This window comes from Ceratotherium simum, chromosome 17, assembly GCF_057802395.1.
Source record: "Ceratotherium simum simum isolate JZ-2026a chromosome 17, ASM5780239v1, whole genome shotgun sequence".
NCBI lineage: Eukaryota > Metazoa > Chordata > Mammalia > Perissodactyla > Rhinocerotidae > Ceratotherium > Ceratotherium simum.
In genome coordinates, this window is record NC_141916.1 from 2,323,286 (window position 1) to 2,445,181 (window position 121,896).

General features: G+C 44.0%; 2 protein-coding genes across 5 annotated transcripts; one reads left to right on the forward strand and one right to left on the reverse strand.

The window, feature by feature from the left end:
• The first annotated feature begins 12,343 nt into the window (after positions 1 to 12,343).
• On the forward strand, positions 12,344 to 91,012 carry CPM (carboxypeptidase M). Of its 2 annotated transcripts, XM_004429396.3 has the most exons (8): positions 12,344 to 12,653; positions 48,670 to 48,767; positions 63,588 to 63,760; positions 65,424 to 65,608; positions 66,327 to 66,497; positions 69,685 to 69,837; positions 83,655 to 83,803; positions 85,627 to 91,010. In XM_004429396.3, exons 1-8 carry the CDS (start codon positions 12,494 to 12,496, stop codon positions 85,867 to 85,869), a joined length of 1,332 nt encoding a protein of 443 aa, XP_004429453.1. In that variant the 5' UTR covers positions 12,344 to 12,493; the 3' UTR covers positions 85,870 to 91,010. The 2 variants fall into 2 exon arrangements, with proteins under 2 accessions (XP_004429453.1, XP_087298166.1); XM_087442040.1 differs by lacking the exons at positions 12,344 to 12,653; positions 48,670 to 48,767 and adding an exon at positions 62,785 to 62,860 and having other exon boundaries at positions 85,627 to 91,012.
• Positions 91,013 to 95,219: 4,207 nt separating this feature from the next.
• On the reverse strand, positions 95,220 to 119,604 carry MDM2 (MDM2 proto-oncogene). Of its 3 annotated transcripts, none has more exons than XM_087442038.1 (11): positions 119,459 to 119,604; positions 118,862 to 118,946; positions 115,705 to 115,779; positions 113,400 to 113,533; positions 110,990 to 111,039; positions 108,062 to 108,129; positions 107,842 to 107,938; positions 103,547 to 103,707; positions 99,733 to 99,888; positions 99,004 to 99,081; positions 95,220 to 97,371 (listed from the first exon to the last, which is right to left on the reverse strand). In XM_087442038.1, exons 1-11 carry the CDS (start codon positions 119,515 to 119,517, stop codon positions 96,808 to 96,810), a joined length of 1,527 nt encoding a protein of 508 aa, XP_087298164.1. In that variant the 5' UTR covers positions 119,518 to 119,604; the 3' UTR covers positions 95,220 to 96,807. The 3 variants fall into 3 exon arrangements, with proteins under 3 accessions (XP_087298164.1, XP_014642198.1, XP_087298165.1); XM_014786712.2 differs by lacking the exon at positions 119,459 to 119,604 and adding an exon at positions 119,072 to 119,204; XM_087442039.1 differs by lacking the exons at positions 118,862 to 118,946; positions 119,459 to 119,604 and adding an exon at positions 118,659 to 118,855.
• Positions 119,605 to 121,896: the final 2,292 nt, after the last annotated feature.

Genomic DNA, 121,896 nt, shown 5'->3' on the forward strand with positions numbered 1-121,896 from the left:
TCCAGTTTTCATCCGTGACACGCATATGTGGCCCCTTTACTCGTTTTTGCCCTCCCCCCCGCTCTTCTTCTCTGGTAACTGCTAATCTATTCTCCTTATCTATGTGGTTGTTTGTTTATCTTACATTTATGAGTGAAATCATGTGGTATTTGTCTTTCTCTGACTTATTTCACTGAGCACAATACCATCAAGGTCCATCCATGTTGTCACAAATGGCACAATTTTGTCTTTTCTATGGCTGAGTAGTATTCCATTGTAAACATATACCACATCTCCACATCTTCTTTATCCATTCATCCGTTGAAGGGCATTTGGGTTGCTTCTATGTCTTGGCTATTGTGCATAATGCTGTGATGAATGTAAGGGTGCATATATCTTTTTGAATTATTGATTTCATGTTCTTTGGATAAATACCCAGTAGAGGAATAGCTGGATCATATGGTAGTTCTACTCTTAATTTTTTGAGAAATTTCCATCCTGTTTTCCATAGTGGCTGCACCAGTTTGCATTCCCACCAGCAGTGTATGAGAGTTCCCTTTTCCCCACATCCTCTCCAATACTTGTTATTTCTTGTCTTGCTAATTATAGCCATTCTGACAGATGTAAGGTGATATCTCATTGTAGTTTTGATTTGCATTTCCCTAATATATAGTAATGTTGAACATCTTTTCATGTGCCTGTTGGCCATCTGTATATCTTCTTTGGAAAAATGTCGAGATAGGCATCTTCTTGCTGTGTCTTCACATGGCAGAAGAGGCTAGGGAACTCCCTGGGGTCTCTTTTATAGGGGCATTAATCCCATTCATGAGGGCTCTATCCTCGTGACCTAATCACTTCCCAAAGTCCCACTTCTTAATACTATGGCATTGAACATTAGGTTTTAAACATACGAATTTTGGGGAGACACAAACGTTCAGACCAGAGCAGCACCTACATCAGTATTTGTGAATAAGTGAATGAATTCAAAATAAAGACAAGTATCTCTGGTACATAGAAATGTTCAATAAATATTTATTGAACAAACATCTCAGGATGCCTTACAAAAGAAGTAGGAAGACCATAAGCAAAGGGATATAGACTAGGACTGTCAGAAAACCCCAAAAAGAGATCCTTTAAAGAGAAAAGATGTACACACTTAAGGAGGGTCTTCATTACCCAATCACGTAAAACGTATTGTTTTGAGTTTGTTACCTAATATTGAGCCAAATATTCTGTAGGAGCAATGTGTATCAATGTCCAGGGCTGGACCCCACAATGACAACTTGCAGAGAAAGCTCTTTTCTAGGAACTGGTGGTACATACCTTCCCGGCCTGGCCTTATCTTCCTGAGAAATAGCAGTTTTGTTTAGGTCACCTGTGAATTTTGGATGAAGATAATCAGCCACCCAACCTCAGCCAGGATATAACACAGAGAGCAGAGCTCAAGCCTCATGTTCTTCTCACTCCCCTGTAAGCACGGAGGAAGTATACATGGTTAACTGCAAATAGTTTTCCTCTGCTTAATTTCATGGGGAGACGGGCAGGCATCAAGGACACCTGAAGGACTAACTGACGAGGACTAATTGGCACCTCCATGGAATTTTGCCCTGTCTGTCCTCTTCCCAACAATCTGGACAAGGCAGAGACTCTGGGAGTGTGAAAAGATTATAAGTAGGACAAACTAGGGGAAGGTCTCTCTCTCCCCTCTCTTCAGCTGGTGGTCTGCTCCAGAAATGTCTCAGGCGTGTGTTTGGGAAAGGGAGACAAGTGGGCAGAGCCAGCCTCATGGGTGTGGGACCTGCACGGTCACTCAGGGCCCTTGGTTTAATGCCATGGTTTCACCATCTTGAAATTCTTAATTTTTGAACACGAGCCCTCACATCTTCCTTTTGCGCTGGGCCCCACAAATTGTGCAGCCATTCCTGGAGGCGGGAGCTGGCAAGAACTAGCCTTTAGGGAGAAGCAAGCTCAGGCCCGACTCTCACCTGGGCCTTAAATTGGTGCTTCTTGATCAGTTTCTGGTCACGTTCTTTCTCCTCCCAAGTGCTCCCAATGTTTGAACAGAGGGACCTTGGGACTCACTCACCGGGGTCTGAGGGAAGAACAGGAAACAGCTCTCCTCAACTGTGACATTTCTTGGATGGGTCGTATTTTATCCCCAGAAAGGTGATATTTGCATTCTGTTCCATAAGAAATCTGTTGGAAACATTTTTAAAATAAGACAACGGTTTCCCCCCCAAATAATCTTTAAGTAAGACTGACACTTCAAGAAGATACACACTCTTTATCGCCTGGGCATGAAGGCCTCTGGCCCCCAGAGAACCTCCATGATGTAGCAATAGGGGGCACACAGGTCCAGGAGAGTGAAGGTCCAAGTCAGCAGATACCCACCCAGGGGATTCCAACCTCCTCTTTCTCCTCACATGGTTCCTATGGCCTTCGTGAGAAGGAATGTAGCTTACAGAATGTAGCTCATGGTGTCTGCCTCCTTTTTTTCTGCCTTCTTCCTTTTCCTCTTCTTATAAAGTCACATTTACTAGCTAGAACTCAGCCCTAAAATTGCTTTATATTTCCACTGCCAGAATCGAGGCACCCTCACAGCCAGGCTAGTTGACTTCTGACTAGGCCTCCTGGCTCCCGGTGGGGCTCTGCTCTCCTGGGCTCCACCCACCTCCCAGTCTCCATCCCTCTTCCCTGCCCTGGACACAAGATCCAGCAGTGGTGGGGGCTGGCAGGGCCCGCATTTGGCATACATGATATGAACTCTACCAATGATGACAGTCATCAGGATCTCTCTTACCCCTCAGGTTTGCATATGCAGTGCTCTCTTCTTAGAATGATCAAGGTCTCCTACCTGTCCTCAGGTCTCATTTTAGATGCCACTTCCTCCGGGAATCCTTCCTTGACATGCCCCAACCCCACCCCACTCAGCACCAACACTAAGCTGGCCCTCCCATCCGACTCTCTCCTCCCCTTGTAAGAATACTGACCACAGTGTGCTTACTAATTCTTGCTGACTTGCCTGTATCTCCCCCTAAACCCCAAGCATGATCAGACAGGGACTTGCCTGCCTCGTTCTCCAGTGTATTCCCAAAACCTGATACCGGCCCGCCAAAAAGTTGCCGAATGCTGTTGAAGGCTAGACAGTGTTAAGTGCCCAAGGTCACAGAGTTGGAAGTGGTGCCATCAGGTTGTCAACTTAAAGTCTATATGCTTAACTCCCTGCCCCAGTCAGAGTTCAATCAGAGAAGCAGAACCGCTATATAATATGTGACATAGAGTGAGGGATGTGTTTGGATCTTGGATGAGCAACTGTCAGGGCTCATTAAACGGTCTTTGTGAGGCAACTGCTTCTGCATCTGATGCTGGGGCCTGCAGTCTGCAGTCCAGGTAGTCGGGAAGGGAAGACGTTCGTGAAGTGGGAGAGAGCAGGGACAAACTGGAGCCTGCAGGGACCAGACTGGAACCCACCTTGGTGTCTCCCTGCCTCCAAGCCTCCAACTTCCATGTGAGGATGACTTCCAGGAGCAGTAGGCACCTTTGTCAAGGGTAAACACACACCTGGCCCAGGGTCACAGCAGCTGAAGGAGGAGATCTGGTGGGACCCATAGGAGCTGTGGGCCTGGCTGCTGCTCCACACCAACCAGGTGAGCCAGCAGAGAAGCGACAAGAAGCGACAAGCGCTCTGTCCTGACCTGAGGGTAAAAAGAATAGACGCTTCACTCCACCTTCCAGATCTTGGGCAATACGTCTCTTGCGGCCAAAGCAATCCAGAACTCTATAGGGGAATGAATTCTGGGAAACACAGTTCCAGAATTGACACGATGTAAATCTACTTCACTCTTCTCCTGGTTGCTTTACTGTTACAAGTTACAAAATAGGATCTCTACTTTCTGAAATCCAGTATTTATAACATTAATATATTACATAACATTATGTAGTATATCAATGCCCTCAATAATTATTTCCATGCCAATTGCTTCCCATAATTCTCAAGGGGAGGAAGGGGCTGCCTAGGTCAGCTATCCGATCTCATGTCTAGTTTCTCTGAGACCCCCCAAAAACTGTACTTGGAGTGGCCGTCCTGGCTGAAGTGGCTCTCCCAAAGCGGTTCTAAATGTTCTCCAGAATGGTATGTGTTAGTTCTTGATTTAATCAAAGAGGAACATGTCCCTGCAGCATTGCAATCAGAAATGTGGAGTTGTGGAAATCCAGACGGCTGTGACAGGCACCTGTCTTTTTCTATGCACTGGTTATCCACTCTCTTCTAGTAAATGCACCTCAGTTTCTCTCTGAGGAGCCAGCCCTTCCCTACTCTTTCAGTCCATCCAGTTCAGGAGAAGCTGAACTCCAGGAGCGAGCACACGAGCAAGGCCACTCGTCACCTCTCTTCTATTTTCCCCAGAGGATGGTAATTTAAGATCATAAAACAGACAGTTTCACGCTTTCAATGAAAACTCCAGAAAATAAATTGTTAGCAGTATTTATCTGATACCTATATTCCAGCTATTATAAGTAGATAATAAAATCTGAGGTATTTGGGGGCACAGATCAAGGGGACAATTATAGTACTTAAGTTTCAATATTTCTTATTTTTCTGGAAAGGTGAAACTGAAATAAGTCAGCTGTAGTCTAAAGATCATTTCCCAATAGGAGTTAAATAAAGGTCTAACTTGGCAAAAGCTCAGAGCCCTTCAAAGTTTGGGTCCTATTTGTTTGTTTGTTAGATTCTATTTTGGGCCTTGAGAGTTTCCTTTGGGATGGTGTGCTATTCTGATTTATAATAAGAAATATATATTTGGTCTTTGTCCCCGTTTCTGGCTTAGAGTTCTTAAAATCTTTGGAATTTCCTGGGTGATGAGAGCTTAAAGGTGTTTTTTGTTATGTTAATGAGGTGACTTTTGGACCACACCTAAGGATGGAGGCTGGTTGCCATGAGAACCAACCATGTGATTAGAGGGTGGGACTGGTCAGGGCAGGGGAGAGGGACTGGAGGTTGAATCAATTACCAATAGCCAATGATGTAATCAATCATGCCTGCGTAATGAAGCCTCCATAAAAACCCAAAAAGAGGGGGTTCAGAGAGCTTCCAGGTTGATGAACACGTGGAGATTTGGGGAGAGTGGTGAGCTTGGAGAGAGCATAGAAACTCAGAGCCCTTCCCACATACCTTGCTCTATGCATCTCTTCCATCAGGGTGTTCCTAAGTTATATCCTTTTATAATACACTGGTAATCTAGTAAGTAAAATGTTTCTATCTGGAGATACCACAGTCTATTTATCCATTCACTTACTGAAGGACATCTTGGTTGCTTCCAAGTTTTGGCAATTATGAATAAAGCTGCTATAAACATCCTTGTGCAGTTTTTTGTGTGGCCATAGGTTTTCAACTCATTTAAGCAAATACCAATGAATGGGATTTCTGGATTGTATGATAAGAATATGTTTAGTTTTGCAAGAAACCGCCAAACTGTCTTCCAAAGTGGCTGTACCATTTTGCATTTCCATCAGCAATGTATGAGAGTTCTTGTTGCTCCCCATCCTCGCCAGCATTTGGTGTTGTCAGTGTTCCCGGTTTTGGCCATTCTGATAGGTGTGTAGTGGTATCTCATTGTTGTTTTAATTTGCATTTCCCTTGATGACATACAATGTGGAACATCTTTTCATATGCTTATTTGCCATCTGTATCTCTTCTTTGGTGAAGAGTCTGTTAAGGTCTTTGGCCCATTTTTTGATTGGGTTGTTTGTTTTCTTATTGTTGATTTTTAAGAGTTCTTTGTATATTTTGGATAACGGTCCTTTATCAGATGTGTCTTTTGCAAATAATTTCTTCCTAGTCTGTGGCTTGTCTTCTAATTCTCTTGATATTGTCTTTTTTGCAGAGCAGACGTTTTTAATTTTAACGAAGTCCAGCTTATCAATTATTTTTTCATGGATCGTGTCTTTGGTGTTGTATCTCAAAAGGCATCACCATATCCAAGGTCATCTAGGCTTTCTCCTATGCTATCTTCTAGGAGTTTTATATTTTTGTGCTTTACATTTATGTTTGTGATCCATTTTGAATTAATTTTTGTTAAAGGTTTAAGGTCTGTGTTGAGATTCATTCTTTTGCATGTGGATGTCCAGTTGTTCCAGCACCATTTGCTGAAGAGACTATCCTTGATCCATTGTATTGTTTTTGCTCCTTTGTCAAAGATCAATTGACTATATTTTTGGGGGGTCTATTTCTGAACTCTCTATTCTGTTCCATTCATCTATTTGTCTGTTCTTTCACCAATACCACACTGTCTTGATTACTGTAGCTTTATAGTAAGTCTTGAAGTTGGGTAGCATCAATCTTCCAATTTTGTTCTCTTTTAATATTGTGTTGGCTATTCTGGGTCTTTGCCTCACCATATAAATGTTAGAATCAGTTTGTTGATATCTATAAAATAACTTGCTGTGATTTTGATTGGGATTGCCTTGAATCTATAGATCAAGTTGGGAAGAACTGACATCTTGACAATATAAAGTCTTTCTATACATGAACGTGGAATATCTCTCCATTTATTTAGCTCTTTGATTTTGTTCACCAGAGTTTTACGGTTTTCCTCATATAGATCTTGTACATATTTTGTTAGATTTACACCTAAGTATTTCTTTTTGGAGGGTGCTAATGTAAATGGTATTATGTTTTTAATTTCAAATTCCACTTGTTCATTGTTAATATATAGGAAAGCAATTGACTTTTATATAGTAACCATGCATCCTGCAACCTTGCTATAATCACTTATTAGTTCCGGGGGATTTTTGGCGATTCTCTCAGATTTTCTACATAGACAATCATGTCATCTTTAAACAAAAACAGTTTTATGTCTTCCTTCCCAATGGTGTACCTTTTCTTTCCTTATTGCATTAGCAAGGACTTCCAATATGATGTTGAAAAAGAGTCCTGAGAGGGGACATCCTTGCTTTGTTCCTGGTCTTAGTGGGAAAGCTTCGAGTTTCTCACCATTAAGTATGATGCTAGCTGTAGGGTTTTTGTAGATAGTCTTCATCAAGTTGAGAAAGTTCCACTCTATTCCTAGGTTACTGAGAGCTTTTATCATGAATGGATGTTGGATTTTGTCAAATGCTTTTGCTGCATCTATTGATATGATCATGTGATTTTTCTTTTTTTAGTTTGTTGATATGATGGATTACATTAATTGATTTTTGAATGTTGAACCAGACTTGCACACCTGGGATAGATTTAACTTGGTTGTGGTATATAATTCTTTTTATACTTTTTTGGATTCGCTCTGCTAGTACTTTGTTGAGGATTTTTGTATGTATGTTCACGAGAGATATTGGTCTGTAGTTTTCTTTTGTTGTAATGTCTTTGTCTGGCTTTGGTATCAGGGTAATGCTGGCCTCCTAGAATGAGTTAGGAAGTGTTCCCTCTGCTTCTGTCCTCTGAAAGAGATTGCAGAGAACAGGCAATAATTTCTTCCTTAAATGTTTTTTAGAATTCACCAGTGAATCCATCTGGGCCTGGCACTTTCTGTTTTGGAAGGTTATATTAGCTGTTGATTCAATTTCTTTAATAGACATAGACCAAAACTTATGTTAAAAAAAGAAATTTAGATGTTAACTTGTATAAAATTGGTAAGATTCTAATATTTTTGTCTAATAGAGATACAAAGAATTTTTGTCCTATGGAGATGGAAATGATTTCTGCTCTGTAAAGAAGATATCACTAAAGGTTATAGTTTATTGCTCTGTAGAACATTAATCAGATTTACATCTAATTTAGCAATAATGTAGAATGATTTCAGTATTCTTTTTTCTTACTTTGATATATATACACACACACAAATACATTATTTCTCATATCTTTCTTTGAACCTGCTTTGTTTCCTACTGGTTTCCTCAAGAATGAGTTAAAATAAAAGCTTGACCTGTTTACTCTGTATTTGTATGAGAATTATTTTTTAACATTTTGAAATTATACTTTTGACATTTTATAGGAGTAACTTGGCCAAATATTTCAAATTGCATGTCTAAGAACTGTTCCTAAGGAGATAAGGATGTGCTCCAAGATTTAGCTCTAAGAACATTTATGGATGTGCTGAGTATAATAGTGAACTATCAGAAACAAAGTGTGTAGGGGCTGGCCGGGTGGCACAGCGGTTAAGTTCACGCGTTCCACTTCAGTGTCCGGGGGGTTCACCAGTGGGGATTCTGGGCGCGGACCTACTCATGGCTCATCAAGCCACGCTGAGGCAGCATCCCACATAGAAGAGTTACAACTCTACAACTACGATACACAACTATATACTGGGGCTTTGGGGAGAAAAACGAAAAAGAGGAAGATTGGCAACAGATGTTAGCACAGGGCCAATTTTCCTCAAAAAAAAGAAACAAACAAACAAATGTGCCACATGAGGGGACTCATTAATACCTAAATTTGTTTCAAGAATGGTTGTTTCTGGGTAAGTGGAATTTGTAGATTTTTAAAATTTCTTTTATCTTGTTCTTATTTTTTGGTGACACTTTTGGGAGGAAAACAGAGAAAGCTTGAAGGCCACGATGTCCAGCTGCACTGCTCCTCCATCCTCGCGGACGACTGCTGAGGCATTCAGCCCCTGGCTATCTTCTTCCCCGCTCCAGACGCTGTCTCCATCTCGGGGAAGGTCAGAACCCTTGGGCAGCGCCACCCCGGGGGGCACCCTAGCTTTTGAGTTTCTGAATATGCCACTTCCAGCGACCTTCCTCCCCTCTGTAATTCACTCCAAGGAAATTTAGATCCGGTTTTCATTCAGAACTGTTCGTCTCTGAGGCCTCTGTGATTTTTGCTCTGTTTTGCTTTTAGAAATGCCTTTTTTTTTTTTTATTAAAAGAAGTAACACATGTCTACTGGAAAAATTTTTCAGAAAACACAGAAAGATTCAAACAAGAAAATCAAACACTGCAACGAAGGGCTTACACTCAGCATTTTTGTAACCTTTTAAATTTTTGCCAGAAATAGTTTTTTGTTTGTTTGCTTTGCAAAATTGGATCTTACTATTCATTTTACTTTTATAATCTGCTTTTTGCCACTCCATGATTTATCTTTCCAAGCCAGTAAATACAGATCTACACCACCACTATTACGGCTGAAAAATAGTTTATCGTCTGGCTATAATACTCTTTATCTAACCCAGGGTATCTCTACTGACATTTGAGGCTGGGTAATTCTTGGTTGTGGGGGCTGTGTTGTACATGGTAGGATGGTTAGCAGCATCCCTGCCCTCTACCCACTGGATGCCAGTAGCACCATCCCCCCAGTCATGACAATCAAAACTGTTTCCAGCTATTGCCAACTGTCTCCTGTGGGCAATATTGCCCCCAGTTGAGAACCACCGATATAATCAATCTGCTATTGTTTGACATTTACGTTTATCTACTTTGTCACAATTAAAAACAGTGGTGCTTATAAAGATCCTAACATAAACTCAGCACTTCTTCAAATTACTTCTATAGCTTAAATTCCTAGCAAGGAAGAGTGTATTTTAAACTTTGATGTCTATTCCCAGATTGTCCTCCGGAAAGGTTGTATCAATTTATAATACCATTAAAACCCCAGAAATGTCATTTCCCCAGATCCTCTCCATTTCCAGGTATTGTCAATCTTTTTAATCTTTCTTAGTGATAAGATAAACAAAATATTACCTTGCCATTTTAATTTTTTTTTTAATTTTATTTATTTATGTTTTCCCCCAAAGCCCCAGTAGATAGTTGCATGTCACAGCCGCACATCCTTCTAACTGCTGTATGTGGGACACGGCCTCAGCGTGGCCGGAGAAGCGGTGCGTTGGTGTGCGCCCGGGATCCGAACCCGGGCCGCCAGCAGCAGAGCATGCGCACTTAACCGCTAAGCCACAGGGCCGGCCCATGCCCTTTTAATTTGTAATTCTTTGGTTGCTGACCAGGTAGCTGACTTTTACTGTGTTTATGGCCATTTGTATCACTGCATTTATGAATTGCCTATTATTGTCCCTTGCCCCTTCTTGATTTTGTAAGAGCTATGAATTCCTCCTTCCAGTTTGTAATTTTTCTGGTAACCTTTATGCTGAGTTTTCCTGCACAGAAGGTATACATATTTATATTGTAAATTATCAGCCTTCTCATTATGGTTTACCTGTAGTAGTGTCTTGCTTAGAAAGATCATCTCTGAAGTCTTACACTTCATTTAGTGTTTTCCTCTACTAGGCCAACCTTTTATTCTTCCATATCTTTCCTACTCTAAAACTAAACCTTTCTGATCTCTAGACCAGTGCATACCAAATTTGAATGTACAGAGGAATCATCTGGAAATCTTATTAAAATGCATGTTCTGACTCAGTAGGTTTGGAATGAGACAAGGGGGTCTGCGTTTCCAACAAGCTCCTGGGTGGTGTCAATGCTGCCCCTGGACCACACTTTGATCACTACGTTCTAGACCTTCAGCCCTCAATCCTCTGTCCTCCCTACCCCCGTTCTCTGACTTGCTCTCCCTTGAATTTGCTTCTCTCCCACTAGTGTGAACGCCAAGGGCAGTCCTTTCACCTATACCTCATCCCTTTGTTTTTCTGAAACAACCACCTTGACACTCTCCATCCCAGTGTTGATAGAGCCACCATTGCCTCCAGGCTCCAGCCACAGCACCACTAAAGGAAATCAGATAACTTCCATGCTTCTATTACAAGTGTGTGATTTCTCAAGTCGGATCAGCAAACCCTCACTTTGTTCCTAGTCAGTTCCCTTTCCCATTCCTTATAGTGACTTTGCCTAAATTCAGCTAAGCTCCTAAGCCCCATTCCCCCTCCTTTCAGGCCTCAGTCAGTGAACAACAATGAAAGGAGAACCTCTTCAACCCATCTAGTAGCAGTCACATTATGCATAGGAACTGCTGCATACCTTTTTAAAGAATCCACTCAGAAAACCCAACAGTATCATATTAAGATTTTCCAACTCTTAGAAAATTCTGCTTAAAGATTTATGAGTTAAACTAGATTATTTATGTAATAAACACCTCGCACAGTTCTTGTAATGTGCCTGCGAACATTATTCAGGTAGGTTCAATGACTTCCACTTTACAGACCAGGAAACTGAGGCACAGAGGGATGACACAACCAGAGTCAGAGCAAGGACTGGGATCCAGATCATGTGACACTATAGTCTGAGCTCTTGACCCTCCCACTCTGCTGCCTGGGAATCACAGCCGGCCTCAGGGCTGCAAAGAGCTCAGTTCTACAGTAGCATCCGTTTCTGTAACAAAGAGGGGCCCACAATTACCAGCGGTTCTCAACTCTCAAAGGCAGGTTCCATTCACTTAAGGTACTTTTTAAGCAATATTCTTTCTTGGGCCTCATTGAGAGAAATTTTCTTCAGTCAGTCTAGGTGGGGCCCTGGCACCACTGTTTTTAAACTGTTAAAGAGAAAGGTGATCCCAAATCAGTGGTTTTCAGTATTTTTATAGTCACTGGACCCTCGGCAGGAGTCTCCCAGTTACCCTCACAGGCAATGTGTGACAAGTAAGGTGTGACAAGTAAGGTGTGACAGGCAATGTGTGACAGACAATGTGTGACAGGTAAGGTGTGACAGGTGCGCGCGGTCTTTGCCGCACCACGAACCGCCTCTCCGGTTTCGGTGAAGTCCTTGTTATCCCCGGTGCAAACACAGACCACCCCCTCCTTCCAGAAACAATGCTGGAGCGTTGGATTTACACTAGTGGCTCTGCTTTCTTCCGAGAGATTTCCACTTTTAAATTTAACTCTGATTTAGTCAAATCTCATACACCATATAAATTTGTTGGAAATTTTCCTAGACTCCCCACTTGACGGCAATTAAAACGTGTAGACACACGTCCTTCTTTCCTAAGCCCCTCGCGATGCAGAGCAGGGCTGGGAGCTGCGGCCCCGGGCCCCGGCCGCAGGGCGGGAAGAGCGTCCCAGGCTCCGGGGTCCAGCCCGGTGCGAGCTCGCTGCGGCCGGAGACCCCGCGGCCCCCGCAGCTGCTGCGGCCGGAGACACGAGTGCCCCGCGCGGAGCGCCCCCTACGGGTCAGCGGCCGGAGCCCGGGCCCCGCGAGGACACACTTGCAGGCCGGGCGCCCGCGTTCCCCGCCCCCCCGCGCCCACCTGCCCCGCGCGGCGCCCGCCGGCCCAGGTGCGAGGGAGGCAGACGCGCCCGGCCCGCCCCGCCAGGGGACCCGGCGCCGGAGTGGGCCGGCGGGACGTCAGTCAGGCGGAGGCGGGGCCGGGGGCGGGGCCTCCCCTGGCCGGGATATAAGGTCGGGCCCGCGGGCGGCGAGGTGCGCGGGGCGGGCGGGGTGAGGCTGCGGGGCGCGGGGCGCTGCACAGCTGCTGGGCGGCGGGGAGCGGGGCGCCGACTCCCGAAGGTGTCGCTGCCGGCTCTCCCTCCGGGGAGGCAGGGAGGTCAGTCCCGGAGACCTGGGACCGGGGCGGGGGCCGAGCCGGGGGCGGCCCCTCCGACCTGCGCGCAGCCTGCGCTTACCTCGTCCATCCCGGAACATGGACCGCGCCCGCCTCTGGCTGGGGCTGCTGCTGCCCTTGGTGGCCGCGCTGGACTTCAGGTACCACCACCAGGCAGAGATGGAGGCGTTTCTGAAGGCTGTCGCCCGAAACTACAGTTCCATCACCCACCTGCACAGCATCGGGAAGTCCGTGAGAGGTAGGGCCGGCGCGAGCGCGTCCCCCGCCCGTCCCCGTCCCCGTCCGCGTCCCCCTCGTCGCGCGCCCTCGCGCCCTGGCCCCGCGGTGGGCTGCGCGGGCTCCGAGCCGGGCGGTCCTCGAGTTGTTCCCTCTGGGCCGGGAGTGGCCGGGACACCCGGTTCTGCTGCCGTCTCCGCGGTCGCCCGGCGTCGCTGAGTCCTGCGCGTTCGTGCCGTCCTGTCATTTTGCGTCTTGCAGACCTGGCTTGCCCGGGATGTGTGTTTCAGTTCCTTTTGTGGATGAACTTCTGCCAAGGAAGTCCGTTTATCCATCTCAGGTTTCCCTTCTCGTTGGCTTCTTTAAATACGACTCGGAATGTTAGTATCATTTCAAGTCTCTTTTAAACTAAAACAGTGCTGTTCTGTTGGTGAGATTTCTATGTCATGTATAATTAGCCATAGGGCTTAAAGTTATGCAAAACTGTCATTCCTACAAGTTTCTTTTAATCTTAAACAGTACAGTCCTATTGGTAAGATTTGTGTCATGTATAATTAGCCCTGCAGCTTAAAGTTAGGCAAAAAAGTGGCTCTGATACTAATTAAAGGCGGGTTTTAAAATTATCTATTTGAATAAGACAGTTGCTGGAAAATACATATGTTAGCAGTGATTGCTACTGCTCCTAGCATTTTCACATTTATCATTTAATTGCTTTATTGTTTTAATTTAGAAACTATATATTAAGTTTAAATATATAACTGTATATTATGTAATTCTTATTTTTCTAGATGGGGAATCGTAGAGAAATTAAGTAATTTTGCCCAGGATCACCCAGATAGTGAGTTTTATCACCAGGATTGTGACTCAGATCACTCTACTTCAAGGCTTAGACATTTTGGGGACAAGACAGATAATTTTATCAGATAGTATTATTTTTCAGTCCTCTTTTATTATATTGTTACTCCCAAAGAGCTTACCAGAAAACTTAATGCTTAAATCAAAAGTTTTGTCAAGTTTATGCAATTTGGATCTCAACTCCTTATAAGGTGTGTTCAAACTCTACCTGGATTTTAGCTCTGAGCTTTTGAGCCAATCAGGAGTCTCTTAATTACCATATTCTTAATCATTTTCCCTACAAGATTAAGGTTATGGTTTTTATATTAAAAAAGTAGTATTACATGAATTTGCTTATGTGCAGTGCAAAATAAAAATCCTGGCCTGTGTGTGTAATGGTACCTTTGTGTTTAGGCAACATTGCCAAAGAGTTGATGCCAGAATTACTCTATATTGCTCTATAATCCAAAATTATAGAGGTTGGATGTAGGAGAAATCATATCTTGAATCAGCATTTGGATTCAACCTTTTGAAATCATTTCCCTGTAGGGCTAGAGAAGAGCAATTTAAAAAGATCTAAGAAACTAATTATATTAATAAAGGAAACATAGAACACAACTAGCTTGAGTTGTTGTTCAGTCATCACTTAAACCACAAGATGAGGAGGATGTTGTTAATTTTAAGTACTAAGTGATTTGGTAAGTTTTTATTTTTTTCAAGCACAAAGCGCTTGTGAAAGGAAGTTGGGCACTCTCTTTCTTAATGTGAGCCAGGTATTTTGATCTCTCCTGCATGATATCAGACCACAATAATAATGAAAGCCAGCAGGCTTCTTTTTTTTACCTTGTATGCACTCTTGTGGTTAGTTAAAGGACTGAGGAGTTATCATGTAAAAATAAAATCTGACACTAGTGGTCAAATGTTTGTGTTGAGTATGTTCTGAATAATTACTCAGACTAGGAAAAAATCCCAAATCTGCTACTAGGTTCCAAGTGTTAGGTTCAACTGTGCCCTAGTGACAAGGCGTTGGTTACACAGCATCCCTGCAGGCTAGCATAGGCACGGAAGACGGTGCTCCTCTGATGGCCCTCTTTTCACCAGACAGGCCTCGCCGACCTGCCCTCTGGTATAAGGTAAGTTTGCCTGGCAAACAGGGCTTACCATGTGTTATTTATTTTTCTTTTTTTATTGTGAACGTGGGCAGCCTACTCAGAAGGGAAAGTAATATTCCTACCTCACCAAATGTTTTTTCAGTTTTTGTAAATGCATATCACATATATATTTACATTGCTGTAAACATGGATTCTATTCTGCGTTTTTCCCCAATTTGCATTATTTCATTCCCTATTTCCATTCATTGACCAAGTCTGCAGATGTGGATTGGTTACTATATGGTGTTTTACCACCTTGATGATGTGAATTTTCGTAGTCATTCACCTCTTTGGGGCATCTGTATAGTTTCTTTCTTCTTTTTTTTGGTGAGGAAGATTAGCCCTAAGCTAACCTCTGTGGCTAATCCTCCTCTTTTTCCTGAGGAAGATTGGCCCTGAGCTAACACCTGTGCCCATCTTCCTCTATTTTATATGTGGGACACTGCCACAGCATGGCTTGATGAGCAGTGCCTAGATCCGCACCCGGGATCCAAACATGTGAATCCCTGGCCACTGCAGCAGAGCACAAGAACTTAACCAGTACACCACCGGGCCAGCCCCTGTATAGTTTCTGATGATTTCTGTTAGAAACAGTGATGCTGTAAACCCATTGATACATGTCATGATAATTACCTTCTATTATAATTGGTGATTCTTTTCAGCTTTTTATTTTGAAATGTTTGAAACACACAAAAGTTGAGCATACACATGCCCTTCACGTAGATTCAGCCAGTGTAGACTGACCATATGCAGTTGAGCATTTTGGAGGAAACCCCACTATCCAATGACGTAGTAAGAAAATCTTAGGTGAAACAAGAGAAGCCACTCAAAAAAAGAACTGACACCTGAGTTGAGAAAAACCAGAAAAGGTTCAATGTTCATTGGTTCGTTCATTCACTCCTCCATTCAGTTAAGGGAGCACCTCCCTTTTCCTTTTTCCTCCTAACCTCCTTTGTTGAGCAGGATGGCTGGCACATAATCAGTAATCTCTATGTTTGTTTAATGGATTGAAAATTTGCTGAGCAAAAGCCGTGAGAAGCAAGCAAAGATGTGTGCCATTTGTTCCCTGCCCTCAGGAGCCCCCTTTAAAATAATAATTTATTTATTGTGGATTTCCCCAGCTAGGCTCTCCACACCCCAAAAAATTAGTTCTCAGACCATTTTAAATGAGATTTCCTACCATCTCTATTGTAAGAATCTTGTCTTGCCTCCTGCTAAGTCTAACCTTTATCTGAATAAGGAACCTTGCAAAGGGAAGGGATAGATAATAAAAATCTCTGTTATCAAGTGCATTCCATGTATTAGGTGTTCCAATACATTATTTCAATCTCAGCAACTCAAAGTAGGCATTATCCTTGTTAAAGAACAGGTCAAAGGAGACACAGAGGAGTTAATTAACTTGCTGAAGATCACACAGCTGAGAAATCTTATAGGGAGGATTCAAACCCAGATCCACATATCTGCCAAGCACATCTCTTTAAGGAAGCAGCTGGACACAGATGTGGATGATTACATGGAGAGGGAGGTTGTTGGTGGAGGGTTTCAGAGTCATGGTTTGGGCACATTTGATCTAAAAGTATGGCATCTGCCAAGGATCTGTAGCTGTGTTGTCCAGTAGAGTAGCCGTTAGCCACTTGGCCACTGAGCAGTTGAAATGTGGCTAGACCAAACTGAGATGTGCTGAAAATGACTTGGAAGACTTAATGTTAAAAAAGTAAAATATTCCATTAATAGTATTTTTCTATTGATTACATGTTGAAATGGTAATATTTTAGCAATATAGGTTAAATAAGAAATACTTTAAAATTAATTTCACCTATTTCTTTTTACTTTTGTTAATGTGGTTATGGTTACTAAAACATTTTGAATGACATATATGACTTGCATTGTATTTTGTTTGGGCTGTGCTGATCTAGAGAGAAATTTGTCATTAGTAATTTTTTTCTGAGCACAAAAGGAATTCAAGTTTATTTAGAAAATCTGGAGGATAAAACAAAGCACCAAGAAGAAAATTAAAATCTCACCATCCAAAGGAAACATTCATTAGACTGGAATCACTGTGTGCCCTGTTTTGTACATTGTCCTCCTCCCACTGAGCCAAATATCTTGTCTGTGCAAACACGTTATTTCTAAAACTTGATTTTTAATGCCTGCTTTGTATCTTGTCAGTGGATGTACTATTGTTTATGTAACTTACACCCGGTTGATGGACATTTAGTTTGTTTCTGAACTTTTCCTGTTATAAACAATGCTGTAGTGAACATCTTCGTAGCTAAGACAGCAAAAGTTGTCAGCACAGGCTTTGGAACTGCAGTGCCCAAGTCCAAATTCTAGATCCTCTACTTTGTAGCAGTGTGACCCTGGGTTGTTAGAATAATTCCTGGCACACAGTAAGTGCTACATAAAACAAAAAGGGAATTACTGAGTCTTAAGCAGTTTTACGTATTTGATACATATAACCAAGTTGCCTTCCGGAAAGATTGTATTGATTTATAATTTCACGAGAAATGTATGCTAAGAAAAAAACAACCCTTCTAAATCTTATACGAGTCATCAATCAGTACTGGCATTAGTCGTTTGAAAGATTACTGCAGTATTTGTCAAAGGGTACAAAGTTTCAGTTATACAAGATGAATACGTCCTAGAGACCAGCTGTATAGCATAGTGCCTGCAGTTGACAGTACTGTATTGTATACTTAAAAATTTGTTAGGAGGGTAGATCTTATCTTGTGTTCTAATAATAATAATGAAAGATTACTGTAGTATCAATTTTTCATTGTTGTGTTTAAAGTATAAGGGAGAATTTCTTTCTTGTGCTTTTTCCCCAAGAACTCTCACCTTCACATATTCATTCAACAGATTTATTGAATTCTGCCAGGAATCTTCATACCATCTCAGATGCGCAAAAATCCCCCTGGAATTGGCTTAGATTCCTACCCCAAAGAGAGACACAGATCTCTCACTGTCTACTGCCCTTTACTGGGCAGATTTGGGCTGGGATTTGCCCTCAGAAAAGAACATTGTGAATAAAATTTTGCCACGACATTTGCTTTTCTGTCACACTCTGTTTATTTCTCAAGTGTGATTGTAAAGCCAGTTTGCCTGAATAAAATGTTCTTTGTGATGTAAATATCGACATATTGAGGCCTAAATATCAATAAAACCCCTAAAATCTAGGAATTTTGGCCATAATACACGTTTGTGATTTAAAGTTAGTACATCGGTTTAGGAAGCCTTTCTCCTTCTTTAACTTGAAATGCCAAGTCCTTTTCTGGAACATCTTGCAGATATCAGCCTTGTTTTATAACCATTCCGAGTTTCTTCACGACACTGCCTTTTGTTTCTTGTAAGGAAACGATTTAGATTTCCCCTATGTTTGTAGTGTAATATTTTAAAAGAGGAAATTGAGACAGAGAATATCCAAAAAGTGACACAGAATTTTACTCTGCTTCTTATATCTAGTAACCATTTTTATTCCAAATCTCAAATATGTGTAAACAGCAATACTCTAGGAGCAAGTGGCGTGTGAAACTTTTAAAAAATAATAATGACCGGCAACATCATGTGAGTTTTACTATTTGCCTGGCACCTTACATATACATTTCACTTCATCATTCTAACAATGGTATGAAATACCATTATCATCCCCCAATGTACATGTGAAGAGTTGAGATTAAGTGAGCTGTCCCTTGTTAGTGAATGACAGAGGGGTGACTGGAACCAGTCTGTCTTGTGTCGAATAGTGGACCTACACACCTCTTTGCTGTAGAGAAGTTTCTCCAGTTACCTTTCTGTTCTCGTCCCTTCCCCCTTCACCCACCCCTCCTGCCCCTGACCCCTGTGATTCTGAAAAAGTTGACAGGCATCCTCTGTCATTCCAGAAAAGGTCTGTATTAAGTGTTTTTATGTGCTGAGTGATCTGTGGAATTCCTTGATTCCTTTTTGGTATTCACAGTTTCATCCAAAGCAGCTTGAATTTTGGAATAGACCTAAATTTTTTTTTTCTGTATGCCAGAACTCTGATGATGAGGCAGAATGAGAAGGCTGAGATGCTGGTTTGCACACTTAGGGCACACCCACCTGCCAACTCAGGAGTCAGAACAGTGGTTCTCGGTCAGAGCAGTACTGCCCCCTAAGGGGAGTTTTGGAAAATGAGGGGAGATTTAGGCCATAACTCCTAAGTCCTGGGGGGGACCCTCCTGATGCCTCCTCCTGATCTTGTCAGTGATGCACAGAATCGTCACACATAGTGAAAAGTTGTCCCCGCACTTCCCAGGCCCTCCATAGGTGAAAGGCCACGTCACGGTGATCTGAGCCTAAAATCAGACTGTTTTATGTACAAACACAAAATACCTTTTCCCACAATTTTAATACTCACTGAACTTTCCAGGAATGCAACTGTAGGTAAATTGAGGGAAAATTCGGTTTTGTCGTTCTCTGAACTTGATTGAGAGATGTTTCGTGTTCATAAAATCCTGGCCCCCATTCCCACACAGCTGAATCAGCCTGCTTTTGTGCTATAACTCTCAAGGGTGAGTACGAGCATCTGAATTCTCAGTGTGTCTTTTAGAGGAGCATGCCCAAGTATTTACAAACCGATAGTGGATTTTATTATAAATCGCTTTCCTTTTTTCTCTTTTATATGCGGTTTGAACATTACATTGATCTTTTTGAAATTGTGTATGTAAATATGTTATATTTTCTGTGAATTTTATGACAGCATGGTAAAGGAGGGGTTGCAAAATACTGGACATGAGAAAAGAGGCATGGACTGAGAGAGTTAGGAACCACTGGTCTAAAATCACAGACATGGCGCTGATAAGGACCGGCTTCAAGTATATGTAGCCAGCAGCCAAAAGGTGTTTGGTTTCTGTTCTTAATCAGTGAACAAGTGTGTCTGGAGGTAACACTGGTGACAGCAGAATCTGGAGTTGAGAGGCGATAACTGCCAGTAGCCCTGTTTCCTCCTGTCAGTTTGTGTACTTAGCATGTCCCTTTCTCTGAGAGCACAGAGTAAGAAAGTAAGATAAAAAGAATCTTAAAGTAAAAGGTTTTAAAAAGATTGTATCGAATACCAACATGCATTTGGGTTAGGGAAGGGAGATTAAGTCAGATCTTCCTATCTAGTGACTGAAAACCACTGGTATTCTTCCCAGCTCCGCGGCGGCTCAGTGTCATGCAGTTAGTAGTTTGCTGAGAGATCAGGAAGTCCTAATTTGAGTTTGTGTTAAAATAAGACAGACACGAGTTGCACATTAAAAATGTTTCTCACCTCTGTTTTGTGAGCATTGCTGCATGTCAGATGTTTAAAGTACAGATTTTCTGGTCTGTGCCCTTTCACGTACATAGCGTCGTCAAAGTCAACTAGAGGGCTTAGAGTCCTCTGCGTCAGAAAGTGCCACCAACTTCAAACAAGTCGGCTTCAGACTGCTCCGCAGACTTATTACGAACTTACCCGGAGCTGAAGATAATGGCCTTCCTGGTGGGGTAACAGGCATTAACGATAGTGCTTACGTATTCGGAGGGTTTGCCCTGTCAGAGTTCAGTACTAGGAACCAGCTCAGTAACCCTTCCGTTGTTTTAAATAAAGAGCTTTCAATTAATTGCTTTCCCAGTTTTTTAATTTCTCTGAGAGGAATCTCTCTGAGGAAACAAGAACCATACTTAGGGAGCACAGCTGAAGTCACGTGAACTGACGGTTATCCAAATGCATGCCTAACGCCTTTCCGACAAAGTGCATAGGTGTATTATGAGGACACTCAGGTGAAATTGAGCACAGTGTCACATTTGTAGAGCAGGAATGGATGTTAGAGACCATTTGATCATTTATTCAGTTAATTGAGGCTTAGTTCAAAATCTTACCTCCTCCTGGAAGCCTTTTTCTAGTCCCCTGGGCAGAGTTAGAATCTCCCTGTGCTCCTCTTCCAGAGCATGCAGTAGCTCTATCTGTGTTACAGCTGGAGGGCAGGGAGAGGCTTTGCTCATCTTTGTGTCCTGGGCTCCAACATGTGCTTCTTTTCTGCGACAGGCGCTCTAGGGTGAAAGCGGGAGTTTTTCCGTGCACAGTAGATGAAACAGGAGTGTGAAAACACTTGTGTACAGTATACTGTAGAGCATGTTAGTGTGTTGTATAAGTATACAGGGTGTATATTTTGTATATACTTTTATATAGTCACATATATGTAACTATGTATATAACGTTATATAGTTACTTACATTGTATGTAGTAAGTACTTCAGTCTCTCAAGAAAATGAAATTGTTTTCTTACAATATAACCTTTTTTGCTAAAACTATTGTATGGTAAGTAGGGTGATGACTCGGAGAGGCGGAGTTGCAGGGCCTCATGATGCCCCAGCTCAGGGTAAGTCCCTGGAGTGTGGGAGGAGGCGGGGGAAGTTAGTGTCCTTCAGGTGGTAAAGAGCGTAGTTTAATTATTCATTGAGGCGCGTAAAGTGGTTCTGTCCCCCCTCCCCGTGGACCCCCCGAACAATACCCAAACATGTATTAAGAGAAGAGAGAGTAAATATGGGAGCTACACACCCCTCCATGAAGAGTTTAAGTAAATATCCCCAGTTTTATTTGAACAGTGCAAGAATAACTCAAGTGTCTATTGGAGAAGGTGAAAAGTGAGAGAAAAGGATCATGTGGTGAAGCCTTCCCCCATCCTCCCAAAAAAGTTAAGCAGAGATTTGAAACCCCTCAACTTTAAGTGTCTTTTTTCCCTCTGTGCTCAGGAATGTCGTACAGATTTAAGGTGAAGGCAGCCGACATGTGTAATTATTCTTTCTGTGAGTGGCTCAGAAAGGCACCGGTTTGGGAAATACCCAGGTGGATGGACTGTTGAAGGTGTCTTCACTTTAATTTTTAGTCCCTATTAAATATCCATTCCTTTGCCCATTGTTGGTAACTCAGTGGAGCCCACCCATTAACATTCTTTTACGGGGGGTACTCTCGTGAAGTGTAGACTCCTGGGGACAAGTGGGGAGCACAGGTCATTTAACATGTGGCAATTTCACAGGAGTTTTCCCATTATTTTTTAATTATAAAGATTTATTGACACCTTAACAATAATACCAGATGCACGTGGAGTTAAATTTCAGACAAAGGTTGCTCAATTGGGGAATACATTTTGGTTTTTTCTGTTCCTCTTAGGCACTCAGATAAATAGTATTACTGTACTAGTGATAACCTAGAGACAGGCCTACCTGGTGTGTCGTTTGTTACTGGTGAGTTCCTTTCTCAATGTGGAAATACCACATTCTAGCCTTAACAAATGTTTAGTTGGACTTGGTCATCTTTTGAGTTTCAAGAACATGTGCTTCTAAATGTACAAAATGTGTTTTCAGACTCTACAGCATACACTAGTTCAGAGTGCAGAGGCAGGTGGCAGGTGCAAAGGCCCTGAGGCAGAAAGGGTTCTACTGTATTCTAAGAATAGAAACAAGACTAGTGAGCAGGAGCACAGGGGCAAGGGGAGAGTGGTACTGGATTAAGGTGGAGATATGTGCAGGGGACAGTGCACGGAGGCCTCATAGGACGATTCAAACATGGATAATTTGAATTCTGTTCTGAGAATAATGGGAAACCATTGAAAGCTGTTAAGCAGAATGATGTAATCTTATGTAGGTTTGAAAAAAGATAACTTTGGCTACTGAATAGTGAATTAATTCAAAAGGGGCAAGTATGGAAGCAGGGAAAATAATCCAACTATGATAATCCAGGCAGATGTTGCCGATGGTGATTTGGATTAAGATGCTATACAGTCCTGCATTGCTTAACAATGGGGACACATTTTGAGAAATGCATCGTCAGGTGATTTCGTAGTTGTGTTAACATCATAGAGTGCACTTACACAGACCTAGATGGTACAGCCTACTACACACCTTGGCCATATGGTACTAATCTGATGGGACCCCCATCGCATATGTGGTCCATTGTTGACTGAAACATCGTTATGCTGTGCAGGACTATATTAGAAATGGGGAGAAGTGGAGGGATTAGAGATTTGTTTTGGAAATAAAACTGACAATATTTGTTAGTGGATTGGAAGGAGAGTGGGCAGAGGTCAGGAAGAAATTAAAAATCCAGGATGACCTTTAGATTTTATGCTTAGGCAACGGAGTGTATGAGGAGTTATTTACCAAGATGGGAGAACCTAGAAGAGGACAAGTTTGGGGTGAAATCAAGAGCTCTGATTTAGGCAGTTTTGTATAAGTTTGAAATCCTTGGTGGACATCCAGTGAGATATCGACAGCTGGGTGTGTATGTGGAGTTCAGGGGAGAGGTTTGACTATGGAAAGAAACTTGAGAGCCATCAACGTACAGATAGTATTGAAACCCATGGGACTAATAAAATAATCGAACGAGAGAGGAGGTGAAGAAGAGGCCAGCACAGAGCCGTAGGACCCTCCAACATGTGGAGTCTAGTAGAGAGAGAAGCCGGCGAAAGAGATGGGCAGAAAATCAGCCATGAGGTGGAAGGAGAACAAAGAATGGGGTCACAGACATCAAGGAAGGACGGCACTTCCAGAAGGAGGCTGTTCCGGGGTCCTAGGACCACCTAGGGAATTATTGGCAGGACTCATGACTCAACATCAAGTCTTGTTCACAGCTAAGACTTATTAGCAAAGGATGCGGTGCGGGAACGGCAGGATAACAATAGACACAGGCCAACTAGAGGTCAGTGCAGGCTTGTCCTCCCGCTCTGAGGATCCCGCAGGAGCGTTCTTCTCTCCGCTGTGAACTGTACCTCCGCCCAGGGAAACCGGCTGGAGTCCTGGCGGTCCAGACTTCTTCCAGGGAGCTGGGCACAGAGCTCTGTGGGTGCAGACCCACACTGGGTACCAGGTGCACCGTCGTGAGTCTTTATGTTTACTTTAAACATTGCTTTCAGCTTGGTACGTCCTGACCCACTGACTGGGAGGTACAAAATAACATCATCAATTAGTGAACATTTCAGAAGTTTAGCGCTCAGAGTTTGGTTCAGGGTCAGTACCGTGACTGCAGGTGTTCTCAGAGATAAGCAAGAAGTGAGTAAAACAGACCAGCTGTGTTAACTCTTTCTTGGCTGAGGTCGTGGTTGACCACACTGAATTGCTGCTGTAAGTGAAAACGAAGAGCCGTAAAGTGATGTGTCCCCAAGTCTGGTTAGTTAAATTCCATTGTTCTCCAGACGGTTCATTCAATTTGTTCAGCAAACATTTATGGAATGCCTAATATAGTTTGTGGCATGTGCTAGCACAGGAATGTAGAGGTAAAGAAGTTAGACGTGGTCCTGCCCTGATGAAGGCGACAGTCTGAGGGGTAGGTGGGATGGAAGAGACATCAGTAAATACAAATGTGATCAGCCCTGTGGGAGCATGCAGCGGGGGACTCACCGTGGCCGAGACCTGAAGGATCAAGAGAAGTCAGCAGGGTGGAAGGGGGAAGGAAGGCAGTAAACAGCGCATTCAGAGGCCTGGTAGTGAAGGAGCATAGTGACCTTGAGAAACCACAGAAGTTCCTTGTGGCTGGAGAGAGAGAAGGGGAGAGAGGAGGCAGGGTGGGCAGGTCGTGGGAGACCTTGTACACCTCATTAGACACCTCTTACTTCATCCAAGGGTAGTCGTAATCATCCTAGGGATTCATGCCCGATAGGAAAATGACAGATGTGTGCTCTTTTTTTTTTTTTTTTAAAGATTTATTTATTTATTTATTTATTTTTTCCCCCAAAGCCCCAGTAGATAGTCGTATGTCATAGCTGCACATCCTTCTAGTTGCTGTATGTGGGACTCAGCCTCAGGATGGACGGAGAAGTGGTGCCTCGGTGCGCGCCTGGGATCCGAACCCGGGCCGCCAGCATCGGAGCACGCGCACTTAACCACCAAGCCACGGGGCCGGCCCAGATGTGTGCTCTTGATTGGAAAGTTTCTGATAGTTTTACAAGTCATTTTGTATTACAATAACGATTCCCTTTAAGAAATATGGTAGAACACCCATTTCTGGAATGAAAAAAAAACGGAAAATACAAACACCAGGGTGAGTAAACCAGAGCACCAAGAAAATGTGATATTAAATCTGTAAAAATAATAACAGTTCCTAAGAACTACCAATGTGTAGAGTTCTAATTTAAATACTGTAATTGGATCAGATTGTTCGCTTAAACCTTAAAGATAATTTATTTTTACCAATAGAATGTATTAGAAACATTTCAATAGTGTATTACACATAGTGTCTTTTCTCTTTGCCCTCACAGAGCATAGATTTTTTAACCAGCAGTTTTGGAGACAAATTCTGTGTATGCCAAACTTATACAGAAACTGATAAATATTAATTAAATCTAGAATTCAAAGAGAAATGCCAGAGTTATTTAGGAACAGAAATTTTATTTTTTTTCCGGCTGTATTGAGGTATAAGTGGCATATTAACATTGTGTAAGTTTAAAGTGTGCAACGTGATGATTTCATGCACATGCACGTTGTACAATGATTACTGTAATAAGGTTAGTTAACGTCCTTCACCTCACATGATTACTATTTTGTTGTGGTGGTGATGGTGGTGAGAACACTTAAGATCTGCTCTTTTGAGCCAGCCCCGATGATCTGGTGGTTCAAGTTCGGCGCTTTCACGGCTTCAGCGGCCTGAGTTTGTTTCCCGGTCGTGGAACCACACCACCCGTCTGTCAGTAGCCATGCTGTGGCCGTGGCTCACATGGAAGAACTGGAACAACTTACAGCTAGGGTATACAACCATGCACTGGGGCTTTGGGGAGAAGGGGAAAAAAGATCTCTTTTAGCAACTTTCAGTGTGTAATACAGTATTGTTAACTGTAGCCACTCTGCTGTACATTAGATCCTCAGAACTTATTCATCTTATAACTGGGAGTTTGTACGCTCTGACCAACGTCTTCCCATTTCCCCTATCCCTCAGTTCCTGGCGACCACCATCTACTCTGTTTCTATGAGTTCAGCTTTTTTAGATTCCATATGTAAGTGAGATCATACAGTATTTGTCTTTCTCTGTCTGACTTATTTCACTTAGCCTAATGCCCTCAAGGTCCATCCATGTTGTAAATGGCAGGATTTCCTTCTTTTTTATGGCTGAATAATGATAGTCCATTATATATACCGTCATATGCAACATAACAATGTGTTGGTCAACAATGGACCACATATATGATGGTGGTCCCATAAGATTAGTACCATACAGCCTAGGTATGTAGTAGGCTGTACCATCTAGGTTTGTGTAAGTGTACTCTATGAAGTTCGCACAATGACAACATTGCCTAAGGATGCATTTCTCAGAACGTGTCCCCATCATTAAGTGATGCATGACTGTGTGTGTGTCTATATACATATATATATATATATATATATATATCATGTTTTCTTCATCCATTCATCCACCTATGGACACTCAGGTTGTTTCCATCTTGGCTAATGTAAATAACCCTGCAATGAACATGGGGGTGCAGATATCTCTTGGAGATAGTAATTTCATTTTCCTCAGATAAATACCCAGAAGTGGGTTGCTGGATCATATGGTATTTCTATTTTTAATTTTTTGAGGAGCCTCCATACTGTTTTCCATAGTGGCTGCACCAGTTTATGTCCCCACCAACAGTGCACAAGATAGAAACAGATACTTTCTATTTTAAAATAATTTGGGGATGTTGTTGTTATGAAATACAACCATCTGTATTTTCAGGTGGAATGAGAGGGAACTTAATCTTGGTCTCATTCTCTAGTAGGCTGTTCACTGGGAGCAGTGGGGACGGGCACGTGAAGGAAATGGACTGCTGTCTGTCAGGAAGCTGTTCTGTGCTGGGCCCTTCAACGTGTCCCTCATCTGAGCTGTATAAAAACTCCGTGATGAGTGATTTACATTCCATTTTAGAGCTGAGAACAAATTTCATAGATGAAGAAATTGGTGGTCCAGAATTATATGTTGGTAACTGATAGATTTGGGTCCTTGACCCAGGTTTGTCTTTTACTAATTCATTTGTGTGTTGGTTTAGTGAGTATTGATTGAGCTCCTGTTGTTGACTAGAGCCTGTGTGGGAGGACACGAGGAAGAGCAAGACCTGGGCCTTCCTCTTCAGGGACTGGGCCTGGGGGCCTTACACCGGCACCTTGGTGGGAAAGCACGGCAGGGGCTGCGAACTTCCAAAGGCCTGGCCCCCGGGTGCTTGGTACAGTCGAGGAAGGCTCATCGGGGGGTCGATACTGAACGAAGTTCGAATGTTACAGGCTGACGGTGAGGAGAGGAATTCAGGTAAAGTGAATGGAAAGCAGACCGGACCCCGAGGGGCATGGTGGGGTCATGGTGGGGTCGTGGTGGGGTCATGCTGCGGGAAGGGCGGAGCCCTGTGTGCTGAGGACACTGGACCACCCTGTACATACAGCCAAAGATAGAGATTTGATGGTGATTTCTCATGTCTCTGAGTGTCTTAGTTTGTGCTCACTGGAAAATCCAAAGTTTTAGAAGTATTTCGTCATTATGGAGTTTGTTTTTCTGTCTGGAAGCAGATTGTTCAAAGAACAGTGATGAATAGGGAAAATATTTTGACTCACGTAACTCTTCACTGAAATTGCGGTATTTGTAGTCCCAAGGGAACTGTGTGTCCTCAGGACATTCTGTTCTCCATCCCTGGGAAAATATGTTAAAAAAGGAATAAGACGGGTATTTGAGGGTTAGTGATAAAGTTGCATACTTTATTGGATGCTGACTAACTCGCTGCTTTCATGCATTAAGTCCTGACATCAGTCTGGGAACGAGGTAGCATCCTCTCTCTTTCACAGACGGGACACCGAGGCTTGGGGAGAAGGTGACTTGCCCGAATCAACTCAGCTGGTTGGTGGCAGAGCTGGGGATTCAAACCCAGGTCTGTCAGGATTCAAAGCCCCAGTGCTTCCAGTTTTCAGATGGTCTCGAGGGCTTGGAGGCTTCTGTCGAGGTGACTTGGGGTGCTTCAGTGGGTATGGAGATAGAGACAGGTTGGGGTCCTCTTCCTTAAACCAGAGCCACTTGGCTTTAACTTTTTACATTGGATTCTCACAGAAGATTTTGTTGGAACAAAGGTTCCGCGACCGGGTGGGCAGTGTGGAAAGCACTGCGCTGTCTGTGGTACCTTTGCAAGAGGAGACTGAGGATGTGCCACAGGCAGGGCAGGGTGCTGGACTCGCAGGCGAGTGCCCGGAGGTATTGGTCCCTGCCCTTTGGAACGTGGTGTTCTAGTGGGACCTGCATTCATGACGCTTTACAGAGGTTCAGAGCCCTCTGAAACAGGTCAAAACAAGATTATATCTGTTGGAAAACATTGGATATATTCTGTATATCCTGGCTGACCATCTGTGTGTCGGGTTAGCAAAAGATCTCCCTCTTTCTGAGTGTGTGAGGAAGATTGGCCCTGAGCTAACATCCATGCCCATCTTCCTCTAGTTTATATGGCACGCCGCCACAGCATGGCTTGATGAGCAGTGCATAAGTCCACACCTGGGATCTGAACCCGTGAACCCCAGGCGCCCAAAGCAGAGCACGCGAACTTAACCGCTACGCCACCGGGCCGGCCCCAAAAGATCTTGCTCTTGACCCTCCCCACGCCTACATCCTTGCTATGCTCTGGGCATATCAGTCTCCCTAAATATCTCAAAATGCTCAGAAACACTTACCCACCTCTACTGATTTGCCTGGGCTCCGTCCTCACACCTGAGATTCAGTCTTAGACAGACTCCATTGATGGACAGGGTGGAACAGGAGGGTGGGGAGCGTAGGGGCAGAATCTGGCCATCAGGAGCTTTGGGTTTCCCAGTGAGCACAGACTGAGATGCCTTAGATGCTAAGGCTGCAGGACCCCTGGGGAAGACTATCCATAAGACATCAAGCCACGCGATGGGTGGGACAGAGCCCACTCCGCATCCGTCATGTCAGGGAGGGGAAGATGGCAGTGCAAGATGGGGACGCTTGAGCTGCTCTGACCAGTCTCAGCTCCTCCTGGGCGTCCCGGGAACGAGCTGGGTGAGTCAGGCAAGTCACTGTGTCATTCCTTGCCACTCGGATCCCTCTCGCTAGAGGGGGAAAGCTTTTCCCTGTGTGTTAGAGGTGGAGATAGAAGTAAATTAGGGAAGGAAAACAAAATGACCTTTTCCACTGGGTGCGTTAACAGAATCACAGGCTGCCAGACACTGAGGCTGGACTATATTTCCTCTGAGGGACATATGAGCTGTGGTCCTATGAGAAAGCATTCAGTTTTGAGGTGGCAGCTCTGGGGAAATAGGGGAACCTAGTGGAATGAGTGCTGCCCAGGATGGGAAGGTACCTCTCTGCATTGGAGTTCCAAAACGTCTCAGACTCACAGGTGTCACGGCATGATCTTAGAGGTCGTGAGTGACCAATGAGAGTTTAATAATGCCTTTGCCTATATTCACTCTTTATATATAAATATTCACCCTTTAAAGCAAGTAATCATCTGGCAGTCATTTAAATAATAGGTTTTTAAATTAGGCGATAGGGTGAAAATTGAGTGTTTAGCAAAATAATCATAATTTTTAAAATCTTGGTAAGGAAGAGATCTTGGTATTGTGTATTGAAAGTGGGGAGCTGTCAGAATAGGGGCAGATACCATGTGTAGACCCACACTCGTAACTACACAGACATTTCTAAACAGTGATAAGACCCTTGGATAGTGGTTAAGATCACAGACCCTAAAGAGTGCAGATTGCCTATTCAAATCCTGGTTCTGCTCCTCAGTAATTGTCATCTTGTACACATTTCTTCCCCTCTGTGGGCCGAGTTCCTCTTCGGTGAAATGGAAATAATGGTATCTACCTCAGAGGCAGTTGAGAGGGTTAAATAAGTTAATGGTGTTAAGTCCTCAGAATGTGATTGGCACGTATAATGCGATAGAAGGATATGCTGCTGTTATTGCTGTTATACACACTGCGATATTTGGCAACTCTGAAGTGTGGCACTGATACATGTTTTGGGGTTTAAAACACTTGAAGCTGCCGTTCATTGCGGGCATCTTTGGTGTCAGGCACAGGAGGGGCAGTATTTGTACTTGTTCTGTTGAATCTTCACAACGCCCTATGAGGTAAATGCCAGTTGACAGCTTTAGAGACCGACGTGCCAGTGGAGAAGTGACTCGCCCAAGGCCACAGAGCAAGTAGCTGGCAGACAGACCAGAGTTCCCCATGACCTCGCTCCTGCCGGCACACCTTGTGACCTGGGCCATCCGAGTCACAGCGTCCAGGCCAGACCCTCCGTTTCACAGAGGAATCCGTGAGGCCGTTGGATTAAGTGCGTAGCCCAAGGTGAGCCTCTAATTAGACTGTGAAGTCCAGATTAGGAACTCCTCTAATATTAAGGCTCTGTCTCTCTCTGCAGGGTACAACTGCTTGTGGTATGTTTGGCAAAAAAGACTCAGGATAGGCTGTCAGACACCAGATAACTGATTCCATTGGGATCGAGCATATGTGTGCTCAGATACTGGGTAACAAATATCCTTTGCTTTAGTTGGCTTGTATTTATATACTTGATAATGTGAATGAACATAGAAAAATAAGTGGTTTTTCTTTTTCCGCTCTTGCATTTGCTTTGGAAAATCTCCTATCTCTTTAAGAAATTTAAACTCATGTTTAACAATATTGTAGGAATCTTAGGAGAAGACCAACCTATATTCCTCTGTATCACTCTTGATCACTGGCCCTCAGCAGAGGAGAGCTTTCTATCCTGTAGAGAAACTCATTTGCACAAAGTATGTATTAGGATGTAGATTTACAGCATTATTTGTAATAGTAAAAAATGAAAATGATATAGTCATCTAATTAAGGCCATTGAATTGTATACTTAAAATGGTTAAAATGACAAATTTTATGTTATATATGTTTTAACACAACTTTTAAAAGTTAATAATGTAATATACCAAAACTGTTGAATTGTATGCTTTAAATGGGTAAATTGTATGGTACTTGAATTGTAGCTCATTAAAGCTGTTCCAAAAAAACCCCAAACGTTCATCAACATGGAGTTAATTAGATTGTGCCATGCCCAGTCAATGGAATATTATACAACCTTGATAAAAGAATGAGGTAGATTTTTATGTTTTCACATCAGAAGATGTCCACAATATGTTGTGAAGGAAAAAAATTTCATATCTAAACTTTTCTATGCATTATGTATATACACATGTCTATAGTTTGTTTTATGGGCCTCACTCTAAGCATTCTTATGCAGGTTGCCTTTTTCACTTTTGTGTGTTGGGCGTTGGTACATGTAGACATACCTTATTGTTGTAAACTGCCTCATACTATTCCTGGTCTGATTTTATCACAGTTTATTTAATTGTTTCCATATTGATGAGTATTTAGCTCATTTACAACTTCAGATATTTCAAACAATGCTGCGATCGATACCCTTGAACCAGCATGTGAGCTCAATAATTGCCCGAGGTTGGCATTGCTAAGTCTAAAGGAACGTGCATTTTTGTGCTTGGTAGATATGACAAATTGCCCTACAAGAAGATGTATTATTTACAATCCCGACATCACGTGAGTGTGTACATTTCCCCACTTCCTAACCAATACTTGGAATGTTTTCCAATCCAATGGGTAAAAAAAAAATCTCCATTTTAAACTGCATTTTCATGATTGAAAAGCGGAATGATCATGTTTTCATGTTTCACAGTAGACATTGAGGTGCCACTCCAGATGCTGGAGATGGCAGTGAGCAGATGGGAATGCTGCCCCAGGGCACTTATGTCAGGTGTCGTTGGCCATTTATATTTCCTCATGCCCTTTCTCTATTTTTCCACTTATTTGTACGTCTTCTTAGATATTCTTTGTTATATACATGGCAAATATTTTCACCCATTCTGTGGCTTGGCTTTTAAACTTTGTTTTCAATATCTTTTGCCTTACAGAAGTTTTTAATTTTTATGAGGTCGTATTCATCAATCTTTGTCTTTGTGCTTTTATGTTTTATGTCTCATTTAAAAAGGGCCTTCTTTACCCCAAGGTCATAAATATAGTCTAAACTTTTTTCGATATTTTTATAGTTTTAGTTTTTACATTTAGCACCTGCATCCATCTGGAATCTATTTTTGTGAATGAAGTAGTGTGTGGATAGAGTCCACATCCTACAGTATATATTTTTGAATGTTCAGATTTTTTAAAAGCATGTATGACTTTTGTAAGCAGAGAGAGCCATGAAAAGACACTTAGGAGTGGACGCCCAGAGGGGAAAAGGTAAAGTGATGGGGAAGGAAGCCTGTGGTCTGTGGAGTAACTTGGGTCGTGGTGGGTCTAGCTGAGGACAGAGGCACAAAGATAAGCCCCCGGCTGCTCTGGCATCCTGGGTGCTGTGGCACCTTAGGAAATATGTGAAACTTCGCAAATGCACGGCATGGCACAGCTTCCGAGCAAGAACCAGAAAATAAGCCAGAGTGAATCAGAGGCTGGGTTCTTTGGTATTTCTAGTTGTCATGTAATAGAATTGTTAATCCATCATCTGGGACAAAAATGAGTTTGTGATAATACCCTATTTAAAAATAATCCAACTCTGGATTAATGATTGGCTTCATTACCACTAATTCTGGCTACCAGAGGTGACTAAATGTGGACGATTAAAGTATGTCCGTGTGTTAATTAACACCTTTTAGGTTTAAAAAAGAGTTTCTTCAGAGAATTTCTTTTTTTTTTTAAGGGTTTTTTGCTTGTTAGTACACCTGAGAAGAACGCAGATACAAAGAGCTGAGACATGGGAAAGCATTGGTTCAACACTAATGGGTCTACAAGAATTAGGATTTGGGGAAGATAGAGAAGATTACCTAGAGATTTGTAAAAATTGGGAACTGCAACCAAAATAAGCTGATAAAATCCCTGTTAACACTTACGAAGAGTCTGCCTACGACTCCCTCCCTGACTTTTACTAAAGCAGAGGGCCTCAGTTGGCTGCTCCAGGGCTCCTCGTAGGCAAAACCGAAATAAGGGGTCCCCCGACGGTCCCCATGTTGTTGAATGTTCTCCCCAGCCCAGCCCACCCCAGCCTCCTAGTGAAGCAGGTCTCCGTCCTCAGCACTTGAGAGAGAGTGCCGTGTGGAGAAGCATGGGCAGCACATGGACGAGCCTCAGTAGGTGATTCTTTAAAGGGGGTGGAGTGGGAGCCAGTCGGGGCGAATCCACCCAGAAGCCCCTGAGTTCCTGTCTTCCTTTGACGTTAGACGCGGGTGGTCCTTTGGTGTCTGGTGACACCGATGGATTTAGAAACATTGGTTCATCCATCAGGCACGTACATCTACTTGCTTTGTGCCAACCTCGTTCTAAGCGCTCTTGGATGTTAGCTCATTTACTCCTTATGACAACCCTGAGGTGCAGTTACAAGCCTTATTTTACACGTGAGGAAACGGAGGCTCCAAAGAGTTAACTAGGGTGCCCAGGGTCACGTAGGAAGTGACGGGACCACAGTTTGACCTCAGTGGTCTGGCCCCAGGGAAGCATAACCTCAGTGCTGATGCTGCCTCCAAATCGACTCTTGGCAAATGCAGCGGTTGGGAAAGGATTAGACTCTGAACTCGCAGGAGGCAGAGCTGAAAAACCTGCGTCAGATGCTCGTAATGCCTCTCGGTTATCAGACCACCCTGGAGGAGCCTCTTTCAAGTTGAAAGCTGAGCTCCCGTGCTGGCCCATCTGCACTCCAGACCAGCCTCTGACTTCAGCCACAGTAGGAGTCTGTAGTTCCTGGCAAAGTTTAGCCTCCTGGTAAAAAACTGAGCAAGTGACTTCAGATATAAGATGTGGCATGTCCATGGGGGGATAAGTTCTGTTTATGCTTCATGCTGGACGGCAGTGGCTCTCAGTCTGGTTTGCCTCACACGAGGGAATACTACACAGCCCTGATCATGAATGATTTATATTTACACACAACTGTGTGAGGGAATCCACGATAGGGGAGAAGGTGTGGAAGGGGGCACAACTCTGTTCAGTTTGTTAATGCAGTGAGCTATAGGAGGTACAGTCTCCTTTAGGTACGTTGTATTTCACTGAAGAGGTTTTGTTTTTCATGGTGTGCGTCAGAGTTGGCTGCGGTATTGTGGGAAATGCAGACACCTGAACTCACACCTAGCGATACGCGTTCTGGCTGGGGCTCAAGAGTTTGCAGTTTTAACAGATTACCCTGGATAATTCTGCTTCAGGTCAGCCAGAGAGATGCTTATAAGAAACACAGTGATGCTGCCGACCTAGTCTGCTGCTGTTCTGCTTAACTCTGGGGGGCCCTCATCAGGACTGTATCAGCTGAGCAAAAGAATTATTTGGGAATGAGTAAACTCACACTGTGGGTTACATCTTACATGATTAAAAAAAAAAAATCCACAAAAAGGCAGAAACACTGTATAAAATGCCTGCAACAAGATTTCTCTGAATCCCTCTCATGCCTATAGGAGAGATGTTTAAAAATCTTCCTGCATTTTAATGGAAAGAGGATAAATTCCAGGCCTGGCTCTCTTCTACCACAGTTTATCTCCATTAGGTAGAGGTCGTCCACATATGACTGTGTCACCGACCACATCCTCCACTCCCTTTCTTCCCCTTCCACCCAAACGCAAAAGCCGTGGTTAAGCCTGCTGCTCCCCACGTCTCCCACGGGGCCTTTGTCATCCCCCTCAGGCCCGCTCACCTGTGTGGTAAGTGGAGAGGGCGGCTTGAACAGACATTATCGTTGGTCTAATTCTGGGTGAGGGCTGGGCATGTGTCAGGTATTGCCCTCTTAGTAATTCTGTGGCTGAGCATTGCTGACTTGTTGAGCAATGAGAAAACCCTAGCAAATCCCGTGGCCCATCCTCCCTTAAGTATCTGCCTCATTGTTTCAGCCCAACCATTTGACCAAGTGTGGTCCAGTGAAGTAGGGGACAGCCTGAATAAAGTCCCTGTTGCAAATTTCTTAAACTCACCTGAGGTAAATAGAGGGACACTATTGGGCAGCATAAAGGCTGGCCGCCGTGTCCTGCACGCGAGGGGTGCAGAGCTGTGATTGGCCCAGCAGATGGGAGGTGCGCCAGGGCTACACTGAGCCGTCGTGAGAAAGTGTCTCTGGGATGGCTCCTTATAATTATTTGGACTTTTCACCAAGGTTCCTGTGTCATAGCCCACGGAAAAGTCAGCGCCTTTCAGGAGCCTCACTTGCATCTTTCATTTGTGGGCATGAAGTCTATTCTCGGCCTTCGGATGTGGTGTCTGGTCCACTCTTTCCTGAGAATAGTTTGCCAGTGAGCAGAGTGCCGTGCCAGCAAGCTGCCTATCCTTGTGAAATTGGCGGGGCATAAATTGTTAATTGGGTACACACAAACGAACAAAGATCAAGGTAAGATGTGCTTTAATGGGTGAGCAAACTCAGGTGGCTGATGAACAGCTGCATTTCCTCATGCTTCTTCAGAAACGGGCGTTTCGTCACCCACGTTTTCTGACAGGAGCTGGCCTGAGATGCGAGCTGATTACACAGTTTGATGTAGCTGAGGAGTTGGGCCTGGGAGCTTTTCCGACCTCAAAGTGTTCAGCGCAGGCGGCCCATGTAAGCTGGGGTCTGCCCTGGCAGTCGGTCCAGAGCCTGAACATTCTGTGTTGCCCTTTAGACATGTTGAGCAAAAGCTGCATTTACGGGTGCGGGATGGCGTTGTTACAGCTGTGGCCTTCAGCTTAGGAAAGACTTGGGATCAGTGCATTGTACATGCACAGCCAGAGAAACAGGTGGGAACTTAGCGACTTCCAGAATAAACGCTGGTGTCTTTGTCTGTGTGTGCATAGGCCTGCTAGGCAGATAACATTGGCTTTGAATGATAAGCAGTTGGCATGTCAAAGCTCTTATAGACTCAAAAGAAAACAAACACACGCATTCCAGAAAGCATCTTCTCGTGGATGAGTCTAACGCCTCCACTGGAGAAGTGCCTTATTGATGGCTGCTTTTTGTTGGGTGGGGAGAGGGACGTGGGAGATGAAGTTCTTGCTTTGTCTGGGGAGTTGTTAGAAGCCTCCAGTTCTTTGTTCTCAGAAAGGTGAATATCTGTTGCATCTGGGTGGTAACAGAGGAAGTTCTGTTTCATGGTGAAGAAGGGATGTGGAACAGACTTTAATCTCAGGGTAAAATAAACAAAAAACCAGTTCAAAGCCCCGCTGTCTGAGCCTCTTCCCTTATCTGTACAATGAAGATGGAATACCCACCTCCCCCATCTCCTGGGGTTTCTGTGGAGGATTAAATGATAAGAGGGAGTGTGTGAAAACACTGGAGAATTATGTAAAATATAAGTATTTTAAGAGAAATGGTTTCCTGAAATCTTTGAGTTCTTTCTAGATTCCATGATTATGACCTCATTTAAATATACTACCCCCTCTGTAATCCTAATCGTCAGATTCTCAGGGATGCACTGGAAAAGCCCAAATCAGTAGAAATTCCTGCGAAAGCAGCTCACTCCATAACACCCCTCACTGAGTGGTCATTGTTGAGGGGTCTCCTCTGCAGGCTTGAGAGATGCGTTCACCATTCCTGAAGGTAGGCGTTGCGGTGATGTAAATGCCTGGGCCCTGGTTCTTGTTTTGTTTTTTTGAAAGTAAATATTTATATTTGTATTGACTTTGCAACAGTTGGTACAGCAAATTTCACATGCACTTTGTGACAGAACTTAATTAGCACCAGCGCATGGTTTAAATGCTCTATAACTAGAGTGTTAAAGGTATGCTCACATTCTTCTTGGCTGTATTAGAAATGAACAGACACAGAATGTAAATAAATCTCCTGTTCACACTCCTTTGCAAGAGGACGACTGATTATCATGTGGCTTCTTAAGTCTGTTGACAACAAATGCATGCTGGGATTTTGTTGAAGGATAAATTGGGAGGATCCTTGAAAGCCACAAACATAGTCAAGCACTGAGGTCGTTGGCTTCTCCTGGGTCGTTTTCAAGGCTGGGAGACATTCAGGCCTTTCTTTCTTGAACTCTCCTCCTCAGCAGCCTGCCCCGCCCTGCCCACCCCCTTCCTCTCCTGTAACAGTCTTGCTGCTCTGTTCCACCCAGAGCCCAAAGGGGAGTGGTGATAAATCAAGGCAGAGAGAACAGTTCCATTACATTCCTTTCTTTCCCCGATCCAGAGCCCAGTCTTGAGGAAGACACGGAAGTCATGATTAAAGCTGCCAATAACCCTTATTCTTATATTATGTTAATTACTTGGCCTTTGCTAGATTAATGACTTGGTGACCAGAGATTCAATGGTCACAAAAATAGTATTATTTAAAAATGTTTCTGTAGGTTTTCTTCCTGGTTGTAATAAAAATAAAAAATGGCTGTCCTTTAGTTAACCTTCACATTTGCATCGAGATGATTTTTCTTTCTCAATAAATGTAGAGCTTTAATAAGCTCGTGGGCCTTGGTTTGGACAGTTTACGTGATCGTCCTTAACCCCTTTTCCCAGTTAGTGCTGTGTTTTCATCTGGAAGAGGCAGCCTGTGAATTTCCCAGCATAGGGCCCCATTCCCCATCCTCATGGCTTCACCTTCCAGGTGAGGAGCAGTGGCCTCTCTGGACCCTCCATCTCCCCTTTACAAGCTGCAGAGGCCAGGGGATCAGGCCAGGACTTTTTAACTTTACCTTTTTTAAACCTTTTTATTCTGAAAATTTTCAAAGCTATACAGAAATTGCAAAAGTAATAAAATAAATATACAGTCTTCATGCAGACCCACCCATTGTGAATATTCAGCCACATCTACTTTCTCTCTCCTGAGCTCTGTAGATTTTGCTGAACTATTAGAAATGGTGAATAGCAGGCTTCTTTACTAAACACTTCAGCGTGCATTGTCTAAAAATGACTTCTTCCTACCCAACCACAGCACACACTGTTAAACTAAGAAAAATAATAACCACTCAGTGAACAATATATTCCATTTTTACAGTTCCCCAAGAATGCCCTTTATAACTTATCTTCTTGAGCCCCATCAAGCTCACACGCTGTGTGCAGTGTTGTGTCTCTTCGGTCACGTAACCCGGCCCAGTCTCCCTGCCTTTGTTGACAGTGACCGGTTCACACTGAACCAGTTTTGTGTCTCTGACTGATTCCCTTATCTGCATGCAAGCTCTCGGGTCGCCCTCTTACCATGGAGAGTGGGAGTCTGTCCTCGGCAGGGCCAGACTGGAAATTCTTTCCGTGGCTTCCAGCCTCGTTAGCCTGGACATAGTTAAGATCTGAGTGACAGCTACGGTCACTTTGGCAACAGGCCACGTAAGAAAATGTTGTGAGAGGCTTGGTGGTGGTTAACGGTTCAGCACAATTCAAGGGGTGCCCCGCTTCCTGCCCCACCCTCGGGGCGCCATGCGGGCTGCTTCCAGGCTCGGCACCCTCCTCAGGCCTTTTGTCCTGGGACTTCTGAGTGGGATTCAGTCCTCAGAGGTACCAAGTAAACTCACCTGGCGTCTGGTGGTGTGAATGGTTGTGACAGGTTTTGTGCTCGTAGCTTTTGAAGGACTTGTGCTCACAACATAGCCCTTTCTGCCATCTGAATTCACTCTCCAATTTTTTCAAAACTTCAGTGGGTATGGGTCTGTCTGAACTGGTCTGCAGATCTTCTGGAGCATAGGTTTCTGCTGACTGTTGGCATAAGTCTCTATCCATGTCTTATGGACACTTTATATTTGAAATTTTTATTTAATTGCTCTGATGTTGCATCTTCTGCTGGGCCTGTAGTTGTCGTCAACCAGTTCTGTGCATGCGAGGCCCTCAAACAGACGTGTGCTTACCCAGTTTCTGGTACAGTTTGTAAAGCATGTGCGGGTTAAGTGAGATAGCAAACCCATGAGGTGTGGGCACCATCAATCCCACAACACAGATGAGAAAACCGATTCCGTCAGAGATTAAGCAACTTGCCTGATACCACCTGGCTAGTAAGTGGCAGAGCTGGGGTTTAGACCCGGGCAGTTAGATTCTCAAACCTGCACACGTCATTGTTATATACGGTGCACTAAGGGGTACTGCATCTGTTTTGAGAAATCTTGGGTGCTGTTTTGAGGCAGATGGTGTGCCGCTGAAACACTGGTTTGCTGTCCTTACTAAACTGTTGATCCATTTGTGAGATGTAAACCTCAGAACAGTGATTCTAGTGAGAAGTCCACCCTTGTTAATCCCACAGATCAGTAGACGTCCTAGTTTTGGGTCACGTATAGTCCTCAAGGAACCTCGTGTTGGTAACGTCAGGGCTTCTCCCACCCTTGGCAGCCCAGCATCCTTCTGTCTGGACTCTGCTTGCTTCACTTTCAAAGGAAAGCCTTTTAGGCACAAACTCAGGGAGTACGATGATGGAAAGAAAAAGTCTTCATTCTCCAAAGTGGCTCATGAGGAAGCTAGTAAAGTAATTGCCATTGTTCCCTGCCACCGAAAGATGAGGTATCTTATGGTAGCAATGAAGAGGCAATAAGGATGAGCAGGCCTCCAACAGACTGGGTTTTTTGGGTCAAGTGGATCTGAATTGACCTCATCATCAGTTACAGCTGTGTGACACATACAGGAACTCGCAAGAAAAAAAAACACCCCTGGGGAGAAAAACAAAGCATCAGCACTGAGCCAGAATGCCCCTGACAGACCGTAAAAGAGAGCCCTCAAACGGACAGTGCTGGCTTAAGTCGTGCGTCTTGGAAAAGAGTGTTTAAGAAACGCAAGTCCTTGTTTGTACTTTAAGATAACATTCAATTTAGCTATTACTGCTGAACTGTCTTCAAAAAGATGATCAGATTTCGTTTGACCTCTCTCCCAAGGGCCCCAAAAGGGAAGTTCTCAGCTTTTTATAGTATGAGGCCTCTAGAGCTTTTCACTTTGGGTACTTAAAAACAAGTTTCCTGTCTCTGTATGAAAAAAAGACTGGAAGGGAACAGAGAGAAATTAGGATGGTTGAGACATGAGAATTATGGCTAGTAATTGTTGTAGTTGTAAAAAACTCAATTTTTACAACTTCTTGTAATTTTATAGGTTAAAATTTAAAAATTGTAGAGGAAGGGGAACAGGTTCATCGGCCTCTGGCCTGGGAATGGAGTAGGAGGAGTGGAGAAGGTGGGGTTGCAGGAGGAGGAAGCCAGAGGAGTTTCCTGCGATCTTCCTGTTGGGTTGATGGTTGGTGATTAACGAGAGAAGCCGCTCTGCTTCTCTGGGAGTCCTGACTATTCTTGAAATCAAAAAAGAACAAGAAAAGAAAATTTATTCCAACTCAATGCATCTTCATATTTTTCCTTTCCTTTTTTCAGTTGAAAAAGGAAATGTCCCTGAGCAATCAGAAGAATCCCTGATTTAGAATTTGAAATCCCCAAACCTCCCCATTCACCTGTTCAGGAAGAAATGAAACGGAATGTAAACTCTGCATTCCCCGGGTATCATTTCACAGCATTAGTGCCATTGGGGCAAATGTGTAAGCAAATGAATTCCCATGTCCCCACGATGTCCGGAGAGTCTAACTCGAAGCAGATATTTGGTTGGGATCTCTGTGCACTCTTGTAGGGAAATACTCCAAGAGGGTCAATCCATTCCGGAACCGATCTAGAAGTTTGGATCCTTTTCAGAGCCCACCCACGATGCCACTTTGTAGACTACAGACTTTTCCGTCAATCCTGGAAAACAGCTCCATCGAATCTCTGGGCCAGGGGTAACCTCGTCTCCAGCCGGACTTCCTTCGTTGTTAATTTAGTTGTCATTTGTCAGTCACCTACTGCGCCTGTGCCAGGCACCACACTACGTGCTGCAAACACAGGGATACGCAGCCCTGACCTGCAGGAAACCTGTGGTTCTAAGTGTTAGGAGAGAGGCACAGGAGTACTCGGAGTTCGAAAGGGAGAGTAACTGTGGCGGGTACGGGACAGGCCCAAGGGAGGAGAAGGGGAAGAAAGGTGTTGGATGGGAGGGGCTTTTGGTTAAGCCTAGAAAAGGCAAGTGGCAGTGGCCGCTCTGGTCAGGTGAACAGGGGACGTCCACTCAGAAGGGAGAGCGTGTGTTAATGGTGTCCAGAACTTGAGAACGGCTGGAGCCTGGGGGGTGGGACTGTGGTGGGAGGCTCCGGCGGCCAGGGACGGACCATGGAGTCTGGGTGCCATGCCGAGGGGCCTGGGCTCCACCTCGGTGCCCTGGGAGACGCTGCAGGATAAGTAGTGGAGCCGTGTGATCCGATCCACCTTCGATTAACCCCCAGGTAACGAGAAGTTTACCAATATTGGGCTTCTTTGGGACTTCGTTTTTTCAGATGATGGAAGTGCTGTCAGAAATAGAAAATTCATGTTTTTCAGGGCAATATAATCACTGAGTGGTTTACATCTGTTTCAGCTGATGAAGGCCAGGCTCAGGAGAGGCACTCAGTGCATGTCTGTTGAAGGAATAAATGAGAAAACGAGGGTTGAGCCTTTGTGCAGGATGGTGGCTTCTACAGTGAAGAGGCACTTTCTTACCAGGCTTTTTTCTTACCAGTTCATACCAGGCTTTGCCAACGGGCCTGGTCACCTGGGGAAGCTGCATTTGGTCCACAAAGTTGCAGTTACAGGCCATGGTGCTGGCTGCTGCTCTCAGCATGCTCTCCTTGCCGTGGTGTAGCCAAGGTCTCTGCTGTCCTGTTCCCGGTTCCTGGTGTCAGGCAGGCTGGGTTCCAGTGGGTTCCTGGACTACCCTTTGTGTCTGGCTGTGTTTCAGCGCAATCTGAAAGTGCCTCCTCTGTTCGCCCTGCTGGAGGTTGCCCCACTTTACTTACCATGTGTGGAGTTAGGTCCTTTTGTTGTTCTTTCTTCTCTATTCACGCCCCACTTCACACACGAGAATTCAAGGCAGCCCTTCAGCTCTGGAGTCACACCTGTGCACGCGCAGGTGCTGTTGGGTGGTGCGTGGAGAGAAGATGAATTACCCAGGAAAAAGTTCCAAGGGATTTCTTTGCCAGTGATGTCTTACTACCATATTCCTTTTTAATCCCAGGTTTCCAGGGCATTTGAATAGTGATTTATTCTCTGTCTACTGTCAGTCAGTAGATCCTGTGAATGTGCACGACACCTTCTGGTACTGTAAACACAAAGCTGCACCACGTGTTTAGCAGTTGATCATTGGGATTGAAAAGTAACATATACACATGACAACGTTATTAGCAGAGGCTTATGAATGATTTGTGCCAGATGAGTAGTTTTAAAGCATAGTTTCTAAACTTTCCTCACGTCTGGGTCACTTCACAAAATCTTAGGGTTCTGCGAGTGCCTGTCTGAAAAAACACGGTATCAGCAGTAAGAATAATGAACACTCAGTGGAGGGAAAGCTAATCTGGGGTTAGGGTGGTTACAGAGGGCATGTCAGACAGGATAGGCTAGACTACACTGCAGAAATAGAGGGCCCCCAGTCTCAGTGGTTCATAACGGCCAGATAAACGTTTCTATCCGCTCACATGACGTGTCCATCACTGCTCAGCGGCGACTCTGCTCTCTGTCCTCCTCCCTCCAGGACCCCAGCTGACAGAGCAGCCTCTCTTGTGAAATATGGCCTGTCTTGTGATTGAGGGAAGTGAGATAGCGAACCATGCCTTGGCTCTTAAAGCTCCTTTCTGGAAGTGACGCGTGTCATTTCTGCCCACAGTTCATTGGCTGAACAAATGACCACACCTGAGTTCAGCAGAGTGCTGCGTGTTGGACACCAGTGATACAGCAGCCTTTGCTGAGAGTGTCCTGAGTCCTGTGGATGGCCGTGACTCACCGTGGCAGACACAGACAGTAGGGAGGAGAAGGCTGTGGCGGCTCTGTCAGTGCTGACGAGGTCATTAAGAAAGTCAGACTTGTCCACGTGAAACCCGTAGAAAACGAACTAAAAGGCAGGATGGTGTTTGATTGTTTTATTGACCAGAATGTTTTCAATGGCAAAGCCTGTGATGTCATTGTGTAGAAATATGCTATAGAAGGAGAACTCAGGGTGAGTCTGAGTAGCCTGGGGAAACTTCTTGGAGTTAGGTTTTATGGGATGCCTAGGATTTGAAAAGGCAGAAAATCCAGTGATGCATTTCAGGCTGAGGACAACATAGCGAAGATGAGGCTGGGCCTGCAGTACAGAAAGGGGCCTGATGCCGGGGGGTAGCTTTTGTGTAGCTGTGTTCAGGAGCAGGGTTGGCGCCCTCAGCGGGTTGAAGCCTCCTGGTCCTGGCCTGGCCCATCAGTGTATAAGCCAGGAATGCTGGGTCTAGAGAAGGTGGCCGTTGGCGTCTACAGCTGCTGGACCAGTTGGAAAAGCGCTCAGCTTGACCCCCATGCAGGAGCCCTGGTGACCTCCTTTGGGCCCAGGCCACACTCATAGCAGGTGCCCCACCTTGGACCCCACACCAAGGTCTCTGTGCATCTCCAGGGCAGCAGATGTTGGGGTTCAACACCTGCCTCTGAGTTCCGGATACCTCCTGTGCCTCCTCACCCCTACATTAAACTGAGCCACCGAACTCACGGTGCTAAGTAGAATTTAGAATGGCCCCAGGCAAAAGAAACAGCCCAGTCCATTGTTGCTTCCAGACCAAGCAGAGCACCTGCTCTGACCACAGTAGCAGCAGGACCCTGGGACCCCCGATTCCTTTTGAACCCCTGAGCCCTTCCTGACAAGTTCTTCCGTTCATAAACAAGGTCAGAATTCCCGCCCAGTACACAGGAAACGGCAGGTAAGCTTCACCGAGATCACGTGGCTGACTTAGGGGTCATCGCATCTGTCCGAGGATGGGGTCTTGGCTTTGCGAGTACAGAAGCAGACAGAGTGAGTGTTCGCGTAGTCCAGCCAGAACCCCTCAATTCAGTACAGAAGCCCCAGTGAACGATGGGGGTTTGCACAAGGCAAAGCGTGTGTGTGAACTCGTGTCCCAGAGGCAGGACGCATATGGAGCAGGTGGTCCTTCCGCATCTTGCTTGCTGTTGCTGCTACTTCACCCATCGTACTTTTGTTGACTAGTAGCCAGACTTATAGCAGGGAAAACACCTGTCAATCAGATCCCTGAAGTACAACCAACTGCAGATTCCACGACGTGGGGCAAAGCCTGCCTGTGGTCCTGGGGTGGAGAGCAGTCCAGGGACAGACTGTACCAGTTAGCAAACCAGCTTTGGGTTTGCAGACCAGAGGGAGCAAACAACAGCTTTAACTTCCCAGACCATCCTCAGAGTGTCCTGTTAACCTCCTCCTGCCGTTTCCAAGTCTGCAGAGGGGGAAAGAAAGAAATCTCCATACCAGAGATGGTACACAGCAAGCTTGGGGCCCAGGTTCACGTTTCTTTGACTTTTCTTTGATAGTTTCCATCTCTTAGGTGACGAGAGCAGTGCAGCGTGGAGGTGGAGCACAGAGCAGGCCCAGTGGGTGGACGACCCCGCTCCGTCCCTGGTGCCTGGTTCCTATGCTTCAGTGGGTGTGAGCGTCCGCTGGAGAGCACGTTGAAACATCCTGCCCGTCCTCACCCCAGAGTTTCTGACTCGGGGCGGAAGGGTGGAGCCCGAGAGTGTGCGTTTCTAACGGGTTCAGGTGACGCTGCTGATGCTGGTCCTGGGACCACACTTGCAGAACCGCTGCCTCGTGAGGTCACTGCAGGTCGTGTCCACCTGTGTGAGAGGACAGTGGTCAGGGTTAGGTGAAGATACGTCCAGTGCTTCGGGCTGAGTGAGTCTGCGGTGCAGGCATAGCCAACCTGGAACCTTTGCCCCTGCTTTTTCTCCCTGTTTTGCGTGCTCTTGTTTGTGTGTGGCGTTTTTGTAATGAGCCGCTTAGCAGGAACCTCTGCCTCCACTTCAGAGCCAGAGGACGCGTGACCCTGGAGGCTGAGTGTTTCACGTGACTCAGGTGGTGTGCTCGTTTCAGCTCCTCCGGGTCTCCAGGGTTCGTGCGGGGCCTCGTGTGATGAGCTCTCTGTGTGTGGTAGTGGGAGCGTGCGTGGGCGAAGCTGAAGGTTTGCTGTCAGATCTTTGGCTGCTTCTCAGGAAAGGCGGGAGGAGCTCGCCGGCCTTACAACAGCCCTGCCAGCAGAGCTACTCTTCCTGCTTACGTCTGAGGATGCTGCAACTCCGCGAAGCGGGCAAGCTCGCTCACGCTTTGACTTAGGTCAAAGGGTAGTTGTAAGGATACACAGAGAGATGTGCAAGCCTGGGAAACCAGCAGCTGCTCCGTCACTCTGGGCACCAGCACCTCGTGGATCAGACCACACATGCAACAAGCCTCGTGAAAAACTGGAACGTGCCCGTCGTCACTGCAGCTCTGCTCCCGGGACCGGGCCCCCCAGCCAGGTCTCCGCTTGTCTCTGGGCGTGTCCTCCTGAAGCTCTCAGAGTAGAGACAGTCTGACAGGGTTGTTACAACAACGCTCAGTATGGCTTGTTCCCATAGGGTGGCTCTCAGGTGTCTGGCCCTGGCTTAGCCGTCACAGCCAGGTAGCAGCCTGGGTCCTGCTCCAGGTGCAGACCAGCAACACGGTGCTGAAAGTACGGCCTGGGAACCTCACCCCAGCGCGGGGGTGCTCCGGCCTGTCTGTCCCTTCCGGGAGACTGAGGCGGCTGGAGTCCTCAGGGGAGCACAGAGTGTGGACGCAGACAGACCTGGGGTTCAGCGTGGTTCTGCCACTAAAGTCAGTTCCCTCCACAATAGATCGTGGCTGTCGCCCACCACACAGAGGGCTTGTGAAGATAGTGACAATGCTTAGTGTCACGCCTGGCCCACAGCGTCTGCACTTGATGAATGATGGGCTTGGTATTTTACTTAAAAAAACTGGAAAGATGGAAAAGTGAAAAAAAATGACTTGGTTCTATCACCCTAACACCTAGCCCCTTACCACTGACTGCGCTGTTTTCAGTTCTTGTAGGGACTTGTCTGTTATTTAATTGAAAGCTTTATATGCTATGGAGCTATTTCCGTCCCTGGTCTGTTTTGTGTGGTTGTAGTTATATAATTTTGCATTCTTTCACATGATAAAATATTTTTTACCTTAAATTCTGTACATAATTTTAGCAGACATGCTGTAATTTACATAAAATTATTGTTGGATGCCTAACAATAGAGCCTTGGTTGAATAAATGGTAGTGCATTCATATAACAAGATATTAAGCAGCCGTTTAAAAAGATGTTTCTATATTAACAAATATACTTCTACTACATGTTCATGATTATATGTAAAATGAGACGATTTTACCTAAAGATCGAGTGCCCCCCATCTCTGTCTGGGCCGTCAGTGCCTCAGGCTCAGCAGCTTTCAAACTTGAATGGGCCTCAGAAGCGGCCAGGAAGCCTGTAGATGCGGGTTTCAGGTTCACCCCTGGAGTGTGACTTAGGAGCCGGGCTCGGGGGACTGGCGTTTTTACAAGGGTCCAGGTGACTCTGATGTGGGAATGCCACTCCTCCCGTTTCTACCGGTGAAGCCATACCTAATTCTCCAAGCTTCTATTCTCCTGAACTCCTCTAGTGCTTTCTCATCTTGTGGATCTTTGTGAATCCTTCTGAATTGTAAAGCTTTTCTTGATCCTCGCTGCAAACCCACATGGGCACCCACGTCACACCACTGGGACTTGTGTCAAGCCCCAAGTGAGTTCCTGAACATAGATACTGAAGTATTTGGAATCCAAGTTTCATTTACTTGGTAGTGAAGAGAAAGAGGCTGAGCATTTCAGAACTCTTTAGCACACCTGGTGTTCCCAAGAACTTCTGGGAATAAAGGTAACCTTTCTAACCTTGATAGAAAAACAAAAATCTTGTTTCAATTACCCTTACCTTGGCAGGCGGGCTGTGAAAAGTAAATACCTTTCCCTTTGTGCATGTGCTCTGGTCTAAGCCAGAGATAGCCTGCGGTTGTTGGAGAGAGTGGTTAAAACCCTTCAAGAGGCTTGTCGTTCCAGAAGTATTGCGTGAGCATCTTCTAGGTTCATGGGTTGTTTCTCATTCTTAGACTTTGTGCCATTTGGCTTATTCAAGGTGACTGTCTCATCTTGGAGTTCACTTAGGGGCCATTCGTGCCAAAAATGAGGTTGAGTTACCCACCAAAGTACTTCTTCACTCAGGGTTTGTTGGTTTGATTTCCCTCCTTCCTTAAACTAAATCGTGTTGGGTATCCGTGGTGAGTCAGGTTCTCGTTGTGTCACACTGTGCTTTGTGTAACACCAGCTGTGGCAGGCACAGGGTTTTAAGTATAACAATTGGTAAAGATTATGTTGAGATGACATTGAATTTTTTCCCTTGCCTGTGAGGGGACTACACCATATTCTGTGCAAATCTGTGATTATTCTAGCTTTAAAAGCATTAATAGCTACAGAAAAGAATCCCCCAGAAGGAAGCTCAAGAGCCAGTTCAACAGCTCGCTCAGAAAAAGCTCTTCCTTGCTTCACACGAAAATGTTGACTTTGTAGAATTGAAGCTCCAGATGATCTGAGAACTGGGACTGTTGGGGAATGGAAGGTTCTGGTTAATGAAATGGTTCTGGTGGGAAATCACAGGATGGATTGTACTGTCCACGTGGCAAACTCGGAATCATTCTTCAGAACCTTGTTCACAAGTCAGCTATAAGACCCTACATCTGCAAAGCTTTACATGATCCCCCTCCTTGGAAATTGTTAACCATTTCTTCTTTTATTCCATATCCACAGTGCTACCTTATACACACGTCTATGATCGTACATGTCACAGTCTAGTGTAATGATATGTTTGCATGTTGCTATTCTCCACTAGATCAGAACCTCACTGGGCCCAGAGAGTGTGACTTACCTGTCCAGTCTCATTACTGGTTAAATGCCTGGATTCAGTAGTACGCAATGAATGGATGGGTGAATGAATGAATGAGGATTCTGCACTGAACAGGTGGCATTGGTCAGATTAACTGCATTTTGGGGGTGGTTTTGGAGAATTCCTGCAGTTACTAAATTTAAAGCATCACCCTGTCATAATGAATTTCCCTAAAATATTGTTATAATAAATTAAGAATAAATGGTGAAAAGGCAAGTCCCGTATCTGCTTCTCCTGGATTCCTCATGGCAACTGAGTGGTCCCCAGCCTGTGGGACCCCTGATTTAAGGAACTAGATCTGAGATTCTGCAGAAACCTGCTCGATTAGCTGCTGTTAGAAACACACATCCCCAATCTCTAATTTTAAAGAGTATTTAAAGGGCCAGATGATTTTAGAATTGAAAGGGACCTCTTCCTTTTACTGATTAGGAAACCAAGCCTCTTGAGAAACGGGCAGTTTTCGTTGGTGGAAGGAGCACCAGAATTGAAGTCCAAGAGGCCAGGACTCAGGTCTTGACCCTGGGGCTGAAATCACAGCCTCCTACTGGCTGTGGGATCATAAGCAGTTTGCTTAATATTTTTTGGAGATCAATTTTCTCGTTTGTAAAGTTTGGTTAAAAGTCCATCCATCTCAGAGGGTCGTGGCAAGGGTGACCCAGCCAGCTGCAATGTCTGCACAGAGCAAATCCTCAGTGATCTGTAGTCTCTGCCCTTTCTCGCCGAGGTCACAGCATCTATGGCAGAGGTAGGACTCGGAAGTTTTCCCTGAGGCGTTATTAGGGTGTCCCTGACAGGACTCACACAAGTCAGGGACACCCACTGCAAAGGAGCCGTGTTACGTCAGTACAAGATTCGGGATTTCTCCCTTTAAGAACAGTCTCCCTTCTGACTCACATGTTTTATTGCTGTTCTTTTTTCACTTTCCTTGCAGTGAGAGTTCTGGCACCCTCTCAGTCAACCAGCAACTAGAATTTAAGTTTGTGTAATTGTGTGAATTAGCAAGATTGTTTCTATAAAGCACTGGGAACTCAGAGCAAAGTATATAAACATTTTGGAAAAGTAAGATCTGCCTAGCCTAGTAAGTCTTCAATTTTTAAAAATCACATTCTAAAATAAGTTAACTGTGCTAAATTCAAAGGGTTTTGGCTGGCAGTGAACTAAGAGCATTTTAAGCGCAGAGGTGTCAGTCGTACGAACTTCAGTCCTCGTGAAACGTTCCTGGGGAGGAGAGGCTGCATCGTTTGTTTCCTGTTCTCGTTCTCCCAGAGTTCTCTTGTCATTTTAAAAGACAACTTATTTTTCTATCTTTTTATTCCCTGTGAAGGCAGAAACCTGTGGGTTCTTGTTGTGGGGCGCTTCCCGAAGGAGCACAGAATTGGGATTCCGGAGTTCAAATACGTGGCCAATATGCATGGAGATGAGGTATGTATGCGTCTTGGATATCGGAAATGTCACCAGAGAAATTTCCCCTCAGGTCTCTGGAGCTCCACGTAAGTGCTAAGGAAGCAGCGTAAGTTGTAGCAGAGACTCTGGAAAAGTCTTCATGTTAGGCCTTCTGGGGAAACGTAAGGAACAGGGGTCCAGCGACCGTCGCGGCCGTTTGGTTGTTTGCCCAGTGCCTGTGAGGGTCCCTTGAGCTTCTTTGTGTTGGGGCTGGAAGAACAACCGGGCCAGCTCTGGACTGCGGCCACGTCCCTTAGCTCCTTCCTGGTTGATTTTCCCACCTGGTCAGCATCCAGGTGAACCCAGGAGAGGGGCTAAGTTATACGTCAACTCCAAACAATCAGGAGATCCCGAATAGCTGACCCAACTCCTACTATCTGGCGTTTTGAATGCTTTTGTTGTGTTCTCTTAACCTAATACTCAGTGTTTTCAGTGCTCAGTTTAGACAATCAAAGTTAGACTTCTCTCATACCCACCATTCAACAGACACCCTTGAATTTTGTAATAATGTCATGCCTCTTTTCCAATGTAGCAGGGATAAACTCTGTTTTGTTTTATGTTATTTATTTTGTGTTTTGCAAAATACCCTCTTTATCTCTCCTGCCTGCCCGCCGTTCTTGCCAGGCATTTGAAGATGCTCACCTCTGTTTCTCACCCAACTTCCTCAGTGTTTTAAGAACATGACAACTGCAGTATTTCCTGTTCACTAGGACCCCATACAGCTGGGAAATCGAGTGGAAGGGAAGCTAGTTCCCAGTCATCACAGTAAAGGAAGTGCACATAGGAATGTGCACAACACCCTACAAGACCCACTCAGCTTCAAGGAGCGTCAGAGCAAATGCGTATCCCGATGAGTGCGACCTGCTGACTTGTGAAAACACTTCTGCATTTGCAGCATGTGGGTGGCTGCTCTGTCGAATGCTGAGCTCCCGCCCTGGCGTAACCCTCCCCAAACCCAGGCTCTGTAGAAACGGGGCCCGCCTTGTGACACACACAGCCTGCCCTTTCCAGGCATGCCGCCCAACCCATCCTGCCCGGAGAGGGGCCGTCTTGCAGCTGGAGCTAAGATGCAAAGACTTGCCTCTAAGAAAGGGGTTGGTCCTTGAACCTGATTTGTGGGTGGGTGGAGCTTCAGGCCCCCGTGACTTTCTGGAGCATAATGGGCTCTGCTTTAAGAGATTTTATGTTGCTGGGGGTCTGAGCAGGGCTGCTTTTAGTAAAACAACTGTTCGTTACAGACAGCGGTCCAGACTTCCCAGTCTATTGATTAAAGTCCCATGGAATCCATTTTTAATAAGAGACATACGGCCCTCGTTGACATGAGTAGTTTATTTATTGAATTCCTAGCATTTTAGAGGTTGCAGCCTGCTGCTCAGAAATTAATCCTCTGAGGGCCGGCCCTGTAGCTTAGAGGTTAAGTGCACGCGCTCTGCTACTGGTGGCCCGGGTTCGGATCCTGGGCGCGCACCGACGCACTGCTTCTCCGGCCATGCTGAGGCCGTGTCCCACATACAGCAACTAGAAGGATGTGCAACTATGACATACAACTGTCTACTGGGGCTTTGGGGGAAAAAAATAAATAAATAAAAATTAAAAAAAAGAAAGAAATTAATCCTCTGAACTGAAACTTCCAAAGATAAGCACGAGTCCTTTCCCTCACTCCCCCCTGAATTTGTGTATTCCTTCCACATCCTTTCCCAAATGTCTGGCATCTTGCTGCCCCTTTCGGGTATCCCATCAGTTCAGGGCTCTAGATCACGTGCTTCTCGCAGGAGCGCTAAGCACTGGATTAGGCAAGGAAAAGTCCCGGTGTATTTTGGGATGGGGACCCGAAGTCCTGTTACTCTGTGTGTCCCACTGACAGCAGTGTGTGGGGCTCCACGGGCCGTTGAGAAACTTACTATCCTGAATTGGAGGTCTTGTATATTCTGCCCTCCCGCTGCCACTAGGAGCTGGGGAAAGTGATAACTTAACCCAGGAGCAGAGGGTCTCACCTTACTCATCCTTTTACTCTCAGATCTTTTGGAATTGAAAGAGCATTTTCAAGAACCCACTATTAAGAAGCAACACAGCTAACATTTTAGAGCAGTGGTTCATGACCTCCTTCGGGTGGATTCCTGGCTGTTCTGGCACAAACTTCCAGTGCTGACCTTGGGTCCACAGATCTTCTAGGAATTTGTGGACCTCACGTGGAGAATCTCAGCAGGGGGCATGTGTGCTTTGAGGAGGACAGTGGACAGAACTGACCACGCTGGTTTAAAAATGTTTCCTCTTTTCCCTGAGCCTCACCGCAGAGTGTGTGTGTGTGCGCGCGCGTGTGTGCGCTCGCGTCCCACATTTAATACCGTGGCTAGAAGACAGTGAACAGCAGCAGCAGGAAGACCCAGTTCTGTTGGTCATACCTGCTGTTTTCCCCCATGAATTTTTACCTCATTATGCCTTGTTTTAGAATCAAGTCTTTTTTAAATTGAAAATAATCTGTTATTATTACAAAAGCAACATATGTACATCTTAGAAAAAATATAGATAAACAAACAAAAAAACCCTTGTATACTGACCTTCCAAAAATTAGGACTGGTAATTCATTCTTATTTATCCTTCCAGATATTTCCGTGTGTGTGTGTGCGTGCGCACTTTTACCAGTGAGCTGTGCTGATTTGCTATTTGTAACATTTTTTAAATACTAGCTACTCTTTCGTGTCAGTAAATGTTTATCCCATTTTCATCTTACACCCCACTCTCGTTTCTCCAGCTGTCCTCTACACGTCCCCAGAATTGTCCGAATCAGGATCCAGTCTAGGACCATACATAGCATTTGGTTGATATATCCCTGAATCTCTTTTAACCTAGCTTTTAAAGCGTCTTTTCATGACACCAGACTTAATAAAGAGACCTGCTCAGTTCTCCAACCTGCAGCGTGTCCCACATCCTGGGTTTTCTGTTTCCATCATTGAACCTGGGCCTGTCATCCCTCTACTGACTTAAAACCGGATGTTAGATATAAAGGTGTATTGGATTTAGGTGAAACATTTTTGGCTAATATACAGCTTAGGAATTGTGAAGATGGGCTCATTTGACTGATGCTGAGAGTTCCGGCTAATTAGCCTGGCTGATTGAGGAATGCAAAAAAGCAAACTGGGGTAGCAAAATCAGCTGAAAATGGCCCATTTACAGATAAGTATTGTTGCAAAAGAAGTGCAGTTAACCCTACTCTTGTTTCGTATGAATTTCCCTTATTCTCTCATTCTTAGGAAAATCAGTGTCATTCTTTGAAAGGTAGGGCCACGTTGTGGATGTTGTTCTAGGTGTCACACTGGCTCGCTCTGCCGCGTTGAGCAGGCTGGCAGGTCACCTTCTGTACCGTGCTTTACAGCAAAATGCCAGCAACAGCCAGTGTTCGCTGAGCACGGACCCTGCTGAGCTTCGTGGGGCTTGTTTCTTCTGACCACGTTTGTTAGTCCCGTTTACCGGGGAGGGGATCCAGGTTTGTGTTTGGTTGTCAGCTGTCAGAATCCAGAGCCTGGGCACCAAGCCTTCCCCAGCTGTGAATCTGCCTCCTCCCCTCTCTCCGCTGCCTTTGAAATGTTCTGTTTTTATTGCTGACGTTTTACGTGCAGGTCTGTGATCTGTCTCAAAGTGATCTTGTCTGGGTGGATACCTGGTTGTGCCAGTGCCATCTGATGGGAGGGTTTGGGCTCGTTCGTGGAGTAAAGGAGGAGCCAGCTCCTACGCTGGAATAACTCCCAGGGCCTCTCTGTCCCTTCCTTCTTCCCGCTCCCTGCTGCCCCCTCCTGGATTGCTGTGGAATCACACCGGGTAGTTCATGAAAAGCCTGTGTCCCCTGATGTTCATGCTGTTTCAGAACAACGGAGAAATATTTCTACAGTTCCACCTTTCTCGTTTCAATAAGACTGGCAGGCGTTCTGGTTCATCCAGGCCCTTGTCTGCACACACGTTGGCATGTTTCCTTGTAGAAACGATTCTAGGTTTGATCTGTGCAGGCTCCTGACTGGCACTGTGGACCCGCCTGAAGCCCAATTGTCTTAATGGGGAGGGATGATGCCAGCCCACAGAGTGGGGTTTGCTACCGTCCCCTCACTCCACGAATATTCACGTGCCTGGGAGTGAGGTCTGTGTCCCCCTCGCCCTCCCCTCCCCCTCGTTCTGCTCCTGGCTGGCTTTGTCGTCAACTGTAACCCGTGATCTGCAGCCAGAGCTCCACCGAAACTAGACCATCTCGTATCCTCAGCCTAAACGTGGGTGCGGAGAGAAGCCTGGGAAACTGCTCCTTGTTTTGTGCCTGTCTCGTAGCCAATGTTTTTAAAACTTTATAGAAAAAAAATCTTATACTTGGGAATCTCTCGATTGTTAAGACATTCCTCATTCCCCCTAATGGAAATACTGAAGTGAGGCATGACTGTGTGCTTAAAAGGTTGGGTGCTCACACTGTTAAGCTAACCCAGTCAGGCGAAGTGCAGCTCAGAGCCAGGTTCCCAGGGTTCTCTGACCCCAGGGCCCATGGTCTTAAGTAGACGGGAGGAGGGAAGCTCTGTTTCTTGGATATCAATGAGTTATTTTTACTGTGATGGTTTATTCAGGTGTAGGCTTTTTTTTTTTTTTTTTTTAGGAGGATCGGCCCTGAGCTAACATCTGCCAATCCTCCTCTTTTTGCTGAGGAAGACTGGCCCTGGGCTAACATCTGTGCCCATCTTCCTCCACTTTATATGGGACGCCGCCACAGCATGGCTTGGCAAGTGGTGCCTCGATGCGCGTCCCGGGATCCAAACCGGCAAACCCTGGGCCGCTGCAGCGGACCGCGCGCATTTAACCGCTTGCGCCACTGGGCCGGCCCCCAGGTGTAGACTTTTGAAATATCCACATCACACTTAGAATTTCACATTTGGTGGCAGTGATTTATAGTTTATTGTATTGCAGATATAGGTTGAAAGGAAAAGCATTCCCTGAATAATACTGACCATACTTTTCAACCTAAAAACAAAGGACAAAGGATAAATGATCTTCATACACCTTCTAGGTATGAGAGACAGTTGATGAGATGTAGTCTGTATGTCTACATGTTCGTATTTAGAGAGTATTTTAATGGTTTACATGATCGGTAGGACCTGATATCTGAAATTGTGCCTGTCTGGGAAAATCTGGGACATGTAGTCAACATGCAGAGGTTCCAGACTCACTAAGACAAAGCAAGACATTAAAGCTTGTCCTTCCAGGGGCCGGCCTGGTGGTGTAGTGGTTAAGTTTGTGCACTCTGCTTTGGTGGACTGGGGTTCGCAGGTTCGAATCCTGGGCACAGACCAATGCAGTGCTCATCAAGCCATGCTGTGGTGGTGTCCCACATACAAAACAGAGGAAGATGGGCACAGATGTTAGCTCAGGGCCAGTCTTCCTCACATACACACACACAAAAAAGTTTGTCCTTCCAAATATCACTTCCCAAGCTCTTTTCCCACCACTGCCCCAGATGATAGGAAAATGTCCTCAGTTACATAGTGGGGCTTTGGACAATGAATTCTTTCTTTTTGGATTTAGACAAGACTAGTCTTTATTCCAGGTGAATTGTCTAATTCATTTTAAGCATGTATTAAATTCCTCATATAATTATCCTTTTTCTCTTCGTCTCTCTTTTTGGTGAGGCTGGGCCAGGGTGACCACGTATCCTGAGTCCTTGCCATGATCAGAATTGTCAGCCCCTCACCCTGCATAAAATTTGTTGAATGTTAAAAATCCTTCAAATGAAATAACTTGATGGTTTGTACATCTCCCTTGAGTATCGGTCCTCATGTTGTCAGAAGCTTCCTCCTCAGAACCGTCTTGACCTTGTCGTGGACTTGTCAACAGTAATCCACAATTGTTGACTGAGTACATGATGTACCAGGAGCTGCGCCAGATTCCAGGGCCACAGAGAGCTGGTTAGGCCTTGCTCTCAAGGCTGAGACGGTGCAGTGGGGGTGGGGGGGTCAGTCGGGCTTGGTAATGTGTGTGCCCAGTGTCAGGACAGCATGGTGTGGAGGGTTATGACCGCATAGGCAGGCCAGGGACCCCGACATTGGGAGGCAGGAAGAGTGTGCTAGAGAATGTAATATTCAGGCTGATATTCGAGGAAGGATTTAGCCAGGCGATCCGATAAATGAACCAAATCTGTAACCCACCATTGTGGAGCCCCAGCACAGAGAGGCTGCTTCTCCCCCAGAAGCCTCGTCACAGGGCAGCATTTAAGAGACAGTCCGTCATCAGGACAGCTGCAGTGGTGCGCCTCGCTCTCACAGCACACGACCTGTGTTGTGGATTGTTTTTTCAAAAAATTTTTTCTTTTTTTTGTAAACATTCTTTGAAGAGCTAGAACACTCATTTTTATCTCTCTAGCACATTCCAACATGATTTAGTTCAACGTGAATTGAACTAAAACTGATACAGAATTTGTTTTCTGCTTTCTGGGTCATTACCATTTTAACTACAGGATGAGTTATTGGTGAAGGGCTCCAGAGCCGGCGTATTCCTCCAGCCGCAGCCTCTCGGGGATTCCTTCATCACGTCCACTCGCGCAGCAAGGAAGTGAGCACGCCGAGTGAGGGGCCGGTGCAGCCAGTGGAAACTGTTTTGAGCACATTCTTTTATAAAATTTGAATTCTCTAAGGTTTCATATTCAAAGACTTAATTTTAATAATTTTTTTTTATTTATTTTATTTTATTTTTTCCCCCAAAGCCCCAGTAGATAGTTGTATGTCATAGTTGCACATCCTTCTAGCTGCTGTATGTGGGACGAGGCCTCAGCATGGCCGGAGAAGCGGTGCGTCGGTGCGCGCCTGGGATCCGAACCCGGGCCACCAGCATCGGAGCGCACGCACTTAACCGCTAAGCCATGGGGCCGGCCCTCAAAGACTTAATTCTAAACGAAGGGAGGTTTATACATAAAACATGAATGAGTGTTTGAGACATTTATATTAAGGTTGGGAAGAATGAATCTGAATAATACTTGGCATAAATCTGCTGTTACGGAGGCAGCAAAATGTGGCCCAACCAAAAAAGACGACTTTGTTTAACTTCCTCTGAAATTTCATCTGTTTACCTCAGCATTTTTTAAATTATCTGACTCTTAGTTGGTTCTTTATCACATTTCCAAGATTTTTACTTACCCTCTGCAGTGAAGAACTTATGATTCGTTTTGGAATATGGAGATAAACAAAATACCTTGGTTACATATTTGTTTCCTTGAAAGAATCATGATTTTATTGTTTTTGTAAAAATAACATAGGTTTTCTTTTATTGAAAAAGTGACACTAGAAAAATAAGAGGAAATAAAAATCTTCCAGAGTACTATCACTCAGAAATAACCATCATTAATACTTGCCAGACTTCATCCTAGACATCTGTATACTTATTTCTGTAGTAAAAGGATGAGGGGAAGTAAAAGGGTATAAAATAAAATGTGTGTCATATTGTATATGTTATCTTTAAGAAGTAACGAGGTTTAATTTTACTTGAATTTAACAGAATAAAACTGAAGTGAAACTAAAATAATTGGTGAACTTGATAAATATTTTCTCAAAAAAAGAAATTAATTATCAGAAGTGTCTTCTAAAGTCATGAAAAAAATTAGGAAAAACTTTGAAATGGTAGTCATTTCAAATATATATTTTTTTTAACTTTTATAGTATCTTATGACCTTTCGCTATGAAAAGTGAAGAAATTAGCACTTTGAAATCACCTCTGTCTTCTCCCCCAGCCCCCACCCTCTCTGTTAATTATAAACCTTAACTGTTATGTTCTATTCTGTACAATCCTGCCACAGTGGCTTGATCTGGTTCTGTAGTTTACTCGTCGCTTCTCTACTCTCTGTTTTCATTTGCTTTTGGTTGGATGAATTTCATTGTCAGCTCGTGTCTTGAGTTCTGGTGTGCTTGAGAATGATGGTTCAGACAGTTGTGAGGGAAAGGCACATTGGAACCACGTGGGGATGCTGATGGCTCCCCTCTGGACTGGACTGGGAACTCAGATAGGCCTCTGGTTCTTCCTGGTTCCTCCCTCTAATTGACCCCCCTACAGTCTCCAACCAGCATTTGGAAATCTCAGGAGCTACGAGTGATTCCTGGTCATTCCTCCTCTCTTTCCACAGCCTCTTTCTCTTCCCCAGCCCCTTGGCAGAAAAGCTCCTTGAATCAACCACACTTGCCACATTTAAAGTCACCTTTCACAGATTAAAGTCACAGCCCCTTCTCCACTGGTTTTAGGGGAACTAGTAAGTACTCATAGAGGTTGCTTCCAAAACACAGGATTGGAAACCCAGTGTGTGGCTTGCTTGATTTTTTTGGTTATTAGTCTGCAAGGATTTTTTTCAAGTGAGAATTTTGACTGTAAAAACAAAAATCAAGGTAGTGGAAGGAGATAGAAATGAGGAGGAAAAAATTGAAATCAGAATTGAATATATTTCCGCTGTGAATTTTAGGGCTATCTTTGAATCTGTAATTCACATATCCCAAGTTTTCTTAGTCTCAGCTTCAATTATTCTGAGTTTGTTAGGACAACGAATTCCTAAAATGTGGTTTCGGTGTTTGCCAATGAGGGTCACAGAGTGAGGAATTGCTCGTCCTTTGTCGCAACAGTGAATTCCTACAGCGGAGCTGGACTGAAAGTCCTCTTGCTGCCCTCTGCCTGCATGAACGCCCCTGCAGCACTGTCCTCATCTTGTCACCTGCTGCCCCTGGGTCCCGGTTCACTGACCCTCGGCAGTCCCTGATCCTATGTAGGAGGTAAACACTCGTTACTCAGAAGCAGATTCCTTGAACCCAGGATTACAGGGAGAAATTGACATAGCCTAATCACACCTTTCTAAAATAAGGCTGAAATGTGAATTACTTTTTTTTTTTAATAAGAAAAATAGTAAATCTTTCCCTTGGGGATTATATAGCAATCAGTCTTTCTCACAGGTCCTCGGTTTCCCAGGTAGTGGTGGTACATGAGACAATTTTGGTAGATGTGACCATTTTTATTTTCATGGTCATGGTTTCATTTTAATGTACATTAAAAACATATATCTAACAAAATGGTAGTGACACAAAAGTTTTCATTTTTAATGTAAGTAAAAAATGAGCCAATTTAAAGAAAATATAAACTAAACAATACCATAGATAATATGCAGATATGGCAAAAAAATTGTCAGAATGATGTGCAGATGACTAAAATTTCAGAAACATGAGAATGTGGAAATCAGAAACACACAGTTATGGCAAAAATCACACAAATGTGCAGTAGGGGAATTTGGAAATAGGGGAATTTGGAAATCTGAAACCTATTTAAATTATGCTTATTACAAACTTGGCTTTTCTCTATTAAAATCTATGTCAAATGCAGTGGTTTTCAATCGACTATCCACTGAGATGTACATGGTGGCTTTATACGCATCATACTTGCTCACAGAGACACAACTCCCATGCCTTCTCTGGAACCCCAGAAGGTGTTTGGAAGGCAAGCAAATGGGAAACATTATGATAAGAATAACCTTAACTCCCCTCTACTTCATTTTCTAAAAGTAAATTATTTACAGATGGATACTTTTTTTAAAAAATGAGCTTATTTATTTATTTTTTTTGTTTATTGCAGTAACATTGGTTTATAACATTGTAAAAATTTCAGGTGTACATCATTGTACTTCTATTTCTGCATGGACCACATCATGTTCACCACCAAAATACTAATTACAACCCATCACCACACACATGCTTTACCATATTCGTTTATTACTTCTAAAAGTTTTCTGGTGGATTCTTTAGGGTTTTCTATATATAAAATCATGTCATCTGCAAATAGTGACAGTTTCACTTCTTCCTTTCCAATTTGGATCCCTTTTATTTCTTTCTCTTGCCTGATTGCTCTGGCTAGGACTTCCAATACTATGTTAAATAGGAGTGGTGACAGTGGGCATCCTTGTCTAGTTCCTGTTCTTAGAGGGATAGCTTTCAGTTTTTCACCATTGAGGATAATATTAGCTGTGGGTTTCTCATATATGGTCTTTATTATGTTGAGGTACTTTCCTTCTATACCCATTTTATTCAGAGTTTTTATCATAAATGGATGCTGGATCTTGTCAAATGCTTTCTCTGCATCTATTGAGATGATCATGTGATTTTTGTTCTTCATTTTATTAATGTGGTGTATTACGTTGATTGATTTGCGAATGTTAAACCATCCCTGCATCCCTGGAATAAATCCCACTTGATCATGGTGTATAATCTTTTTAACGTATTGTTGTATGCGATTTGCTAGTATTTTGTTGAGGATTTTCACATCGATGTTCATCAGTGATATTGGCCTGTAATTTTCTTTTTTGTGTTGTCCTTGTCTGGTTTTGGTATCAGGGTAATGTCAGCTTCGTAGAATGAGTTAGGGAGCTTCCTCCCCTCCTCAATTTTTTGGAAGAGTTTGAGAAGGATAGGTATTAAGTCTTCTTTGAATGTTTGGTAGAATTCACCAGGGAAGCCGTCTGGTCCTGGACTTTTATTTTTGGGGAGGTTTTTGATTACTGTTTCGATCTCCTTACTGGTGATTGGTCTATTCAAATTCTCCACTTCTTGATCCAGTTTTGGAAGGTTGTATGATTCTAAGAATTTATCCATTTCTTCCAGATTGTCGAATTGGTTGGCATATAGTTTTTCATAGTATTCTCTTATAATCTTTTGTATTTCTGAGGTGTCTGTTGTAACCTCTCCTCTTTCATTTCTGATTTTACTTATTTGTGCCTTCTCTCTTTTTTTCTTGGTGAGTCTAGCTAAAGGTTTGTCTATTTTGTTGATCTTTTCAAAGAACCAGCTCTTGGTTTTATTAATTTTTTCTATTGTTTTTTTGGTCTCTATTTCATTAATTTCTGCTCTGATTTTTATTATTTCCCTTCTTCTACTGATTTTGGGCTTTGTTTGTTCTTCTTTTTCCAGTTCCTTTAGGTGCATTTTTAGATTGTTTATTTGAGATTTTTCTTGTTTGTTGAGATAGGCCTGTATCGCTATAAACTTCACTCTTAGAACTGCTTTTGCTGTATCCCATAAATTCTGGCATGTCGTATTTTCATTTTCATTTGTCTCCAGGTATTTTTTGATTTCTTCTTTGATTTCTTCGTTAACCCAGTCGTTGTTCAGTAGCATTTTGTTTAATCTCCATGTATTTGTGGCTTTTCTGATTTTCTTCCTATAGTTGATTTCTAGTTTCATACCGTTGTGGTCAGAAAAGATGCTTGGTATTATTTCAATCTTCTTAAATTTATGGAGACTTGTTTTGTGGCCTAATATGTGATCAATCTTGGAGAATGTTCCATGTGCATTTGAAAAGAACGTGTATTCTTCGGTTTTTGGATGGAATGCTCTGTATATATCTACTAGGTCCATCTGTTCTAAGGTGTCGTTTAAGGCCAATGTTTCCTTATTGATCTTCTGTTTGGATGATCTATCTGTTGGTGTAAGTGGAGTGTTAAAGTCCCCTACTATTATTGTGTTACTGTCTATTTCTGTTTTTATGTCTGTTAATAATTGCTTTATATATTTAGGTGCACCTACATTGGGTGCGTAGATATTTACAAGTGTTATATCCTCTTGTTGGATTGTTCCCTTGATCATTATGTAATGCCCTTCTTTGTCTCTTTTTACAGTTTTTGTTTTAAAGTCTATTTTGTCTGATATGAGTACTGCTACCCCAGCTTTCTTTTCATTGCCATTTGCGTGGAGTATCTTTTTCCATCCCTTCACTTTCAGTTTGTGAGTGTCTTTAGGTCTGAAGTGTGTCTCTTGTATGCAGCATATATATGGGTCTTGTTTTTTTATCCAGTCAGCCACCCTATGCCTTTTAATTGGGGCATTTAGTCCATTGACATTTAAAGTAGCTATTGATAAGTATGTACTTACTGCCATTTTTTAACTTTTTTTTTTTTCTCAATGTTTAAGTAGTCCTTCTCTGTTCCTTACTTCTTCTATACAGAATTGATGGTCACTTTAGTTTGACCTCTGTCTGAAAGCTGTACTCTTTAACTACCCTCCTCCCTCCTTTTATGTTTTTGATATCATATCTAACCTCTTTTTTGTGCATTTGTATCCATTACGTTCTAATCGTGGAAATAGATAATTTTTCCTATTTGTGGTCTTCTCTTTTCCCCTTAAATCAGTCCCTTTAACATTTCTTGTAACACTGGTTTCTTGGTGACAAACTCCTTTAATTTTTGCTTATCTGGGAAAATTTTGATCTCTCCTTCCATTTTGAACGATATCCTTGCTGGGTAGAGTATTCTTGGCTGTAAGTTTTTTCCTTTTAGCACTTTAAATATATCGTGCCATTCTCTTCTAGCCTGTAAGGTTTCTGCTGAGAAGTCAGCTGATAGCCTTATGGGGTTTCCCTTGTATGTAACTTGACATTCTCTTGCGGCTTTTAGGATTCTCTCTTTATCTTTAATTCTGGACATTTTGATGATGATGTGTCTTGGTGTGGGCCTCTTTGGGTTTATCTTGTTTGGGGCTCTCTGTGCCTCCTGTACCTGGATGTCTGTTTCCTTCCTTAGGTTAGGGAAGTTTTCATCTATTATTTCTTGAAATAGATTCTCTGCCCCCTTGTCTCGCTCTTCTCCTTCCGGGACACCTATAACACGGATGTTAGTGCGCTTGATGTTGTCCCAGAGGTCCCTTAGACTGTCCTCACTCTTTTTAATTCTTTTCTCTTTTACCTGTTCACCTTGGGTAATTTCTTCTAGTCTTTCTTCCAGCTCACAGATCCGTTCTTCTGTATCCTCTACTCTGCTTTTGAGTCCCTCTAATGAATTTTTCATTTCCAGTATTGTATTCTTCATTTCTGATTGGTTCTTTTTATATCTTCCATTTCTTTGTTGACATTCTCACTGAGTTCATCTATTCTTCTCCCCAGATCAGTGAGCATCCTTAACACTCTTAGTTTGAACTCTCTGTCAGGTAGGTTGCTCATTTCTGTTTCACTTAGTTCCTTTTCTGGGGTTTTGTCCTGTTCCCTTACTTGGAATGTGTTCTTTTGCCTCCTCATTTTGCCTCTTTCCTGTGCTTGTGTCTACGTATTAGGTAGGTCAGCCACGCCTCCTGCTCTTGGATAGGTGACCTTATGTAAGTGATGCCTTAGGATGCTTCCAGTGTGCTTCCCTCAGTTCTCAGTGTTCCAGGGTGGCCCCTATGTGGGCTACGTGTGTCCTTCTATTGTGGCCTATTAGCTCTCCCTATAGGCGCCCAGGAGGCTGAGTTATGCTCCTGGCCAGCTGTTGTAATGCTCAGCTGCTTGTAGTTGTTGTGGGCCCTTCAGTCTCTTTATCAGGTGTGGGGAGCCCCAGTACAGTTGGCTGTAAGTTCTAATACCACATTTGTGTTGCAGTATTTCTTTTAAGTGAGTAGGCCCCCAGTGTGGCAGGTTGTTAGGCTCAGGGCCTTACAATTGCTGTAAACCTCTAGCCTATTAGGTCTCTTGTCAGCTCTCTGGGGATTGCAGCTGGGTGGGGCTGCCCTCAGGCACAGGAGCACCCAATTGTTTCAGGCTTTGGAAGGTGGGGCAAACCTCCTATGTGGGTCTTTGAGAAGCACAAGTCTTCTGCAGCTGACAAGCCCTGTTGCCCACAGGTCCACACACACAGTCAACACAGTCCTGCCCTGTGTGAGTGCCCCAACCTCTGCAAGTGGACCCAGTCTCTCCACAGCGGGAGCCCCACACACTCCACCACTGCCCCACACTCTCCACCCGCTCCTTGTGCACACCCTGCCCCGCTCAAGTCAGCTCAGTTGCCAGGCTGCAGAGAATCCAGTCACCAATCTATGCAGGCCCACACGCTGCCTGAGGGCTTGTTGTTGGGTGGGGCCAGTCTCTAGGGTGGGCTGCCTGCCCTGGCTGAGCTGGATTAAATTGGTGCTCTAGCGGGTGGAGCAGACCCTGGGCTAGCAGGTCTCAGGGAGAACTCCAATGGCGTCTGTGTCAGCACGCTCACACCAGGCCACAACAATGGCCGCCGCCAATGTCCCAGTCCCTGGAGAGGTCTCACCCCTCACCGTGATGCACTCAGGGCCTATTAGGTGAGTCTCTTGTCACCGAAGCACTGTGTACCTTTCTTTCTGGTGATTTTAGGATGCTTTCTGGAACGGGTGAGTTTGTGCACGGGCCCTTTAAGAGCCAGTTTTAGTTTCTTTGTGAACCGGGTTTTCTGGGGGTGCTACCCAATGCTTTAGTAGCAGGCAAAGTCAGATATTATGCCGCTGGTGTCGATTGTGCTGGGTCCACAAAATGCCCCCAGCGGGGGCGCTCCCCGGCTCAGTGCCCCGCGCCTCCAGGGAGGGTGCGTACCTGTGAGCTGCTCCCGGCGGCCGTGACGCTGGCGGCTTGTGAAGGCGGCATTTTTTCTCTCCAGAAGGGAGTCTCTGCCTCTTCCACCTCAGAGAGGATTGTCCGTTGTTGCAGGAGTTCCTCTTATCCAGTTTTCAGTTCTGTCTCAGGGGTAATTTTTCCACGAGTAGTTGTAAATTGGCTGTGTCCACGGGAGGAGGTGAGTTCAGAGTCTGCCTACGCCGCCATCTTGACTCCCTTCGAGCTTATTTATTTTTAAAAAATAATTTTTCCTAACAATTTTGAGCACTCCAGTGTTGACTGCCACTTGCCAGAGTATCAGCATGCGTGAGAAACAGTGGTCTCACAACTGGGTTTGGTCTCACACATCATGTGCAGAGTCTCTTGTTGGGGATTTGTGCTTTGGGGACCGTGTTCCTCTGACCTCATGATACCCCGTTTTCTCGTTAACACATTCAGACTGTGGGGCGGGAAATGCTGCTCCATTTGATCGAGTATCTGGTAACCAGCGATGGAAGAGACCCTGAAGTCACGCATCTGATCAACAGCACCCGCATACACATCATGCCTTCAATGAACCCGGATGGATTTGAAGCTGTCAAAAAGCCCGATTGTTTTTACAGTAATGGAAGGTAAGGAGGGCTAGCCTGTCTCTATGTAAGAACAGAAAGCAGCAGAGAGGCCCCCATCAGATCTCGCCCCTCGGCCCTGTCCAGAGGAGCCGGTGACCCATCCAGAGAGTCCGTGTCACGTCATTGTCATTGCCGGGCTGAGAACTCCTCAGGGCTGCCCGTTGCCATTAAGGTGAGAAGTGCAATCCGAGTCACTGCTCCGGCCTCATTTGTCCCCCTCGTCCCCACGCCCCCTCGCCCCCTCGCCCCCATGCCCCTCTGCTTCAGCTGCTCTGTTCCTCCTCCTCCGCCTCTTGGAACTGCCAGGTTCTCTCTCCCCTCGGGCGTTTTGCACACCCATTTCCCACTCCTCAGCCCTCCCTCTGCTTAAACAGCATCTCCTCAGAGACTCCTCCCTAGCCTGTCGTGTGTTAGGTCCCAGTTACGCTGGCCTGCCACCTGGCGCTTTACCTTCATAGCAGTTTTTAACGTCTAATTTCCTGTTGAATGTCTCTCTTCCAGCTACACTGTAAGCTACCCGAGGGCAGGAATCCTGTCCTTGTGTTCATCGTGGGGAAATCCCCAGGGCCTAGCATGGTTCCTAGGCCCTTAGTCATTACTGGTTGATTTTTTAAGCCAGTACAAGAACTAACCACAAAGAAGAGTGAGTCTTGTCGGATTTCTGGTTTAAGCAGTTAATTTTGTTTCAAGCTGCCTCGGGAAGTTTGGAATTTCTATGTCTAACATACATTTATATTTGTGGAATTAAAAATTTGTTTGCTTTTACCGAAAATAAATAAAATCTCACCACTTGATTCCCTTCCAGTTTTTCTAGCATATTTAAACACGGCCAGTCAACTTTTCAAAAATACATTTGTATAAAGTAGCACGTTCCTGTTGTGTCTGTTATCAGTTGCTATGTAACAAACCACCCCCAAATTTTAAGGACTTAAAACAACAACCTTTTTATTTACTCTCAATTCTTTAAGTTAGGAATTTGGGCAGGGCAGAGCAGGGACGGCTGGTCTCTGCGCTGTGAGGCCTGGGGCCCAGCTGGGGGCTGGCTGAGACAACCAGCCCGGACCATGCATCTGGAGCCTCCTTTCTGGGTGTCACCTGGGCTCTCATTTCCCCATGTGGACTTGCCCCGTGCCCAGCCTTGGGGTCTCAGGGCTCCAAAAGGGAGTGTTTCAAGAGCAAAAGCCCCAAAATGCACACACTTAACCAACCCTCTTCTTTTTTTTTTTTTTTTTTTAAGATTTTATTATATTTTCCCCCCAAAGCCCCAGTAGATAGTTGTATGTCATAGCTGCACATCCTTCTAGTTGCTGTATGTGGGACGCGGCCTCAGCATGGCCGGAGAAGCGGTGTGTGCCCGGGATCCGAACCCGAGCCGCCAGCAGTGGAGCGCGCACGCTTAACCGCTAAGCCACGGGGCCGGCCCAACCAACCCTCTTCTTACATCACAATAGCTCCTGTCCCACTGGCGAGAGCAAGTCACATGGGAGGGGACCACACACTGCATGGACACCAGGGGGGTTCGTGGGAGGCTGCCAAGGCTACCATCCACCACCCCCATGTTTGTGTTTGTAAAAACACCCAGAGCCAAACCCAAGGTGTGCCCACTGCACGAATCCGCTCCCTCACACACCATCAGTAAACCCTAAAACATTTTCTTTTAAAGGGAAAATAGTAACGACTATGACCTGAATAGAAATTTCCCCGATGCTTTTGAATTGAATAATGTATCAAGGCAGCCTGAAACGGTGGCCGTCATGGAGTGGCTGAAAACAGAGACCTTTGTCCTCTCTGCAAACCTGCACGGTGGCGCCCTGGTGGCCAGTTACCCATTTGATAATGGTGTTCCAGGTAAGCAGACACGGCCAGCTCGGGCTTGCTCAGTCCAGAGCGGAACCGCAGACTCTGCCTGGGAGTGGGGATACACCACTTCCTCTCCCCACGTAGCTTCTCAGGCAGGGGTGGAAAGCCTCCTTTTCCTAACCCTGACCCATCCTTCCTACAACTTATAAACAGTAGATGACACTGTGGCTGAACTGACAACCAGCAACAGGATTATTTGACATTCATCCTGAAACAGTGAAATTGGGATTTAGATTCTCTCACAAGAGGCAACATGGTAAAAAGAAAGTAAAACCACAACAACCCCACTTTCTTTGCTAATCATATGAGTAATAATTGCTTACTCCTCTTAAAACTCTGTGGGACAAGGTAAGTACCAGGGACTTAAAATATTACGGTGGCTTCATTTAACCCCTACGGTACCTAAGGAAATGTTGCTGACCTCCAGAAATTCGCAAGAGTGACTAAGAGGATATTTAGCTTTTAGGCTGATGTAGGAGGAGCTTGGATATGTATATGGCTTATTTTGTGTGATGTCACCGTGTGTATGTTCATTAGAAACTAGGAAGAAGAGTAGAGGGGCACCGGTGGAAATGGGCAGAGGATTTCTCTGGGAAGTTCGAGTCTTGGTGTGCGATGTGGTGACATATTTGCCCACGTGGTGTCGCGTGAGCTTGCTGGTCCTCGAACGTCAACTGAAGGTTCTTGGCTTGTCTTTCCCATACAGCAACTGGGACGTTACACTTCCGGAGCTTGACCCCCGACGATGACGTTTTTCAATACCTCGCTCATACCTATGCTTCAAAAAATCCCGACATGAAGAAGGGAGATCAGTGTAAAAATAAAATGAACTCTCCTAACGGGATTATAAATGGATACTCTTGGTATCCACTCAAAGGTGAGTTTCTCTTCATTCTTCCATCACCGTCACCCACAGGGGCCAGCTGGTTTTGGTTGACCCCAGCAGATGTCAAAGTTCGTTAGGCACAGTACAGTCCCTTCCAGCGTCTCTGTCAGCTCATATCACGAGAGCAGGGGAGTGGACCGGTGGTTTGAGAGATGCTCAGACATGTCCATCACCACCACCGCCTCCTCCATCCTTTCAGATGCTTGTTCAGCATTTACCTACAATGAGCCAGGAACTGTGCCAAGAAAGGTGAACAGGATGCAGATCTTGGGCTGGCCGGGTGGCACAAGCGGTTAAGTGTGCGCGCTCCGCTGCGGTGGCCCGGGGTTCGCCAGTTCGGATTCCGGGCGTGCACTGACGCACTGTTTGTCAAGCCATGCTGTGGCAGCGTCCCATATAAGTGGAGGAAAATGGGCACAGATGTTAGCCCAGGGCCAGTCTTCCTCGGTGAAAAAAGAGGAGGATTGGCAGATGTTAGCACAAAAAAAAAAAAAAAAATAGGACGCAGATCTTACCAGTTTCATAGGGAAGAGTGACACGCAATAAGTCATTGTAATGGCAGTGTAATTGGAATAAAAATAGAGATTTAGAAAAGGTACAGTGTACCACGGGGGTGTAAAGCCAAAATACAGTAGGGAGTAGTAAAGACCTTGGAGCAATTTAATGCTTATGTCTCATCTGATGGGGCAGCTGCTGCTTGGAGCCGGTTAATTATTGCTGTGCAACAGTGCAGCCCCAATATTGCCACGTCTTCTGGTTTGTAAAACAAGCAGGATTTGTACAGGAGGTCTCATGATGTTAAAGCCACTCTGCGGGCTACACAAAAGAGCTCCTCAGGCCGATACAGCGCGAGGGAGCCTCCAGCTTTCCTCTCTCAGACCAGGATGGCTGGGGGCGGGGGAGGGGGGAGACTGCCTGTGGGGACATGGGAGGAGGATGTTCTCAGAAGGGATGATGTGAGCAGAAGCCCAGGGGTGTCAGAGAACTCGTCCTGGTCTGGGAGCTGAGAGACAATAGGAGGGACCTAGGATGGAAGGGCGAGCGGGGCGACAGTGGGCTGCACCCGGGTTTCCATTGCCTCAGTGGAAAGTGCCCCTTCGAGCCTGGCCAGCCTGGCCCTACTAACAGCAGGCTGCAGGCTGCGTCTCTGCATCCCGGCGCTTCCCTAGTCGTCACTTTGATGGCAAAGGCCGTCAAGCAGTCTTGCACAGACTGATAGTTCCGTGTCTGGGTGGCTCTCTGCCAGCTTTCCAGGTTACATAAATAAACATAGACCGTGACTGAAAGGCAGGGGGGCCAGCTAGACACCACAGCATCCCAAACTTCTCTCTGCTGTCTGAGACACAGTCTCCCCACCCCACGTCAGGGCCCCAGCCAGTCCCTGCTCGTCACTCCTCGTAGCGGGGAAAGGGCCCTCCTGCCCACAGGCAGAGCTTCCTCCATGTGCCCTGTCGGTGACTTTCCAGACAGATCCAGGCGCGTAGGCAATGAGCTAGGAACCTAGACTTGCTGTTGGGAATTGTTCCCAAGTGTGCCCGTGTCTAGGCTGTGTATCCTTCTGAGAAAAACAGCAGAGCCAGTGACTTTGAGGAGCTGAGAACAAAGCATCCGGCTCAGCCTGGCGGTTCTGTGGGCTGGGCCTGACCGGCCCTGTCTGGAGCCACACGCGCTCTCCATGCCTGGCGTTCTCCATCCTGCGGCTTTGCACATCTGCTCTCCCGCTTAAACTCTTTCTGCTTGAGACACAGCCATCCAGCCAAGGGCTTTTGTTTCGTGTCCTTTCTCTCTTCCGTTTTCCCCCCTTCTATTTCTTAGTGAAAATGAGGTCAGAGAGAGAGAAAAAACTTACAAGGTAAGTAAAGGAAATAGAAGGACAGAGAAATTCTTCCTGGCTGGAATCTGGACCTACATAATATTTAAATAATATTTTGATTATTTTCTTAGGATAAAATTTTTTTCTACTTCAATATTTCCCAAATACCCTGATAGAAGTGAGAATACATATTTTACTGGGAAGTATCAAGTCTAACAAACTGAAATCTGGCAGAAACTACTACCTTCAAATTTACTATATTTCATCAAATCCATGATGCCATCAGTTGTAAAATACAGTGTACCACCAAGAAAGAAAAAATATCTCCAGCCAAACTGATGACCCAATGAGGTTTTTCAGCCATCAAATTAAGACACATCCCAGCTCAGAGATTCTAAAATATGAAAAGTTTTGCATCTTAGAAAATACAAGATGTGATTATAACCCTTTGAAAATTGTGTCTTGGAGGTAAGGTCTGCAAAGTGAGCACGGGCAGTGGCGACCCCAGGAGCAGCAGGGGTCGGCTCTTTCCCTCCCGAGAGAGCCCGGTGCCCTGTTTCTGTCCTCAGAAGCAGCTCGGTGTCCCAGCCCACACCCTGGGCACGGTGGTCACCATCTGTGATTAGGCTCCTCACCTATGAAACATGGGCAGTACTTGCTGTGAGGATGGAGTACGTTGATACGGAACTCCTCCAACGGCACCTGGCAACAGTGGACACTTGGTCAACGGCCATCATTATCCTTCAAATTAGCATACTTAGCCTTACATAATAAATGTATTTATAAATCGTTTGTAGAAATATTTTTAAAGAAATCTCACTCTATATCTGTTTAAAATGTAATTTAGGGAAGAAATGTAATTCGAAGAATCCTTTTTGTAATGTGTGATTAAAAAAAGGACACTTACCCCCCTTAATTTTTTTTTTTTTCCCGCTGAGGAAGATTTACCCTGAGCTAACATCTGTGCCAGTCTTCCTCTATTTTGTATGTGGGTTGCTGCCACAGCATGGCTGCCAACGAGCGGTGTAGGTCCGAGCTTGGGAACCGAACCTGGGCTGCCAAAGCAGAGCGCACTGAACTCAGCCATTACGCCACGGGGCCAGCCCCTCCCCAACCCCCCTTAATTTTGATGCACAGTTGAACTTGAGTCAGCTCCAGTCTGGCTCCCCAGGTGGGAACACTCAGGATGGCCTGGTCAAGCCTGGGAATGAAATATTGAGCCCTGACTGTATGTGGCAAACTCATTTTTTCCTGTTTTTATGCACTTTCCTTGCAACTGTCTGATTCACTTGTCTCCAAGGTACATGATACTGGGTACATTCCAATTTTAGACCTTAAAAAAAATTGAATATGCTTGTGTTTTAGGTGGAATGCAAGATTACAACTACATCTGGGCCCAGTGTTTTGAAATTACGTTGGAGCTGTCATGCTGTAAATATCCTCCCGAGGAGAAGCTTCCAGTCTTCTGGAATTTTAACAAAGCCTCACTGATTGAATATATAAAACAGGTGCACCTAGGTTTGTAAGATTTTCTTATTAATTCCTGTCAATGCAAAATATAGCATCTGGCAAAACCTTTGGGTTGAGAAAATGCAAGCCCCTATTATGTTTTCTAGGTATAGCCTCATTTTTAGCACCAGAACTAACGATTAAGAATTCTGTCTGCATGAATATCTGCAGCGTGTGGGAAATGCAGTGCCCTCGGTTCGTAGAAGAGAAAGCATGATGTATGTTACTTTAATATGGGGGAAAAAATCCAGAGTACATGTTGAATGACCTGGAAATCTGGCAAAAGATAGGAAAAGAGGTTGTTACTCTGTTAACATCATCACTCATTTAGACAAAGCCAAGTGTGCTGGTCACTGGCCACACACTATCGAGACCCAGAGAACACTGGACGTGGATTTTGCATTTTTTTCTAGAACTGGGGTGGTGAGCTAGCAGCGTTAGCTTCTGCCCCTCGCACCCTCAACTCTGCCAAATGGCCTGGCACTGGGAATCTCCTCAGCTTGTCTTTTGGTGGCTGTCTGGCCTTTCTCACGATGGACAGACCAAATGTGGCAGAGTGTAGTTCTCAGACACGCGTGGTGGACCCACTGGGAGGGTTTGTTGAACACACGGTGCCATGCGCCGGCCCTGAGTCCCCGCCTGAGTTGTCTCGAATGGTTAACATCTGCCTGGGGGATGCTGATGCTGCCGGTCCGGGGACCACGCTTTGAGAACCACCGCACTAGCGAAACACACTGCCTGTGATGAGGATAGAATCACACACGGTCCAAGTTCACTTAACAGTCTGTGTCTCTTTGGGCAGGATGTGGAAGGCTCTTTTGCATTGCCAGAGTTAAAGTTGTTTTTCGCCATTCAGATGGCTTGGGGAGAGAAACATCTCAGGAACTGGCACAATAGTTGTGCTACCAAATCAAGCCAAAAGGGAGAGTGTGTGTTTGTGTTGATGCATGTTGCATCATGGGTCTGCTGCACAGCTGCATAATTCCTGGAATTTTCTGCATGCTTCGCACCAAAGCTTTCCACCTGCTAAAAAGAGATGGAGACGGTTGAGGGAGGGAAATGTCAGAAGCACAGGGGTCCAGGGCTGAGTACAAGGGCAGTTAGGAGCTTGCCTTGGCCACACATCCTTAAAATGGGTGCCCCTCTGCCCTTCATACCCACGTCCCCAAGCCCAGGCTCCCCCACCCTCAACACAGGGATGATTGATGGACTCACAGGGCTGGGTCTACCCAGCTGAGACGTTTGTGGGGGTAGGTTGACTCTCTGTGATAAGGGATGTCACAAATTGTCATCTTTCTTTTTCTCTGGCATCTTGACAACATTGATTAAGCTTATTACTGGGTCTCTCTCCTTTCACATTATGTCATCAAATTTTGTTTTGGGTCCTGTCTTGCTTAGTATTCTGGTGCTTCTCCAGTAGATTGTCTTCATGAGGCATGCGCTCATTTAGCCTTTCTGCCGTATTTCTGCCTGGATCGATCTTGAGTGTGTTACTCTGCCTGTTCTGTTCTAAAATTCCTCCTCCACCAGCATCAACATGGGAGTGCATCTGAACAGGAGACATGCTCCACGTGCCTGCACCACTATTTCTGGAATTTCAACCCAGCTGTAAAGGTTATTGGCCAAGCACTGAATTAAGGTGGGCTCTGAAGTATCAGGCTGACGTAACAGTGCCAGTGAAGGAGTTTTGTAAGCTGTTAAACAGCATATCAATTACAGCATAGCTATTGTTATTAACTTGGAGGGCTTCTAAGTCCATTTACACTGGGTTTTATAGAGAATATGTATCTATCTGCCTGTCCTTGTGATCAGACATGCATAACTCATATGTAAGAGCACATTGACCCTGCCCCCTTGTAGTTTAAGACAGAGATATTTTTGTCTAGTTTAATAGTGAAACCATATCAGAAACAGTGTGGTTATTGTTACTTGATAGAAAGGTTCTCGCCAGATTGGTGCCCAATAGGAAGCCAGAGAATCTCTTTGTTTGTGGACTATGGGAGCAAACCCCTCTTTATCAGCATTGCTCTGGTTTAAGGAAATTATGGATATTTTGTTGAGCTGCGTCACAATCACTGGTTGTTTCACCTCTTGCTAAGATGCCTCTGAGTCTCTGAGATTTTGACCATCTGGAAGTCTCTGGCCCACCTTGTCTACTGCTCTAGTGGGAGGGCCTGGCCCAGAGCGCAGGAGCCTGTTCTCCTGTGAAACCTTGAGCGAGCCCCTCGTCTGACTGAGGTTTTAGTCAACTGGAAGTTGGGAGTAAGAGCACGTGCCTTGCCTCACCCCAGCTTGTTCTCAGGCTCCGGTGGGGTTATTCTTTCCACTGAATCTCACTGCTGACTCAGTCTGAACTCAGACCTCTTGGTGCCGTGGAGTCACACTTAGAGGATTTACTCGGCTGGGGCTAGGATGAGGGTGATGCAGACTCAGGCCAAGGCAGCAAAGGAGGGCGAGTCTGAATCCTAGGGGCCTGGAATGTCCTGTGTGTCCCCTCTCTGAGGATAGCAAAGATGAGCAGACACTGTCACCTGCTGCTGTCCCCTCTCCCCTGAACTTGAAGCAGATCTGAACCTAGGATTTGGGGGCTGCCCCACAGCACTCGGAAACCTGAGCGACCTGGGTCTGAGAGAATCTGGTGTGTGCTGAGTTCCAGAAGCCCATGGGACAGACACATGTCTGTCATCAGATCCCAAAGAGGTGGCACCTGTGCTCTTAGGTGGGGACTCGGGAGTAGACGAGCTGTCTCCCGAGTGCCACCCAGCTCTGCCTGGGTTGTGGCCGACAGACGCAGGATGCCAGCTCTCGCCCGGCCCAGGCGTTCATTCATGAGGCTTGAATATTCCCGGGGGAGGACAGCTTTACCTTTCTCCCCCTCATTTCCAGCTGTGGCCACGGAATGTAAGTCTCAGTTTCTGTTCTCCTTTGTTTATTATCTTTCTGAGCTTTTTTTCAAGATTTTACTTTCCATTCCCCTGATGGGATGGTGCTGGCTCTCTCTGCATCTCTGTGGATCTGTGGTCTGTTTTCAGTATTTCAATTTCAGCATATAGAGAGAAATCATATCTTCTGGTAAAACAATTACTTCCCTCTAACTGAAAGGTCTGGTGGTGCCTGGACAGAGTATTGTAAAGATATATGAGATCTGAAGGCAGTCTTCATTGGGCTGGTGGCCTGGGGTTTTCCTCTAATAGAAATTCCACATTTAAGCGTGGTCTGCGTTTGTTCAGGAATAGAGTGATGTTCAGATATCCCAGCCTTCCTCAACTTGAAGAACCATCACTAGGTTTGGGGAAGGGTAATATGGGAACAAATCTTTGGGTTTATAGAGGATAGTGAGGGTCAAACTGGATATGAAGACTTCCAGCGGTTCCCCTAAGTCCAAGTTATTCCTCCTTTTCCCATATTTGAGGGCAGGCCGACTACAGGCCACTTGAGGTCTTTGTTCCTCGTGACACATACTGGTAGAGGGTGTTGTGTGGGTACCTCAGGCCATCTCAAAACTCTGTTTGTGCTACTATCAAAAGAATTCAAGCCTGTTCTGTTCAAGTGGAACCGCTTCTAGCCAAGAAGGAATTTGCTGCCTCCTTCTAAGGTATCAGGACATTTTTTTTTTGGTGTCTTCTGCCAACTACTCATTATTAGCATCCTGAATCCTATTCCAGCATTATCTTAGATGTTAAAGAATGGTGCAAAGTCAGTTTCAAACAGTTTTGTTTTATTTTTTATGAGTTTGGGTTTTGTTTTGTTTGATTTGTTTGGTTTTGGGAAAATCAATGAAAAATACAAACAATGCCAACATACACACCACCAGTACCACACGTGGTCTTGCTCAAAGGCACAGATTCTCTAAGTGGCAGGAAGACTGTAAGTGAGCTCAGAGACCTGGAGGAGGAGGAAATATGCAAAGCTTCTCCCGTCACACGTTCCTGCCCTTGGAACAAAGCTGAATTGAGATTCTAGAAACTTGTCCAGAAATTCTGTCTCAACTCCAAATTGACACAGCTACAGTGTCTCTTTCTTTGTATAGTTTTTCTTATCCAAATAAGAAGAAAAGGATTAATATTGGTTGAGCCTCCTCTTCAGCTATTTGCTATTCTGTGCTATTTGCATTTAATCCTCACGACCATCCGGGAAGATGGTTGGTACCTGTCATCCCATTTTACAGGTGATGAAACTGAGGCTTGGGAATGTTGGTGACTTGGGAGCTGAGATTCAGATTGAGACCTGACTAGATTCTTTCTGTCATACCAAGTGATGATGATTGGGACGTGCTGTTTATCTAATGTATCAAAGGACCTCCGAAAAGGAGCACAGTGGAAATGTCTCTTCACAGAATAATGCCACTGAAATCCAATGAATAAATGCATAATCAGGTTACTAAGTTATGACTGATGTTTGTGGTTGAGTAATTCCTAAAGATGAAAGGGATACATACCAAGTACAAGAATAAATATAAATGGAACATTTTTTGAAAGAGGCAAAAGAAGAACAAATTACATGAAAGTAGAGGTTTATATAGTTGACCTGGGTTGAAAAAGTAAAGGAAATATGGCACTTAATAATTCCTTCTCTGGAGGAAAAAAAGAAGAGTCAAGAATTAGGGAAGAAAGTAAAAGGCCACTTGGGTCAGAGAGAAGTTTGCTTAATGTTTGAGATAAAGGTTTTGTTGCTAAATGTCCAAACTTGTACATTTCATTTGAGCCTTTTCTGAGGGAAGCTATTTAGTGTGTGCCTCACATTCTTCTGTCCCAGTGAATAATTACCAGGTATAACTGTGTGGGGGTAGTTCAGGGTCGTTTTCTCCTTGTGGCCTCTTCACCCTCATTTAAGACAACATAATTTGTCACTGGAGTGAACAAATTGGAATGTGAAACGTAAGATTTAAAATGAGAGAGCCTTAAAATATGTGGCCTTTTATTAACTGTACTCCTGAAATTCTGAGGTGAGGGGAGGGGTGTCGGGTTCAGCGTGGGCTCTGGAGGACTCATGTGGACTTACAGCAAGGCTGCGCACTGTTGGTTAGGTGAGCTGGAGAAGGTTTTAACAACCCAGAGCCTCAGTTTCTGCATCTGTAAAATTGTGTGATAACACTGCCTGCCTCGTGGAGTGGATGTGAGGATTCAGTGAGAAAACGCACCTTAGGCACTTAGCAGAGAGCCTGAAATATACTAACTGCTCAGTAAATATTCACTCTTGTTATCAGTAATAAGACCCCAACGATAGATTCCCTGCTTCCAAGCAAGCTTGTGACTATAATTTTGTTCCCATGTAGTTTGCCAGACCGTGAGACAGAACTGTTGATTTCCTTGTGTAGATAAGCATCTTATTGTAAATTAATACGTGGGTGTTTCTGAGTTGTGTTTCGGATTTCGTGGAACCCAGCCGTGGCTCTGTTGCAGTACAGCTGGCGCCTGAGTGAACAACTTGTGAGTGAAGGAATGGATTTGGACTGTCGTCTGTGTTCTCTCATTTTGATCATATGTGCCACAAATGGAATATACAACCACAACAAACAAATTAACTTAAATCAGATTGGCTGCTTGACTGTATTTTAAGTTACATCAAAAATAAGTTTACTGAGTTCCAGTTCAAGATGGGGATGTAGGAGTATCCTGAAATCACCTCCTCCCGTGGACACAGCAAATCTACAGCTGCATACGGAACAATTTCCTCTGAAAGAAACCCAAAAACTCCCTGAGCGACTCCTACACATCAGGCAAACAAGGAAAAACCCACATTGACATGAGTAGGAGAGGCAGAGACACAGTCTTGCCATAAACCCCATCCCCAGCGTGGCAACCTACAATCAGGAAGGACTCACCTCCAAGCTTCTCCCTGAGGAGCAAAGGGTGTGAACCCCACAGCTGGCACCCCAACTGTTAAGACCTGCCCCCGAGAGACAAGCCTCCAAAACATCCAGCTTTGAAAGCTGTGGCGCTTGCATCCACGAGACCCACGAGGCTACAGCAAACTGAGAAACAGTTCTTAAAAGGCTTGTGCCCACAGACTCACCTGGCTACTCACCAGGAAGGCAGCCGACCAACAAGTGCCCACTCCTTCTTTGAAAGAGGCCTATTTGCTTGTCTTAAAGCTTCACCTGAGGGCAGACATCTAATTTAACACACATCTAGGGGCCACTGACATACACTCCAAAGATGGAGGCTGCAGGATGCCATCTCTGTGCTCTCTCTGCCTCCCTCCAGGCAGCCGGCATCTCCCAGAAAGGAGCTTGTGCACTCGTCTGGAGCGCCAGGTTTTGCGGCTACCACCCAAGGGATACCCCTTGAGTGCCTGGCTCTGGTGGCCAGCAGGGCTATGTCCTCACGTCCCACAGGACTGTAACAAATAGAGAAGGAGTTCTTCACAGTGGAGAGGCAGCAGACTGAAATGCCCAGTCTTCTTGTGAAAGAGACCTATTAGCTTATCTTCATAGCTGTGGCCTGAGGGGCAGGCTTCTAATTAAACACACGTCTAGGGGCGAACTACAATCCTCTCAAGACCAGGGAGGCTGGCAGGTGCCATCTGCACGCTCTCCCTCTGCCCCACCCCAGGTCCCCAGTGTCTCCAAGAAAGGAGCTTGTGTACACATCCCTTGATTGCCTGGCTCTGTTGGCCAATAGGGCTTGTGTTCACGGGTTCAACAGGACATTAGCAAACAAAGAAACAGTTCTTACCTGGCTATCACCCCAGGGCTCAGTGCATAGGAAGCAGACAGAAAATGCCCATCTCCCAGTCTTCCCCTGAAAGGGGTATATTTGCATAATACACCTTAACAGCTGCTGCCTGTGGGTCTGGCTTCCCATCGGCCTGAATCTAGGTCCTGACTGAGATCCTCCCCTTTGAGACAGTGACAGGGCTTGGCACACCCTCAACTACTGGGAGCCACTAAGAATAAAGGAGGCTGCGTGGCCAGTCACAAAGATTTGAGAGACCACCAAGAGCCAGAGAAAGGTTGAAGGATAAGGTTCATCTCCTACACAAGGCCATGCCTTCAAGACTGGGAAGGGTGGCTCTTTTATCTAACACATTAAAACCAATATAGAGAGTCAAAGAAAATGAAGAAGCTGTAATATGTTCCAAACAAAAGAAGAAGGTAAAACCTCAGAACAAGACTTTAATGAAATGGAAGTAAATGATTTACCCAATAAAGAGTTCAAAATAAAGGCCATAAAGATACTGAGCTCAGGGGCCGGCCCCGTGGCTTAGCGGTTAGGTGCATGCGCTTTGCTGCTGGTGGCCCGGGTTCAGATCCTGGGTGCACACCGACGCACTGCTTCTCCAGCCATGCTGAGGTCGCATCCCACATACAGCAACTAGAAGGCTGTGCAACTATGACATACAACTATCTACTGGGGCTCTGGGGGAAAAAAATAAATAAATAATCTTAAAAAATTAAAAAAAAAAAAGATACTGAGGGCTGGCCCCATGGCTTAGTGGTTAAGTGTGCACGCTCCACTGCTGGCAGCCCGGGTTCGGATCCTGGGCGCTCACCGACGCACTGCTTCCCTGGCCATGCTGAGGCCGTGTCCCACATACAGCAACTAGAAGGACGTGCAGCTATGACATACAACTATCTACTGGGGCCTTGGGGCAAAAGTAAATAAATAAATAAAATTATAAAAAAAAAAAAGATACTGAGCTCAGGAGAAGAATGCATGAACAAAGTGAGACTTTCAACAGAGATAGAAATTGTAAGACAGCACCAAATAGAAGTGACAGAGCTGAAGAATCCAATAACTGAACTGAAAAATACATTACAGGGGCTCAACAGCCGACTAGGTGAAGCAGAAAAAAGGATCGATGAACTTGAAGACAGGGAAGTGGAACTCACACAATCAGAGCAGCAAAAAGAAAAAAGAAGGAAAAAGAGTGAGATAGCTTAAGGGACTTATGGGACAACATCAAGTGGACCAATATTCACAGTATAGGGTCTCAGAAGGAGAAGAGAGATAGAAAGGGGAAAAACCTTTTTTGGAGAAATAATGGCTGAAAATTTCCCTAGCCTGGAGAAGGAGACAGACATCCAGATCTAGGAAGCCCAGAGAGTTCCAAAAAGATGAACCCAAAGAGACCCACAACAAGACACATTATAATTTAAGTGTGAAAGTTAAATAAAAACAAGGAGAGAATCTTAAAAGCAGAAAGAGAAAAATAACTGCTAATATACAGGAAACCCCCGTAAGACTATCAGCTGATTTTTCAGCAGAAACTTTGCAGGCCTACAGGGAGTGGCATGATATATTCAAAGTGCTGAAAGAAAAAAACTTTCAACCAAGAATACTGGCAAAGTTCTCCTTCAGAATTGAAGGAAAGAGAGTTTTCCAGACAAGCAAAAGCTAAAGGAGTTCATTACCACTAAACCAGCCTTACAAGAAATGTTAAAGGAACTTCTTTAAGCTAAAATGAAAGGGCACTAATTAGTAACAGGAAAACATATGAAGGTATAAATCTCACTGGTAAAGGTAAATATATAGTAAAATTCCGAGTAATTTAATGTTGTAAAGGTAGTGGGTTAATCACTTATAAATCTAGTATGAGGTTAAAAGACAAGAAAGTAGTAAAAATAACTATACCTACAATAAATTAGTTAATGGATACACAAGAAAAAAGATATAAATTGTGACATCAAAAACATAAAACATGGGCAGGGGAGTAAAATTGTAGAGCTTTAGAATGCATTTGAACTTAAGTTATTATCAACATAAAACAGACTGTTATAAATATAAGTAGTTTTATGTAAGTCTCGTGGTAACACAAAGCAAAAACCTAGAGCAGGTTTTTACAAAAGATAAAGAGAAAGGAGTCTAAGCATACTACTACAGAAAATCATCAAATCAAAGAGAGCAAGAGAAGAAGAAAGGAACAAAGGAATTACAAAACAGCTAGAAAACAATTACCAAAATGGCAATAAGTACATACCTATCAATAATTACTTTAAATGTAAATGGACTGGGCCGGCCCCGTGGCTTGGTGGTTAAGTGAGCGCGCTCCACTGCTGGCGACCCGGGTTCGGATCCCGGGCTCGCACCGACGCGCTGCTTCTCTGGCCATGCTGAGGCCGCGTCCCACATACAGCAACTAGAAGGATGTGCAGCTATGACATAGAACTATCTACTGGGGCTTTGGGGGGAAAAAATAAATAAATAAAATCTTTAAATGTAAATGGACTAAATTCTCCAATCAAAAGACAGAGAGTGGCTGAATGGATTAAAAAACAAGACCCATCTATATGCTGTCTACAGGAGACTCACTTCAGATGTAAAGACACACACAGACTGAAATGAAGGGATGGAAAAAAGAGACTCCATGCAAATGGAAACCAAAAGAAGACGGGGGTAGCTATACTTATATCAGACAAAATAGACTGTAGACAAAGACAAAGACTGTAATAAGAGATCATTATATAATGATAAAGGGGTCAATCCAACAAGAAGATATAACATTTTAAATATTTATACACCCAACATAGGAGCACTTAAATGTATAAAACAAATATTAACAGACCTAAAGGGAGAAATACATAGCAGTGTAATAATAGGGGACTTCAGTACTCCACTTTCATCAACAGATAGATCATTCTGACAGAAAATCAATACAGAAACATTGGCCTTAAATGACACATAAGACCAGATGGTGTTAACAGACATATATAGAACATTCCACCCAAAAGAGAATACACATTCTTCTTAAGTGCACTTAGGACATTCTCCAGGATAAATCATATGGTAGGGCACAAAGCAAATCTTAATAAATTTAAGAAAACTGAAATCATATCAAGCATCTTTCTTGACCACAATGGTATAAAACTAAAAATCAATTACAAGAAAAAACTTGAAAAAACACAAATAAGTGGAGATGAAACAACATGCTACTGAACAACCAATGGATCAAAGAAAAAATCAAAAAATACCTGAAACAAATGAAAATGGAACCACTACATACCAAAACTTATGGGATGCAGCAAAAGCAGTTCTAAGAGGGAACATCACAGCAATAAATGCCCATATTAAGAAACAAAGATCTCAAACTGCCTAACTTTACACCTCAAGGAACTAGAAAAAGAAGAACAAACTAAGCCCAGAATCAGTAGAAGGAAGGGAATAACAAAGATCAGAGCAGAAATAAATGAAATAGAGACTAAAAAGGTAATAGAAAAGATCAATGAAACTAAGAGCTGGTTTTTTGAAAAGATAAACAAAATAGGCAAACCTTTAGCTCGACTCACCAAGAAAAAGAGAGAACTCAAATAAAATCAGAAATGAAAGAAGAGACATTACAACTGACACCACAGAAATATAAAGGATTATAAGACACTACTATGAACAATTATACACCAACAAATTGGACAACCTAGAAGAAATGGATAAATTCCTAGACACATACAACCTACCAAGATGGAATCATGAAGAAATAGAAAATCTGAACAGACCGATAACCAGTAAGGAGATTGAATCAGTAAACAAAAAGCTCCCAACAAACAAAAGCCCAGGACCAGATGGCTTCACTGGTGATTCTACCAAAAATTAAAAGAAGAATTAATACCAATCCTTCTCAAACTCTTCCAAAAAATAGAACAGGAAGGAACACTCTCAAACTCATTTCACAAGGCCAGCATTACCCTGATACCAAAACCAAACAAGGACACTACAAGAAAAGAAAATTACAAGCCAATATCCCTGAGAACCTAGATTCAAAAATCCTCAACAAAATATTAGCAAACCAAATTGAACAATGCATTAAAAGGATCATATACCATGATCAAGTGGGGTTTATTCCAGGGATTCAAGGATGGTTCAACATCTGCAAATCAATCAATGTGATACATCAACAAAATGAAAGATTAAAATCATAAGATTATCCCAATAGATGCAGAAAAGGCATTTGGCAAATTTCAACATACGTTTATGATAAAAACGCTCAACAAAGTGGGAATAGAGGGAACGTACCTCAATATAATAAAGGCCATATGTGACAAGCCCACAGCTTAGATCTGAAAGTGAAAGCTTTTCCTCTAAGATCAGGAAGAAGACAAAGATCCCCACTCTCACCACTTTTATTCTACATAGTACTGGAAGTCCCAGCCAGAGCAATTAGGCAAGAAAAAGAAATAAAAGGTATACAAATCAGAAAGGAAGAAGTAAAACTGTCACTATTTGCAGATGACATGACATTATATATAGAAAACTCTAAAGACTCCACCAAAAACTGTTAGAACTAATAAACAAATTTAGTAAAGTTGCAGGATACAAAATCAATGTAAAAAAATCTTTTGCATTTCCATACACTAATAACAAACTATCAGAAGAAAAATTAACAGTCCCATTTGCAACTACATCAAAAAGAATGAAACATCAAAGACGTGCAAGACCTGTACACTGAAAACTATAAGACATTGATGAAAGAAATTGAAGAACACAAATCAATGGAAAGTTATTTTGTGCCCATGTATTGGAACAATTAATATTTTTTAAATTTCCGTACTACCCAAAGCAATCTACAGATTCAATGCAATCTCTATCAAAATTCCAATGGTATTTTTCATAGAAATAGAACAAAAAGCCTAAAATTTATATGGAACCACAAAAAACCCCAAATAGCCAAAGCAATCTGAGAAAGAAGAACAAAGCGGGACGCATCACGCTTCCTGATTTCAAACTATATGACAAAGCTATAGTAATCAAAACAGTATGGTATTAGCACAAAAAAGACACATAGATCAGTGGAACAGAATAGAGAGCCCAAAAGTAAACCCAAGCATATATGGTCCGTTAATTTAGGACAAGGAGCCAAGAAGATACAATGGGGAAAGGATAATTATCTCTTTAATAAATGGTTCTGGGAAAGCTGGACAGCCATAGGCAAAAGAATGAAACTGGACCACTGTCTTACACCACACACCAAATTAACTCAGAATGGATTAAAGACGTGAATGTAAGACCTGAAACCATAATATTCCTAGAAGAAAACATAGGCAGTAAGCTCCCTGACATCGGTTGTGGTGACAATTTTTTGGATCTGACACCAAAAGCAAAGGCAATAAAAGTAAAAATAAACAAGTGGGACTACATCAAACTAAAAAGCTTCTGCACAGCAAAGGAAACCATCAACAAAATGAAAAGGCAACCTTGCAAATGGGACAAAATATTTGCAAATGATATATCTGAAAAGAGGTTAATATCCAAAATATATAAAGGACTCATACAACTCAACAACAAAAACAAACAATCCAATTAAAAAGTGGGGAGAGGGGCCGGCCTGGTGGTATAGTGGTTAAGTTCACGTGCTCCACTTCAGCGGCCCGGAGTTCACAGGTTCGGATCCCGGGTGCAGACCGACACGCCACTCATCAAGCCATGCTGTGGTGGCATCCCATATACAGAATAGAGGAAGATGGGCACAGATGTTAGCTCAGAGCTAATCTTCCTCAGCAAAAAGAGGAGGATTGGCAATGGATGTTAGCTCAGAGCCAGCCTTCCTCACAAAAAAATAAATAAATAAAAATAAAAAATAGAACTACCATATGATCTAGCAATTCTACTTCTGAGTATTTATCCAAAAGAAACAAAAACACTAACTTGAAAAGATATGTGCACCCCCACGTTCACTGCAGCATTATTTGCAATAGCCAAGACATAGAAGCAACCCAAGTGTCCACTGATGGATAATAAGTAAAGAAAACGTGATACACATACACACAATGGAATATTATTCAGCCATAAAAAAAAAGGAAATCCTGCCATTTGCAACAACATGAATGGACCTTGAGGGCATTATGCTGAGTGAAATAAGTCAGAGAAAAACAAACACCATATGATCTCATTTATATGTGGAATCTAAAAAAATAACTCATAGATACAGAGAACAGATTGGTGGTTGCTAGAGGCGGGGGGTGCAGGATGGGTGAATTAAGTGAAGGTGGGCAAAAGGTACAAACTTCCAGTTATAAAATAAATAAATCCTGGGGACATAATGTACAGCATGGTGATTATAGTTAATAATACTGTATTGCATATTTGAAGTTTGCGAAGAGAGTAAATCTTAAAAGTTCTCATCACAAGAAAAAATTCATAACTATGTTAACGACATATTGTGATCATTTCACAGTATATGCATATATCAAATCATTATGTTGTACACCTGAAACTAATGTGATGTTATATGTCAATTATATCTCAATTTTTTAAAGAAGTTTAGGGGCTGGCCCCATGGCTTAGCGGTTAAGTGCTCTCACTCAGCTACTGGCGGCCTGGGTTCGGATCCCGGGTGCGCACCAACACACTGCTTGTCTGGCCATGCTGAGGCTGCATCCCACATACAGCAACTAGAGGGCTGTGCAACTGTGACATACAACTATCTACTGGGGCTTTGGGGAGAAAAGGGGAAAAAAAAAGGAGGAGGATTGGCAATAGATGTTAGCTCAGGGCTGATCTTCCTCACAAAAAAAAAATAAATAAAAAAGTTTACCTTCCCTTCTCAAACACTTTTATTAAAACAGCTAATAAGTGGGCCGGCCCCGTGGCTTAGCGGTTAAGTGCGCGCGCTCCACTACTGGCGGCCTGGGTTTGGATCCCAGGCGCACACCGATGCACCGCTTCTCCGGCCATGCTGAGGCCACGTCCCACATACAGCAACTAGAAGGATGTGCAACTATGACGTACAACTAGATCTACTGGGGCTTTGGGGGAAAAAATAAATAAAATTTTAAAAAAATAAATAAAATAAAAAACAGCTAATAAGTATTGGGCATATTTTTCTTTATTATAAGAATTTTTTTCATGTGCGATAATACATGGTATTAACATTTGATTATTTTTGTCTTGCAGGTGTAAAGGGTCAAGTTTTTGATCAGAATGGAAATCCGTTACCCAATGCAATTGTAGAAGTCCAAGACAGAAAGCATATCTGCCCCTACAGAACTAACAAATTTGGAGAATATTATCTCCTTCTCTTGCCTGGGTCCTACATAATAAATGTGAGTATACAGTCCTACTTATTGTTATTAAAGTATTAAAGAACTCACAATAGTTACTCAGAAGGAATCTAGATCAGCCTGGAAAGTCCCAAAGTAGATTCATGAGGACAGAAGGAAAGGACGACGACAGACCTGCATTTGGCGGGAGTGGGAGTGGTGGCAATGAAGGGAACAAACAAAAAAAATCACGTCTTTCCCCAACTGGCAATTAATTTTTTTAATAGAAGCCAAATCCTATTTCTTGTGGTACCTTTTGTGATTAAAAAAAAAAATGGGACAAACCTTATTAATAATGAGAAGAATTAAGCAACGTGCTCAAAGTACTTCCAAGCTTCATGGAATACCATTTTAACACTCATTCCATGAAACATAATTTCTATTAAAAAATAGATTGGGACACAAGTTCCTTAGAATTCATTGTAAGTAAAATTTGATCCACAAATGTTACCACTGTATTAAGCAAGTGACAGATTTTCCAGCCCTTTCATAACAAATGACGGTGAGTTTTCCAATCATGCAAGTAAAATTCCAGTTAAGATGCGGGTCTCTGAGTCATTTCTTCCTAGAAGGAGGCATGGGCTAGTCTGAGCCGGAGCAGGTTTATGTGAATGAACTAAATGAGTAAGTACCTGATGTAGTTGGCCAGATTGTGCCTCTCCTCTTTGATATGACTTTCTCTAAGAAACTCAAGAATCTTCTACTTTGCTTGGAGGGTCTGATGCCAACCACAGCAGCCATTCTGTTCTGTACAGAGCTACTCCCGGGAGAAGGTCGTCATCTATTCTGTAGTAAAAACTGGCTTTGTATTTCACGATTGCATCTTTAGGACATAATAAAGGCACGGTTTTCAGCTTATAAACTGTGGGATTCAGAGCCTCCCTGCTCATAGGTCATCCCTGCAGTGCCCATGGTGGGGCATCCTCTTCTTGAGAATCTCTCCTCCTACTGAGAAGACGGATAGAGTCAGAAAGACCTCAACTCAATGTGAATCTCTGCCTAAAAAGGCCCTTTATTTTCCTGTTATTTACTGTGACATTTCTATTCTATGAGAAAAAGAGCTTTCCTTGTAGTGAATCTAAATTGTTTTATGCAATCTCATATAGGCCACACCTTTATAGAATAAAGTTATGAATTCTCATTTCCAATTAGTTAGACTAACACAGTACCTGTTAGCTTTAGCTATTAGTTCTAGGATAAGACTGGAAGGCAAGACTTGGGAAGCCAAAGTGATGGCGGAAATCGCTATCGGTGAGTGGTTATGTAAACGTTATTTCCTCTCCCCCATATGTAATAAAAGCGTTTCTCAGTGCACATGGTCCATAGTTAGTTTAGCATTTGTCCTGTTTTTCCTGATCATTTCCTCCACCCAAAAACAAGTCTAGCTGAAGATTCAGACTCATGAACAAAACGAGATAAAATCCAAGCTTTTTAAGGAAGCAAGAAACTTGGACACTTAGATGAGCTGCAAGGAAAATGGAATAAATTGAGAAAAGAATATTAAGTACAGCCTGAGGACAAGGGGACAGCCATCCCTTGACCTCTGCTCTCCATGAAATGACGGGGAAGACTCGGTCTCCTGCTTCCTTCTCCTGACTTACGTCTCCGGAGAGGGGACCTGTCCTTATTTCACACTGTAATTCTTGGCCATGGCATTAACAACCGTGGTCCTTACCAGCAGGCACTGGGACTGAAGCGTGACTAGCCGGGAGGCCTGGTGACGGTTACATTTTCAGAAAGGCCGCATTGTCGTGGGGGTATCAGTGTCTTCAATGTTGGCGACACAAACATCTGGGATCACTCAGTTGTTTCTTCTTTCCTCTCAGGTCACGGTCCCTGGACACGACCCACACCTCACGAAGGTGGTTATTCCAGGAAAATCCCAGAACTTCAGTGCTCTGAAAAAGGATATTTTACTTCCATTCAGAGGGCAGTTGGATTCTATCCCAGAATCCAGTCCTTCATGTCCTGTGGCTCCTCTGTACGGTGATGTGCCAAGCCACTCGGCTGCATCAAAGCCCAGTCTGTTCTTATTTTTGATGACTATTTTTTACATATTGTTCAAGTAAAGCAAAACGTGAAACTCAACCCCCCTCGCCACCTGGAATCGGGGATCACTCACGCAGGTGACGGCAACTCTCACTCCTGTGGGATCAAGACCGGATAAACTCCACGGTCCCTCCCTGAGGAGAGAAACCCTGCAACAAGCAGTGTGGCGATGGTGAAGGAAGACACCTACCTCTCAGCACTGCCCGCTCACACCTCGCCTTCCAGTTTCTCAGAAACTTGTAAGAAGTTAGACTTGAGAAGCAAAAAGGAAGCTCCTGCAAGAAAAAAAGGAGCAAATTCTGTCGTCAGGGAGCCAGATGAATATAGGCAATGAAGATGAACGTTCACTGATCACCTGCTGTACTCAAGACCCTGCCATGAGTGCCCCCTGTGAAGGGAGAGTGCCACGTATAATTAGTTCTCAGCACAGGGAGACATCATGATGGGACTGAGAACGTTTAGTTTGCAAATGTTCTAAGAAAATATGAGAGAAAATAGTTCAACCAGGTCTCAGTGGCCCAAGAAGATATGGGCCTGATGCGATGACACAGTTGTGTCTGCAGAGCCCCAAAACAGCAGGTAGGTTAAGTAGGTGTCCCTGCCTTCTGACTTGGGTGCCACAGTCCTGTCATGCTGGTGACCCCCGGATGTGTGACTTGCCTCTAGCCGGAGCTGCAGACTCATGTCGACTGCCCACTGGACATATCGCCTGGGTGTGACCCACAGGCACCTCAGGCTCATCGTGTGGAAAACTGAACACACTCTCCCCCTCGAGCCGCTCTTCCTTCTGTGTTCTGTCTCGGTTCCTAGAACCCCCAGCTAGAGAGCAGGGAGTCGTCCCTGATACTCCCCCTCCCTCTCCATCCCACAGATTCAGTCCATCGCTAGAGACTGATGCTCACTACAAACGTCGATCGATCTCTCTCTCCATGGCTACTGACACGGCCAAGTGCAGGCCATCACAGCTCACCTGTGCCCCTGCACCAGCGTGACGGGTCTCCTGACCCAGGCTTCTGCGCTTCAGACCCGTCCTCCACACAGCACTGGGGGAGGGGGTCTATCTAAAACAGCAGTCAACAGCCAACTGCTGGTAGTTGCTACACACACACCATGCGTCTGTGTCCCGTGTCTGGCATGCTTTTCTTTTTTTGCTGAGGAAGATTCATCCTGAGCTAACATCTGCTGCCAATCTTCCTCTTTTTTCCCTTGAGGAAGATTCGCCCTGAGCTAACATCTGTCCAACTTCCTCTATTTTGTATGTGGGTCGCTGCCACAGCATGGCTGGTGAGTGATGTAGGTCCACGCCTGAGATCCGAACCCAAGAACCTGGGCTGCTGAAGCAGAGCACACGAAACTTGAACCACTCGGCCATGGGGCCAGCCCCAGGAATGCTGTTCTGACCAACTCCTCCAGGAAGCCTCTGCTGACCATCGCCCCATTCCATTCCATTCCATCCTCTCAGTCTGAGGGCCCTTCCTCTTCACTCCCCAGATTACAGGGGTCACATCTAGTATTGGATTTGCACGCTGTATTATGGTGCACATGTGTGATTTTCTCTAGTACAGTGTGAACTCTTTGAGGCCCAGAATGTTTAATTTGTTTGAAAACTTCGTTTTTATATCCTGAGCCTAGCACAGAGTAGGAACTTAATGAATGAATGAATAAATGAATGAATGAACAAAGGGTTCCAGCAACCTGCTCCCCCTAGTCTCTCCCAGAAACTATAAAGCTTTGAAAAGTCATTTTATGAAACTAGGTCCTGTGCTTTGGCACTCTGGCTCACTAGTAACACTGACAGAAGAGTATTTTCATCTCTGTATCAAGAAATTAATTCAAATAGGGTGCTTTTACCAGACTTTGCATTTATCCCAAGGTTCATAGTAAAGGTATTACGTTACCTGGCAACAACACTGTAAGCCGCCTTTTTTAACAGAAAACAAAATTTTTACATTAGTACTCAATTTGAAGCAACGGTTCTCCACTGTAAGGAGAGTTAACCTATCATAAAACATTATCTGTAAGAATTAAGGGCGGCGGGGGTAGGGGGAAGCATCAAACAGAAAAAATAACCACTCTGGTAAGCAGATTTCTAAGTGCTGTGTATTGCTCATGGGAAGTGAGTTTCGTTGGCTCTTATTTTAAATTGAAAGTTTATAGGATCTGAACACAAAACTGTACTGGGCATGGTGAATGCTTGAGAACCACAAATGAATGGAAGATAAATGGGCATATAGGAGCTACTCCTGTGCCAAGCCTATTATACATGCACAAAGTCAGATATGCTAATGTAAACAGAATTGGTAGTCTTTTAATCACTTCTTTTAAATTTGGTAATAACCTGAATATCTTGATCATTTTTATTTAAATAACCAGTAATTTATTATATACTTGAAAGTATATATTAATATAATATTGCAGAGAATGATTTTGGTATATTACATATAGAAGTATGTAAAATTCAACTTGATTTATCAAGCCCTAAACAACTTTCCAATCAGGCATTCTGAGTTCTAACTTCCTTTTCCAAGAAAGCAATATTTGAAGGGACATGAACCAAAATCTGAATTGGTTCATGAGCCTTAAGGTAAATTTCTTAGAGAAATAATGCTTTTAAAATCAGAAATTTTATCGAATCAAACCTAAAATCATTTAGAGGCAAGCAAAACAATTAGAGTAATCTCCAAACCAAACCGAAACCAAAGCTGAACTTAATTCAGAGCAGGTTTGGGGCACCTGTTTTGCAGTGATGGCCCTGTGCTCCAAAGTCAAGTTTAGCCAGGGTTTATTATGCAAAATCCCAGCTTCTCCGCTCGTCAAGTGAGGTGTCAGAGGAGAAACCAGCGCGAAATGCTGACTAGAGTCAGACGGAGACCCCAAACTCCCTGCGTAACGCCCCTCCCACTGTCCCCACCCTCCTAGGCTGGGCTATGGGCCTTGGGTTCCAGGCTCAGGTTAATTCCTTTGGTAGAAAAACCCACACAGTAAAGGTCCTTAAGATAGGAGAGAGGACGATGATGTGTGGAGGCAGGAGCCCTGGGTTCAGACCCACCCCGCATCTGGTTCCCTTACCTGTGAAAGGAAGGCCTCTCCTGACTGTGATCCTGGGGCTGTCGGACACTGCGGGGTAAGACGCCACACTTCAGCGCCATTTTGGGGGCTTGCCCAGGTGGAGGAAGGATAATAAACACTCAGGTGGCATAAATATTTTGAAGGCAGTATAACTTATTAAAGACCAAATCTTTGCCTCAGATATAAACAGAATTGGCCTGAAACCTGAAACACTGGTTAGCTAAAATGATCATTGCATAACATTTAAGGAAACGTTCATGAAGTAACACAGCTTTTTCTCATGCACCTAATCCAATTATGATCAATCTTCACATGAATGAATCTAAACGGTGGAGAGTATTTTAGAGAAACGTTGAGTCCCTGCAGGTGAGTGTCAGTGCTGATTTGGGTGCTTAGTTTATCACACTCAGACGTGAGCTATTGGATGGATCAGAAATGGTAAAGCTTCTTCTCAACATTTCTGAAAGTCTAAGAAACCACCGTTGTGTTTCGTTTCAGAAGCAAATGTGCCCTTGTAATGTTTCTTAAAATGGTGTAAGAAGTTAGCCCTACTTTTAGAAGCTGATTTTATCTGACACTGGATTGGAAATATCTTTTCCTAGGGAATCCAGAAAAATGAGCACGGCATACTGTCTCACTGCAGCGGGATCAGCTGCTCACTGAGAAGCGTGGGTCTTGCTCTGTACAGCTGATGTCTGTTTTATGACAGATCCTGTATATCTTCCTCATGACTTTAGATGGGGGACGGGGAGAAGATGATGGGTAAAGAGCGAAAGAAAGTTCACAACACCTCACAGAAGTTTGGGACAGAGTCTAACTTCCTCCCGTCACTAAGCAGCAGATACTGTCCTGGCTGCCCACAAACCGTTTTCTCATCCTCGAGCACGTGAACGACTCTGCAGCCCCATGGCTGCTCCACAGCTGAGTTTACAGGTTTTCTCAGTGACTTTCTTTTGTACTATAATTAAGAACTTAAAATGCACAAACTATGACTGTAGAGTTTTATTGGGTAGGGGCCATGACTACCTCTGAATTCACTAAATTTATAATATTTCTGATTCTCAATAAAGAATTAATATTCATGTAAACAATGAATGCTGTTTCTTCCATGACATTCCCTTGAAAACAAGTACTTACGTAGGTGCAACAAAAGTCCACAGACTAGAGAGAACTGATTACCACCAAATAAAGCCCGAGAAAGACCAAATGTAATGACCTTTTATGAGGCAATACTATCGCAATAACTCTTGAAAGCCCAGTCTTTCCAGAACAGTTTATATGATATATACCCATCCTAATATACATGTTATATTCCAAATTAACTTGTACCGTGGGGCAGATGACGGATGAGAGGCGGGCCTTCTGGTAAAAACAAAAGCAAACTTGGGAAAATTCACAATGCACATTGCTGTAGTAAAGGGCGTGAGAAACCATGAAGGAAAGAAATGGATTTCCCAAACAGAGTTAGCCATGGAACCATTTTCTTAAATAATTTAGCCTAGGACCATCCCTTTGAACTTATGTCCTAGAATTCAAACACATGTGAGGAAATGCTGATGGAGGGAGAAGTCTTTTGTCCTGAATAATCAATTTCATTGATTTCAAAGTGCTTTTGAAATGCAGAGCACAGTTATAAACAAAGACTCTGCCTCCTGTAGGAACTGGAAAACTGACGGCCCTAACCCTCATCCACGCAGCCCTGATCATGTTGAATTTCTAGTCCTAGGACAGAGGTTGGGCTCAAGTTTATGTCTGCCCTCTGAAATATGCTCAACAACAGTTTAAAGGAGACAAGGCTGAGTAGGAAATGGCTAACTTACAGGTACCAATTTCTAAAAAGTGATAAATACTTCAATTTAGAAAATAAATTGGGAACAGTTTTTCTATTTTCAAAAGAGAATTCATTACATAGGAACGAACCCCTTGGTGTATTTTAGCTAGACTTCGATGTTTCAGTTTGCAGCTCCTTAGAGCATCCATTACTCCCCACCCGCAACCCCCAAAAAAGCAAGGTACGATTTTTACATGAACTAAATTTTAAAATATTAGACACAAGGAGGAGAAGTGAAGAAGAGCATAAACACGTGATGAACCCATTTTGTGGATGGTGGGATGTTTTTGTTTCTCCTGCTTCGTTTTTGAAACTTTCTATTTACGACTTCTTTTACAATGAAAGAAAAGCAACTGATTTAAAGAATGGACCCGCCAATTTTAGCAGCTCTCATTTACACAAGTCATTTCTACACCCATTCTTACATATTCATTACACATTTCTGGAGTTTCTACTAAAACAACAGTTGATTAACTGAGGTCCAAGTTACTGAAAACGTGTTTCTCCTAATTGATGGACGTCGGTCCTTCAGCACTAAAATGTGGTATCGTGATGCAGTGCCTGTCTGGATGCTGCGAGGGAGGAACCGTGAAGGAGCTCAGAACCGAAACGGGAGGGCTATGTTCTCTCTAACAACAGAGAGCTGAGCTCCCGCCACGGCTTTGCCGTCTAGCCGGGCAGCCTCTCCTCCGAGTTCTGCCCACAACGTTGGGGTTCCCCCTGCAGTTAGTGGGTGCCTCCAGAGAACTGCCCGAGGGGTGCTTCCACCTTGGGGGAGAAAAGGGCTCAACTCGAGGTCTGGTCTTCTCACATGCCTCTTACAGAAGAAACAAATTCAAAATAACAAAATTAATAATAAAAAAACAAAATTCAACTAAATGATGGTGAGAAAGTATTTTTTTATACAGAGGGATGTTTTGTTTTATAAGAAAAGCTCTCCCAGGGGCCAGCCCGGTGGCATAGTGGTTAAGTTCAGGCGCTTCGCTTCAGCGGCCCTGGGTTTGCAGGTTTAGACCCCGGGCGCGGACCTAGACACCACTCATCCAGCCATGCTGTGGTGGCGTCCCACATACAAGATAGAGGAAGATGGGCACGGATGTTACCTCAGGGTCAATCTTCCTCACCAAAAAAAAAAAAAAAGAAAAGTAAAAATAAACATAAATTTAAAAAGAAAAGATTTCCCAGTTCTGTTACAATTCTGACACCATATCAACCTTTAAAGACCACCGTTTCCTTAGAATGTTTCTCTTTTGCCATTTAAGTAATTTAACGCAAAGACAACATTTTTTCGGGATGTTTTTTAAAATACCTTTTCCTCTCGTAAATTAGAGAATATGCTTAGCTGCTTTCCTTCCAATCCACACCCTTTACTGTGCACACAGTGCATTCGATCAGGCACCTCGGGGAAGAAGGAGATAAAAGGATGCTACAATCTGCTGTGGAGAGAAGATACGAAGCAACAGTCAGTGAACGTAAGGTGAACAGTGCCTCAGAGTTGAGACAATGTAGAAACAAAAAGACAGGGTTAACTCAAGGCCACCTCAGCTGGGTTTTGGAAGTGGTCATGGTCATGCATGGAGGCAAGGACAATGTTCAACAACTGCCATTTATTAGAAGTTCACACTACCTGCCAGACCCCATCCAGGCTCTATACATTTATTTATTTTTTTATTTTTTTTGCTGAGGAAGATTCACCTTCAGCTAACATCTATTGCCAATCTTCCTCTTTTTTGGCTTGAGGAAGACTAGCTCTGAGCTAACCTCTGTGCCCATCTTCCTCTATTTTGCATGTGGGACGCCACCACAGCATGGCTGACGAGCACTGTAGGTCCGTGCCCAGGATCCGAACCCACAAACCCAGACCGCTGAAGCAGCGCACGCGGAACTCAACCCCTGTGCGGTGGGGCCGGCCCCCTCTCTCTGTTTATGGCCTCCAGTCTGAGTCATGAAGCAGGGAGGCCCAGATCTGCTCTTTGAAGTAAGCTCTTCCCACTCCAACAGGATGAACATAAAGTCACAGAAGAGTCAGGAGGTAAATGAACTCTGTTTCCCCTAAAAGGGTGAGAAGACAATGGTGAAAAGAAAGCACGCATTTCCGAGAGAGCTCTAAAGTCTAAAATGATCAGACAGAACATTTGAGCTAATATCCAACAGGCAGAATTATTGAAGGTTTTTCCCAATATTTAGATCAGGGAAGCAGCATGAAGATAACTGTAAAATAATCTAGAAATGAACCAAAACTGGGGGAGACCGAAGGCAGTGAATTTAGGCAGATGTACCGTGATCTTGAAGAAAGGCCGGATACATGGTGTGGCCTGGGAAGGTGTGAACCAAATGTGCTAAAATTTAACCGAGAGGGCCAGCCCGGTGGCTTAGTGGTTAAGTGCGTGCGCTCTGCTGCTGGCGGCCTGGGTTCGGATCCCGGGCGCGCATCAACGCACCGCTTCTCCGGCCATGCTGAGGCCGCGTCCCACATGCAGCAACTAGAAGGATGTGCAACTATGACATACAACTATCTACTGGGGCTTTGGGGGAAAAAATAAATAAATAAAAATCTTTAAAAAAAAAAAAAAAATTTAACCGAGAAATAAATGAAATCCATCTAACATGACAGTAACGTAAAAAACAGAAAAGGTTGAAATTTTGGAATTTGGAACATGAGCTATTTTGCTAAGTTGACTTAAGTTGTTGGGAAAACATGTAAATAGTTGTATTCTGAAGGCAGATGGGGGCCAACACGCAGGAGAGGGAGAGGGGAGCACTCTAAAGGCGTAGTAAGCAGTCCAGGGTGGGTCAGGATCTCCCCTCTCCTCCAGACAGTTAGGGTTCCCCTGTCCAGAGGACTATCACTCTAAGACGAGAGTGTCCCTGTGTCCCTGCAACTTCCAGAGAGGGGGACAGCTCTAAGCTGTGGAAGGCCACACTGCCCGCTGCACGGGGGTGGCGCAATGCACACGTGGTCCGCGGAACGCGGGGCTTGGAGAGGGGACAGCGGGGCAGCGGCGACCCCGACCCCCGATCCCGAGAACGCGGCGGGCAGCAGCGGGGCCCCTGACCGCGGAGGCGGGGCCCGATCCACCCCACGGAGCTTCCCGCCCAGGGGCCCCCGACGCGGATAGGGAGGCCAGCACCGCCGCGGGCGCGAGGGCCCGCCGGGCCCCCCGAGGAGCGCGGGTGAGCCCCGGCCTCGTGCAGAGCCGCCCGCGGACGCAGGGGACAGGCCGCGAGCCTGCACCTGGGCGATGGCGAGGGTCCAAACCGAGGAAGCGCTGCCTGGGAAGACAGCGTCCCGACCACAAACACACCCGCAGGGCACAGCCCAAGCGAGGAGATTCTAACGGTATTTTACCATACCATTCCAAATGCATGGTGGTGGTTAGTGCCATCCAGGGGATTCTGACTCCGGGGGCCGTGTGTGCAGGGCCGATTAATGAATTACTGAGCACCGGGGACGCTCCGTCTCCCTGTCACTTCACATGCTCTCCTGTTTTCTGTTGCTTTTTATTCCTGCTAAAGTCCACTTGACCGTGTGTTAACACACTCAGCACTTCTGAGCACCTTCTCACGTGCTAGCGCTTTCAAATCTATCTTTTTAAAGCACTGTTTGTAAATGTAAAAAATTCCCTATCATAAATAATTTCAAGCTGGCTATATGACAGCCAATAAGGCCACAAACTTTTAAACTGGTATATTTTTTTAAGCTGAAGAAATACTTTTTTTGTAAATAGTAAGTCAAAACCCAATTCAGCGTCAAAACGACCAGTAAGAACTAGAGGCTTCTCACATCACAAGGCATGACAGCCTGCCGTTTCTGTCAGGAGCCAACAGACCTACACACCAATCAGTACCTTTAAACTCCTTCTAAAAATAAAAATCTGAACTAACTGACCCAGCAGCTAACCCTGGTCTGGCTCTGGTGCCCACAAGTCCTGCCTTTACAGCCAGCTTCCACACTGGAGTCCCAGTGCTCTGCCTCATCCAGTAACCTCTCGGCACTGAGATACGTGTATCACAGTCAGGAAGAGCTTCTTGGCCTCACAGCCTTCAGCATCACAGATGACACAGAGAAGTGACAGGTATTACAACAGGGCTTCCATGCTGACAATTGGCAGGGTGCCCAGCCCTGACTCCTCTCCCTGCCCCACCAACATCCCTCCAGAAAGTTCACTATCACTTGTTCAGAAACCGCGTAAGCCAGCCTGCCGCACGGTGACACAGGTGCAGAGGACAGGGAGAAAGCCCTGCCATACAGTAACATCCGTCTCTCGAGCTGGTCCACTCAGTGCCGTGGAGGCTCCCAGCCGCACACGCCGCCCACCAAGACGTGTGCTCCACATTGGGCAACATGACCGTCCCAAAAAGGCAGCCCATTCAGACGTGTACCTCTGATTACCCAAAGAGATGATACTCAAAACTTATTATGAAAAAATTAAGTGTTTATAAGATCCAATAATCACATTCTCGAAACAATTCTTAATCAAACATTTAATAAATCCTTTATTTGTAAATTAATAAATATCCTTGTATGCTAAACCCAAAAATTCAGACAATCAAGACTATACTGGCATAGACATGCTGAATGAAACATCTGCAGATTTGAATGTTCTGTAAATAGCAAAACCACTGCATAACATGTCCTGAATGTAGGTGTCTATCATCTCATTTTTACTAACAACTTTCCTCAGAAAGGATAGATTCCCCTTAGTTCTCACTCAAGTATCATAAACGCCAAATTAACAGCTTCCCTGCACGTGCGGACCACCTGCTCGGGCACTGACCCCCCAGCCATCTGCCTCTCGCTCACACACGCACACATGGGGGTCCTGTGTGTGCGGTCTTGCACTGTTAGTACCCGGCACACGCAGGCGCTGTGCAGCCTCGCCCCTCCGTCTATTCTAAACTTACAGCTCAGGTGATGGTCCTGTCCTCACCTGAGTATGGACAACTGTCACACACAAGAGCAAAACACTGGGACCAGAAGTCAAAGGGGTTATTTTACTATTTTGCTGAAGATTCATATTTAAATATAAATCAAGATGTTAATCTATGAGTTTGAGAGACATTTTAGAAGCCTATGTTGTGACCCTGACATTCTTGAAGGAAAGTAAGGCATGATTTCTGGACAATTTAGAGAGAAGTTATGACATTTCCAGCTAGAGAGAAGTTATGACATTTCCAGCTAGTTTAAAAACAAGCAGTCATTCTGCTTATTAAATGTCTGAATGAGTCTTTTGTGAATTCACTGGTTTCTAAAACTGGCCTTACGCAAAGGTTTGAAACCCAGCTAACTCCCAGGACCATGGAACCTGGCCCAAGAAGGTCCTTCGAAATGTCAGAATTGTTCTTCAACACAGGGGACACAACAGATTGCACCACATTCTGAAGAGGGTGGACAGGGGCCTGTTACACAGGTGAGGGCCCGAAGCCAGGCCCACATTGTACCAGGGGCCTCACAAAGGCTGTCTTAGGTAAAGGGGAACTATTCTCCAAGACGTCTCCACGTCATTACCACCTATCCCTTACTGTCCAAGAGGCTGGAGGATGAGAAGTACATTTTTACTTACATAGCACCAAATATAACTACTGATTTCTTTTTTATCAGGCCAGAGCATTTTAAGAGGCTCTGAAAGAGTAAGTACAGTCAGAATGCTTAAGAGTATCTGAAATTTAAAGATCGTATCTTTCACACATTTTTTCTCCTTATATGAAAGGTACTAAATAAGCTACATTTAAATGTCCCACTTATATTTTTTGAAGATCGGCTACTTCTCATTTAAGAGAAAGTGGAAATTATTTAAAACACGAGGGGTGGGGTAAAGGATGAGCTACATATCCAATTCAAATTACATAACAATCCAAATATATAAACAGAAGTGAAATTTCCTAAAAGGAAGTAAATATTGATTTCCCCCCCAAAACAGGTAAATTACACTAGAGAAGAAATCTACATACACCTTTCTCACTTTGATATATGTAAAAAAATAAAAATAAATTTCATGCTAAATTTTTAGGGTTATATAGTTAGAAATACATGACTCTACTTTTATAGACAAGTCAACTAGGGGAAATAAGTTAGCACAATCATTTGAATTGGTTGTCTACATACTGGGCAGGGCTTATTCCTTTTCTTTAGCTTCTTCGCGCATGTAAAGCACGCCATGAGATGCCCTGTTTTGCCATGGACGATGCAACCGTTCTTAGGTCGTCCTTGGCAAATCACGCAGGGTTCAATGGCGTTCAGGGGAAGGCTAGACTCCACGCTTTCTTCTTTGTCGTGTGTTTCTTCCCTCTCAAACTCATTGACACCTTCTTGGTTGCTATAAACGACGCTGTTGGAAGTTGACGGCTGAGAATAGTCCTCACTCTCTTGGGCCTGGGAGGCTTGTGTGACCGTGTCGTCATTGTCCTCAGCATACGGTTCTCTGGAATCATTCCCTGTGGTTTTCTTACAATCGGGGACATCAAAGCCCTCTTCTCCTGGTGTGGAGCTGTCTAGTTTGGTACTCTCGGGCACCTTCCCTTTATCTTCAGGAAGCCAGTTCTCTCGAAGGGCCCAGCATCTGTTGCAATGTGGTGGAAGGGGAGGATTCATTTCATTGCATGCAGTACACTTCCAATAGTCCTTCAAGGAAATAAGACAGAGTGAGTCTCTGTGACCCTCAAAGAACTAGTCACAGCAACGCTGGCAACTTCAATAAGTCTAAGGTACAATGTATCACACAGCTCAATTTTCAGCATTTCATGTTTTATATAAAACCGCCTTTCCTCAAGTATGAGGTTGTAATTTTTTTTCAGCCAAACCATGCTGAAAAATCCTAAAACAAAACATGTACTCACCGTGATCTTAGCCATGTTACCTGTGACGTGATCTGTTGAGGACACAGACAGGGCTGGTTCATTTAGTTGAAGCAAGTGCTGTGGGATGTTCTCCCCTGTAATGAGGCCTGGACCCACTCCACCCTGAAAGGCTCCCCTGGGTACTGCGCAGAGAGTCCACCCAATCTGCCAGCGACTAAGACTCTTTAAGAAGTGCTCTAAACCAGGGCTTACCCAATGCTCCCAAACTTCATCCACAAAGGAAGTGCTAAGACATTCTTCTCAGCCGTCACTGCCAGCTAAAATCTGTCATCCCCGTCACTTTCCAAAATGCATGTCCTTCACGGTCTGTCCTTTCTCATGTCCCCATCTCTGTCACTGCTCCCTGCTTCTTCCTTACCCCAGTGCTTACTCCCAAACCTTCCCACCGTGCAATCAGGACAACCCCCCACATCCCCAGCCTCTTTTCTGAACACGTCCTCTTCTGCTTTAACTGAGGCTTCGCTCTTGTCTGAGAACACTGTACATGCAAAACACGCCACAAGAGACCCTTCTCATCTTGCCATGAATACCATCACCCTTTCTACACTGCGTGACAAATGACATAAGACATCAGCAATCAGGGTGGAGACTGTTCACTCTCCTACTTGGTTCTTTCAAGTTCTCAAAGGAGGTTTCTACCAACTGATAAAATCGAAGACAAAGGTCTTGAAATACGGCAGGGAGGGTGCATTAAAGAGTCCAATAAATTGCAAGATCCAAGTCTGAAACATTTCACTCAACCTGACATCAAATGAGTCAACTAGTTACTTGAATTATTTTCTACTACAGCAAAAAAATTTTCAAAAATTTTACATTTTCACCTTTTTTGTATTTGGATAATTAATAATTGTTTCCAACTCGGGAAAGAAAAATGAGATTTCGTATTCAAATGTAATACAAGGCAATATTAAGAACAAAAATTAAAGCAATAATATTCAGTTAAAAAAAACTTCCAAAACCTCAGGAACACAATAAAGCATGAAATATAAATGTTTAATTCCTGATTTATTTAATAGCAAATCCTACCACATTCTCTAATACAAATCAGTGTGACAAATGTTTATATTTGACAAGATTGGCAAAATGCCGGTGAGTGCCAGAGCTGGGTGATGAGACCCTGGAGAAGCATCATTCTACCCTCTCTGCTGTTCATGCAGGACTTTCTCCATGCAAGTTCTTTAAAAGTTCAAATTCCAACACAAAAACAACTGAAACATGTAACAACAGATCCCAACACAACAAATCAAAGAACAAAAATGCTTTAAATCATTGAAACTTTAAAAAGATTTTAACTTTATAAAAATGACCTCATGTCAGAAAGTAGACTACACATATTTTCCCAACCTTGACCTCAACGTTATTTTTTGATTCCTTAAAAAAGTAGATGTATACTTACAGCTAAGGAAATTTCAGGATCTTCTTCAAATGAATCTGTATCGCTCTCCCCTGCCTGATACACGGTAACTCGATACACCTAATAAAATAAACCCGTTAGCATCAATGCATCACCTCTGTTCTTCAACCAGAAAGCTGCCTCGTGGCAAGTCCTAAACCAACCTCGCGTGTACTGTACGTGAGAAATTCTGGGACGAAGGTCCAGTGGGAGGCGTAAGTGCAGAGGACACAGTGACATCCTCACCCACAGGGGACAAGGTGGCAGACAGGATGTGTAGAATGAACGAGGAAAAAGTTCAGTACAAGTATTTGTGTTCTCTAAACATGGAGGCACTGAGTAACAGTGAAGCAGCTAGAAATGTTGAAGGTGCTCCCTTCCGGAAACAGATCTGGAGGTGCTGTGTGACTTTACCCGGGCACATGCTTTACTTTTATAAAAAGTAAATTAATATTAAAAGAGGAGAACTGAATTAAATATTTTAAAAAATGAGTAGACTATTATAAGAATGCTCATTAAGGCCTACTGACTGCTTGGCATTAGTAGTTGTAAGAACATAAATCAGACAACAAGGAACCACAAAAGCCTCACGCCCACAAAACAATATTCTAGTTTGAACAAATCAAGAGTCAAAGATTTCAAGTGAAATCTGAATATATTATCTCAGTCTCATCAGTCAATGAATATGAAAACTATTTAACAACTTCGGAACATGATTAGAGGAAGAACCACCTCATCGTCCTCGTCGGAGAGCTCCTGCCCCTCTTCACTGAGGCTGTAGTCTTCCGAGTCGAGAGACTCCACTTCAAACTCCACACTGAATTGGTCTGAAACCGAATCCTGATCCAACCAATCCCCCGAACGCTCGCTCACACCAGCATCAAGATCCTGAAATCAGGGAACAGTGACAACACACATTACCTGCTGGCCTCTGTAACAGCCCCCAACCCATCCCTGTGCCCCAACTTCCTCCTCAGATCCATCCTCACACTGACTCAGATCAAGATCCAGGGGTACTATACCGTCCCTTCCAAAACCCCACTCCACACAGGAAAGAGTCAGATCCCCCAGCAGTCAAGGCACAGAGCGTGACTGCACAAACATCTTCCTCTCATCTCCCCTCCACTACATGTCAACAGCAGCCAGAGCTACATCGCTTCCTACAGCAGACCTGGCCCCTCGATCTGCACGCTTTCCCACTCTAACGGAACAGCCTGACGGTTTTCAGTCTTGCTCACCCGTTACTGCTGGAGCCTCGGTCAAGACCGTAACTGCAACGGCTCTTCCAGAGTCAATTATCTGTACCACTTACACGGCATTATTGAATACTATACATTTTCACACAAATTACGCAAGACGTAAGTTTGATGCATGTTTCTTATCTGAACTATACCCACCTTTAAGAATTAAGACCATGTCTTAATCATCTTTCTATCTTCAGATTGGTAGAATGCTAGTAGCTACAACCTGCACAATAATTATGAGATTTGTTTTTTAATGAACTTGGAGAACAATTTCTCCGGAAGAGCTTTTAGACTTAACTTTTTCTTGTTTTTTTTTCTTTTTTTTTTTTTTGGTGAGGAAGATCACCCCTGAGCGAACACCTGTTGCCAATGTGCCTCTTTTTGCTTGAGGAATATTGTCCCTGAGCTAACATCTGTGCCAATCTCCCTCTATTTTGTATGTGGCATGCCACCACACCATGGCTTGATGAGTAGTGTGTAGGTCCAGGCCTGGAATCCGAACCCGCGAACCCCAGGCCACCAAAGTGGAGCGTGCAAACTTAACCACTATGCCACCAGGCCAGCCCCTAGACGTAATTTTTTAAAATTTATTTTCAAAGCTCTGTAACTGCTCCTGTGAGTCCTCAATTTAGGACTTGAGTTAACAGTATGAGAACCTAATAATTAGACCTTCGGTCCCAGGACAGTTGCCATCAGTGGCTGGGATGGGAACACGTGACAAAGCAGAAAGCTGGAAGCAGAGAAAGGACACGGGTCTGGGGTCAGGATACACACCTTCTCACTCTAGATTTCCGCTGAGTAGCTGTTAACCCTGGACATCTTTAACCCGTAAAGGCCACAGCTGCCTCCCGTATGAAAAGAGTCTGGATTGAATTATCTCTAATATTTCCATCATTTATTAAAAAAAAAAAAAGTATATTATTTTGTAACCCCTGAGATGAAAAGGCTGTTTTGCAGCGAGGTCAGCGAAGCAGCAGTGGGGGCAGCAGCTGCAGCTCTGACTCCTCACACGGGCTCTGTCAGCAGTCAGGGCACAGTCACAAGTCTAGCTAGAAACATCTCTGATAGCGTAACTGAACACACTGGGTACTTCAATTGACTAGGCTTCAGTGCACTAAGTTTAAAATAAAGAGGTAAATCACAACAGAAGTTAAGTCTCAGAAAGCATCTTCTATGGCAGGGTGGGCGAAGAGCGGCCCACCACCCGTCTATTTCACGAGTACAGGTTTACGGCCACGGCCGCCCCGCTGTGCACCTGCCGTCCAGGCTGCGCTGGCTCAGAAAGCAGAGCTGAGAAGCTGCAGCAGAGACCACGGGCCTGCAAAGCCCAAAACAGTTACCACCCGGCCCTTTCAGAGAGTCTGCCCATCCCTGGGCTAGGCTACTATGAAGAAAGCAATAGTAAAAGTTGTTTTTAAAAAGTTTTGCCTATTGTTCAAAAAAGAATGACTCAGAAACTTTTAAATACTGTATATTTAGTATTTATCAAGCATCAGACAGGCCTTATCTGGAAAGATCTTAAATTTTGAAGTCAGACATTCCTTGTTTTATCTGAATTCCAAGTGTGACAACTATTAGTTATGGGGTCTTAAGTTATTTGAAACTCACAAGTTTTAGTTTTCCCATCTGTAAATGGAGTTTGAGGCTGCTGAGATGATAAAAGTAAGAAATCATGAAAACTGTCCAGTTAGGGCCTAGAAGATAGACTTAGTTCCCCAATTTAATGAACACAAAAGAAAGAAAAGATGGAGGGAAAATGCACTTTCCTTTAGCTCTCTTCACAAATCAGTGAAGGGAGTGACGACCAGAAGATTCTTACATGAGGTAGGCTACAAAAGCTTTCACGACTAGGGACTTAGCCTGAAAAACAACAGATTTTTAATAGATAGGATTTTTAGAAGACAGTGTAGGAGAGGACTAATAAAAAGAAAAAAGAAATACCCTCTACGTTGCTTTGATAACACAGCAGTGGAAAGCAAGACAGGGACTTCAAATATTATTCAGCTAGAATTCTGAAACAACTTGGACAGAGACTGTAAGTTTAATGGGCATAGCAGTTCTATTTAAACCATCTGTAAGGAATAAAAATATCCAAACATGAAGTTTGTATACACATCAAGTTTCCTTTAACTGGATTCAATTTTCAGATCACACATATTGGCTCTCAACAACCTGAATTTTTTTCATAGCATGTATTAAACGTTTTAATGACTTGTTTAATTGTTGATGATCTACCTCCCCATGAGGGCAGGGACCGTATCTACCCTGACGACCACTCCATCTCCAGGGACACGTGGAGCCTGGCTCAGAGAAGACACGGAAGCGTCTCCTGAAGGAAGAACTTGCTCTCAGAGCCCGTCATGCCATCTAGTGGCCAACCCAAGTGCCAGCTCTACCAAACCCTGACCCAGAGGGCACATCTGTCTCCATAAAATCCCTGTTCGGGCAGAGAAGCATGTAACATAAGAGGTAGAGGGAGGCAGGAAAAGTGAGAGCAGGGGCACCGTCCCAGCTGCTTCAGTCCTTTCCACCTCCCAGGGAACTACACAATGATCACTAATATCCCCAGTAATGACCATGAGACACGGCCACATCTCAAATAAAGGTTCCCAATTTAACATTTTAAAGACAAATTTTTAATGACAAGAAACAAAATATTCCATTTGTCAAGCATTCTTGCTAGCAAAAGCTGTTTTACCAAACTTCAGTGATATTTCTTAAGAATTTACTCCTGGCTAATACTCTGGAATTTTGTATCAATAATCAAAAGCTACTGATCCTCTCTCGCCATCCATGCACTAATACACCCATGCTAACTTATTAGCTGATAGCTGTAATAAAAAAGATACTTTTACTCTAAATATTCAAGACAAATTTGCCTTAGAATCCTAAGATACCTAACTAAACCAAATTTTCCCTTTTGTTCCTTTATTTTTTAAAAAGTAAAACTTCTAAATTCTTAGACTACTCTATACTCCAATTTATTTGAATTTACTATTGGTGCAGTGGCCCACAAAGGCTCTCCAACATGGGGGGTGACGTTAATAACTATTAATATTGGTCCTGATTTTGCCAACACACCCCAGTGCAACTCCACTCTCTTCCACCTTACCCTTCTCCCCCAGCCTGGGGTTGGGGTGGGGCAGATCTATACAGTAGATTTATCTGAAAGACAAGTTTACCAGTGTGTATAGCAGCAACTACGAATCACAGATGTGCATTCTATCTGAATGCTTATTAGGACTGCCAGAGCTAGACCTAAAAACCAGAGAGTCTTGTTTCACTTAAAACAAGAGGATTACCGGATCGGATGGGGTCCCTGCCGATTCGCTGCTACTGCTCCTCTCACAGCAGATCTCCCTGATGACACACAGAGCGAGGCTTTCATCAAAGGAAAGAGAGATGCTGTCGGATTTGTGGCGCTTTCTCTGTCGTTCACCAAGTAATTCATCAGCATTTTCTTCTGCATATGTAAGGAAAAACAAGTCAGTTCAATTGCTATACTGTGATTTATTTAGAAATTGAGCTGTCTTGAGTACCTATTTCTACTGAAATTTAGTTTCAATGAAATAAACAGAGAATAGTGAATTACTACTGTTTCAAAAGTCAACGCTATTTCATTGCATCTCTCTGACGGTGAGTTATAGAACACTCTATTTCCAAAGGCTTTTCAAGCTTCTTCCAGAACTTTATCTCCATTAAGTCACAATTAATTTAATTCATCTAGAGCTTTTATTAACTAAATGATCTAGGATTTGCCTGTCAAAATCAAACGTTAGGATATAAGATTTCTTTTTTTTTTCCCTGAGAAGAACTAAAAATGTTTAATTTACTTAGAAGGTATTCTTAATGTTTCAATTTCCTCAGTACCTAGTCTGTATTTTCAACAAGAATCAAAACCAGTGAAAACTGTCCATTTTATTTTAAATAATAAATTATCTCTGACCTAAAGTCAGAATGTTACCAAATCTGTCAGGCACATAAATGCGAGTCCTACCTTATACCAGACATAAAAATAAATTCCAAGTGAATTAAAGAGCCCAACACAAAGAACAAAACCATCCAAGTACTTATAGGAGAATATTCTTATAATACTGGAATGGGGAAGGATGACATAATACTGCAAAGCCCTCAAGAAAGACTATCAAGATTAGACTATGCCAAGTAAAGTTTACACGGCAAAATAAACACCATAAACAAAAGTTAAAAAGGCAAATGTCAGAATAGAAGAGAACACTTGCAACATATATAACAGAAAATGGTTAATACCCATTTTATACAAAGTCCTCCTACCAATCAAGTAAAAGACAAACTTGATTTAACAATGTCAAATATACCAAAAAGCAACTCATAGAATACAAATGACTAAGAAACACGGAAAAATCTCCTACCTCCTAGGGATCAAGGAAATGCAAATTGAAAGGAGATAGCATTTTCCACCCATGAGAATGACAAAAACTAAAACGGAAGACAGACTCAAGAGATTTGAGAGAGAGGACATTTTCACACACTGTTGGTAGAAATGTACAATAGTGGACATTTTGTGGGCAATTTCCTTATCCTCGACAAACGCCTAAATAATTACTAGGGGCTGTTCCTGGCAACCCTACATGTGAGGATCTAACAGGGTACTGGGATTAAACGAAACATAATCCAGAGACTGAAACAGAACCACCCTCCCCCCTCTGCTCCCTCCCCACCCTCTCCTGGTCAGAGGTCCCCTCTCCTTCCTCTGAATTCCCAAACACTGGTGTATCCTACACTCTGCATAACTTTATGTCACTCTCCACAGCTAGACCCTGACGGAAGTCCCTCAGCACGTCTGTGTTCCCTGTGGGAAAAGGGGGTCTGGGCTGACTGATGTCAGACAGAAACCTAAACCATGCTACTGACCCATGTGTTTCACCTCCATTAAAAATAACATTTGAGGGGCTGGCCCAGTGGCACAAGTGGTTAAGTGCGCACACTCCGCTGCGGCGGCCCGGGGTTCGCCGGTTCAGATCCCAGGTGCGCACCAACACACCACTTGTCAGGCCATGCTGTGGTGGCATCCCATACAAGGTAGAGGAAGATGGGCATGGATGTTAGCCCAGGGCCAGTCTTCCTCAGCAAAAAGAGGAGGATTGGCAGATGTTAGCTCAGGGCCAATCTTCCTCACACACAAAAAAATAATAACATTTGAGGGCTTTTCCTGATTATTAAGAAACTATATTACTCACTGTAGAAATGTGAAAAAAATATAATTAAAAAACCCCAAAAGGTAAACATTTGTAACGCTACCACCGAGAGAGGACTACCATAAACATTTTAGTGTAATAATCTTCCAGTGTTTTTTAACTTATTTCCTTTTTTTAAAAACATATTTGAATCACACACTATATACATATACAGTTTTTGGACTGTCTTCTCTTATTCTTCTACACTATTTTTAATGGCTGCGGAATATGGTGTCCACGACGCAGGTCCCTGTGTTGTTGATCCTAACTGAACCGCCTAGTCCACACATCTGAGCACCTGCTTCCTGCTGGCACGGCACCAGGCCACGGGGCTGCAGAAGTGAAGTCAGCGCCATCCCGCCACCAGAGGAAGCTTACAGTCAACCGTCAAGGCAACCGAAGCACAGTTATTCACAAGCTATGAGGACTAGGAAGGAAACAGCAGGGTGCTAAGGAAAAGAATAATAAGAAGGGATTGCTTTTCTGGGTGGTCAGAAACAGCTTCTCCAAAAAGGTCATATTTAAGCAAAAACAGAAAAATGAGGAGCTGGTCTTGCAAGGTTGAGGTAGAAGAGCTCCTAGCATGGGCCGGCCCCGTGGCTTAGCGGTTAAGTGCGCGCTCCGCTACTGGCTGCCCGGTGTTCGGATCCCGGGCGCCCACAGACGCACCGCTTCTCCGGCCATGCTGAGGCCGTATCCCACATACAGCAACTAGAAGGATGTGCAGATATGACATACAACTATCTACTGGGGCTTTGGGGGAAAAAGGAGGAGGATTGGCAATAGATGTTAGCTCAGAGCCGGTCTTCCTCAGCAAAAAGAGGAGGATTAGCATGGATGTTAGCTCAGGGCTGATCTTCCTCACAAAAAAAAAACAAAAAAAAAAGAGCTCCTAGCAGAAAAAAACTATGTGCAAACAGCCTGAAAGCAGGAAGACTTGTTTGAGGAACCAAACAATCAGTGTGGCTGAGACACAGTAAAGATGGAAAAAACGCCCAAACCAGGCCGAAGGTAGATCAGGGCCTCGCAGGCCCAGGTGAAAAGGGTGGGTTTTAACGACAGTCAGTAGTAAGTGACCACAGCAGCCACGGGGAGAAGGGACACAGTCCCCTTTACCCTTCACTGTCTCTTCGGGGACTGTGTGAAGGAAGAGAGGAGCAGATGTGGCTGCAGTGGTCCAGCCTGGACCAGGGGAGATGACATCCTCATCAGCACAGGTGTTGTCAATGATCAACAATGCCATAATTAACATCACCACACAGAATCTCTGCATTTCTGATTATATCTCTAGGACAGATTCTGAGAGTGGAGGTACTAGGATAATGGTAAGAACGCCAAGCCTTTTTAAAATCCAAAAGGTTTAACCAATTTATACCAAGTGATACACTAGCAGTGTGTCAGTGCCACACACAAGTCAGCAAGGATAAGTATACAAATTTATCCTTGCTAATTTGATAGACCAGAAAAGACACTTTTCTGCATTTTTTTATTATCTGTAAAGCTAAAAAATCCACCCTCCTATTTATTACTCATTTGTATTTACTATGAAATATGTCTGGGTTTGTTTTTTTACCTTTTCAAATTTTTAATATTTTTCTTAGTGATTTTTGGGAACTTTTTAAGTAATAAATATATTAACACTGTCAAATTTAAAGTGAATACCTTTCAAATTTGTTGTAATTTTTTTCATTTATCTTTTAAACTCATTTGGAATTCATTTTGGCATAAGGTACAGATATAACTTGATTTTTTCCCCCAAATAATCATTTGTTCTAGTGCCACGTATTTACTACGACACGCTCTGCTCTCACAGCCCTCCAGCCTCATGTGTGGACTCCAGCTGGGGTTTATCGATTCTGTTGCACAGATCTGCTGCATTCCTCCTTCACTCGAATCACACCGTCTTGGTTATTACGACTTTTGATCAGGCAACAGCCTCCTCCACTGTCTCTTCTCTGCAAAAATGCTCTCAGCTAGTTTCTTTACCTTGTCTTCATTTCTAAGACACTATCTACTTTCTCTGGTTCTAAACTCATTGGTATGTTTTATCACTTATTAGAAACAACAAGGAACTATTTTAATTGCTAAGGTGACTAAGAACAATGACTAGAACAGAGTTTATATCTTTGTCCTCTATCATCTCGAATAACAGAGAGCTGGCCAACTACAAACTCCAGGGGCACAGTAACCCGTGCCCGCTGTAGTCATCCAGAAAATGCTGCTAAGAAAGCAGTTTTTAAACCAAATAAACCACATAAAAATAAGAGTGAAACTCAGAAATTGATTCATCTAAACCCAAAAAAGCATAACAATTTCATTAAGCCAAAATGCACTAATTTCAAGAGAGAATGAACACTGAAAGTGCCAATATTCGTATATACCTGTCTCACTAACTGCTCTCCTTCTAGATGAGGTAGATGGTCGAGAAACCAAACCTGAAGATGAAGGTTTCTCTTCCTGTAGCTCCTGTACAGGCTCCTAAGCATTCAAGGGGAAAAAAAACACAACTTAACTTCTAACACCAGGAAGCTGAAAATTCTTTGTTTTAAATAACCTTTCCAATTTTCAAGAAACATCATAGCTGAATGAGTTCAAGATTACCTTTTGATCACTCCCATCTTCAAGGGGACACCTGTTTTCACTCACAGATGTGCCTGAATCTGACGGTTCTGATAGAAAACAAAAACAAAGAATCACGAACTGAGAAAGAAAGGGCTGCTCAGCAGACATCGGCCCAGGACAAAGTCCTTACACAACCTGACCTCTCCAGACAGCAAACGTGTCTCTCCCTGGTGCCATCCCTGCCAGATCCTGGAGACCCCAACAAAACAGTTCAATGTTCACAGAGAAGACACACAAGAGTCATTATAAAGTGTGATAAACACAATGGAAGAAATATCATAAGATAACTTAGTGAACACAGAGCAATGATTATTGGGCAGGGACAGGTCTGAGGAACGAGGAGTTGGGCAGGTTTCATGGTAGAAGATGCAGCAGGAGGACCAGGAAAGGCCATTCCAGACTGAGGGGATGCCGTGTCAAAATGGCACCCAGACGTGACCCACAGGTAGTTCGTTGTTACTGGAACGTAAGCAGGACCATTGAGGATCCCATGTGTCTTGCTAAACATCACAAAGATGTCAAGAGGAAGCACTCAAGCCATCAATCCCGCATCACTGCATTCTTCCCAGCTGAACGATACTTCAGAATCTTCCCCAAGGCATCGTCGCAGCTGCTCACCATTAAACAGGTTTAATCCAAGAGAGAAAACGGACTTGCCGATTCACAGCAAGTACTTCCTCCAGGGAGCAATAAGGAACCGCTAACTGGTCATTTTAAGCAGAAGAGTGACAATCACTCTGGCAAAACAGGAAAGAGAGCAGGGCCAGGGAAACCCGTATCCGACAGTGACTGCAGTGAGACAAACAGGAACGAAGCCTAACGCAGGCGTGGAGAGCAGATCAAGTCCAGAGAGCTGACATGGTGAAACCCACAAGACCCGGTGTCTGAGATGCATGGCGAGGGAGAAGGCAGTCAAGAAGGACTCCAAGACTCTCCCTGGGGAGGACAGACGGGTGGCAGCATCCATCAAGAGAGAAACTCCAGAAGGTCAAGAGATGCAGGTGGGAAGAGAACGACCAGAGTGGATGAAACTCATTCAGGTAGGCAGCTGTAGTTGGTAGCTGGATGTAGATACCTGAAGCTCCAAAATCAAGGCTTGAGATACGGGGTGTATACGATCACCAAAGACCCTAGTCAAATATCCTCTGCTACTCCCTTGGAAACATCTTCATCTCAATAGTGAAGTCAGGCTTGGGTATTAACATTTTGCAATTATATACATTATCATCACAGTTTATTTCTTCTTTATATTATGGGTGAGGTATTACACTGACTTTCAGTTGCACATCTAGGTAGGTTATATTTTGCTTTAGTATTAGAAAGGAGACATGATAGAAAGGAAGCACAAGGTACGACAGGCTGAGAACACGGACACATGAATTCTCAAGTTCATCTACTTACCTGAAACCTGAAACAAACTCAGAAGGGAGACAACGTAAGTAATCTAGAGGTTACCATCCCATTAATATCATTTTCCTAGTAATCTACCAAAATTTAAATGAATGAATGAATGAATATCAGGGAAAATACTTCAGAAAACTGAAAATACTACCACAGATACTATTTTACTTACCTTCATTTGGTTTCATAAAGAGCTTTGTCAAACAATAAAATGTCAAGTCACCAGCCTAGTAATTACTTCTATTCTGGGATAAGGTAGTGATGCTGTTTTCTGGGTCTTAAACCCTAACTTTGGAAGAATAAGTGTTCAGTTCAACACATTTACTAAACACCATATTAACAGAACACTGTCCTGTGTGATGCACGATTAGAAATGTAAACGAGCAACATGACAACGAAATCTAAGGAAGGAATAGCGGGAGCATTCTGGGAAGTAAACGAGCTTCTGAGAACAGTTCTCATTGTGGTTCAGAAGCCTGTGGTGTGTTGGAGCCGGCTCCCACTGGCACCCGCAGGCAGCCTGTGCACAGCTCTTCCCAACTCCACGTGTACAGCCTGAAAATGGCCACGGCGGGAGTATTTGCACCACGGAAATCAGCAACCACCACACGTCAGGGCTTCACCCCGGAGAGTGGCTTGTTAACATTTACCAGCACACCACTGTATTTACTTACGTGTATCTTTCCGGAATGAGAATCCATTGCTTTCATCAGACTATCAAAGGGATATATGACCCAAAAATAACCAGTTAAGAACCACAGGTCTAAAGATAGGGAAGTAAAATGCCACTCTCCTAACCAAATTGGTAACCAAGTTTTGTGCATTATAAAAAACAAACAAACAGAAAGGACCCATCCTTTCACATGGTCCTACCTAGTATCCATATTACTTCCCAGAGCCTTTCAATACATGTTTCAAGGTTTGATCACATCTTTTTTTTTTTAATGTATTTACATTGCATTTTATTTTTGGAAGAAGATTGGCCCTGTGCTAACATCTATTGCCAATCTTCCTTTTTTTCCTTTTTCTCCCCAAAGCCCCAGTACATAGTTGTGCATCATAATTGTAGAGTTCTAGCTCTTCTTTGTAGGACGCCGCCTCAGCATGGCTTGATGAGCAGTGAGTAGGTCTGCGCCCAGGAGCCGAACCGGTGCGAACTTCAACACCACGCCACCGGGCCGGCCCCTGATCACATCTTGACTTTGAAGCTTTTGAAATTATCTACCTTTCAAAACAAATTTCAACTCTGATATCCCAAGACTTAAACTGATGTAACAGGATATTTAACTTTACATACTGCAAACCTGCATTAGAACCTTAATATTACATTGTTTTAGTTCGTTCATAGTTCTTCCTGTTAAATTTATCATACTTTAATTAAATACATAATCAAAGCAACTTTTAAAGAGAATCACAATTATAAAAGACAATCACAGTTTATATAAAAATATAAAATCACATCTTTAAAATATGTTTATATGTTTATGGTATTCAAAATTAACTTACCCTGCTGATTCACTACCACCAAGTTTCTGTAGATCATTGTATATATTTTCCTTTAGGGAGGAAAAGAAAACAAGAGATGTACATTTTAAAATAAAAATGTATTAAACTGAACTTAACCCGATTTTTAAATGCCTATTAGTACGAACTATTGCACACAAACCAAATTTTAAATCACTGTATTAAAATTGTATCACTGGCAAGCTTCAAGGCCCTAGAAAGCACCAGTTAGTTGCACGATGATTACATACAGCTGTTATGTATCACTAAGTCTCTCCAGTTGAAAGATTTCACATCTCCATTTCTCAAAATGTGCCTTGTTTGGACTTGACCAAAAGACCCCAGAAAATGCTTGTGAACACAGGAGGCAGGTTAATATACTTATTTTCAAACAGAAAAGAAATTTTCTAGCTCTGTGCTTAGAAGGAGACTGCCTAAAAAAGTAGTGGGTTATGCAAGACCCACTATTAGGAACTTGACTATAATTCTGACTTGCACTAACCCTGGACCAATCATGGAATGGATTTTCTTTCTTGACCTTAAAATTTATTAACAGATAAAGCAGTATCCGTTCATTTAATAAACACAGACGGAGAACTTACTATGGACCAGTCACTGTTCTAGAAACTGAGGAAAACAGAACGAGACAGAAACCCCCACCCTCACGGGGCTGCAGCCTCACAGGAGACAGCTCTCACTCTGGTGCTGCTGACGCCAGAGCACATTCTTCTTTCTTTCTTTCTTTTTCAAACTAACGATTTTAGAGAACGTTTACTGGTCACAAGATCTCTAATTGTCAAGGTTAAGGGGAAAGCGCCAAGCCCCGCTATTTCTTCTCGCCCTCAGGACTGAAGATGCAGCTCCTTGAACGTACACAGAGCAACGCTCCTCTTCAGATCCTCTGTCCATGCCAGTGACTCTGCAGCGTCCCACCTCTCAACACGTCAGAACTCAAGTCAAAGGTAATTTTAATAGTAGGCTTTCGGGGCCGGCCCTGTGGCGCAGTGGTTAACTGCGCGCACTCCACTGCTGGTGGCCCGGGTTCGGATCCCGGGCGCGCACCGACACACCGCTTGTCAGGCCATGCTGTGGCGGCATCCCATATAAAGTGGAGGAAGATGGGCACAGATGTTAGCCCAGGGCCTAACATCTTCCTCAGCAAAAAGAGGAGGATTGGCATGGATGTTAGCTCAGGGCTGATCTTCCTCACAAAAAATAAAAATAAAAAAAAAATAATACTAGTTTTTCAATATCAGAAACTACACCTCCAAACATATCAGAAGGTTCAATACTCAAATGGTGTAAAATCACTGATATAGTTATTCCTTAAATTTATAAAGTTAAAGCTTATATCCTAAGGCCAGTGCAAAATGCTAACTAAATATTAAACAGAAGTGGTTTATAAATGGAAAGATGCTTATATAATGTTAAATTAAGAAACAAGACAGGACGAAATTAAATCTAGTGCATTAACAACTATGTTAAAACACATCTGCACATAATATAAAAATGACAGGTAAAAATACCTTTCAGTGACAAACTAGGGTCATTTTTTTTCCTGTTCTTCTTAGCTTTCAGTCTTTTCCTAATGCTCAATAATGAACATATATTATGCTTATATATTCTTATATATGCATATATATATATGCTTATATAATTAAGTTGTTTTAAAGTTATAAATATCCCATTTAATTACCATCTTTTTTAGCTATAACATTACTGAGCATTAAATACTAGTAGAATCTAGTTAATTGTTTGAGGTGAAAAGTATTCCTCCCATTTATTAAGATACCTGTTAAGGTTCCATACAGACTGACTGTGCTAAACTGAATGGGACAAGGAATCCCAAATATAAGGTAAGAATGAGGGAAAAAACAGTCTTCAGTTCCCAGCAGAAAAGTTCAGCTGAGTGCCATAATGGTATATGACAAAGAAAACCATCTCCAAAGTCACTGAGGCGCAAACTGAAGCCTCTCCCACAGGGTGGTAAAAAGACTGTCTTTGGAAGTGACTGCAATAATAATATTTTTAATACGCAGTAACTAATATGTGAATGCTTTCTAGGTGCCAGACATTATGCTTTCTACACAACACCTCTTCATGACCTCCACACGAGGTATTTCTATTACCCCTACTTTACAAACGGGGGGACTGAGGTGTAGACAGGGTGAATCAGTTCACCTCATCACACAGCTAGTGACTAACTGAGCTAGGTCTCAAACCCAGAGACCGGTTCACAAGACTCCAGAACCCAGATTCTCAAGCAATAATGCTATACTGCTAAGAAATTAAATTTCAGCATCTTTTATGTATATAGTAACAATTTTTCTCTGACAAAAGGGAGTGAGGGTGGAGGTGACCTGAACTGTCTGCCTGGCTGGCTTTTCACAACGGACTGAACTGGAGAATGTACCTGTGTTCTTTCACAGAGAAGCTTGGCACCCCAAACAAATCCCCCAGGAGATCATTGGAACAATACACCATGTGCTGCTGCTTCTCATCATAGAGCCGTTTCATCATGATATACTGGCCAAGGTAGAAGATAACCTGAGACAGAAACATGATTTCTGAGCATTAAAGAAAACTAAATGTTAGTTTCAAATACATTCAATAATATCTCATTTATCTGAAGAGGGTTAAACCGGCAACCGTCCACAACCACCCAGAATAATCACCATTCTACGTGCCAGAAAAGCTGCTCTTAAGTCCTTAAGTCTTTTCCTTTCAGTTTGATGGAAGTAGAGACACTGCTTCTCAGAATTACTTAAATAAACCTTAAAATGCATCTCTTTTTTTGGCAGACTTTAACTCTGCCCAGATACTCTCTAGGTGCAACACGTCAGAAAGAAGGGAGAAAGCAGCAAAATGCAAAACCATTGATAGCGATAAAAAGTTACAGAATCAAAAACACCAACTAGAAGAGAGCAGTGACCAGAGTCGTTTAGTAAAGTCCTGGACACCATACAGCCTTTGAGGTCATCACAGACGAGGAAGACAGGAAAACGACCAATTACATTTACCTAACATTTTGGGAGAATTCAGTAAATGAAATAAGCCCTCAAAGATATCAATACAATCATACAACAATGAACAATCAAAATAATGACCCTGAATCATGCATATACAGTTAAACTATACTCTGTGCGCCCCATGGAGACAAAGATGTAAGCAAGACATCCACATATACACCCATTAACCACCACCTAAATATGTATGGGACACTTTCACCAGTACTGTCTCATTCTTCTGATGTTTCATTGAATTGTTATCACCGCCTTAGGAATAAGGGAACTGACCCAGTCTTCTCCAAAGTTCTATCTACTACCTCATACGAGCTTTCATCAGTCTCCCAATGCCTCAGAACAGAGATCCCACAACTGAAAACTGCATCAGACAGTACCTACGTTACTGCTACCTGGGTCAGCGTTAAGCATCCTAAGTCTGTAGGACGGCCTTGATCAGTTTTCTCCTTATTTCTAGCTGCTACTAAATCCAAACTTGCTTGTTTCCTTAATTGCATATATAATGATAGTAAGGTCAAACCCAGGTTAACATGATTTACCTTGACACTTCACTGCAAGCACTGTCTGTAGACCTCACTGGCTAAGCATGCTTCAGACTTAAGGGAATATTCCTCCATGACTATGGAATGGAGATGGCTGGCAGACAGAGGAAGGAAGAGGATCTACACTCCTACCAAACACCCCATAGGGAAGTTTATAAAAATGTGCCTGAAAAGGAAAAGGGTCTGGAATCTCTTTCTGCCCACTATCCTGATGTAGGGAAGGTGCTTTAGCATTTTAAGCAATCTGAGCCCCATCAACTACGTAAGAGAGATCAGGAAGAGGCGCATTTCAATCACACTGAAATGTCGGCTACGATGGCCCAATCCCTCACTGAAAACCGTGCTTCCATGCACAAATTTAAAGCCAGAGAAATGTACCCATTAAATAGAATGTACATTCATGAATCAGCTCACCTCTATCCCAGAAAGATCAGTGTACTGAACCCATGCACCTCTAGTGCACAAGTTCTTAACCTGGGAGCGTGTATGCCCAGAAGTCCTTGAATAGAATTCAGGGGGTCCATTAATTTGGATGGAAAAAAACTTCTATCTTTATTTTCACTGACTAACTGAAATTTAGCTTTTCCTTCAATTGTGAATATAGGCAACAAACCACAAAGTATTAGCAATATCTGTGATTTTGTCACCAATAAAAACCACCAGTGTTCTCATATCAAACTATGCTTGGAGTTAACATCTCAAAATATCAATTATACTCCCCACTACTTCAAAATCATACTGATTACATCAACTGCTAAATCTTATTATTTAATGTGTTAATAAAAAAGCACATATTACAAGCTTGTTTACTATTTTGATAACTATTTTAATATAATTTGTTTCCTTTGTAATGCTATATATTTCATTTCATGAATTTAAAAACATGATTCTGAGAAGGAATTACCACTCTGCCAAGGAGGTCCACAGCACAAAAAGGTTAAGAACCCCCAGAGATCTTCCCTTTGTCTCTCAGTTCCTAGCTAAGAAGTGACATTCAAGTATAATTAGAATTTTCAGCTTCAAATTATAGTCCAATGACCACAGTACTTAATATTGTCGCTTACTGACAATTCTTTGTACAGCCAATTTCTCCCCATGGCTATAAATAACTAGTAAGACATTACTTATATCATTCACTCTTAGTTCAGCTTACCTCTTTCATAGTATAAGTGTCTTTTTGTGCACCAACAGACTTCAACAACTTCAAAAGCAATGGCTTTGGTCTAACCTACAAAGAACAAAGAGTTGCTATTATACTTCCAAAATTATTCCAGAACCATAAGCCCCGTAACAAACACGTTCATAAAGAACTTCAAAAAAGGTAGCAGGCACTATGTTTAACAATCTCAAAAAATAAGTCATCATGTTTTCCCTAAATGTAATAGACTATATAAACTGAACACCAAGGACTGTCAAGGGGGTTTGGGAAAAAATGGTAGGATCTAGGGACCGGCCCGGTGGCACAGCAGTTGGATGTGCACGCTCTGCTGCAGCGGCCCGGGGTTCGCCGGTGCGGATCCCCGGTGCGCACCGATGCACCGCTTGTTGAGCCATGCTGTGGCGGCGTCCCATATAAAGTGGAGGAAGATGGGCACGGATGTTGGCCCAGGGCCAGTCTTCCTCGGCAAGGAAGAGGAGGATTGGCATTGGATGTTGGCTCAGGGCTGGTCCTCCTCTCTCCCTCTCCCTCTCCCTCTCCCTCTCCCTCTCCCTCTCCCTCTCTCTCTCTCTCTCTCTCTCACACACACACACACACACACACACACACACACGCTAGGATCTAATTACTTTGCAAAGAATCCTCAAGCATCATCAGCTGCAATCAAAAACGGTACCCAAGCCAACACAGTGAGAATTCTCTTTCCTGCAGCTATTTCTATCATCTGCTTACTACCCTACAAAATCAGCCATAAAAGGAATACTCCAATGAGCTTAGTGTAAGCTAAAGTACAAAATCCAGGGGAAAAGAATAAATCTTTAGGATGGGTTCTTTTACCAATCTTTTCTTTCTAAAGATTAGGTTCCTGAAGATGGAGAACTTAAATAACTAACCCAAGCTGACAAGGATAATTAAGAGCAGATCTGAGGCTGCAACTCATATCCCGGAACGACAAGCCAGCATTTTCTTCCTACTGTGTCATGCTGCCTTCGTTGGTCTACATGTCAAGTATCTACTTGACAAACATTTATCAAGCTTCTACCATGCACCAGACAGTGCTAGATATTCCAAAAACAACAACAAGTGTGATTCATGACCTCTATTCAAGGAGCCAGCCAAGTAGATCGGGCATCAATTTTTTCTGAAAAGAGCCACAGAGTAAATATTTTAAGCTTTTCCTGCCAGATGATCTGACTCAGAAGCATAGATGATATGCAGACCAATGGGCGTGGCTGCATTTCAATAAAACTTTATTTACAAAAATAGGCAGCAGGCCAAATCTGGCCCACAGGCTGTAGTTTGCCTGACACTGATCTAGAGGCTCTGCAAGTGGTATTGAGAAATAACCTGCAAGAGGGCGGGGACTTAACGTGCTTACGCTCTTTCTGCTATCTGTTGCTGTATCGAAATCTTCAAAACTCAAGGACCTTCACAGCCTGCCACCCCTCCCAGACTGACGCCTCTGCCCTTCTCGATACACTCCTGTCCTCTAACTGAAATCTGACAGCATTTCAGTTTGGCTCTAACTCTCAAAATTAGATCTAAGAAAAATGGCCTATTTCCAACTAATCAACAGAATAATATTTAATAACTGAAAAGTTTAAAATACACAATAGATGTAGTGTTGAATCATCAATTGTTCTGATCACACATTTTTTTATGTGCTTACATCTGCGCTTTACTTTCAGACCATTTAAAGAATGAACTCTCTCAGAGAAAATAACGACTTTTTTCTCCTAAAATTTTATATATGCTATATTAACTTCAAACTGCATGAAACAACTCACAGTAAAAATCTGCAATGGAAAGACATCAGTTTTTTATTAACACTTAAAAGACATGCATTAATAATAAAACTACCATAAAAGACAATATCATTCTTAATCTTACATTTAAGAACAAAAAGATAAATTCCAGATGAAGGAAGACCCAGATGCAAAAATTTTTGAAAATTAGAAGAAAATACAGGAATATATTTGCATAATATTGGGATGGCAGAGTTCTTCCAAAGCATGAAATTCATGCTATGAAATTCAAAAGCCAACAAATCTGACTTCATAAAAACATTCTCAACAGCAAAAAGACAACATAAGCAAAGTTAAATGCAACATTTGTAAATGATGAAAGTTAAATATAACTTGAAACACAGAGACTACTACAAATTATTAAGAAAAATACAATAAATCTTAAAGAAAAGTGGATAGATAAGACCAGGCAAATCTCAGAACAAATGATTTAACCAATTACAAGATGCCCAACCTCACCAGAGATTAGGGAAATACAAATGCAAACGACGACAGAGTACCTTTTACAGATAAAATGGCAAAATAATAAAAAAAATTGATAATATTCAACGTTAGTACAATCTTTTAGTGAGCAAGTTAGCAGCAGCAATCAAATATGTGTATAGTTTAGGCCCCAGGAGTTCTACTTCTATAAAATCCTTCTTACAGAAATATTCACATAACACTTGTTAGGATACATGTACAGAGCAGCACTATTTGTAATACTCAAAAACTGAAGGCAATTAAAACACCTATCAGTAAAAGCATAAATTTAAAAAATGGTATACTAATGCTATGAAGTACTATGCAGCCATTAAAAAGAATTCTGTAGATTTTATATTGACATGGATGCTATCTGCAGAACATCCTTAGTTTAGTCCTGTTTTAGTAGAACAGGAGATGACAGACTAAAATTGACTCGTCACATATGTAGCATGTACACAGAGAGAGATCTACAAGGAGACACGGTGGAAAGAGAAGACTGGAATTTTCAGCTTTTACTTTATACATTTCTGTAACCCCTAAAATATTTACAAGCATGAATTACTTCTGCGACTTTTAGAAACTATTTAAGAAGTTCAATACTGACAGGTCAAAATAGAAACAAACAAGCGGTCACATAATCAACTTCAGCACTCAGCTTGAGAATGTCACGGAACTTACTTTTAAATCCAGGGCGGTAAAGCGCAAAGAAAATAAATACTGATTCTCACAGTTAACTTCTACTCCCCACGGAGTGGCAGAATGTAAGCTATATCCACACAGTCTCACTTAGAGTCACGCCACAATTGAGGTCTACGGATTCAGTCGATCAGCTCAGCACACACACTATCTGCGAACGTTCCACCTGAGACAGAAATACCAACCAGGGTCTCCTGCTCCGCAGCTGGGATCTGCGCGGTGCTTACTGCACCATCAGTGGACACAGACATGTTGGTATTGCACATCTGCCTAAGAGCAGGGAGAGAAACCACACGATAAAAACTCGCATAACGCAACATCTGTGACAGACGACAAACCACGCAGAAAGGAGACGCGCGTCCCCGGGAGACCCGAAGCCGCCCGCGGGGGCTCACCTGGCCGGGCGCGCGCTCTCCCGGGGCGCGGGCACCTCCGGCGCACGGCCGGCGCGGCCACGGGCGGCGCGGGTTAAAGGGTCCCGCTGGAGACAAGTCGGGGCTTAGCTCCCGCGGAACGTGTCCGAACTTGACCGGCGCCGCAGCGCTGAGTCAACCGCCGGCCGCCCCGCCCCGCCCCGCCCGGCTCGGCCCGGCCCGGCGCGGCGCGCGGCCACGCGGGCGCCACAGGCACCTGTCACGGGGCCCGGCCGCGGGCGCCCGGCCGCCAGCCCCGCCCCGCGCCCCTCGCCCCGCCCGCGCGCGCCCGCCTCCTCGGGACAGAGCCCCCACGTGCCCGCCGCGGAGCCGCACAAAGGGGGCCGGGAGCGGGCCGGGCCGCCTCACCGGGCCGCGGCGTCCTCACGGGGCGCGCGGGCCCCTGACGCGCGGGCCTCGGCCGCCATCGCCCCGGGCCGCGGGCGCCGCTCGCTCGGCGGGCGGTCGGGAGGGTCCTGCGGGCACGCGGCCCGGTCAGCGGCGCGGCGGCCCGCGGGGCGCCATCGCCTTCCGCTCCCGCCGCCGCGCGGGCCTCCGCCCGCCCCGCCCGCCGTCCGCCCGCCCCCTCCCGCGAGCGCGCCGGAAGCCGCCCCGGCCAATGGGGGCGCGGGGCGGGCCGGGGGAGGGGCGGGGTGGTCCCGGAGCGCCGCGTCCCCTGCCCCGCCGCCCCCGCCCCGGCCCGGCGGGCGGGGCCCCTCGCGCCGCGCTCTTCTCGTCCCCCGTCCCCGCCCCCACCGCGCTGGAAACTGCGGGCCGAGGCGCATCCGAGCGCGGCCTCCGAAAAAGAAACCAAAATTAACAGCTGTGCGGTCTGTTGAGCCCTCGCCGCCCGCCCTCCGAGTTGTACGCAGAACGAGTTATTTCAAGACTTGATTTTTAAATAGCGTGATTAAAAATAGCACAGTGTGTGCCTACAGATGTTCCAGGTGGAGAAACAGAAGTCCTCTGGGGGTCTCCGTTAGAGCGGGGAGGGCGTAAAGAAGAGCGGTACTGTTCGCTTTACCCTTTAGGATGTTTGGGTTCTTTGTGTGTATCATGTACGCATTCACTCGCATTAAAAATATTTATTTATGTGTTAGCCACTCAGTACTGGAAGACTCGCCTACTTCCCCCTTTGGGCACGCAGGCGTGGCCGTCTCAAAAAACGAACGAGGACATAACTGAGTTGACTCAACACGAAAAGCACAAGCATTGCAAAGAACGGGTTCTCCTTTGGCCACGAAGAGGTTAGTTTCTTGTCAACAAGGACCCGTTTTATAAAGTGCTACCTGTCCCTTCTCCCACTCCCTAGCCTACTAGAAAGGACTCTTACTTAGACATACTGGTCACTCAAGTGATTTAATTTAATTGCTAACATTATTTTCGGGGATTTGGTTCGGCTTGGGAAAAAACCTCATCTTTATCAGATCAAATATAGTGAGGTTTCTGATGAGATCGTGTGCTTGACACAGGATAGAAGAAAATCTCAAGAGATGGAGAAAATACAAACATAAAAAGATAAATTCCACAAATTGGAATTAACGCCAAGTAAGAAACAGGTGTGTGCTCTGAGAGTTGAAAGACAGGATTGCTCAGTGAGCACTGCGGCAGTTCACAAAGGCCCTGGAGACAATCAGACATATTTTGTGCCTTGAAAGATGATAAGACTTAAAACAAGAATACTCCAGGCACAAGAAAAATATCAAAAAAGTCCAGAAGTGAAAATGTAAAGGGCTATTTGAGAAACAATAAATAAATCAGTTTGACTTGCATAAAAGCCAAGAGAAAACGTGTTCAGAACTTGGAGGCTCCTTAAAATGAGAAGCCAAGGAATTTGAGCTTTGGACAGGGTAGGCAGTGGACAGATGGGAGGATGTGCCGGTGAATTGCTTCACATTGTGTTTTTACAGGAGCACCACCATGAGCAGATTCAAGCTCTGAACAGTCTGGGCAGCCTCCTCTGGACCAACTATCCCCCTTCCCATTGGCCTTATGTTTTGAAAAAATTCTCTTGGCAGTATTAGGAGTGCAGAAACAAAGGGCAGAACTGATAGGATTCATCCTTCTCTAATGGAACCAGCCAAGAAGGAAGAGCTGAGAGGATTTGGAGTGTTGGGGAGAGAGATGGATGAGGCAGGTATTCTGTCTTTCAGGAAGTTGGTTTGTATTGAAAACTTACTCTGTGTACCAGGCACTGCCTGAGACCCCCAGTGGTGAACAAGGCAGTCAGTACTCCCTGCTGTCACAGAACCTAGCAGGATGACTGAATTTCCACCGAAAGAGAGTGATGATACTGCTGACAGAAAGTTTGGAGGAAATGAAAAGTTGGGTGGTGGTTGAACTTTGAATGATGCAACACAGAACCGAGTTCAGTGGTAGGAAATGTGAAACCGAGGCTCAGGCGGGAGACAGAGCTTGTGAGGTGATATTGGCTCAATGCTTAAGAGCTGAGGAGTTCCTGAAAGGAGAGGAGACTGGACTGGGATAAGGCAGCAGGGATGGAAACCGCAAAGAATGAGGAATGTCCAGAAGGCCAAGCAGCACAGGGCCATATAATGGTGTCTCGAAAACCAGAGGACTCAGGTAAGGATACTGAATCCTGCAGAAGTCAGCGAATGAGGAACAAGAAAACACACTGGATCTGCTCACTCTAAAAACAGTTCCTGCTGTTTGTGACTTTACCATGAAGAAAAAAAGCAGATCAGCTGCTGTTGTTTTCCTGTGTCACCCTGCCCTTGTGCCTTGGCGAGGCTTCCCTGGGGGCAAACTTCTGCTTAATTTGTAGCAGTATTGTGGGGGCTTTTTTG

What these genes read in the sequence shown, in the direction of transcription:
- CPM (XM_004429396.3), top strand. Translation starts at nt 12,494, where the DNA reads ATGGACCGCGCCCGCCTCTGGCTGGGGCTGCTGCTGCCCTTGGTGGCC. An exon ending in CATCGGGAAGTCCGTGAGAG is followed by an intron (nt 12,654 to 48,669) that starts GTAGGGCCGGCG and finishes TTCCCTGTGAAG; the next exon opens with GCAGAAACCTGTGGGTTCTT. An exon ending in CTGGGTCCTACATAATAAAT is followed by an intron (nt 83,804 to 85,626) that starts GTGAGTATACAG and finishes CTTTCCTCTCAG; the next exon opens with GTCACGGTCCCTGGACACGA.
- MDM2 (XM_087442038.1), bottom strand. Translation starts at nt 119,517, where the DNA reads ATGGCGGCCGAGGCCCGCGCGTCAGGGGCCCGCGCGCCCCGTGAGGAC. An exon ending in TTCTCTGTGAAAGAACACAG is followed by an intron (nt 111,040 to 113,399) that starts GTACATTCTCCA and finishes TCCTCCCTAAAG; the next exon opens with GAAAATATATACAATGATCT. An exon ending in GAGAGCAGTTAGTGAGACAG is followed by an intron (nt 103,708 to 107,841) that starts GTATATACGAAT and finishes TTACATATGCAG; the next exon opens with AAGAAAATGCTGATGAATTA.